The sequence below is a fragment of the Lithobates pipiens genome, unplaced genomic scaffold, assembly GCF_037356315.1.
Source record: "Lithobates pipiens isolate NorthernLeopardFrog02 unplaced genomic scaffold, aLitPip1_a1.2 Scaffold_1, whole genome shotgun sequence".
Taxonomy (NCBI): domain Eukaryota; kingdom Metazoa; phylum Chordata; class Amphibia; order Anura; family Ranidae; genus Lithobates; species Lithobates pipiens.
In genome coordinates, this window is record NW_027507685.1 from 64,951,806 (window position 1) to 65,074,370 (window position 122,565).

At 43.2% G+C, this 122,565-nt stretch overlaps 3 protein-coding genes across 4 annotated transcripts; 1 reads left to right on the plus strand and 2 right to left on the minus strand.

Moving 5' to 3' along the window:
* Positions 1-5,203: 5,203 nt before the first annotated feature.
* Positions 5,204-9,300, minus strand: LOC143925943 (olfactory receptor 6B1-like). Its single transcript, XM_077450219.1, has 2 exons — positions 8,374-9,300; positions 5,204-6,994 (listed from the first exon to the last, which is right to left on the minus strand). Exon 2 carries the CDS (start codon positions 6,734-6,736, stop codon positions 5,810-5,812), a length of 927 nt encoding a protein of 308 aa, XP_077306345.1. The 5' UTR covers positions 6,737-6,994; positions 8,374-9,300; the 3' UTR covers positions 5,204-5,809.
* A 13,948-nt stretch (positions 9,301-23,248) lies between these two features.
* On the minus strand, positions 23,249-79,892 carry CETN2 (centrin 2). Its single transcript, XM_077450225.1, has 5 exons — positions 79,825-79,892; positions 75,266-75,424; positions 64,725-64,853; positions 32,060-32,197; positions 23,249-26,753 (listed from the first exon to the last, which is right to left on the minus strand). The coding sequence occupies exons 1-5, from the start codon at positions 79,825-79,827 to the stop codon at positions 26,664-26,666; spliced, it is 519 nt and encodes a 172-aa protein (XP_077306351.1). The 5' UTR covers positions 79,828-79,892; the 3' UTR covers positions 23,249-26,663.
* A 179-nt stretch (positions 79,893-80,071) lies between these two features.
* On the plus strand, positions 80,072-121,645 carry NSDHL (NAD(P) dependent 3-beta-hydroxysteroid dehydrogenase NSDHL). 2 transcript variants are annotated; one of them, XM_077450234.1, is made up of 8 exons: positions 80,072-80,231; positions 84,795-84,842; positions 87,176-87,337; positions 96,768-96,914; positions 101,283-101,411; positions 106,127-106,269; positions 113,679-113,781; positions 116,005-121,645. In XM_077450234.1, the coding sequence occupies exons 2-8, from the start codon at positions 84,822-84,824 to the stop codon at positions 116,335-116,337; spliced, it is 1,038 nt and encodes a 345-aa protein (XP_077306360.1). In that variant the 5' UTR covers positions 80,072-80,231; positions 84,795-84,821; the 3' UTR covers positions 116,338-121,645. The 2 variants fall into 2 exon arrangements, with proteins under 2 accessions (XP_077306360.1, XP_077306365.1); XM_077450239.1 differs by lacking the exon at positions 80,072-80,231 and adding an exon at positions 80,277-80,341.
* Positions 121,646-122,565: the final 920 nt, after the last annotated feature.

The following is a 122,565-nucleotide window of genomic DNA, read 5'->3' on the forward strand; positions in this document are numbered from 1 at the left end:
TAAATTGATAAATATGTGATATTAGCTAAAAAAGACAAAGTCCCATAAGTGATAAATTCCTGTGAAGAGTGATACAGTCCAATCCTTTTAAATCACTCCAAAAAATGTGAAAGATTCAATATTCAACATATATCACATGCACATCTTGATAGTGAGAATCATGAAGAAAGGTAAGTCACCCAGGTGCACCTCCCCATATAATGAGAGATGGCTGCTTACCAGAAGGAGTGGACTCTAGGTTACAAGAGTCATAAATTCAATATGGTAGAATCTCATTTAAGGCAGAAGACAGCAACCCTTTCTTGTTTATAGTATAGCAGGAGACCTTCACATCCTTGTTTAAGTGTCAAATGGGAACAATCACATGGGAATAGTGGATGGTTCACCGGCAGATCATACATGAAGGATGAATTAGAGAAACTCCCATAGTGTAAAACTGTATAAAATGTATTACAAATAAAAAATACCAACTACCACTAAAAAGCAGTTCAAAGCGAGCATATATGCAGTAAAAGTCGGTCCCGGGAATAAAGTACATAACTATTCACCCCCCTAAAGTCAATACTTTGTAGAGCCAATTTTTGCGGCTATCACAAGCTGCTTTGGATAAGTCTCTATGAGCTTGCCACATCTTACCACTGGGATTTTTGCCTATTCCTCCTTGCAAAACTGCTCCAGCTCCTTCAAGTTGGATGGTTTGCGCTTGTGAACAGCAATCTTTAAGTCTGACTACAGATTTTCTATTAGATTGAGGTCTGGGCTTTGACTATTCCATTCCAACACGTTCACATGTTTACCCTTAAACCACTCAAGTCTTGCTTTAGCAGTGTGTTTGGGGTCATTGTCCTACTGGAAGGTGAACCTCCATCCTACCATCCATCTTTCCCTAAACTCTCACCAGTTTCCCAGCCCCAACTGCTGAAAAACATCCCCACAGCATGATGTTGCCACCAGGCCGTGTGCCCTCAACATGGGGGGGGTGCTTTGGGGAAGGGGGGGCCCTGTGGCCCCCCCACCCCAAAGCACCTTGTCCCCATGTTGATGAGGACAAGGGCCTCTTCCTGACAACCCTGGCCATTGGTTGTCGGGGTCTGCAGGCGGGGGGTTTATCGGAATCCGGGAGCCCCCTTTAATAAGAAGGCCCCCAGATACCGGCCCCCCACCCTATATGAATGAGTAAGGGGTACAATGTACCCCTACCCATTCACCTGGTAAAAAATGTAAAAAAAAAACACCACACAAGGGTTTAAAATAATTTATTGCACAGCTCTAGTCCCGGCCACCTGGAGCCGCGTTCAAAATGAACGGACTTTCCTCCATGTGCGGGAAAGTCCGTTCATTTCAAAAGTCTGGCGGACTAGCACACACACGGCCGGATTGTCTGCCGGACTCACAGTCCGGCGAACAATTCTTGAGTCAAAACTACTTTCTAAGTCCGCCGGACTTTTGGGGAAAGAAAGTCCGCCGGAGCCCACACGCGGGCGGATTGTCCAGAGGAATCTGGTCCGCCGGATCAAGTCCGCCGGACAGTGTGATCGTGTATACACGGAATTACTTGTTTGGAGAGTTCCTTGGTCTTCATGGCAGTGTTTGGTTAGTGGTGCCTCTTGCTTAGGTGTTGCAGCCTCTGGGGCCTTTCAAAAAGGTGTGCAGATGTAATCACAGATCATGTGACACTTAGATTGCACAGAGGTGGACATCATTTCACTAATTATGTGACTTCTTAAGGTAATTGGTTGCACCAGAGCTTTTTATACATACGCACATACCAATTGGCAGTTTTTTTTTTCTGAAAAATATTTTTATGTATATATTTTTCTAATTTTACTTCACCATCTTGTGTTCTGATCCATCACATATAATGCAGATTAAAAACAAACAAAAACATTAAACTAAAGGCTGTAATGTAACAAAATAGGTAAAAAGCCAAGGGGGTGAATACTTTTGCAAGGCACTGTATAGTGCATTCAATAAACGATATTATAAATGATATAATGAAAGTCGTAAAGCGCTAATGAAAATTGACAGTGAAAAAGAGACTTTGAAATAAACCCAATGAAGAGCTCAAATCAACTGCCCATACATGGAAAAATAAAGATCAATATCTGTGCTCTCTGTGGATGAAAGAAGCTGTAAGTGAGAAAAAGATAATAGTCCTTCACACTAGATAGAATCCTGTTGCACACCCAGTGAGAGTAAGTAAATCCTGCTTACCAGCTGACAGTGACCAATAAACCAATGATCTCACTAAGAACAGGGAATCAGGTCTTCCCAGGAATCTTAATGCATGCTGGAACCACTGTTAGTTGCATGAACTCGGAAATGAAACAAAAGCTCCCATAGTGCAGTACTTAAAAAATCCAAATTTAATGTTGATAAAGATTGCACTTACAAGACAAAGGCATCAAAACGGCATTTAATGGGATGGAATTGCGTCGTCCCTACGGGCTTCACTTCACTTCCTGATTTGCTCATGTGTCAACCTCTTGGGAGGTAAAGCGTGATCACAGTCGTAGGCCTCACCCTACGCGTTTCCTCACAAAAGAACATTGTCTGGGGATTTTTCCATACATGGACTGTTAATTTGGGACTTTTCATTGGTTTTATTTCTAAGTCTCTTTTTCACTTGTGTCAATTTTCATTAGCGCTACACCTCTTGCATTATATTATCTGCTGAGTCTGTATTTGGCTTTAGGGTGCTGGCAGCTATTATTCCATCTGTTTTTTCCAGCGCGTCGTTAGCCTTTGGCTTGGTTTTTTTGCAGATATTATGAATGTAATACAATATGCAATTTTCACACATATCCCAGAGGAAGTCACAAGGATTGAAAAAACTAGTAGGAGGGACCTGAGAAGCTGACAAACATGGAACCAGGAAGCACCATTCTAACTGTAAAAGACGGAAGGAGCACTGACGGCCAGGGCTGCAGAGCCGGTTGAGAGGTGACATTTGTCTTAGCACTGGTGATACAAGTATAATACACACAGGCTTGTTTTTAAGTTTCAAAATGTGAGTGCACAGTTGTTATGACCTTTTTGAATTACATTTTTAAAAATGATAAAGCGCTATTGCCAAATCTGATTGCTTTGCATGTGGTCAATCTGATAAGCAGCAGTAAGGAGTTTTATCCCTTTGATTGATCGATGTGACTGGAGTTTACAGGCAGCTTATAAGGAGAAGAAATACCATGAGTAGCATTTCAAAGGATTAATCATTTCTACAGGCACATTTAATAAGCCTATAAGGTGAGGGCACAACCAGTGGCGGTTGGACTAGGAGTTTGAGAAGCACATATAAAGGTGGATAATTGTGGAGAGATTGTTTATTCACTATGCATATAATGAATTGCCATTATTTTTTCACCATCAATTGATTTTAATAAGGACAATATATGGACAATATCTGCACACTGCACTTTAATATTTATTATATTGTTTGATTTATATAAGAACACATTGTGAAAATATGCATATTGTATTTCATTTATAATTTAGTTTATTGAACTCTGATTGTTTTTAGCTAACTTGTGTATTTGTAATTTGACTTTATTTTATAAATACATTTGATAAAAGTACCCAGTCATGCAAGGAAAACTTGAAAAAATAACAAAACAAACATAACAAGAGGTTTTACTTCAAACTTACCAGCTAGCCTGTCAAATTTACACTGTTTACCAATTGTCAATTAAAACAGATTTTAATTGCACATAATAAAAAAATAAAAACAGTACTTTGGCACGAGTGGATGATGAAGATCTGCAGAACTTCATTATCCAGAACTTCAGGAGAACTTCATTACACTACAACTACATTCACTAAGCTGAAGGGAAATTCACTTGCAAATCAATTAGCCTACTTTCCATTAGTAAATCAACCTCCTGGACTCACATGACTTATTGAACACAGTGACACTTGTATGCATCAAAAGAATTGTTTTTGGTGGCTGACAAATGACACTAGTTGTGGGGCATAACAGACAGTAGCTGAACAAGGACGTTCATGGCAGTATCACCACACATTTGTTTAATGCAAGCTGTAGATTTCAAAATCCTAAAAAAAAAGGCACATGTACTATACTATACTGTATTATACTTATACTATACTTATACTAGATTTTAGTAATTAGGCTCAGATCTCCTTTAATCACTTCAGCCCCGAAATAATTTACCCCTTTCCTGACCAGAGCACTTTTTGCAATTTGGCACTGCGTCGCTTTGACTGACAATTGTTCGGTTGTGCGACGCGGCTCCCAAACAAAATTGACATCCTTTTTTGTCACAAACAGAGCTTTCTTATGGTTTACCGTTTACAGTTTTTGCGCTATAAACAAAAAAAGAGCGACAATTTTGAAAAAAACTCATTATTTTTTACATTTTGCTCTAATAAATATCCCCCAAAAACATTTAAAAAAAACATTTTTTTTCCTCAGTTTAGGCCGATACGTATTCTTCTACATATTTTGGTTTTCGCAAAAGTTATAGCGTTTACAAAATAGGAGATAGTTTTATGGCATTTTTATTAAAAAATTTTTTTTTTTACTAGTAATGTTGGCGATCAGCAATTTTTATCGTGACTGCGACATTATGGCAGACACATCGGACATTTTTGGGACCATTCTCATTTATACAGCAATCAGTGGTAAACAAATGCATTGATTCCTGTGTAAATTACACTGGCAGTGAAGGGATTTACCACTAGGGGGCAGTGTAGGGGTTAGTATGTCCTGGGGAGTGATTCTAACTGTGAGGGGGCGTGGCTATGTGTGACACATCACTGATCTCTACTCCCAATCACAGGGAGCAGAAATCAGTGACACTGTCACTAGGCAGAATGGAGAGATGCATGTTTACATTAGCATCTCCCCATTCTTCCTCTCTGTGAGACGATCGCGGCTATTCCTGCAGCGATTGAATCTGTGGGACCTAAGACCCGACTCACAGAGCTTGCCGCCGGCAGTGAGCGTGCGCCCACTGGCCGCCTCTTGAAGGGCAACGTATAGGTATGTTAGTTTGCCTGTACGAGCCCTTCTGCCAACGTATATAGGTGTGAGGTGGTCAGCAAGCGGTTAATATAAAGTAGAAGAAAAGCCTAAAGCTGGATATATACTTATAGATTCAACCCCATGGGATGAACAAAAAAACATGACAGTTTGACGTACCAGCACGGCGATCTTCCCTGCTGTTCTGTTAAATTCTAACTACCATTTCCCCCTTCCCTCGCCAGAATTTGCAGATCAGTACTGATCAGATGCTGGTTAGACCGTCTTCTGTGGGATAGACAGCCATACGCACTGATCGACTTTCGGTCTGTATGTACCAAGCTCAACTTCTTAAAAATGCCCCCTGCTTCTGCCTATCTTGTATAATAAAAGTTCTGTGTACTAACCTATTTTTAATCTGGTCTATTCTGCTTACATGATCCCACAACTCTGTTTCCCCTGTGTCAGTGAGCAGCTGCTGCAGGGGAGAGGAGGAAGCACTGACATTGACTGGGAAACAGGAGCCTATGGGTGATGATATGGTACCCAAAATTCCCAGCTGTTCTCAAGCTGTCTCTTAGCTAGTGCTGCAGGATCACATGACCAGACCAGAGCAGATAAAAATACCTAAAAATAGGCAAGTATACAGAATTTATTTTATACAAGGTAGGTAGAATAGGTAGGGGGAGGAGGAAAAGAGGGAACATTTTTTTTTACTTTAAAAGTCCTGAGTCAGTTTATTTTGTTTTATGGAGTCATTAACTATCAATTCTACTGCTCCTGTTTAAGTTATTAGTCTTTACTTGATTTTATTGTATTTTCTTGCACCCTTTACATTTTTATTCTTTTCATTGCTTTTTTTATGGAATTTTTAACCTCTTGATTCCGTAAGGTGTAGATGAGAGGGTTTAGCAGAGGAGTTACAATTGATGGAAAGATTGAGAATATTTTATTTAAATGTATGAGATCGTCTGCATTAGGTCGGATAAACATGAAGATAGATGTACTGTAAAACAAAAGAACAACAACAAAATGAGAGGCACATGTAGAAAAAGCCTTGTGTCTACCCTCTGAGGATGGAACCCTCATTGTGGTTCTTATGATACAGATGTATGACATGATAATAACCAGAAAACAGCCCAAAATTACAAAGCAAGCAGTGGCAAAAAAAAGTTTTTCTACATTTGATGTCTCTGAACAGGACAGTTTGACCAAGGGTGCAAAGTCACAGTAATAGTGATCAATTTTGTTAGGGAAGCAAAATGGGAGATTGAAGATTTGCAGACTGAGCACAATGATTACAATGAAGCCAAAAACCCAGGAACCCCATAGAAGTTTAAAACAAACATTGGGACTCATGATTAACAGATATCTCAAAGGGATGCAGACAGCAACATAGCGATCGTAGGCCATGATAGCAAGGAGGAAATTTTCTATTGCACCAAAGGAAAAGTGGAAATAAAACTGGATCATGCAACCAACAAAAGATATAGAATCTTCTTTTGTCAGAAGAGCCCAGAAAAGCCTAGGAACAGTGACTGATGGATACCAGATCTCTAAAAATGATAGTCCACCAATGAAGAAGTACATGGGCTTATGGAGACGTATATCAATTTTAATAAGAATGATGATGAAGATGTTAGCTGAGATAGTAACTATGTATACAGTAAATATAAGAAGGAAAAGAAAAAATCTTGATTCATCTATGACAGAAAAACCCAGGAGAATAAATTCTGTAATATCGGTTTCGTTCTCCATTTAAGCCTGAACCTTCTGTATCTATGTGATACAAACCTCTTCATTACAATTTTAGGTGTTGGATGATGAATGTAATTTACAGAGGTGGCCAAACTGCATCCTTAATATACTCTTATTTATCTTTACCACTGAAGGAAGAATAATAACACAATATAGAAAACAAAGAATAGAATGGGATGGGTGTGATCAGTCATCATTACCAACAGGAAAGGTCTTTTGATGATCTACGTTTACTGGCAACTTCCATCTAGAATTCATCTACAAAAAAGTATAGCTTTAAGTTGCTCAGAGTATAAGTATGATCCTTATAGAAGAAAAGTGACAATTTGAAACATATGAAGCTATTAATGAATTTAGGTTGATACATATGTTTTTTAAGTACATTAGTAGTGACTGATATTTAACATATGGAGCACACTTAAAGTGTCACTAAACAACATTCTTATTTTTCCGAAATATTTCATTCACATCTATTACCTGTTTTTAACAAAAAGCACATCTACATAACATCCCATTGTACAAGCTGCCCACTGTTCCCATTTCTGTTACCGTCCCAAATAGATCCTACACAAAATCTGTCCTACCTTTAAAAACTGCTGGGCCCCCATGTAAGAAGGTTTGGGAGAGGTGAATGACCACTCAGAAGATAAACACCGCATTGTGGAAGGGAAGAGGAAAAATCACCTGTCAGACCTGAAAGTTCCTGAATGTTAAGCCCAGTGACAGTATAAAATGCCGCAACAGGCAACAGTGTTAGTTGTTTCAGTGGATGTATTTTCCTATTGTTTTAAAAACCTAATAAAGATTAGAAATTAAAAAAATAAATGTGAACGAAGACTGAAAAAAATATATACGTATTTATTTTTCCCAGCTGGTGGGCAGTGAACTTTGGTTTTCTTTTTTATCTCTGATCTGCTCTTTCCTCCTCACACACTATTTCCCTTTACACTCACTTGTTCACATGCACCCTGGCATTGGACTCTAGCAACTTCCCACACTATAGAGTATTTACAGCATACTCAATAAATATTTTTAGATATGAAGCCCACTCATACCACTATCTGGATCTTTGTCCTTCGTTTTCTTGGGGATCATATTTATGCACCCGGTCCCTCTTCTCCCAAAGCTTCCACAGCTCCCGGCAGCCTCTGACTCCTCGCCCCCCATTTTCCAGACTTATTACAATGTAAGTCCTCATAGGGATGAGTAACTCTCTCTCTTTCCTTTTGTACATATCCTCCCCAATGAGGGGTACAACATTGGATCATACTGGTCTACTCATGTTTTTTTTTTTATAGATTTGCGTGCACCTATCCCTGAAGAGTGTTATTATCCATGAAACGTGCCGGACTAATTTGGATGCGCTTTTTGTCATGCAGACACCCCTACTCAATACCTTATCTTGAGTTCTCTATCTACCATGAAATTATAAGTGTTTTTACTACATCCAGGATTCGTTCCATACCACACAGTGGTTGGCTGGTTGCTACTAATGTTTGCTTCTATATATGGTCTATTACATGTGATTGACAATTTTATTCATTGCTGCACGCATCATGTCATTTTGCCATGTTCCTTGTTTCACCAATAAAAACATGTTTTTGATATCTTCTCATCTTCTGGCCATGTGTACTCACCTCATTTAAAGTCCCAAATACCCCAGCTTTCTTTTTCATAGATTTAGGGATTGAGACATGTGACCCATATGTCTCATTTAAAGTCCCAAACTCCGCCTTTTTACATCATGGCAGTGAACTTTGATTGAATGGAAAATATTAGTATAAATGTTGCTTATTTGTTCAAATTAACCTTGTAGTAAAATGCATGACAAACATTTGCATGCATACCATTTAAAAACAACAACCAGTATACACAGCAACTGTGCTACAGTAAGAAAGTCAATTCACTTTTTTTTTGGTTTTGTGCAATTTCCAGCAGAATAAGTACCCAACTTTGTATATAGGATCAGTAAAAGTGTCCTTCCTGAAGCATGTGCTGTGTATTTTGCATTCTCTCTTCAACACCAATCACATTCAAGCTTCTAAGGTAGGTTACAATCTGGTTGGTAGCAGAGGGATTCATGTTAGTCTGGTGTTTTATACATCTTGCTTTCTGAAGGGAGTTCCAGCATCAACAGCAGGTGTGTTCCAGGATCACCAGCAGGTGTGTTCCAGCATCACAAGATTACAGACGAGTCAGGATGGGGTAGACTTGTGCAATGTAGCAATGTCTGGATAAAATGTTAAAACTCAGCAGGTAGGCTATACTTCCTGTATGCATTTCTAGGATTAATTTTAACTTATACTGTAACTGAAGTGTTTCTTTAAGGTCTCAGAAAACTTAGTGTTTTATATTTAATGATGTTTTTAAAACTGTAACTCAAGCTCTAAGGTTGTTTTTAGGCACTCTAATATGAATTCTGAAATCAGAGCACTTGTCAACCTAGGAAGGTGTGATAAAGGAGACCTGTCGAAAATGAAAAGAATTGGAACAATAAGGATAGGAGATTCTTGTTTCTGTTATGTCAGATAAACACAGCACATGTACCAGTTAGGGAGAGTTTAACAGGCAATGTGCATCATTTGTTGAAGTATAAATAGCTCTACTTTAGGGCAGTTGGGAATATATATTGTGTAAATTAACATCCTACAATTTCTGTACCTTTGGGAACAATACCCAGTAGACCTATTACACACATTGTTCTCAGACAATGAATAACAATTACCAAAAATGAAAAAACATGCAGCCCTACAGATAGAATATATCTGAGTGAATTAATAATACAATGCCTATATGATGTAAAGCTAAACTCCCAGTAAGCTTAAAATGTAAGTTCACCTTTTCAGAAAAAATGGTGAACACTGTACACCCTTCCCGGTCCCCACTGTACCTACCTTCATGGATGAGGAGCGGTCAGTGCCCACACAGCTGGTGCAGCGGACCAGGGATTCAAAATCCCCACTCCTCTCCCTCTTTTTTCTGCAGCATCCAGGACGGATCAGAGCAATTCTGATTAGTCAGTCTCAGCACAAAACATTGCTGTGATCCATCTTTGAAACACTGCAGAGAGAATAGGGAGAAGAGTGGTAGTTTCAAATCCCTTGACCATTGAATTGACTGTGCGGAAACTGACCAATAAGAATTGTTATGGTCCATCCGAGGTGCTGCAGAAAGGAGAAGGAGGAGGATTTCCAGGTTTTCAGGAGGGTAATGCAGGAGTTTCCGGTTTTATGAAATCTTGCTCATGATGATTCCATATGTTTTAATTTCCAGCCAGCAGTTAGAGTGCTAGGCTTCTTTAACATTTTCTAATGTTCACCAGGCTCATCTTAACTGTTTTGCTAAAAATAATCCTGTTCCTGTTATTTTCAGGGCTGAAAATCAAATTACACGTGGCTGAATGAGTTAGCAGAATCTGCAGATTTTTTGTCCAGTTATGCCACGTACACACGTAGCAGACTATCCTGCGGACTTAGTCTGGCGGACTTTCCGCCGGACTTTCCAATCGAGCTACTTGCCCACACACGGAACTTTTGCAGCGGACGAATCCTCTGGGACTGTGACATCATAATGGGCGGGGACATCATCCGGGATGTCCCTATATAAGTCGCTGCACTGTCATTGTGAGCGGAGACAGTGACGAGGCAACATCTCCAGAAGAGAAGAGAAGAACAGAAGGCCAGAAGACAGCAGCGACAAAAGACCGGGCCACCACTTGTAAAAGAGCTAGAAGAAGGCGCGGTGGCCCAGCAAGAAGAACCGAACAGGGGGACAAGACCCCCGAAGAGGGGGACAAGACCCCAGAAGTCGGAAGAAGAGGGCGGCGGTGGCGAAGAAGAAAGCCGGGCTCCTCCGCTAGTAAAAGAGCTAGCATAAGATAGCGGAGGAGTCCGGCGAGAAGACCCCCGTAGACGGAAGAAGACCCCCGGAGCTGTGCAATAAACTATTTTAACCCTTGTGTGTTGTGTTTTTTTAACTTTTTTTTTTACAGGTGAATGGGTAGGGGTACATTGTACCCCATACTCATTCACATAGGGTGGGGGGCCGGTATCCCGGGGCCCCCTTATTAAAGGGTGCTCACGGATTCCAAAAAGCCCCCTGCCCGCAGACCCCGACAACCAACGGCCAGGGTTGTCGGGAAGAGGCTCTTGTCCTCATCAACATGGGGACAAGGTGCTTTGGGATGGGGGGGCCCGCGCGGCCCCCCCTTTCCCAAGGCACCCCATGTTGAGGGCACGTGGCCTGGCATGGCTCAGGAGGGGGGCGCTCGCTCGTCCCCACCCCCTTTCCTGGCCAGCCGGGTAGCGTGCTCCGATAATGGTCTGATATGGACCTGGGGGGACCCCCACGCTGATTTTTTGGCGTAGGGGTTCCCCTTTAAGTCCATACCAGGTGACTGAACCAGCGACGCCTCCTTCGCTGCTCCCGGCTACCTGGAGACGCGCTCAAAATGAGCAGACTTTTCTCCGGGTGGGAAAAGTACGTTCATTTCAAAAGTACACCGGACTGGCACACACACGGCTGTATTGTCCGCCAAAATGTGAGTAAAGTGTTGGGTAAAAAAAGTCCGCCGGAGTCTACACACGGGGGGATTGTCCGGCGCACTTGAGTTTGCCGGACTTTTCCACCGGATTGTTTGATCGTGTGTATGAGGCATTATATATATATATTACCCCTTTTTAAAGTGGAGCCTCCCTTTGTTGTGTTTGTTGGGCTGCCCGGTTGCATGCCCTTTTGTGGAGATCCCCCTTGGTAAGTTGGGCGGGATCTGTGGTTTGGAACAGTCTATGAGCCATGACACTTTTGATATATACAATTTATTTGTATGTAATTTTCCTGGTATTACTGTACTTTGTGTTACATTAGTTCTATTTTTATAATAATGCATTCATTAATTCATGTGTTTATTATTATAAGAGACACTTTTGAACACTGATAATCATATAATCCTCTGAAGAAGCCATTGTTTGGCGAAACATGTAGGGACTTGACTTGCATCAGTGACCATTTCAAACATATGGATACTTGGGCCAGTATTACTATCTGTATATTTCACTGCTTATATTTTATGCACCTTGCTTGTTGTCTTTTGTACATCTTTATAATAAAAATTTAATTTTTTAAGTAAAATACGGCAAATTTCTATATATAAGGCACCGCTATAATCCCTATTTAATTCCCCTCCTTTGTACTTTATTAATATAAGGGATGAGGTGCCAGATCATATGAGGTCACTCAACCCACACTCCTCATAGAGTTATTAGAATGACTCCCATCTTTCCCTTTCTTCTTCTCCATGCCTGCTCTGTTGCTTTGTGTCCCTGGGGAGATTGACAAAGGTCAAATCTACTACTGCACGCTTTCTTTAGAAAAGCCAGACTTTTTCATTCAAACCTGTGTCATGGCTACACTCCCTTTAACAGAACAGAGAAATACACTATAAAGCTGGCGGCAAGACCTTTCAACCAAAACTGGTGTCTGCAGAGGCATAACATCTATCAGGCAGAACTTTGTAAATGGGTGAAGAGAAAACCAGGTAACAGCTTTACATATATGAACAAAGGAAGCTTGATGCTGAGTACCCCCGAAAACACTAACAGTCCTTGTGGAATTGGTCTTAACCAGGAAAGGAGGAACCTTGTCCTTGAGACCATAGACCTAGGAAATGAGCTAACAAATCCACTCTAAAATAGTGGATCGAAAGAAATTCTGACATATGCAAGGACACTAAAGCCGCGTACACACATAGCCGTCTGTCCGACGGACTTAGTCTGGTGGACTTCCCGCCAGACTGTCCGTCGGACTTTCCGAACGGGCTACTTGCCCACACACAGCACTTTTTCAGCGGACTAATACGGCGTACTAAGTCCGCCGTACTATCCGCCCTGCTTTTGAAATGAACGGACTCGCCCACACACGCGGAGGAAAGTATAAGTCGCCGCATGCCCGGTCAGAGCCATTGTGAGCGGAGGACTCGACGAGGCAACATCTGAAGAAGAAGAACAGAACAGAAGGCGGTGGCGACAGAAGAACCGAAGAGGGGGGACAAGACCCCCGAAGTCGGAAGAAGAGGGCGGCGGCGAGGAAGAAAGCCGGACTCCTCCGCTAGTAAAAGAGCTACAAGATAGCGGAGGAGTCTGGCGAGAAGACCCCCGAAGACGGAAGACCCCCGGAGCTGTGCAATAAACTATTTTATCTTGTGTGTTGTGTTTTTTTGTACTTTATTTTACAGGTGAATGGGTAGGGGTACATTGTACCCCATACTCATTCATATAGGGTGGGGGGCCGGTATCCGGGGGCCCCCTTATTAAAGGGGGCTCCCGGATTCCGATAAGCCCCTCGCCCGCAGACCCCGACAACTAACGGCCAGGGTTGTCGGGAAGAGGCCCTTGTCCTCATCAACATGGGGACAAGGTGCTTTGGGGTGGGGGGGCCACGCGGCCCCCCCTTCCCCAAGGCACCCCCCCATGTTGAGGGCACACGGCCTGGTACGGCTCAAGAGGAGGGGGCGCTCGCTCATCCCCCCCTTTCCTGGCCGGCCGGGTAGCATGCTCGGACAAGGGTCTGATGTGGACTTGGGGGGCCCCCCACGCCGATTTTTTTCGGCGTTGGGGTTCCCCTTTAAATCCATACCAGGTGGCGGGGCCAGCAACGTCTCCTTCGCTGGGCCCGCCTACCTGGAGACGTGCTCGAAATGAGCGGACTTTTCTCCGGGCGGGAAAAGTCCGCTCATTTCAAAAGTACAGCGGACTGGCACACACACTGCCGGATTGTCCGCCGAAATGCGAGTCCGGCGGGAAGATTGGAGTGCAAAACTACTTTCTAAGTCCGCCGTACTTTCGGGTCAAAAAAGTATGCCGGAGGCTACACACGGGGGGATTGTCCGGCGGACTTGAGTTTGCCGGACTTTTCCACCCGCTTGTTTGATCGCGTGTACGTGGCATTAGGCAGAACAAACAGGTAATAAGACTGTTGAAACAAAGCTGTAGACATTAAGATAAACTCAAACAGCATTCTAAAGCCAAATACACACTATCAGATTTTCTGCTAATTTTTTTCCTTCAGATTTACCAAAACCATATAATATGAGGTCAAACTTTAGGAGTTTCAATGTGTATGCAATCAGGCAGTCCCTTGCACTACATGGTTTTGGTAAATCTGAAGACAAAAATCTGCAGAATATCTGATAGTGTGTATGGGGCTTTAGAGTGCAGCACCTTCTCCACAGCAGCACAATCTCCTGATTCAGGTGGAATGAAGAAACCACCTTAGGTAGGAAAGAGTACAGTGGCCTCAACACCACCTTATCCCGCTGAAGAATCAGGAAGGATTCCTTGCAGGAATGCACAGCCAACTCAAACACACTGCAGGCTTGGGTAATGACCACCAAAAAGACAAACTTGTGCATAAGGATCGAGAAAGGAGTCCCTTGAAGAGTTTTAAAAGGAAAAGACTGCAAAACAGACAAACCCAAATTAGGTCCTACAGAGACAAAGGTAGCAGAACAATCTGTGCGACGTTCTGCACAAAAGTTTACCAAGAGATGGAGATGGGACATCTCTGAAAAAGTTTGGCCAGTCTGACCCTTGATGGTATTCAAACTAGGTTTTCCCTGTATCCAGCATCTGCGTAAATATCCACCACTCCAGAGTGACTTAGTCTTGGGAGTCAGATGCATTGGCAGATCCAAGGACTCCTGGCATTTGGCATATACCAACAGAATTTTCGGCTAGAAAGCTGCAGAGTGAAACTGGCCATAGGCAACTGCATCAAAGGCAGGCACCAGCATTTTCATGCATGGTGATGTTGAAGGACCTTCCATTAACCTCAGAGCCTACACCTGGCTTTAAGGAGGCAGTATTTCCTCTGCAAGAGCAGTACCTTTGCTTGAGCAGTATTGAGAACTAAGCCTAGGTACTCCAGAGGAGGCAGAACCAAGACCGACTTCTGAAGGTTCAGTACCCAGCTGAACCTCTCCAGTACTTGTACAGTCTGCTTGACAGTGGACTTCATTTTCTGAGCCGATTGCTCCATTATAAGCAGGCTGTCCAGGTACCCCACAGTGGGTATACTCTTGGTTCCCAACAGCCCCAGAACTGCGGACAACACATTGGTAAACACCTTAGGAATATGGCCTAAATGAAGGATAGCACCACAAACTAATAGTGGCAATCCTTCACGGTGAATAGCAGAAACTGTTGGCGAGGCAGGAAAATTGGAATGTGCATACTTGATATCCATTGATAGTGGGAAGTGCAGTTGATGAAGCAAAGGTGGACTCCACCCTGCAGTTTTCTATTTTTAGGAACTATGGACCCTTGAGGACCATAATGGGCCAGATGTTTCCATTTGCTGTTGAACCGTGAACAGGTTGGAATAGGAACCGTGAAATCTCCCCTTTGCTGGCACAGGTTTAATGGCCCCTGCTAGTGGCACTGTGGTTCCCTGGGTGGACAGTTGTATTTACAGTGTCCACCAGCGGGTGTCTTCTAGCAGCCAACAGACACCAGTAATCAGTTTCCACCTGATGCTGGCTGCTGAGAGGGCATTTGGGTCCTCCCCTACTAAGTGCCTCTTGCTCTATCGCTTTCCTTGCTGCCAGATACTGTTAGCTCTGATCCTGCTGATGTTCCTGCCCTGTCCTTTGTCCCCTGCTGCCTTGTACTTGCTCTCGCTTGTTCTTGATTCCAATTTCTTTCCTCCTTCACATCTGCTCCCTACTCCTTCAGTTTTCCCTGCTTTTCTTTGTTCCCCATTTTGTATACAGTATATAGTTATTTGTAGTTAGACTTCCTATTTGTTAGGTATTCTGTCACTGGGTTTTTTGGTTCACTTATATTTTTATGTTTGCTGTGTGCTGGTGTTTGGATGGATTTTGTTTCACTGTAAATAAATCTCACTTAAAGCATACACAGTCTGGTCCCAGTTTCCTGAGCATAGCTACGCAAATTTGGCCATCCCTGCTGCTAATTTCAGACAAAACACTGGAGCTACACTAAAGACCATATTTGCTGCACTTGGGAACTGGGAGATATTGCATTTAGTATTTACTGTCTATTATGTTAAGATGCATCCAGGGAAGGTTATTAGCCGTGTTAAATTGGTGTTAGAACATAAAGATCTTTGCCGCTTGATTGGGCAGGATTGCACTAGTGAAAGATTGCTGGAGTACATTAAGGTAGTACATATCTTGGTTGATTAGGGTACATTTTCATTTATTGAAATACAACTCTTGATTCAGGTTTGTTCTGAATTAGCTTTGCCTGCTACATCTTATGGCCATGATGTTTTAATTCCTCCCTTTAATATCCTTCAGGTTGAGTCTTTGGTATGCTGCTGGAAAATGTCACAGCTTACTCAGCTTGTTCACAAAGCCTCCTGTTGGATTGTGCTACAGACAGGGCCGGTGCTACCACTAAGCAAACTAGGCAGCCGCTTAGGGCGCACTGCTGCCTAGGGTGCCCTGCCACTGGTGTTCCTACTCTTTTCTCTCTGCAGCAAGCAACTAAGTCTCAGCATCAGCAGGCAGTCGCCGCTCCATTTGCACATAGTGCCAGAGACGCAGAGGACTGTGTCTGTGCCCCGACTCCCGAATGAATGAATGGAAGCAAGCAAACATTCATTGATGGGTGCAGGTAGGCTGCATTGATGGGCGCAGGTAGGCTTCATTGATGGGTGCTGGTGAGGCTGCATTTGATGGAGGCTTCATTAAAAAGTTGTGGTATATATGTGTGGGGCAAAGGAGGCGGAGTCAGGGGTGGAGCCAAGGGGGAGGCAAAATTAGGTTTCGTCTAGGGTGTTAAAAATCCTTGCGCACCAGCCCTGGCTACAGATGTGCTTTCCTTATCCCTAATAAGACAAGGGAACTGTAACTTTGTTCAGTCATTGTTCCAATCTGGTCAGAGATTCTATCCCCAGTTTCAGTTGATTCACACTAATTCAGATCTGCCTTTGAACATCAAGAATCTTTTTCTTTGTTACCCTTAGCAATTACAGCTGCTAAGTGTTCCTTACCTACTGTATACCAGTACTCTGCTTACATTAATCACACTTCCCCTGCATTTAACCTATTGAGGGCTCCCTTACAGTTTGGTCACCCATGGCAACCTCTCAGATACTTTTCTCTGCTTCTGCTAACTTTTCTATGCTCCCCAGTTTTATTATTACTTTCTCATCAGCAGCACAATCTGGTCAGCACCCTGCAGGACTCCAGCATTTAAACCAAAAAAGAAACACAAGTTATTTTCTACTCATACAACTTTGCCACTATCCACTGCTGCCTCAACCATTATTCAGCCAGTCCCTGAATCTATGCTGCCTGCCAGTGGGGATTAGTCTGCCTCCATGCTGCCTGCTGATGGGGTCCAGTACTTCTCCTTGCTGCCTGCCGATGGGTCCAGTCTGCCTCCATGCTGCCTGCCATTGGGGTCCAGTCCCCCTCCAAGATGCCTGCCAATGGGGTTCAGTTTGCCTCATTGCCTGCTGATGGGGTCAGTCTGTCTCAATGCTTGATGATGGGGTTCAATACCCACTGCCAAGTCTGCCTTTAGTGGTCCGCTGTCTGCTGACAAGCTTACCTCTGGTGGTCTGCTGCCAAGCCTGTCTCTGGTGGTCCGCTGTCTTTTACCAAGCTTGCCTCTGGTGTCTGCTGCCAAGCCTGCCACTGATAGTTCACTGTCTGCTGCCAAGTTGGCCTGTGAGGATCCACTTCCAGCTGTCAAGTCGGCCAGCGCTGATTTCCTGGTCCTTGCCCAGCCAGACTTTGCTAATTCCTGGGCTGCTGCCCAGATGGATTTTGCTGATTCCCAGCTGCTGCCCAGCTGGACTTTGCTGATAGGATACCCAGTCAGCTTCCAGATCCCAGTGGGGGGGGGGGGGGGGCACAGTGGAATGCCCAGGAGCCACTCCTTAAGGGGGGGGGAACTGTCAGTACCTGGATCACTGCAGGTGGCACTGTAGCTTACTGGGCAGAAGGCTGTAATTCCAGTGTCCACCAGCGGATGTCTCCCTGATGCTGGCTGCTGGCAAGGCATTTAGGTCCTTCCATACTAAGTGCCTTTTGCTCCAGTGTTTTGTTAGTGCCAGATACTGCTGTGATCCTGCTCTTACCCCTGCCCTTTACCCTGTTGCCTTGCTCTCACTTGTTCCTGATCCCAGTTTTTGTTTCCCCTTTCCTTCTGCTCCTTGCTCCTCCAGTTTTCACTGCTTTTCTGTGCTCCCCATTTTGTATATACTGTATATAATTGGTGGTTAGGCTTCTGTTTGTTAGTTATAAGTTTGGTATTCTGTCACGGTAGTTTTTGGTTCATTTATACTTTCATGTTTGCTGTGTGCTAGTGTTTGGAAGGATTTCATTTTAGTCCCAGTCCCGAGTGTAGCTATTCAGATTTGGCCATCCCTGACACTTGGATTCTGAAGGTACCTCTGGTTTCTGACTTGTAATCTTCTCCTTAAAGGGTAAAAGCATGCATTTCCCTATAGTCACCTTCTGGATGAGAGTTCTCTAACGGTAGTCGAAGCAAGCGTTCACATCAAAGGACAGTCGTTCGCATACTGCTTGCAGAGAAGTTCTGCCAAACAACACTTTATCACTTATCATGTGGACAGATATAGGGCCACTTCTGATAGTTGCCTTATGAAGCCTTCCAAGGCATCCACTGAGAAACTGTAAGCTCTCAGAAAGTCTTCCAGGAGTTGCCAAATGTCAGGATCCTCTGATTCTTATTCTCTGGAAAAGAGCACACACTTTAAGCCCTTGTATACACGGTCTGAAATTCCGACCACAAAATCCGTCTGATTTTTTCCGACGGATTTTGTCCGAAACTGGTGTTGCATACACAAGGTCGGACAAAGTTGTCGGAAAATCCGATCGTTCGAAACGTGATGACGTTCCTTTGTTCCGACGGGACCACCTTCAGCCTAGTAGCCAATAGCTTTGCTCTCGTACTTTAATCTGAGCATGGGTGGCACTTTGTCCGATCAGAATTCTCTACAAACGATCGGAAAAAGTCCGATCGGATCATGTTGTCGGAAAATTTTATATCCAGCTCTCAAACTTTGTTGGTCGGACATTCCGACGGAAAAAGTCAGATGGAGCCCACACATGGTCGGATTATCCGACAACACGGTCCGATCTGACATTTTCCATCGGAATGTCCGACCGTGTGTACAAAGGCTAAGGGCTTGACAAAATCCCACTACAGGCTGCAGAGCTGCTCCTACTAGAGTGAAGCTGTCCAACTGACATTACGGACTATGCCTGCACTTACATACGGGTTCCCAGTAGAGTCCTCCTTTGCTTGCTGGCCGTTGGGACTGATCTGGATAGAGCCCACCTCTGCTTCACCAGTGGTGTAAGGAACAGGCCCAAATATATGGAAACAAAGTCTAATACAGGGATCTTTATAGAGACACGGAGGAACATCCAACACCTAAGGATACTAGCACAAAACGGAGGGTTAGCTGAGCTGGGAAGGATTATGTCTCCATTCACCTAAAGGTGGCAATATAAGCCAAGGAGTCTTGATTTTGAACTGCTCTGTGTCCTGTGATGTACAAATAAGAATTGTACTTGTACACTAAAAATTTTATATAAACAAAAATATTACATAAAATATTATTTCACAAAAATTTAAATAAAATAAACCTAACTCAACACTATTATAATTTCCCTTTAAAAATGACAAAAATAATCTGAGGAATTGGATGCATCCATTCATCATCAGTACATATGATCATTAAATATTCTCTATTCCTTTAATGGTACAAATAAAACAAGACTTCATCTCAAAAGTTTTTTTCCATAAGTGCAGCTGGGATTTTTAGATCTGTACCAAATAGTTATTCACATGAGAAAAGAAAGACTCATTAATTTTATCTTTTTCTTCTTTCAGGCTAATGAGGGTTATTCCAGAAGATTAATTCCGTAGAGTCCCAAACAAACTGTAATTTGATAGAAAAACTGAGGAACCATTATAAAATTGAAACTGCATGTTCCCAGTGCACTTGCTGTGCTGATAAATATAAGCATCCTTAGAGTTTTCTAATGACAAATTGGCAGCATGTGTACTTGGGGGGGGGGGGGGGAAGAGAAGCAGACAACTAGCTAACTTATTAACTTGTTAGGTTTATGCAGTTTAACCACTTAAAGACCAGACCTATTTTTCAAACTTGTTGTTTACAAGTTAAAATCAAGTTTTTTTGCTAGAAAATTACTTAGAACCCCCCAAACTTTATATATATTTTTTTAAGACACCCTAGAGAATAAAATGTTGTTGCAATACTGTAACACCGTATTTGTGCAGCAGTCTTACAGAGGTCTTTTGCTAGAATTATTGCTCTCGCTCTAATGATCATGGCGATACCTCACATGTGTGGTTTGAACACTGTTTACATATACGGGCGCGACTTACCTATGCGTTTGCTTGGCAGGACAGGGTGCTTTAACATTTTTTTTCTTATTTTCCTACTTATTTTTTATTTTTACACTGTCCCTTTAAAAAAAAAAATTTTTTTTTGGATCATTTTTATTCCTAATACAAGGAATGTAAACATCGCTTGTAATAATAAAAAAAAAAAAAAAGCATTACAGGACCTATATAATGTGAGATCTGGGGTCAAAAAGACCTCAGATCTCACATTTACATTTAAATGCAATAAAAAAAAAAAAAGAAAGGATTGCAATAAATGGAATAATAAAAAAAAGTATTTTTTTTTCAATAAATATAAAAAATGTTCCTTTAAAGTGGTTGTAAACCCTTACAACCAACTTTGACCTACAGGTAAGCCTAGATTAAGGCTTACCTGTAGGTCCAAGAAAAATTTCCTAAACCTATACGGTTTAGGAGATATTTACCCGAAGACAGCCACAGCATGCACCATAGACAGTGGCGCACAGGCGCACTGGGGCAGGCCGCAGATCGCGGCGATATGCTGCGAGTGTCGGCTCCAGTGCGCATGCGTGGGAGTGACGTCATCGAATCACAGCGCCGGAGCACCGAGACCCGGAAGTCGCTCCGGGGTACATGGCAGCGGCAAAGAGGAAGACGGAGGACCGCTTCGGGGGCTTCGTTCTCAGGTAAGTTATTCATAATGAGCTAGTATGCTATGCATACTAGCTCATTATGCCTTTGCCTTACAGGGTGTGCTTTTAAAAAAAAGAAATAATAATTTGCCTTTACTTCCTTTAAGGCCGTTAGGTGGAAGCAACATTTGACGTTGCTTCCGTCATCCAACATCACTGAGTCGAGTGGGGGCCATCATTCCCTCACTCGACTTAGTGCCTCTGAGGGGAAAGGTTCGCATTGTCTCTGCTGCTACTAATGGCTCCGGTAAGTTGACCAGAATGGGGAATGGTCTCCCACCGCCAATAAAAGTGATCTTGCGTTGAATCCGCCGCAGAGACCACGTTTATCTTAACCACTTACCGACCAGTGCATGACGATGTACGTCCTATTTTTGAAGAGGGATATCTCGGTAACGGCAGCAGCTGCTGCCACAACTGACATATCCATCTCTTCAGGCGCCGGTCGGCTGTACGATAACGGTGGTCTCCGCAGCGGATTCGCAGCGAGATCACCGCTATTGGCGGCGGGAGAGGTGCTACCCCCCTCCTGCCGCCCTCCTGCACCTTCTGCCGCTTACCGGAGCCGTCGGTAGCGGCGGAGGCGATCGGGTCCTTTCGCTAGCTGGGTATGGAGACGAGTGAGGCTAAGATGGCCCCCACTCGTCTCTATACCATAGGAGGGCGGAAGCGACGTCAAAACATCACTTCCGCCCATACCTCTTAAAGGTATATTTTTTTTAAATGTCATTTTTTCTTTTTTTTTTGCATTTTAGTCCAAATATGAGATCTGAGGACTTTTTGACCCCAGATCTCATATTTAAGAGGACCTGTCATGCTTTTTTCTATTACAAGGGATGTTTACATTCCTTGTAATAGGAATAAAAGTGATCCATTTTTTTTTTAAACAGTGTAAAAATAAATAAACTCAATTAAAATAAATAAGAAAAAAAAAAGGGTTTTTAAAAACACCCCGTCACGACGAGCTTGCGCACAGAAGCGAGCGCGTGCATGAGTAGCGCCCGCATATGAAAACGGTGATCAAACCACACATGTGAGGTATCGCGGCGATCGGTAGAGCGAGAGCAATAATTCTAGCCCTAGACCTCCTCTGTAATGCAAAAAATGCAACCTGTAGAATTTTTTAAATGTCGTTTATGGAGATTTTTGAGGCTAAAAGTTAAAAGACACCATTCCATGAGCGGGCGCAATTTTGAAGCGTGACATGCTGGGTATCAATTTACTCGGTGTACCATTATCTTTCACAATATAAAACAAATTGGGCTAATTTTACTGTTGTCTTATTTTTTTATTCAAAAAAGTTATTTTTTTCCAAAAAAAGTGCGCTTGTAAGACCACTGCGCAAATACGGTGTGAAAAAAAGTATTTCAATGACCGCCATTTTATTCTCTAGGGTGTTAGAAAAAAACAATATAAAATGTTTGGGGGTTCTAAGCAATTTTCTAGCAAAAAAAAAAAACTGTTTTAAACATGTAAACACCAAATCTGAAAAAGAGGCCTGGTCCTTAAGTGGTTAAAGTGTTACCCCTATCAAACATAATGTTTGACAAAAGCTTACATAGTAGGTATAAAATATAAAAAAATTATATATATATATATATATATATAACATAAAAAGTATATTACAAGTCATCTAAATTTTTCATTGTCTTTACAAGCATGTGTCAGCGAAATTTGGCCGTACGCAGAGCACGCAGCCAAATCTCCTGTTTCTAATAATAATAACAATATTTCCGTCTTAATGATATAATACTTGTTACCTTTCAACCCACTCATCCAAATGAACAGACATGACCATCCTTCCTACGTTCTCAGTTCCATCAGCCTGACTTCCTCCGCAGGTACTCAGCCTGGTTCTTTTATTTACATATCAACAGGAAGCCACGCCCTGAAGGGTTTGCCTCCAACAGCTAAACGCCTCCTACAAAGCTTGTGACCTCACAGCAGCAACACAGGATGTGAATGACCATTTAAGGACATGTATACATTCAAATAGACTAGCAAACTGACTAAATGCTTTTAATGATGTGAACCATCATTTGGTGGGGGGAAGGTTTCAGAGGTTTACAACTCTTTAAAGTCCCACTATATGTAGATATACATTCCCCCTCTCTTTTTATTCAGGTTAAAAACAAGGGTTTTTGTTGCATACATTTGCTAATCCACATTAACGCCACACAGCCTCTGAAAACCGTAATCCAACTCTAAACTATCAGACTTTCCATATATAAAATTTTCCCCATTTTTTTTAAATATAAAAAATACACTTTACACACACTATATCAGGTATATATACACCTTAAAGTAATAACAATTTTATCAAATAATATACCCACAGCTGAAGCTGCTTATGATTACTGTATGTAAATATATGTAACAGATTATGTAATTTACTGTACACTAGAAAAACCACAAGATCTTTTCGGAAGTAAAAGAAAAATGTAACATTTATATAACACCAGATAAATATCTGTACAGGTATCTTCTGAATAACACACATATAAATATTTAAAAACACATTTGCAGCACAGTTTTCTGAAATTCTCCATAGACTCGACTACTTATGGCAGTGTCAAAAAAAAAAAAAAAAAAAAAAAGAGAATCACATTTTTGTACAAAAATAATACAGTTAAAAAGGTACCACACACATCCAGACATTTTTGGTCAATGCAAACGTCCAACGTTTTTAAAATGCATCTGAAATAACATCACCACTTAAAACAAATACATTACACATATACTGTAAAAGTAGAAGTGACCATTTTGAAACACAGCCAATGGCAGTTAAGGATAGTTGTCTGGTTTAAGAAATTAAGATAAATGGTTCTTCACACTCTGAGCAGTTCACCCGTCAGGATTCTCTCCAGTCACAGGTTCATCATAAGGGGCGGCAAGAAATGGTCAGATAAAACAGGACCGTTCAGAAACAATAGATTTCATTTAAGATCATCAAACGCAAGTGCCCATTCACACCGGAATCGCACAAAAAAAGCGCTCTGCATTTCTGTGGAATTACATTTTCAGAAATTGCACCAAAAGTAGTGCATGTGCTACTTTTAAAAAACGCACTGCAACAAAATTACCTGGTACTGTGTTACTATGCGATCTGGTGCAGGCAAACGCACTGAATTTGTGATCTGCGTCTGGAGTGTCGTTAGGAATCTACTGACACATGCAGCAGATTGCACATCCAGAGCATTCAGATTCAGTGCAGAAAATGTGCACGGAAAATGGGTTTCCTGCACCGCGTCCTGGTGTGAATGAGCCCTATGTTTTTCAGTTGTGTAGTTTTTCAGGTGTACCCAATCAGACCATCCATAGCTCTCTATGGAGTGGAGGATGTCAGCTGATACCCGCCGACATTCCGTTCCGCTAACAGAGGGATGGGAATCCAGTCCCCATCCGTCTGGCAGATCAGATCTGATGACAGTCGAAAGGAAATGGACAGGCAGTCCGTTACCGTCCGACCATCCCATAGAGAACAGCAGTCTGTGCCCACTCTACAAGGTGGAACGGACACGGACCTGTCATCCGCCTACTCAGCAGAAAGATCCCCTGTTTAGCAGCCGTATACACTTGATGGCATCCACCTGTCTGAAAGGGGCCCTAATGAACAAAAAAAATGGAAAACCACTTCACCTGCATGTTAGGCTTTTTGGAAGCAGCCAGGGAGCTGAGGATACTGCCATATGCAGAGAGAGGTGAGAAGCCAACTTGGAACAACTAAAAGTGGAAGAGCTCTTTTAAAATTCTGTTTGAGGGGAACCTATACTTTTCAATTCAAGGCAAAGTAACTGGCTTGTACGATAGCCGTGCCCATCCATCGATAAAATGATAGCTCACCCACAAAGCCCTGTGAAAAATCCATATAAGCCTGCTCGGAGTTTATACGGATCTAAGGAAACGCCCTTATCCGACAACAATCAAGCTTGGTAATTGGCCGCTCAGGTACTTAGCACTGCATTGTAGAAGGAAAGGAAGAGGCTCTCAATTCTGCCATACCTGGAAGTACCAAAATCTTGAGGGAGTGCAGGGACTAGAAGAATCAGAAACAGATAAGGGCTATTAAATGAACCTGCTACTTCCCCTTACATAGCCTAATCTACACCTACTTGTGGAGCCATTCTGAGTCAGTAAAGCTCTGGGCTTTATTACATCTTTCCATTGGCCAGAGAGGCAGCCCATCTTAGTGATGGGCCAATAAAAATGTGTGGGGCCTGCAGGGAGCAAGAAAGCTCTGACATTACCAGGGAGTGTCAGAGCTTTGTCTATTCAGATAAGACATTTGGGTGTAGAGCAGGCAATGAAAAGCTGCTGCAGGCACTTCAAATTTCTGCAACAAATATAGATATTTACGGATATACAGGATATCTATAAGAATTCAGTTTATAGCAGTGTGGGTTGACTAAACCTGGCCATACACTAGTAGATTTTCAAATGAACCTTCATACAAACGTTTGAACAAAAATTCTCTGTACATTTTGATGACTTGACGAATGTTGTTCGAAAGTTCTTCAATATTTTATTTGATTTTAAAAATCAAACATGCTCCTTCAAATTTTCTCGTCACTGTGGTTCGAAAATGAAAGTCAATTTGGCCCCACTAGCAATTAGAAAATGTAATACATTTTCTTAACACAAAAAAATTCAAATTAAATTCCCCTGTATGGCCAGCTTAAAGTGGTTCTAAAGGCAGAAAAAACCTGGGTGAGGCGCCCCCCCCCAAATCCCCCTTTACCTGAGCCCCATCTCGAGCCAGCAATGTGCATGAGAGCAGTACCTCTCCCGGGTCTCTCTCTCCTCATTGGCTCCTGCTGCTGTCAAAAAACAGCCAGTGAAACAATGAGAGAGCAGGGGACAGGGTCAAGCCACGCTCTGTGTGTGAATGGACAATGTCCATTCACAGGAGTGTGGCTCAGGAGCGAGTCTGCTCAAGTGCCCCCCATAGCAGGAGGCTTGCTTTAGGGTGTACTTTGTAGGGGGAAGGAGCCAGGGCCGCAGGCAGAAACCAAAAAAGAAGAGAAGAGGATTGTGGCTGCTCTGTGCAAAACCATTGCACAGAACAGGTAAAAATGTTTGTATATACAGGCATACCCCACTATTAAGTACACAATGGGATTTATTTACTAAAGCTGGAAAATGCAAAAGCAGGCTCACTTCTGCATAGAAACCAATGAGCTTCTAGGTTTTATTACCAAAGCTTAATTGAACAAGCTGGGGTTAGAAGCCCATTGGTTTCTATGCAGAAGTGAGCCTGATTTTGCACTTTCCAGCTTTAGTAAATAAACCCCATTGGGTACTTAATAGTGGGGTATGCCTGTGTGTGGTGTGTATGTATATATATATATATATATATATATATATATATATAAAAATATACAACCTTTAGAATCACTTTAATAAATGCTGCTCTATAATTGGCTGCCAGTGTTACTTCTACTCTCTGAACGCTGTGTTCCCTATTTGATTGAACAGTTCGGGGAAAGCACTTTTAGGCAAAGATGATTAAGCTTTAGTTAACTGGCCACAATCACCAATACCATGAATACATGCAATGTAATTTTCCTTTTTTTTTTTTTTTTTTTTAATTACAAACCCTGGTATACACTGGGACATAGCGCGGTGTTCACCTCTTTTTACATACACTGGGACATGGCAGACTGTTTTGATTGGCACCTTATGTGGTGCTAAGATGCCAGCTGTGCTATAAGACCGACTGTCAAAGTACGAGAGGTTGGTAGGACACAGTTGTGCTTCATATCTCAGTTCCTGTATATTGAAGACGTGCTCATCACTGAGGCAGAAGGGTGGTGGAATCATGGAATCATGTCTTGTAGGACAAGCTCAGTACAGACTGGTCTTCTTCATTATCCTCAGGAACTCCTGTTCATTCACTTCCCCATCTCCATCCCGGTCAGCTTCCTCAATCATCTCCTACAGACCAAAAAAAAAAAAAAGAAAAGGAGGACTAATTCAATTGATACAGCTGGCAATATAGTGCTGAGAATACTGTTGGACAGGTCATGCTGAAACAGTTCTAACAATCACAAAACAGTAAAAGGGGATGATTTCTATCACCTACATCACAGTTATCACTGGCTTTTACCCCTTTTTGAGAGAAAACAAGCTGAGCCAATGTAACTATACAATAAAATTCATACCTAAACTTCTGATTTAAACATCACCTTTTCAAAATGTGCAAAATCTATTAGTAAGGCACATTAGCTTTCAGTGGTGAGAACTTGTGATTTTCAGCACAGAGCGATGCCCTACCGGAAGGCCATCATCACATTAACCTGTAACCCCACCAAACCCTTAGTTTGCAAACGTTTCTTTAGCTGGGATTCTCTGTCCCAGTGAGAAACCCTTCCTGCACAGAACACCACATGTACCGGCATTTACGATTTCTCCACAGCATTAAGCAACAGGTATGCTTAAAAAGAGAAGTATTGAATTTATTTTATTTTTTTAGAGAATCATACTTACAATACCTAGGTGAATGTAGCATCAGTCTGATGCTGCATCTGTCCCCCGCCGGCTCAAAGGCTGAGAGCTGAGCGATCAAACACCGCTGATCACTCAGTTGTCAGTGTTCCCTGAGCAGAGAGCTGGTGATCGTCAGTCACCAGCTCTCTGTTCTGCCCCTCCTCACTCACTGGAGTGCTGGGCTGTGGAGGCGAGCAGTCAGCTCAGCCTCTCAGTGGCTTGCTGAGAGGCTGAGCTGGATGCTGGTCCAGGGATCTAGGCGGATCCCAACCATATTGTCACAATCCTTCCTGAGCCTGGAGAGCCTGGACCCACTCTGTGATGTCAGCTTCAGCCCGATTTCTGCTGAACGAACTGCACTCTTGTGATTCACAGCAGAAGTACAGCCAAATGAGCTTTGAAAAAAATGAAGTAAATGCCAATTAATGTATTGCTTAAATGTTTCTATAAATTCAAATAGCTTAAAGTGCACCTGTACCCAGACTATAAACATTAACATTTTTACATGTTCTGTATTCAATATAATATTCTTACCGTGCACTAAAAAGGCTTTAAAATAAGTAGGGCTGCAACTAACGATTATTTTCCTAATCGATTAGTTGGCCGATTATTGTTTCGATTAATCAATTAATCGGTTAATAACCTTAAAAAAAAAAAAAAGGGGTAATTTTGCTGCAATTTGTATTTTTACATTTTTTTTGGCCAATTTGTTGTTGGGCAGATTAAAAAACACAAATTGTCGCAAAAACGCATTATTACAAGCTTTTTTGCAGCTTCTGCATTGAAGTATATTGAACCAAAAAAACAAAAAATAGCACAGTTTTGTGTTTAAAAAAAAAGTACTTGTCTTTTCAAAATACGCAGCAGCTGAAAAAAAATCATGGATGTGAACGTGTCCCATAGGAAACCATGTAAATGAACTGTAGTGTGTTTCTGCAAAAATCACCAAAAAACACAGAGGTGAGACCCAGGCCTGAGATGTTTAGTAACATAATGGGGTTAAAAAAACTAAAATTAGTACAAAAAGAGCAAATAATCACTACTTTAAGGGGTTCATTTTTTAATATGGGACAGTGAAAGTAATATTTACAGTAGCGATTATTTGCTCTTTTTGTACTATAAAGGGCTAATTTTAGTTTTTTTGAACCCCATTATGTTAGTGGCCGATTAATCGATTAAGAAAATAATAATCGATTAATTTCATAATCGATTAGTTGTTTCAGCCCTAAAAATAAACAATCACTGACCCCTCTAGCTGCATGTACTGTGATGTCATTCATCCTCAAATATCACAACAGAGACTCTGAAGTTGGTTTTCAGACTTTTATTTTTTTTTTAACAGCTTGGCAGACGTTTTTCTTTTTTTTTTTTTTCACATCAGAGGGCTGACAGGCAGCAAAGGTTCTGTTGTAATAGAAAATAAGGGAAAGGAACTATGATTTCAGTGCCTCTGTTGTGGACTATGAAGGTGAAGTTCTCCACAATCCCTACAGCTAGAGATAAATGAGGGTTTGTTTCAAAGCGATGTTACGGTTTGTTCTGAATATCTGAATACTAACAGGCACAGTCTGGGCAGAGGTTCACTTAAAAGAACCTGAAACCGCTTTGAAATCAGCATTCTGTAAACTCCTTGCACAGCAAGACAAAGGCTGGGTAAGGGAGAGCCAGCAAAAGGAGACAATGACCCTTTGCTGCAAATACATGTGTAGTTAGAGGGAACATACAGAAAGGAGGAGACCAGAGTGAGCGGAGGGGTGACCCCATCACTTTGCTGTTAATCCTTCATTGTCCAATGAGCAGGCTAGATATGCAGGACTGATTGCATATATCTCCAATGTGTACAGGGCCTTGAAAGTTTCCACATTTTGTCATGTTACAACCAAAACCGTAAATGTATTTTATTGAAATTTTATGTAATAGACCAACACAAAGTGGCACATAATTGTGAAGTGGAAGGAAAAGGATTTATGGTTTCAAAAGTGTGGCGTGCATTTGTATTCAATCCCCCTGACTTTGTAGGACCACCTTTCGCTGCAATTACAGCTGCAAGTGTTTTTGGGGATGTCTCTACCAGCTTGGCACATCTAGAGAGTGAAATTTTTGCCCATTCTTCTTTGCAAGATAGCTCAAGCCGTGTCAGATTGGATGGAGAGCGTCTGTAAACAGCTATTTTCAAGTCTTGACACAGAATTTCAATTGGATTTAGGTCTGGACTTTGATTGGGCCATTCTAACACATGAATATGATTTGATCTAAACCATTCCATTGTAGTTCTGGCTGTATATATAGGGTCATTGTCCTGCTGGAAGTTGAACCTGTGCCGCAGTCTCAAGTCTTTTGCAAACTCTAAAGCCCCATACACACTATCACATTTTCTGCTGATTTTTGTCTTCAGATTTACCAAAACCATGTAGTGCAAGGGCCTGCCTTATTGCATACAAATTGAAACTCCTAAGGTTTGACCTCATATTATATGGTTTTGGTAAATCTGAAGGAAAACATCAGCAGAGAATTGGATAGTGTGTATGGGGCTTAACAGGTTTTTTTTTCTAAAATTGCCCTGTATTTGGCTCCATTAATCTTTCCATTAACTCTGACCAGCTTCCCTGTCCATGCTGAAGAAAAGCATTCCCACAGCATGCTGCCGCCACCACGTTTCACAGTGGGCATGGTGTGTTCAGGGTGATGTGCAGTGTTAGTTTTCCACCACCCATGGCGTTTTGCTTTTAGGCAAAAAAGTGAAATTTTGGTTTCATCTGACCATAGAACCTTCTTCCACATGTTTGCTGTGTCCCCCACATAGCTTCTCAAACTGCAAACGGGATTTCTTATGGCTTTCTTTCAACAAAGGCTTTCTTTTTGCCATTCTTCCATAAAGGCCAGATTTGTGAAATGCATGATTAATAGTTGTCCTGTGGACAGATTCTCCCACCTGAGCTGTGGATCTCTGCAGCTCCTCCAGAGTTACCATGGGCCAATTGGCTGCTTGTCTGATTAATGCTCTCCTTGTCCGGCCTGTCAGTTTAGGTGGACGGCCATGTCTTGATAGGTTTGCAGTTGTGCCATACTCTTTCCATTTTCAGATGATGGATTGAACAGTGCTCTGTGAGATGTTCAAAGCATGGGATTTTCTTTTTATAGCCTAATCCTGCTTTAAACTTCTCCACAACTTTATCCCTGACCTGCTTGGTGTGTTCCTTGGCCTTCATGATTCTATTTGTTCATTAAGGTCCTCTAACAAACCTCTGGAGGGCTTCAAAGAACAGCTGTATTTATACTGATATTAAATTACACAAAGGTGGACTATTTACAAATTAGGTGACCTCTGAAGGCAATTGGTTCCACTAGATTTTAGTGAGGGGTATCAGAGTAAAGGGGGCTGAATACAAATGCACGCCACACTTTTCAGATATTTCTTTGTAAAAGATGTTGAAAACCATTTATAATATTCCCTCCACTTCACAATTATGTGCCACTTTGTGTTGGTCTATCACATAAAATCCCAATAAAATACATTTACGTTTTTGGTTATAACATGACAAAACTTTGAAGGCACACGAATACTTTTTCAAGGCACTGTATTTAGCTGTTTGGATTTCAGCTTTAAAACCAGAATGTAATCCGTACTTCATTGTTACAAATATATATTATATATATATATATATATATATATTTAATAGAATTATATCAGAAGATGACAGGTATAAGAATAAATCTTGATATAAAGACAGTATTATTCTCCCATGCATCTGAAAAATTAAAACAAAAAGAGATGGAATTTTTGTACCAAATGACTACAGTAGTTAAAACCGTAATCGCACGGAAATGGAAAAAAGAAGAAGCTCCAACAATAATAGAGTGGAATTATGAGATGAGCGAAATGTGCTTCATGGAGAAACAAATTAGACAAGAGGGATATGTAGAGAAACAGATTTCAAAATATTGGAAAAAAATGGGAGGAATTGAGTACCTCGGGAAAAATGTGGGAATTCATGTAAGAGAGGGGTAGGGGGATTAAATGGGGTAGTATTGAGAAGATGTTTTTTTTTTTTATTATTTTTTTTTTTTCTTCTTCTTCTTCTTCTGTAGTGTATGGGAAATGTTTTATAATGAGGTGAAATTTGAATGGAAAACGTTGAATGTATGTTTTATAATATAAAATAAAGAGAAATTTGAAACATTGTTACAAATATAATGCATTACATGCTATCTTTATTCTACTAACTTGGCTAATGACTTCTTAATACAGAAAAATAATAAGATGTTAGACTTCAGTGTTCCTGCAGCCACCAATCTTCAAATTCTGAAAACTGCTGCCCTCTGCTGTGTGAACTCAGTTACTACCATCCTTACCAAAATGTTCACTAAGGCTGCTTGAACACTGAAAGCGCTGGCCGTTAGCTCTAAAGATTTAGCGCTGATTAAGTGGGTAAAAATTCCAGTTTTGCTTCACTTTCAATGCGCTTTTCAGGAGCTTTGAAAGCACTGCCCATTCATTCCAATTGGCAGGGTATTTTGGCAGCGCTTCCAAACCTGCTGCTTGCAGGGATTTTCAAGAACGTCCTGCAAGTGCACCACCGAGTGTGAATAGACACACTGGAATGGATGGGAGGCGGTTTTTAGGCGCTTAGCAGAGGCTATTTCCAGTGTGAAGCTAGTCTTAAATCAAAAGCAAAAAAAAAAAAAAAAAAGAGAGATGGAATCAGGCTATTAAAAGAAAAAATATAGTTCCGAATAATTAATCAATAACAAACCTGCAGCTCTTCGTCGGTCAGATTTTCCCCAAGCTCCTTTGCAACTCTTTTAAGATTTTTAAAAGAGATCTTTCCAGTTTCATCGTCATCAAACAACCGAAAAGCTTTCATGATCTCTTCTTTTGAATCTTTTTCAGCCTGGAAAAAAAAAAAAGAGGATTTTTAAATTGATGGCAATTAATTATTCATATGTGTACTGGCACACTGCTATGTGTGCCCTATTTTAAAATTATATATATATATATATATATAAAAATTATATAAATGAACAGCTGCAACCACTAATAGCGCACTCATAAATCACTAGTAAACAAAAGATTAAAAACAAGAAAATGGTGCGCTTATTCTGTGAATACATAAATAAATCCCAAGTGAAGTGATGAATAACAAAGGAAGTGGGAAAAAATATAAAATATACAAAAAATATAAATACACAATATAAAGATAAAAAAGTCAAAAAAGTCCAAAAAAAAAGAAGAAAACACAAAATCAATAAAACAAAAACAAACAAAGATGGGGAAAAAAAAAAAGAGGGGGGGGGGTTGCCGCCCCGGGTGCCACACATTAGGGGTGTCAGTCCAGGGGGTGTGCAGTGTGAGAGGAGATCGCAGCAGGGCCATCATAATGAGGGGCACCCTTGCACTTTCCCAGCTTTTTAACCACTTTCAGACCGGACCATTTTGCTGGTAAATGACCAGAGGTCTTTTTACAATTTGGCACTGCGCTGCTTTAACTGGTAATTGCGCGGTCATGCAATGTTGTACCCAAACAAAATTTGCGTCCTTTTCTTCCCACAAATAGAGCTTTCTTTTGATGGTATTTGATTGCCTCTGCGATTTTTATTTTTTGCGATATAAACGTAAAAAGACCGAAAATTTGGAAAAAAAATGATATTTTCTACTTTTTGTTATTAGAAAAATCCAATAAACTCAATTTTAGTCATACATTTAGGCCAAAATGTATTCAGCCACATGTCTTTGGTAAAAAAATGTCAATAATTGTATATTTATTGGTTTGCGCAAAAAATGGAATTACGTACCGGTAATGTCCTTTTCCAGGAGTCTTTCAGGACAGCCACCTTAGAGAGACACCGGCTCCTCCCCTCTGAGGAAACACCGCCTTCAATTTCATAATTTAAGCCTCCTCCTCCCTTCGTTCCTCAGTTCTTCCAGAGTACCTCCGGCCAAACTGGGGAGACACAAGAACACGTCAAACAAATAAACTTTTTAAGTCTTACCTGACGATCTCATGCAATGAGTTCCCGATGATCTGCAACAATTTGGGTGGGAACCGGTGCTGTCCTGAAAGACTCCTGGAAAAGGACATTACCGGTACGTAATTCCATTTTTCCCCAATCGTCTTTCAGGACAGCCACCTTAGAGAGGATAAGCGAGTATATTACCTTAGGGTGGGACTACTGCCTGTAGCACCTTTCGACCAAAGGCTTGGTCTTTGGCTGACAGAAGATCCAGTCTATAGTGTCTCACAAACGTAGCAAAACTGGACCACGTTGCAGCTCTACAGATCTGTTCCGGAGACGCACCAGCCCACTCTGCCTGAGAAGTTGCCACGGCCCTGGTTGAGTGTGCTCTAATGCCCGCTGGAGGATCTAATCCCCCTGCCACGTATGCCTGCCCAATGGCTAACCTTAACCATCTAGCTATGGTACGTCTAGAGGCTTTGGAACCCTTCCTGGCCCCTGAAAATAAAACAAAAAGTGAATCTGTCTTTCTGAACTGACTTGTGCAGTCTAAATAATAAAGAACACATCTTCTAACATCTAGTCTGTGAAACATGTGTTCCTGTTCTCTAACTGGATTTGAACAAAATGTAGGTAGCACGATCTCCTGCATCCTGTGGAAACTAGAAGCTACCTTCGGCAAAAAGGCCGGATCTATCTTCAAAACCAGACGATCCGGAAAAGCCTGAAAAAAGGGAGCCCTGACAGAAAGGGCTTCGAGTTCACTTACTCTTCTTGCTGTAGTGATCGCTACCAAAAACACCGTTTTGAGAGTGATCAGCTTTAATGAGCAAGATTCTAACGGCTCAAAAGGTTCCCCTGTGAGAACCTGTAAAACTAAAGAAAGATCCCAAACCGGGAAGGGGGAGCTTGAAGCTGGTCTTTGCCTACCTAGGGCCCTGAAGAACCTTACGACCCAAGGATCTGACGCTAGATGTTTCTCTAAAAACACGCTCAAAGCGGAAACCTGAGCTTTTAGTGTTCCAAGCGCTAACCCCTTATCCGCCCCTGCCTGTAGGAACTCTAGAACGGCTATAGGGCTATGCACGTTGAAGGAACCCTCTGAACACCAGCTGTTAAACCGTTTCCATACCTTTAAGTAAATGGACTGGGTTTCCTTTTTCCTACAGTTTAGAAGAGTGGCTACCAACCGGTCTGAGAAGCCCTTGGCTTTTAGCAATTCTTCCTCAGAAGCCACGCTGCCAGGTTCCATCGTCCTACCTGAGGGCAGAACACCGGACCTTGAGACAGGAGATCCTCCTGCACTGGGAGAATCCAGGGGGGTTCTACAGACAGGCCCTTCAAGATCGAGAACCACGGCCTCCTGGGCCAGTGAGGTGCAATTAGAATGAGGGTAGTGTTCTCCACTTGAAATTTCCTTAATACTGCTGGAATGAGCACTGGAGGGGGGAAAGCATAGCACCTGGAGAAACCCCAACTCTGTGCTAGTGCGTCCACCGCCAATGCCCCGTCCCCCCTGTTTATGGAGAAGAACGTTGCTACCTTCGCATTTTCCCTTGCGGCAAAGAGATCTATTGCAGGAATCCCCCATCTCCGGGTGATCATTTCGAATATTTCCTGCTTGAGAACCCAATTGCCTTCTCTCAGAGTTCTCCTGCTGAGAAAATCTGCCACCTGATTTTGTTCTCCCTTCAAGTGGACTGCTGAAAGGGACAGGATATTTGCTTCGGCCCATCTGAGGATGGCTTCCGCTAGGGCCCATAAGGACTTGCTCCTGGTGCCCCCCTGTCTGTTGATGTAAGCTACCACCGAGGAGTTGTCCGACCTTACCCTTACGTGATTCCCCCGAAGCTCCTTCTGAAAGGTTCTGAGAGCTAGATCTACTGCCCTCAGCTCCCTCCAATTCGAGGATCTCCTCGAGTCCCTCTTTTCCCAAATACCCTGTATTAATTGGGAGTCTAGGTGTGCCCCCCAACCTGAGCTGCTTGCATCGGTCGTGACCACCCTGGAGGTTGGCATGACCCACTCTAGACCTTGGGACAAATTTGCTCCCTTCCTCCACCACCAGAGGGACCTCTTTACCTGATCTGGAATCGAAACCAGAGAATCCAAAGATTCCTGGCTGTGATCCCAAACCTTCAGCACAAATAATTGTAGAGGGCGGTAATGTAACCCTGCCCACTGAACCGCTGGAAGAGCGGATGTCAGCAACCCTAGCGCTGACATGATCTTCCTTATGGAGATCTGGTGGTTGCCCTGAAGACACAACAGAGCCCTGTCTATCTTTTGAATTTTTTCCAAAGGAAGAAAGACCCTTTGTACTGTTGAGTCCAACTCGTACCCTAGGAAAGTGACCCTCTGGGAAGGGATTAAGTTGGATTTCTCCAGGTTCAGGAGCCAACCCAGGCTTACTAACAGGTTTCTTGTGACCTGTAAATCCTGAATTAATTGTGCTGGGGAAGGGGCAAACAGAAGGAGATCGTCGAGATATGCGATCACCGAGATTCCCCTGAGACGCAGAAATGCCAGAACTTCTGCCATCACTTTGGTGAAGATTCGGGGGGAAGAGGATAGTCCGAAAGGAAGCGCTCTGAACTGAAGGTGTAGTACTTCCATTGGAGTTCTCACTGCCAGTCTGAGAAAACGCTGGTGGGACTCTGCGATTGGAATATGCAGGTATGCATCTTTCAGATCTATTGATGCCATGAAGCAGTTCGGAGGTAGGAGTGCTTTTACTGAGTAAACCGAATCCATCCGAAACCTTCTGTAGGTAACTGAGACATTCAGGGGCTTCAGGTTCAGGATGAGCCTGAACTTTCCCGAAGGCTTGCGAATCACGAAGACGTGAGAGTAGAAGCCTCTGCTTGTCTCTCCTTCTGGAACCCGTACTACCACCTCCTGTTCTTCCAACTCCTGAAGAGAGGAAAGAAGGGCAGATGATTTTTCTGCGCATTTTGGCAGCTCGGTGACAAGGAACCTCAGAGGAGGGAGTTCCGAAAACTCCAAATGGTAACCTCCTCTGACGATCCCCAAGACAAACTGATTGGAGGAAATCATTTCCCACTGTGGGAGGAAGGCCCCCAATCTTCCTCCCACCGTGACCCTGTCACTGAGATTTTTTGGGCTGTTCAGGAGGGCGAAAAATTGCTCCCCCGGGTCCCTTGCTTTTGAGTCCCCAACTTTTCTTCTGCTGAACCGTACGGGGTGGTACAACCCTTTTCTGGGGACGAGTCTTTCTTTTGGCTTGTTCCCCAATTTTCCTTTTAACAGGAAAGGCCTTTCTTTTGTCTGCTGTGCGATCTAGCACCGCTTCAAGGCCTGGTCCAAACAGTAGATCTCCTGTAAAGGGGATTCCACAAAGTTTAAGTTTGGATGCATTGTCTCCAGGCCAGGTCTTCAACCATAAGGCTCTCCTGGCAGAGTTGGTCAGGGCCAAGGACCTTGCCGACATCCTCACGGATTCCGCCGAAGCGTCCGCTATGTAGGCTATCCCTTTAAGAAGCATGGGAAAGGAGGATAGAATAGTCTCCTTTGCTGTCCCTGCTTCAATGTGTGCGCTAATCTGGGTGAGCCAATACTCCATGTTACGGGCCACCACCGTGGATGCCATGGCTGGCTTAAGATTTCCCTGTGACGAATCCCAGGCCTTCTTAAGAAGGTAATCCATCCTTCGATCCATAGGGTTAGACAGTACCCCCATATCCTCAAAAGATAGATCAGTGTGTCTGGACACCTGGGAAAAAGCAGCGTCTAGTCTGGGAGATTTATTCCAGACGAGAGTCTCTTCCTCCGAAAAAGGAAACCTACGTCTTAATGCCCCAGAAAAGAAAGGTTTCCTTTCGGGATCCCGCCATTCCTTCTTGATGGTATCGATCAAGACGTCATGCACTGGGAACACCCGCTTCTTTTGTTCCCCCATGCCCTTGTACATCCGATCATGGAGTGACAATGTCTTAGTTTCTTCTTGAATACCTAAAGTGGTATGAATCGCTCCCAAGAGCTCATCCACATCCTCCAGGGAAAGCTTATACCGCGAGATTCTGCTGGATTCCCCATCCAGCATCTCTGCGTCAGACTCCCCCTGGGAGTCTGAAACGACACTGTCAATTTCCTCCTCAGCTTCCTCCCTGGGACCCTCTGAATTCTCTCCCCTTGCAGGAGGAACATCCACAGGGCTGGATGGTACACTCTGCTGCGCTGGTGTAGGAGTGCTCGGAGGCTGGGGCCACTGAAAACTGGAAAAAAAAGTTTTGGAAGGACTGAAAGGTACCAGAGAGTTCCTTCATAGAAGCTACCAGATCTGCACCCTGCTCTACTGCCTGTTCCTTAAGTAAATCCTCAATACATTGTTTGCAAATAGCTTTAGACCAAGAGTCTCCCATAGACGTTCTACACGAAGGGCACTTCTTCTTAGAACCATGGGGGGACTTGCTCGTGGCTTTCTGAAAGACACAAAATACAGGAAGGGGCAGCATGAGCCTAAAAAACAGCAACACCAGCGCTACATAGAGGACCACCGGGAGTGCCCCCCCTAGGATCAACCATCACCAGGATCCCAGACACACTACCCTTCCCCCCGACCACCAAGGAGGAACACCAGTGGAGCTACTGGATACAAGTAAGGGAACACCTCCCCAGGTTTCCTCTTACCTTCGAGTGGCTGGTGCTATTATCTCCAGGAGTTTTTGAAGCCTCTGCCTCGGACATTCTCCCGTTGAGGAAGCGTGGTACGAATGCGCCTCTAACAGCTACCTGTGCAACTGTGAAAAGAGAGGCCGCACCAGCCGAACGCTAGGTTCCCTTTCACGTGCCGCGTCCGGAACCGGAAGACGCGGATCGAACGAAGGGGTCCGCCCCCACCGGAACTGACGTCGCCCGCCTACCGGTCCGGCTTCCAGCTCCCAGCCGGCTGCGTACACAGGGGGGCCTTGGACGCCTTCGTTCAGCACCCCACTGGGCGAAACGCAAGGATGAACCTCTCCAAAGACTTCCTGCTTTCCCCAAGCGAAGATTGGAGTGCGTGTAAAGGTCAGTCGAGTATTCAGCTTCCCCAGCCGACTGGACTGTTTGTTCCGTTGAAACCCCCGCGGGTGAACGAACGGACGACCCCATAAACTTCCCGCTTTCCCCAAGCGGAGTTTAGGGTATATGGACAGTACGAACACTTCAGCTCCCCGCTGATAGGACTGTCCTGGACCGACCGATGAACGGTCGGATAGCCGAACGGGGCCAGGGCTCCGCTCGGGTGGCTTCAGTTTCACCAACCGAATTTAGCCTAAGGTTCCTTGGCGATGTCTCCCCGCCGGAGGAAACACCATAACTGAGGAACGAAGGGAGGAGGAGGCTTAAATTATGAAATTGAAGGCGGTGTTTCCTCAGAGGGGAGGAGCCGGTGTCTCTCTAAGGTGGCTGTCCTGAAAGACGATTGGGGAAAGTTGTCACATCTACAAACTAAGGTACGTTTTCTGGAATTTACGCAGCTTTTAGTTTACGACTGCCTATCTCATTTCTTGAGGTGCTAAAATGGCAGGGCAGTACAAAACCCCCCCAAATGACCCCATTTTGGAAAGTAGACACCCTAAGGAAATTGATGAGTGGCATGTTGAGCCCATTGAATATTTTATTTTTTTGCCTCAAGCGATTGAATAATGACAAAAAAAAATTTTTTTTTTTTTATTTTTTACACAAAGTTGTCACTAAATGATATATTGCTCACACATGCTATGGGCATATGTGAAATGACACCCCAAAATAAATTCTGCTGCTTCTCCTGAGTACGGGGATACCACATATGTGGGACTTTTTGGGAGCCTAGCCGCGTACGGGGCCCCGAAAACCAAGAACCGCCTTCAGGTTTTCTAAGGGACGTAAATATTTGACTTCACTCCTCACTACCTATTACAGTTTTGAAGGCCATAAAATGCCAAGATGGCACAAAACCCCCACAAATGACCCCATTTTAGAAAGTAGACACCCCAAGCTATTTGCTGAGAGGCATGTTGAGTCCATGGAATATTTTATATTTTGCCACAAGTTGCGGGAAAATTACAAACTTTTTTTTTTTTTTTTTTTTTTTTCACAAAGTTGTCACTAAATGATATATTGCTCACGCATGCCATGGGCATATGTGAAATGACACCCCAAAATTAATTCTGCTGCTTCTCCTGAGTACGGGGATAGCACATATGTGGGACTTTTTGGGGGCCTAGCCGCGTACGGGGCCCCGAAAACCAAGCACCGCCTTCAGGCTTTCTAAGGGCGTTACAGTTTTGAAGGCCATAAAATGCCAAGATGGCACAAACCCCCCCCCCAAATGACCCCATTTTGGAAAGTAGACACCCCTAAATTTAGGGGTACACTAGTGAGACTAAGTAATAAATGGCGGGTGCCCTGAAACTATAAAAAAATAACTAACCAACCAGCGTCACCTGTAACAGTTATATGGTGATCACTGGTGAAAGGGTTAACTAGGGGGCAATCAGGGGGCTTTATGCGGTAGTATATGGGGGTCCCTGGCGCTATAAAAAGCTGCGGCGAACCTAAATAACTACCTGCCCAACTAGCGTCACCTGTGACACTAATACAGCGATCAGAAAAACGATCGCTTATTAGGCTGGGTTCACACTGGAGCGATGCGGGAACGCCACGAATCCGCGGCGGGTTCCCGCATCGCATGCCTCCCGGCGGCAGTTCACACTGCCCTATGCGAACTGCTGGGAGTGTCAGTGAAATGTTAATGACACCCCCAGATCAGTTCGCATATCGCAGTGCGATCTGCAAACTCGGATCGCATGGTGTGAACACCCATGCGATCCGATTCTGCTGCGGGCCAAAAAAAGGGTCCCGTGCGAATTTGCGGCGGGTGCGATGCGAATTCAGCCATACTATCTGTATGGCTGAACTCGAATCACACAGAGATCGGATGTGATTTGCACTGCAGTGCGGTGCGAATCACATTCGTTCTCATAAACCGCTGCAATGTGAACCCAGCCTTAGTGACACTGGTGACGGGGGGTGATCACGGGGTTAAACCTTTATTGGGGGGTTAGGGGGGTACATTAGAACTAAAGGGGGCTAACCCTAACTGCCCTAACAGTTATTACAGTCACAAATGACACCAATGCAAAAAAAAAAAAAAAAATTACATTGGTGTCACTGTGACTGGGGGGCAGGGGTAATTGGGGGGGTGATCGGGGGGGTGATCGTGTGCCTGGCATGTTCTACTGTGTAGTGTCGCGTTGGTGCAACTCACCGATCCTCTCTCCTCGGTGTCGGAACGAAAAATACCGACACGGAGGAGAGATTACATCACTTCCTCTCCTGTGTTTACATTACAGGAGAGGAAGTGATGTCACGGAGCATTTTCATTCGTCGGGAGCGATCGCGAGGGGGTGGCCATGAATGAATGGCCGTCCCCTCGTCCGGGATCGCTCCCGAACGAATACCGACCGCCGCAGGCACCGGGCGGGGGCCCGATCGGGCCCCCGACCCGCGGGCAGGCAAGGACGTACATGTAAGCCCTTATGCCTGCCCGTGCCATTCTGTCGACGTACATCGTCGTGCGGCGGTCGGCAAGTGGTTAAGCATCAGAAGTGCATCGGGTCAGCAGGGAGCCCCAGTGGCACGGGGAGGGGGGCTGCCTGTCTCTCCAGTCATCCAATCAGACAGGCTGTCCCTCGGCGATCTTCAATGTCTCCTGAGTCCCGAGGTAGCTGGTGGTGGGCAGAACCAGGGGTCTGGCTGCCTCCTCCACTCCTCCCAAAGACTCGTTCACTGGCTGATCCTGGATGAGAAAGAGAAGAGCACAAAGGAGCTACAACTGTCGGCATCTGCAGCTATGCTGTAAGTTAGCACACTGCCCCTATAATAACCTATACAGCCCTAACCTGCCACTATAGTACCCTCTACAGCCCTAACCTGCCCCTATAATACCCTATACAGCCCTATTCTGCCCCTATAATACCCTATAATGCCCTAACCTGCTCTGACACCATAATACCTTATACAGCCCTAGCCTGCCACCATAATACCCTATACTGGCCTAACATGCCACTATAATACTCAAACCTTCTTAAATTGAGCTGTAGTCTCGGTAAATCACAATGTCACTTGAAAGAAGCTCCTGCTCCTTTTTAAGCGACACACTTCGTGCGCTGCGATTTTGTTGGGGGGTGGCAATAATAGGATCCACCCTAGGTGCCAAATTCCCTAGGTACACCCCTGGGTATGACCCAAGGGTCACACAATGCTTAAATGAATGACTGGTACATCTCCAAGACCACGGTTCCCAACGTGACTCCAACAATGTTTGCAGGGTCAAAGGTATGCCACATTAACACTGTAGATTCCAAACAAATAATCTGCACAGACCCACTCCAGAGAGAGTGTAATTCTTGCCCAGCAGTGGATATACCAGTCACATTGAGAACCATGGTCTTGGAGATATATCAGTCATTCATTTGAGCGTTATTTGACCCTTGGGTTATACCTAGATTTGAGCGGCCATTTTAAACATTGACCATCTCTGTTTGATCCCTTTATCATTGGAGAGTATTATCCTAAACAGATATATTATTTTTTCTATCAAGATCTGGATGCATTTTGTGTTTATCTCCTTTTTTTTTATTGATTTTGTGTTTGGACTTTTTTATCTTTATATTGTGTGTTTATATTTTTGGGATATTTTATATTTTTTTCCACTTCCTTTGTTATCCATCACTTCACTTGGGATTTATTTATGTATTCACAGAATAAGCGCATCATTTTCTTGTTTTTTATCTTTAATTAATGATTCAGACACAAAGTTATCTCAACATGTAATAGCTCAGCTAGTAAACTTTCTGAATGTTACAATATGTTGATGGTAGCCATTGTAATTGATTAATGAAAAAAAAAAAAAAAAAGAAGACAGGCAAACGAAATTCAAAAATTGATTTCTTATCAATCATTGTTTACTAGCTGAACTAATTAATACTTGTTGAGATAACTTAGTTTAACCACTTGACGTCTGCACTATAGCCGAATGACGGCCACAGCGCGGACCTGAATTTCCGTCATATGATGGCCTCCCCTGTGCATGTGCTGTCATCACCGAGTCACTGAGACTCGGATGATCACCGATCCGAGTAAGGGGCTGGTCCCGGCCCCTTACCATGTGATCAGCTGTCAGCCAATAACAGCTGATCACATGATGTAAACAAAAGCTTGGTAACTTTTTTTTTCTTCTCAAGCTGACAGCGTGAGGATAAAAAAAAAAGCTGATCACCGGCTCATCTGCAAGGGACATAGGTCCCGAAGAGGAAGAGGCAATTATGCCTCATATGTGCACCCTAGTACCCATTGCCAGTGCCCACATGTGCCACCTATTAATGCCCACAAGAGCTACCTATTAATGCCCACCAGTGGTGCCAATCAGTGCCACCTAGCAGTGCTGCCTATCAGTGTAACTGATCAGTGCCCATTATTGACACCCATCAGTGCCCATCACTGCCGCCTCATCAGCGTATATCAATGAAGGAGAAAAATTACCCGTTTTAAAATTTTATAATAAAATATAAAAAATAAAAAAAAATGTGGTCTTTTTACATTTTTTAAACAAAAAATTAAAAACGCAGAGGTGCTCAAATACCAACAAAAGAAAGCTCTACTTGTGGGAAAAAAAATTATAGAAATGCCATTTGGGTACAGTGTTGTATGGCCACGCAATTTTCATTCAAAGTGTGACAGCGCAGAAAGCTGAAAATTAGTCTGAACAGGAGGGGTATTATATTGGCTAAGTGATAAAGTAATAATAACTATAATCATTTCATAATATGCATCACTGTATCCAAATACTGACATGTTAAAATGGTGATAAACCCAGTTATCTGAAAACATGATTAACCTGATAGTAAAGAGCCATGGTACTGTATAATTGATTCATGATTCTCGAGGGTAAAAATCACAGTGGCGCATAATTGCTGTGACATAACATCGATAAAAAGCTTGGCGCGTTTCGTGGATATCTTACGCTCATCAGCAGCAGATATAGCCTGGGTATATCTGTAATCATAGATATAGTAATTAATATAATGGAAAGAGGGAGACCAGGGAGTAGGGTCCCAACCCTCTTAACTATGGGTAGATTTGCTGTACACAAGCGTGGATGGTACTAACAATATGGTACTTAATTGATTCATTATAATCCAGTGGTGTGTTTCATACAAAGTCCCAAATCCCCCCCTCATTTTCCCTACTTCCTTCTTTTGATACAAGTAATAGGGATGGAGACAATGATATTTCAATAGCCAGTGCCTCATTTAAAGTCCCAATTTATCTTTTTTTCATTCAAATTCCATGTCTTCATTGCAGGGGGAAGCATATACAGGCGGTCCCCTAGTTACAAACATCCGACACTTGTTACAAACGACTCCTACTTACAAATGGAGGGAGACAGCAGGAAGTGGGAGGAAATCTACCCCTAGGAAGGGAAATTTACTCCTACAATTATGGGGAAAAGGTACCTCTACTGAAACTTTATCACCAAGGCTTGTTTCCACAACAAACCAAAATTTTCAAAATCCAATTGCCATACGGACAGAATGCGAGATGAAATCTTCTATACAGGGGCACAGACAGCAAAACAAACGTTACAGGGGTGTTAACCCTTCCCTATACTATCCAAAAAGCTTAAAAATACCTTTTTGGCTGGAGCTACACTTAAAAAAATGTACCTGTTCCAACTTACAAACTCCTGTTTGTAACCGGGGACCGCTTGTATTATTTTTTTTTTAACAACAGTGTCGCTTATGACTAAAAATAATTTTTTTTATTGTTGTCTGTGTCCCCATAAGGCCCCTTACACACGATTGGGTCCGTTTTTCTTTTCAGGTGGACCCGATTGGGCCACTTATTGTCCTCTTTGGGGAGGCGGATGTCAGCGCATATGTGTCCGCTAGCATCTGATCTGACAAAATCCGCTGAAAACAGACGTTTGGTGATACATTTGCCATCTGTCCAGTGGGTCGGATCGGATGAAAAAGGACATGCTGTTCGTTTTCATCCAATCTCCCCATAGAGGAGAGCGGGTCTCTGACAGGTCTGTCTATGCACAGTGAGTGGAAAAGAACCTGTCTTCCGCCAGCTCAGCGGGGATCAATGGAAAGAGCTCTGCTGAGCGAGTGGAGTCTGCCAAAACAGATCCGCCCCGTGTGAAAGGGGCCTAAGGTAGATTCGACCCTCTCTATTTCTTATGTCCACTATTATCACCTAAAGGTAAAGCGAAAGAAAGTCCAAATTTTAGGGTGGTCCTGAGAATAGTAATATAAAGAGAAATCTTCAAACTGGGACACTCATACTAGGGATTATCTCTCACTTCCCATTTTGTCTAGAAGACAGAAAGTGAAAAGGAAATCTTCCCAGTGAGGCACATAAAGCAAAAAATAAAAATAAAATGGCAGGTACATCTTATGTAGGGAGATTTGTTTAATCTCTGTGTATTACCTGAGGATAGTCACGTCACTGGGTATATGTAAGGGTTTACAACCACTTTAAGCATAGCCTGTTATGAGAGAAATATGGAAGCTGCTGTGCTGAGCTTCTGAAAATGATAGTTCCCTGGATGCTATGCTGACCCTCTGACCCATGGAAGAAATATTGATTGGGAAAATTAGAAGTCCTTATTTGAATATCTTTTTTTTAATCAGTAACTCAAAGTACAGTAGCCAGAGATTTAGAATCACAGTACAAACAAATATCCACTGTCCTCACCTATAACTGACCTTCGTAGCAAGGAGCACATGAAAGGCGATGCATGTCAAACAAAACCAAAGAAAAATAGGAATTTTAAAACAGCTTACCTGTAAAATCCTTTTCTTTGAAATACACCATGGGACACAGAGATAGTAGTTACTATGTGGGTTATAGGCCACCTTCATGTGATGGACACTGGCACACCCTAAGACAAGAAGTCCACTCCCTATATAACCCCTCCCACTACTGGGAGTACCTCAGTTTTTGTAGCAAAGCAATACACATGTATACCAGAAAGAAGGGAGGGACCTCTGTGTCCCGTGATGTACTTCAAAGAAAAGGATTTTACAGTTGTTTTAAAATTCCTATTTTCTTATCGTACATCACGGGACACAGAGCCATAGTAGTTACTATGTGAGATGTCAATGCCAACTGAAGGGAGGGAGGCACAACAAAAGTAGGGCACCAATAGACTAGAGGACCTATACTGCTGCCTGTAGTACCCTGCGCCCAAAGGCAATATTCTCATGACCTTTTACATCTACTTGATAGAATCTGGTAACAGTATGGACTGAAGACCAATTTGCGGCCTTGCAGATTTGAGCTATGGAGGCTTGGTGATGCACTGCCCAGAGTGCGCTTTAATATGAAAAGGTGGAATTTTCCTCTTTAAACCGTAAGCTAGAACAATCACTTGACAAATCCATTTAGAAATAATAGATTTCAATGCTGCCTGTTCTCTCTTAGGATCTTCCAGCAACACAAACAAAACATCTGTTTTACGAATCTGAGCAGTCGTCTTCAAGTAGACCTTGACCGCTCTCACCACATCAAGAGAATGTAGTGACCTTTCTTCCGCAGAACGAGGTTCTGGAAAAAATGAAGGCAGAACAATCTCCTGGTTTAAAAGAAAACCTGACACTACCTTCGGTAGGAAATTAGGATGAGGATGTAATACAACCTTATCCTTGTGAATAATCAAATATGACTCTTTACAAGGAAGAGCGCCCAAATCTGATAACCTTCTTGCAAAAGATATGACAACCAGAAAAATAAATTGCCTTGTCAAAAGAGAAATATGTCGTATTAGCTTAAAAGGCTGTTTCTGTAATGCCAACAGGACTAAATTCAAGTACCAAGGGTTCAGGGGTGACCTAAACGGAGGATTAATCCACGTTACCCCCTGAATAAAGTTACGAACCAGGCAGAGCTACAAACTGAAAATGAAGATTTTCTATCTCAAAGCATAGATATTTCTGGTGAGCGGGAAAAAGAGGTACATGGGAGGTAAGCATCCTTGATGTTGATTGACGCTAGCAGTTCTCCACCTTGTAGAATGGAGACCACTGATCGGATTGACTCCATGCGAAAATAGCGGATATTTAAAAACTGGTTTAGATCTTTGAGATATAAAATGGGTCTAACATCCCCACTTGGTTTTGGTACCGTGAAAAGGTTTGAATAAAACCCTAACCCTCGCTCTTCTATGCTTTTGAGACAAGAGATGGTCCAAAGCAAGAAAGAGAGACTTTTTCTAGATCTCTGGGAACGTTTGATCTGAGAAAACGTGGAGACAGGAACTCTTGGAACTCTAGTTTGTATCCAAGAGATATTGAGGGAGCCATCCATTTGTCTCGACACGGTTCCTGCCAGACCCTTGAGAACTGCAGAAGTCTTCCCTCCACTCGAGCGAGTGGAGGCACCCCTTCATTAGGAGGTTTTAATAACTTTTTTTGTGGGTTTCCTTCCCCAGGTCCTCTTTTGTCCCTGGGGTTGACCCTGAGGTTTACCTCTTGAACTTGACAGTGGAGGCCGTCATGACTGCCTGGAGGCTGATGCTCCTGGCACCGGAGAAAAAGCTTGTTTAAAAGAAAAAAACGCTTAAACCTCTTCTAAACTGGTTAAAGGGAACTTTTGCCATTAGAAATTCTTTGGCTGTATTATCCAGATCGTCCCCAAACAACCGTTCACTGTGAAATGGAAAACTAGCCAAGAGCTTTTTGCATGGCGCTTCGGCTGACCAATTTTTCAACCATAGAACTCTACACACATGCACCAGCCTGAGCATAAGTTGTGAGGCCTGGAGAATAGAATCTCTCATAGCGTCTATTATTAAACATAACACCCCTGGTATACCGGCCAAATCTTAGGCCTGCTGATCAGGAATAATCTTGAGCACCTGTTTAAACTGGTCTCTTAAGGACTGACATACACCGGTCGCTGCCAGCGCAGGCTGAACCTGCCAGAGAAATATTGTTTTTAAAGCATTTGAGCATTGTCTACCTGACAAGTAAAATTTTTATTCACAGAGCATATAGCAGCCTCAATTGCTGGAATCCCCCATTTCTTATTAAACTCTTCCTCCATAGGATAAAGTGTTAAACCGTTTTTTCCTCCAAAAAAGTTTTCATCTGGGTGCTCACACTCAGAATAAATTTTTTAGCAATGAATGGATAGGAAAAGCATGAATAGCCTGGGGAGGCTTTAGCCAACCCAAACAAGAAGTGGGCTCATCGACTGACTCGGCTAATAGCAGCATGAATGAGCGGACCAATTCAATAAGAGATTGTACCATCAATCTTTCTGATTGTGAACCTGATCCTTCCGTATTTGACTCTTCAGAGGAGGAGTCATCAGCTTCTTCCTGGTCCCCTGAGAGAAATTCATCATCTCTTGCCCCCTGTTCCTCAGTTTGAGGGTCCTGGGTAATGGAAGGGGACCTGTCACGCTTAGTCCCACTCTGGGATGCGATTAAAGCATCAATCTTTTGAGGAAAAAAAATCTCTTCTGTAATACAGGGGCTGAAGTGTTAAGAGCAGCTGAAACACCTGACAGCCCTGATGGCTCTTTCTGACCAGCCACTTCAGAACTCTCAGGGGAGGATGCCATCTTTTCGAGATGGTTCTAGGCTTTTTTGTGGCTGCAGAAGTCTTTCTATTGCACTTTTTTGAGCTGTGTGTCTCCCCCCCCCCCCCCCTCCTTCCGACCACAGCCCAAAGCACAAAGCAGAGGTACTACCAGAAGGAACGCATCCACTGCTTGAGCAATAGTCCAGCCCTGCCGCTGCTATTAATGCTCAGCCCGATGCAATAGTAAATGTGTCAAAAAGGAATGCCTGTGTTACCAAACCTCTTTCATGCCCCTCTTGCTCGTGTCCCTCCATCAGCTTGCAACAGCAAAAATGGAGCTTTAAAAGCACATTCCCGCGCTGGACGATGCCAACGCTGTGCTAAGCCCCGCCCCCCTCTGTCGCTTTCACCCCCCCTCCTCTTTCTTTTAAAAAAATAGTTTTCCCGCGTGGACCTGATCCTACGGTATCGTTCTGTGAGGGATGAATGGCGAGGAGGAGACCTGGAAGCCGCCGCCGTGTAGGGGCGGCGAAAGAAAAAAACAGCATTGCTGATCGTTTTTTCTTTTCAGTTCTCTCCTAACGCTCAGCCATGTGAGGAGGGGGAGAGTACAGCTCAGGTGGGGGGTGTCCGGTAAGCCTGGGGAGGTTTTTTCTTCACCAGAGGTTTGTCTACTAGCTGTAAAAAAGAAGCCTGCTGCTCCTGACACAGTGTGATTTCTTGAGGAAGCATGAAAAGGGATGTGCTCCATACACTTAGACATGACAACATTTACTTCTTAAAGGAGACATTTCATAAGAAAATTCCAAAATTTCTTAGAAAACTCCACTTACCTTTCCCGCTGCGGGGTTTTCTGTGGTAAACCCAACAGACCTAATCTTCACCCTTCACAGTGGGTTCCGTTAACAAACCTTCAGGAACCAGGGACCCTCGGGAAACCCACAATCCTGGACCTGTAATAGCACCCCGCCAGTAAAACTTTATGGCCTTAAATACCAAAAGTACTGGATCCCGGGGGTCCAGCTCTCTAAAAAGAGAAGCATTTACAAGAAAAACGTTGTTTCTTCGGATACGAGGCCCGGGCACCATTCAATTTGCCTAAAAGACACCTTTAATGGATCCGGCTGCATAGCTAGTAACAGCAAGGATTGCTCCAGTGGAGCTCAGCACAGCACATCTTCACTCGTGACCAACAACTTACACACTGGCAAAAAAACTGAGGTATGCCCAGTAGTGGTAGAGGTTATATAGGGAGTGGACTTCTTGTCTTAGGGTGTGCCAGTATCCATCACCTGAAGGTGGCCTATAACCCACATAGTCAGGGCCGTCTTTAATTTTGATTGGGCCCTGGGCAAACATTTTTTTGGGCCCCCCCCCCTCCATTCTGAGACAAACAAAAAATAGCAGGTAGACTCAAAATCAGTTTACTGCAGCAGATCACGCAGTGATTGCAATTGTTTGCCAGAGGTTACAGCCTTTCCTTACTGTTCGCTGGCTGGTTGCTAGAGGTTACAACACATAATTTCTGCTTGCCGATTGGTTGCTAAAGGTTAATGCACATCATTACCACTTACTGATTGGCTGCTAGAGATTAAAGCAGATCACTACTGTTCGCTGATTTAAAGGATTAAATAGTGGGCTATGGCGCTAAAACCCAATATATATTTAACCTATGATGGTCTATTTATAAAGATATATACAAAATTAATAATTAGTTTATAAGTGTTACAGTGCAAATCTATATTTCAGTGCTGAAATTTTCTTATGTTGCAAAATTAAAATGAGAAAAATGCAATAATCAGTGTGTGCAAATACGTGCTGACACTACTGTGACCCATAAATATAATTTGCTTATAATAATAATATCAAAATTCATAAGAAAAAATCATTCAAAAGGTTGTGCAAAATAATTAATCCCAAAAACGTCCTTGTGCATAGAAAAAACTTTCAAAATCGCATTCTGGGATCGCTGGAAAGTCCCATACAGTAATGTCCCAGGTAGTGGTAACACAAGGTAAAGTGACTAGTGCGAAAGTGCCAATCCTCAATGCAGAGAAAACGCTCGTCCCCGGTGCGCCACTCAGTGTTGTGGTAATGTGAATGCTCTCACCAGATCATGTACCCCTATGGGGTTGGATGGGCTTTCACAGTATTAGCCACTGTGCTGCTATCTGGATACTGCTGCTGGTGAGCTGGGGGAATGTTCACTCTTCACTTTATGTGCACTCCGTTGTTATATACATTGAGGGAAGAAAAACATATCCATGGTATAGTAAGTTTGAACAGCTTTTTATTTAATTCCATAAAAGAAAATTACTCACATTTGCTAGTAAAAACAGTTCGCGTTTGTAAACAGGTAAAACAAACTCCGCCGGCCGCTTCTGGCTATAGGAAGGGTGCACGTACGTAGCCACGCCCTACGCGTTTCGTCAGAGTGACTTCTTCTGGAGCGGCCATATTGGTGCACCTTCCTGTTTAAGTAGGGTGCAGTGCTCCACTACGCTTGCGCGGATCGAACTGCGCCATTTTGGATGTGGGAATCCCCTATGTTGCGATCCAATTACTCCTCCTCTGATGTGTGCGTCACACATTCTTCCTATTGGAGGTGTATCGCTGCAATTTTTTATATATATGATGACGTATCCCCTACTTCTGATGGTTATATGTATAAACGTGGAGCACTGTGACCCGCTTTTTATGCCTAAGGGTCCTTTCACACGGGGCGGATCAGTTCTGATCCGCCCCGTGGATATCCGTTTGCTCAGCGGGGATCACTCCGCCGATCCCCGCTGAGCAGGGAGATGACAGGTCTGTCTCTGCACACTGCGCAGGGACAGACCTGTCACAGCGCCGCTCTCCCCTATGGGAGATCGGATGACGACGGACCGCAGTGCCCGTCGTCACCCGATCCGATCCGCAGACGGATGGAAAAATAGCTTTTTCCTCCGTCACAGTTTTTCGGATCGGAGCGGGTCGGATGTCAGCGGACATGTCACCGCTGACACCCGACGCTCCATAGAGCTCTATGGAGCACCCGTTCAGGTCCGCCTGAAAAACTGACAGGCGGGCCTGAACGGGACGTCAGTGTGAAAGGGGCCTAAATGAGCCTGCTACTGACCCCACTCCAGACATCTACTATTCATGTAATATCCCTGTCATGATAAAACCCCGGTGGGGGTTATTATGTAAATATACACAAAATAGAAAAATAGAAAGTAGGAATGTTAAAATACAAATGTTTGCTTTTATCATGTATAGCTGTTATTATTGCTTTAATAAAGGAACATAGATTACGTTTATATTAAAGTGGTTGTATACCCACATTTTTTACTTTTACCTACAGGAAAGCCTATAATAAGGCTTACCTGTAGGTAAAAAAAATATCTCCTAAACCTGTACGGTTTAGGAGATATTCCCCTCGGTATGCGCCGCTGACTGCAGCGGCGCATGCGCACAAGGGGTTTCTCGCCGTCAAAATCCGGCAGCGGCCGGACTGAAATCTCCCGCGCGCATGCGCGGGAGTGACGATATCGCGGCTCCGGCCACTCACAGCGCCGGAGCCGCGATACCCGGAAGAAACGCAGAGGGAGCATGTCAGCTCCCTCGGCGTGGATCGGGCCAGATGTCGGGGCCTCGTTCTAAGGTAAGTATTTCATAATGAGCTAGTATGCGGTGCATACTAGCTCATTATGCCTTTTGCTTTGCAGGTTTAAAAAAAAAAAAAAATGTGCGGGTTTACTACCGCTTTAAGTCCAAAAGGAGAGACTGGAGGTCCTAATTTTTAGTGTAAAATTAAAATTAAAAGATGTGAAAAAGGGGGGTTTTCTTTATCGGAATAGGAAGGTTATATCCCATGGAGAATTATTGCTCAATCTTGTGAAAGAAAGGGGGTGAAAACATAAGGATTCTAACCATTACTAATTAATTAGACATTTGGCCTGCACTTTTTATATAACCGTTTTTAGTTTGGTTGCATAACCTCCGCCATCAATTTCATGATTTTCATTCATCAGAGGCCTAGCCTCTTATGATAGATTATTAATTTTTATTATTGTTTAAATGGAGGCTAAAGAGGGCCAGAGAATTTTGTCTAACCTGAGTAAATTACCTTGGTTACAGTTACTCAACTGGGTGTAAGTGTATAGTTTCTACCATCATATTAGTATGTCTGTATTAATATGTAATCCTTATAAGAACTGAAAAAATGTTTTACCTGGGTATGTATTCCATCTTGCATACTAATGTTGTTGAATGCATAACCTCCGACCCTAGATACTATACAACCTAGACTATTCCGGGGCCCAAGGTGGAAAAATTATTTAGAATGGTAGACCACCTGTTAATTAACAATTGGTCTGAAAAAACAGTTGGGGCATATATCTACTCGTGGAGAATTAAGGGAATATAGTGGGTATTTATTCTGTCCTACATACTAGTGTTATTGAATGCACAACATCCAATCCGACCACTATAGTACATAAACTGAGGTCAGGGTTGGGAGAAAGCTCTTCTATTAAAAATTTGTCATAAAACAATTGAGGCCCAAATCCACATTCATTCCCCCTGGTTGGAGGGTGTCTAGGTTAAAAATCCAATTGGTCTCGTTCCTAGATACTTTAATTGTTTTATCCTCTCCTCTCCAATGGCCTCTTATTTTGTCTATTCCATAGAACACCATCTGCCCTGGGTCACGGTTGTGGAAGTCCCTGAAATGTTTGGAGACACTATGTTTATGAAACCCCTTCTTGATGTTTGTAATGTGTTCCCTTATTCTGACTCGAAGCTCCCTCATAGTTCTCCCTACGTATTGTTTGAGGCAGGGGCACTCAATGACATAGGTGACATGAGAGCTGCTGCAAGTAATCCGCTCATTTGTTTTATATTCTTTTCCGTTAGAGGTTGACTTGAAGGTGGTTTTCTTTTTATTGGTCTTCTTGCTAACTATACAAGGAAGGCACTTTCCACATTTGTAGAATCCTTTCAAAGTCCCCGCGATTCTTATTTGCTTAGGTGGGTCCACTATATTTTTTACCAGTTTGTTCCGGAGCGTTGGTGCCCTTCTATAGATGAACCGGGGTTTTTTTGGTAATATAGTACAGAGTGAACTATCCGCCTGCAAGATGGGCCAATGCTTCTTAATGATGTTTTCTACATCTTTATACTGTCTGTTGTACCCAGTAAGGAAGGCAACTTGCAGATTGTTTTGCTTCTCCTTTTTTGTCTTCTAGTAATTTATTTATTTCCATACATTTTACTTCGTTCTTCAATTTCTGGAGATCCTTCTCCTCATACCCTTTCTTCCTGAATCTTTCAATGATGGTTTCTGCTAGTTGGTCGAAATCTGCACTATTGCTGCAATTCCTATATAATCGCATAAACTGACCCTTGGGTATATTCCCTAACCACCTAGGATGGTGGCAGCTGTTTGTGGGGATATAGCCATTATGGTCAGTGGCCTTAAAATAGGTACGTGTGCCCAGACTCTTTTCTTGTTTGTAAATCTGTAGGTCCAGATAGACCACGTTCTGATCATTGTAATTCCCTGTGAATTTAATACTGTATATATTATTTTTGATTTCGTCAAAAAAATCTTGCAGTTGTTCCGGTGTGCCCCCCCATACAATTATGATGTCATCTATATACCGATGGTACAATTTGAGATTTTTTCTATGTACCCCATATATTTGTTCTTCTTCCCACCTGTTCAGGAACAGGTTCGCTATGCTCGGGGCATACTTAGCCCCCATTGCTACACCTTTTGTTTGTGTGTAAAAAGTTCCTTTATACCAAAAGTAGTTGTGGTTCATTGCCATCCTTAAACCTTTCATTAAATATTTTTTTATGACGAAATCAAAAATATATACAGTATGAAATTCACAGGGAATTACAATGATCAGAACGTGGACTATCTGGACCTACAGATTTACAAACAAGAAAAGAGTCTGGGCACACGTACCTATTTTAAGGCCACTGACCATAATGGCTATATCCCCACAAACAGCTGCCACCATCCTAGGTGGTTAGGGAATATACCCAAGGGTCAGTTTATGCGATTATATAGAAATTGCAGCAATAGTGCAGATTTCGACCAACTAGCAGAAACCATCATTGAAAGATTCAGGAAGAAAGGGTATGAGGAAAAGGATCTCCGGAAATTGAAGAACGAAGTAAAATGTATGGAAAGAAATTAATTACTAGAAGACAAAAAAGGAGAAGCAAAACAAAACAATCTGCAAGTTGCCTTCCTTACTGGGTACAACAGACAGTATAAAGATGTAGAAAACATCATTAAGAAGCATTGGCCCATCTTGCAGGCGGATAGTTCACTCTGTACTATATTACCAAAAAAACCCGGTTCATCTATAGAAGGGCACCAACGCTCCGGAACAAACTGGTAAAAAATATAGTGGACCCACCTAAGCAAATAAGAATCGCGGGGACTTTGAAAGGATTCTACAAATGTGGAAAGTGCCTTCCTTGTATAGTTAGCAAGAAGACCAATAAAAAGAAAACCACCTTCAAGTCAACCTCTAACGGAAAAGAATATAAAATAAATGAGCGGATTACTTGCAGCAGCTCTCATGTCACCTATGTCATTGAGTGCCCCTGCCTCAAACAATACGTAGGGAGAACTACGAGGGAGCTTCGAGTCAGAATAAGGGAACACATTACAAACATCAAGAAGGGGTTTCATAAACATAGTGTCTCCAAACATTTCAGGTACTTCCACAACCGTGACCCAGGGCAGATGGTGTTCTATGGAATAGCCAAAATAAGAGGCCATTGGAGAGGAGAGGATAAAACAATTAAAGTATCTAGGAACGAGACCAAATGGATTTTTAACCTAGACACCCTCCAACCAGGGGGAATGAATGTGGATTTGGACCTCAATTGTTTTTTGACTAATTTTTAATAGAAGAGCTTTCTCCCAACCCTGACCTGAGATCAGTTTATGCACTATAGTGGTCGGATTGGATGTTGTGCATTCAATAACACTAGTATGTAGGACAGAATAAATACCCACTATATTCCCTTAATTCTCCACGAGTAGATATATGCCCCAACTGTTTTTCCAGACCAATTGTTAATTAACAGGAGGTCTACCATTCTAAATAATTTTTCCACCTTGGGCCCCGGAATAGTCTAGGTTGTATAGTATCTAAGGTCGGAGGTTATGCATTCAACAACATTAGTATGCAAGATGGAATACATACCCAGGTAAAACATTTTTTCAGTTCTTATAAGGATTACATATTAATACAGACATACTAATATGATAGTAGAAACTATACACCAACACCCAGTTGAGTAACTGTAACCAAGGTAATTTACTCAGGTTAGACAAAATTCTCTGGCCCTCTTTAGCCTCCATTTAAACAATAATAAAGATTAATAATCTATCATAAGAGGCTAGGCCTCTGATGAATGAAAATCATGAAATTGATGGCGGAGGTTATGCAACCAAGCTAAAAACCGTTATATAAAAAGTGCAGGCCAAATGTCTAATTAACCACTACAGCCCCGGACCAATAAACACCTTAAGGACCAGAGGTCTTTTTCCAATTTCGCACTGCGCTGCTTTAACTGGTAATTGCGCGGTCATGCAATATTGCACCCAAACGAAATTTGCGTCCTTTTCTTCCCACAAATAGAGCTTTCTTTTGATGGTATTTGATTGCCTCTGCGATTTTTATTTTTTGCGATGTAAATGGAAAAAGAGCGAAAATTTTGAAAAAAAAAGATATTTTCTTCTTTTTGTTATAAGAAAAATCGAATAAACGAAATTTTAGTCATACATTGAGTGCAAAATTTATTCAGCCACATGTCTTTAGTAAAAAAAATGTCAATAAGCGTATATTTTTTGGTTTGCGCAAAAGTTATAGCGTCTACAAACTAGAGTACATTTTCTGGAATTTACACAGCTTTTAATTTATGACTGCCTATCTCATTTCTTGAGGTGTTAAAATGGCAGGGCAGTACAAACCCCCCCCAAATGACCCCATTTTGGAAAGTAGACACCCCAAGGAAATTGCTGATGGGTATGTTGAGCCCATTGAATATTTATTTTTTTTGTCCTAAGGGATTGAATAATGACAAAAAAAAAAATAAAAAAAAAAAAATTTACAAAAAGTTGTCACTAAATGATATATTGCTCACACATGCCATGGTTATATGTGGAATTGCACCCCAAAATATATTCCGCTACTTCTCCTGAGTATGGGGATACCACATGTGTGGGACTTTTTGGGAGTCTATTCGCGCACGGCACCCCGAAAACCAATCACCACCTTCAGGATTTCTAAGGGTGCAAATTTTTGAATTTACTCCTCACTACCTATCACAGTTTCGAAGGCTATAAAATGCCAAAATAGCACAAAACCCCCCAAAATGACCCCATTTTGGAAAGTAGACAACCCAAGCTATTTACTGAAAGGCATGTTGAGTCCATGGAATATTTTATATTTTGCCACAAGTTGCGGGAATATTACAAACTTTTTTTTTTTTGCACAAAGTTGTCACTAAATGATATATTGCTCACACATGCTATGGGCATATGTGAAATGACACCTCAAAATACATTCTGCTGCTTCTCCTGAGTACAGGGATACCACATGTGTGGGACTTTGTGGGAGCTTAGCCGCGTACGGGACCCCGAAATCCAAGCACCACCTTCAGGATTTCTAAGGGCATACATTTTTTATTTTACTCCTCACTACCTATCACTACCTATCACAGTTTTGAAGGCCATAAAATGCCAAGATGGCACAAAACCCCCCCCAAATGACCCCATTTTGGAAAGTAGACACCCCAAGCTATTTGCTGAGGGCCATGTTGAGACCATTGAATATTTTTTTTTTTGTCCCAAGGGATTGAATAATGACAAAAAAAAAAATTTTTTTTACAAAAAGTTGTCACTAAATGATATATTGCTCACACATGCCATGGTTATATGTGGAATTGCACCCCAAAATATATTCCGCTACTTCTCCTGAGTATGGGGATACCACATGTGTGGGACTTTTTGGGAGTTTAGTCGCGCACGGCACCCCGAAAACCAATCACCACCTTCAGGATTTCTAAGGGTGCAAATGTTTGATTTCACTCCTCACTACCTATCACAGTTTCGAAGGCCATAAAATGCCAAAATAGCACAAAACCCCCCAAAATGACCCCATTTTGGAAAGTAGACACCCCAAGCTATTTACTGAGAGGCATGTTGAGTCCATGGAATATTTTATATTTTGCCACAAGTTGCGGGAATATTACAAACTTTTTTTTTTTTGCACAAAGTTGTCACTAAATGATATATTGCTCACACATGCTATGGGCAGAAGTCAAATTACACCCCAAAATAAATTCTGCTGCTTCTCCCGAGTACGGGGATACCACATGTGGGGGACTTTTTGGGAGCCTAGCCACGTACGGGACCCCGAAAACCAAGCACTGCCTTCCGGATTTAAATATAAAATGCTACCAAAAAAACTGTTAGCGATCGCAGGGATCAGGCCTGACTCTGCGATCGCTGCAGTTATGTGTTTAGTGTTTTGTAAGTGACAGTGATCGATCGATACTGCACTTGGGTGGGCTGGGCAGAGGGGCAAAACGCAGGTGCCAGCAGGTATCTGGGCTGATCCCGCTAACAATGCGTTTTTTTGGAACCCTGAACTGCTGGGGACGCTAGTATAGATCTGATCAGATCAGATATTGATCTGTTCAGATTCTATACCACTACGGGAGGTTTATGCTTTGCGTGTGGGTGTTAGCGGTACTGGCACTAACCTAGCGCTGCCTGGGGCGACGCAGACCCTGACCCTAAAACCTAATTGATATCACCCGCCGGGTGATCAGGGGGTTAAACCTTTATTGGGTAATAAATGGTGGGTGCCCTGATGCTATAAAAAGCAAACTAACCAAAGTCACCCGTAACACTTATACGGTGATCAGTGGTGAAAGGGTTAACTAGGGGCAATCAGGGGGTTCAAATTTTTATTAGGTAGTATATGGGGGTCCCTGGCGCTATATAAAAACCTGATGGGGAACCTAAATAACTAACTGGCTAACCAGCGTCACCAGTGACACTAATACTGTGATCGCTGGTGAAAGGGTTAACTAGGGGCAATCAGGTGGTTAAAACCATTATTGGGTAGTATATGGGGGTACCTAATGCTATAAAAACCTGGCGGTGAACCTAAAAAAATAACTAGCTACCTAACGACACTAGTGACACTAATGCAGCGATCAGAAAAACGATTGCTTAGTGACACTGGCAAAAGGGGGTGAAAGGGTTAACTAGGGGCAATCAGGGGGTTAAAACCATTATTGGGTAGTATATCGGGGTACCTAGCGCTATAAAAACCTGGCGGTGAACCTAAAAAAATAACTAGCTACCTAGCGACACTAGCGACACCAATGCAGCGATCAGAAAAATGATCGCTTAGTGACAGTGGCGAAAGGGGGTGAAAGGGTTAACTAGGGGCAATCAGGGGGTTAAAACCATTATTGGGTAGTATATCGGGGTACCTAGCGATATAAAAACCTGGCGGTGAACCTAAAAAAATAACTAGCTACCTAGCGACAGTAGCGACACTGATGCAGCGATCAGAAAAATGATCGCTTAGTGACACTGGCAAAAGGGGGTGAAAGGGTTAACTAGGGGCAATCAGGGGGTTAAAACCATTATTGGGTAGTATATCGGGGTACCTAGCGATATAAAAACCTGGCGGTGAACTTAAAAAAATAACTAGCTACCTAGCGACAGTAGCGACACTGATGCAGCGATCAGAAAAATGATCGCTTAGTGACACTGGCAAAAGGGGGTGAAAGGGTTAACTCTAGGGGCAATCAGGGGGTTAAATCTTTATTGGGGGGTGATAGGGGGCTACCCTGGACCTAACACTAACTGCCCTGACAGTTTTAACTGTTACAACTGACACTGAATGCATTGATCAGTAAAGAAATGATCAATGCAATCAGTGACACTGTGACTGGGGGGGGAGGGGGGAGGGGGGGGTTTGTGTGCCTGTGTGTACCTACATGTCAGTGTAGTGTTGGTGCACACTTACTTTTAGTCTTCTCCTCATAGTCCGGTCAAAAAGACCGCCCCGAGGAGAATGACATCACTTCCTCCTTCCTGTGTAAACAATACACAGTGGGAGGAAGTTCGTCATTGGCCAGGAGCGATCCAGAGGGGGTGGCCAGAAACCAACGGCCATCCCCTCATCACGGATCGCTTCTGCAGCGAACCGGACCGCCGTATCCAGCGGGAGGGGGTCCGATCGGACCCCCCACCCGCTGGAAGGCAGGCACGTACATCTACGTGCTTGTGCCTGCCTGTGCCATTGTGATGACGTACAATAGCAATACGGCGGTCCTTAAGTGGTTAATTAGTAATGGTTAGAATCCTTATGTTTTCACCCCCTTTCTTTCACAAGATTGAGCAATAATTCTCCATGGGATATAACCTTCCTATTCCGATAAAGAAAACCCCCCTTTTTCACATCTTTTAATTTTAATTTTACACTAAAAATTAGGACCTCCAGTCTCTCCTCTTGGACTTAATATAAACGTAATCTATGTTCCTTTATTAAAGCAATAATAACAGCTATACATGATAAAAGCAAACATTTGTATTTTAACATTCCCCAATTTTATATTTATATTCATCCCATTTATTTCAATTTTTATTTTTATTTTATTCTTATTTTTATTTATTTTTTATTTTTATTTCTATTGGTAATTTTCATTTCATTAGTCTGATATTTTATAAGAACCATATGTGGATTTCTACTTTCTATTTTGTGTATATTTACATAATAACCCCCACCGGGGTTTTATCATGACAGGGATATTACATGAATAGTAGATGTCTGGAGTGGGGTCAGTAGCAGGCTCATTTAGGCATAAAAAGCGGGTCACAGTGCTCCACGTTTATACATATAACCATCAGAAGTAGGGGATACGTCATCATATATATAAAAAATTGCAGCGATACACCTGCAATAGGAAGAATGTGTGACGCACACATCAGAGGAGGAGTAATTTGATCACAACATAGGGGATTCTCCCATCCAAAATGGCGCCGTTCGATCCGCGCAAGCGTAGTGGAGCACTGCACCCTACTTAAACAGGAAGGTGCACCAATATGGCCACTCCAGAAGACGTCACTCTGACGAAATGCGTAGGGCGTGGCTACGTACGTGCACCCTTCCTATAGCCAGAAGCGGCCGGCGGAGTTTGTTTTACCTGTTTACAAACACGAACTGTTTTTACTAGCGAATGTGAGTAATTTTCTTTTATGTAATTAAATAAAAAGCTGTTCAAACGTACTACACCATGGATATGTTTTTCTTCCCTCAATGTATATAACAACGGAGTGCACATAAAGTGAAGAGTGAACATTCCCCCAGCGCACCAGCAGCAGTATCCAGATAGCAGCACAGTGGCTCATACTGTGAAAGCCCATCCAACCCCATAGGGGTACATGATCTGGTGAGAGCATTCACATTACCACAACACTGAGTGGCGCACCGGGGACGAGCGTTTTCTCTGCATTGAGGATTGGCACTTTTGCACTAGTCACTTTACCTTGTGTTACCACTACCTGGGACATTACTGTATGGGACTTTCCAGCGATCCCAGAATGCGATTTTGAAAGTTTTTTCTATGCACAAGGACGTTTTTGGGATTAATTATTTTGCACAACCTTTTGAATGATTTTTTCTTATGAATTTTGATATTATTATTATAAGCAAATTATATTTATGGGTCACAGTAGTGTCAGCACGTATTTGCACACACTGATTATTGCATTTTTCTCATTTTAATTTTGCAACGTAAGAAAATTTCAGCACTGAAATATAGATTTGCACTGTAACACTTATAAACTAATTATTAATTTTGTATATATCTTTATAAATAGACCATCATAGGTTAAATATATATTGGGTTTTAGCGCCATAGCCCACTATTTAATCCTTTACATCTAGAGGTCGACCGATATATCGGCCGATATTTGCCGTTTTTTAAATAATCGGCATCGGCCGATTGTGCTGATAAAAAGCCGATTTAGAACTACAGCGGGACTTTGAAATGACTTCTGTAATAGAAGTCAGTGTAAGTTGTCTGAGTCGTCATAGAAACCCTTTCCTCCTCTCTGGGCAGGCTGCCAAGAAAAGAACAAAATGATACAATGTTTACACTTGAATGAATGAAGTCATCTCAGTGTGTAGAGTTCTCAGTTTAACCATTTAAAGACAATCTTTTCTGACACTTGTTGCTTACAAGTAAAAATCCTGTATTTTCTGCCAGAAAATCACTTAGACCCCCCAAAAATGATATATATTTTTTTAGCAGAGATCCTAGGGAATAAAATAGCGGTTGTTGCAATATTTTATGTCACAAGGCATTTGCACAGAGGTCTTTCAAATGCATTTTTTTGGGAAAAAAATACACCATTTAAAAAATAAAAATAAAATAAAAAAACAGTAAAGTTAGCCCATTTTTTTTTTTGTCCAAAAGTTTTGACTACCTGTTTTTATTTAATATATAGTTTTTTTTTTTTTTTATCTAAATCATACATACAAGTAAACTGATTGGAGGTTTGTTTTGTTTAATAAATGTTTAAGTGTAAGAAATTTTCTGTATCACTTATGAAGACTGCTTTCACACTGGAGCGGGCAGGCGTTGATGGTAAAACGCAAGTTTTAGCGGCTCTTTACAATCATTTTAGCGGTGCTATTTGGCTGCTAGTGGGGCACATATAACCCAGCTAGCGGCCAAGGAAGAGGTTAAATGCGCCCATGAAGCACCGCTGCCAAATCGCATTGCATGCGCTTCGGCAGTGGTGCCCATTCATATCAATGGGCAGGAGTGGTGGAGGAGCGGTATACACCACTCCAAACGTGCTGCTTGCAGGACTTTTTTTTTTTTAAGATCCTGCCAGCGCATCGCCTCTGTGTGAAAGCACTCTGTCTTTCACGCAGACTGCAGGGGAGCCATTTTGCAGGCGCTATTTTTAGCCCAAAAGCGCCTTAAAAAACGCCCCAGTGGGAAAGGTGTGTTAGATCAAGGGGGATTAAAAATAAATAAATAAAATAAAATCGGCCTAACATATCGGCCCAAAAAAATCGGCATCATATATCGGCTATCGGCCGCCATGATCTCTAAATATCGGCATCGGCATTGGCCAGAGAAAAACCCATATCGGTCGACCTCTATTTACATCTAAACCTCCCCCCCCCCCACCTTTAGGGGGTGGAGGATCTAGGCAAAGGCAGCTCTAACCCTTGTAAATCTTACGTCTAATAATTCACAGTAGTTTTTGTAATTTCAATTTTTTATTTTAATTTTCATTTATTTTAGTCACACACAGGGTGGGAAGTCCGTAGCATGACTTTATTTATTTATTTACTGTTCGCTGATTGGTTGCTACAGGTTAATGCACATCATTACCTCTCACTCAGCAGTGGAGCAATCCTAAATAATTGAGCAAGTAAAGGGGCACATTAATACACATACTACAGGAGAGTGTCAGAGAGTGCAGACATACTGCAGGAGACAATCAGAGACTGCAGACATACTGCAGGAGACAATGAGAGACTGCGGACATACTGCAGGAGACAATGAGAGACTGCGGACATACTGCAGGAGACAATGAGAGACTGCGGACATACGGCAGGAGACAATCAGAGACTGCGGACATACGGCAGGAGACAATCAGAGACTGCGGACATCCGGCAGGAGACAATCAGAGACTGCGGACATACGGCAGGAGACAATCAGAGACTGCGGACATCCGGCAGGAGACAATCAGAGACTGCGGACATACGGCAGGAGACAATCAGAGACTGCGGACATACGGCAGGAGACAATCAGAGACTGCCGACATACTGCAGGAGACAATCAGAGACTGCCGACATACTGCAGGAGACAATCAAAGACTGCCGACATACTGCAGGAGACAATCAGAGACTGCCGACATACTGCAGGAGACAATGAGAGACTGCCGACATACTGCAGGAGACAATGAGAGACTGCCGACATACTGCAGGAGACAATGAGAGACTGCAGACATACTGCAGGAGACAATCAGAGACTGCGGACATACGGCAGGAGACAATCAGAGACTGCGGACATACGGCAGGAGACAATCAGAGACTGCGGACATACGGCAGGAGACAATCAGAGACTGCGGACATACGGCAGGAGACAATCAGAGACTGGCGACATACGGCAGGAGACAATCAGAGACTGGCGACATACGGCAGGAGACAGAGACTGGCGACATACTGCAGGAGACAATCAGAGACTGGCGACATACTGCAGGAGACAATCAAAGACTGCGGACATACTGCAGGAGACAATCAGAGACTGCGGACATACTGCAGGATACAATCAAAGACTGCGGACATACTGCAGGAGACAATAAGAGACTGGGGACATACTGCAGGATACAATCAAAGACTGCGGACATACTGCAGGAGACAATAAGAGACTGCGGACATACTGCAGGAGACAATCAAAGACTGCGGACATACTGCAGGAGACAATCAAAGACTGCGGACATACTGCAGGAGACAATCAAAGACTGCGGATATACTGCAGGAGACAATCAGAGACTGCGGACATGCTACAGGTGATGGTCAGAGAACTTTCAGCAACGCACAGCTTGACAGTTGAATAACACAGCTCAGGGTTTAAGCAGTCAGGCATTTTATGGGTGTAAGGACATACCTGGGCAGCCAAACTCACTACATACATTTAGAGGTATGTGGGCGGGGCTTCCATTCTCTGATCTCACTACAACAGCCGGGAGCTCCACTCATGCTTTGTAGGGGGGCCCTGTTACCCGTGAATTGGGGCCCCAATTAAGGTTTTGCAGAGTGCACAGAGGACACGGGAGGCTGAATTCCCGCGCTAACCAGCTGAGAGGGGGTGGGGCCGGGAGCTCCACTGATGCTCTGACCCCGCCCCCGTGCATCCTATATGCTCGGAACAGAGCGGCTGTAGTGAGAGCCAGTGATCAGAGTGGGAGCGTCAGTGGAGCTCCCGGCCCCGCCCCCTCTATACTGGCTGGGGAAGATTTGGGGGGAGATTAAAGTGTTCACTACCCCCAACATTTCATATTCATAATATGTGGCTGCTGTACCAGGAAAAAAGTATTCTGTTCTCTTTGTATTGCTTCCCGCCAGCGGAACCCCAGAAAAAGGCAGATCGGGCCACTCTGTGCAAAACCCTTGCAAGTATAGACATGCTTGTTATAAAAAAAAAAAAAATCTTTACAACACTTTAATGCAGCTGAGGGAATGAGATCACTTATAAAAATGGGAAAAAAAGGTATCATTTTTATTTTATTTTTTAAATCTATACCAAAATGTTTTGCCTTTCATTTCTATTTTAAACTGAATGGATTGTTTTACAATGTGATTGTTTACAATCACTTTAGAGCCGGGTTTAGACATGTGTGGCCGCGGTTTCAGTGTGGCAGCCCAGTACGTTTCTGTTCACCAAAAATTTTCACCTGAAATTGCACCTGAACAAGATTCAAAAACCTTTTTGAAACCGCACTGCGGCTGTGTGAACTGGCTGCATTGAAAGCCGTTCACATTTAAAGGTTATACAAATCGGATGCTTTTAAAAATGCATCCAATTCGTATATATTGCAACCCCATCTTACTAACGCTGATGCACTCAATCTGGTGTCGCTGTGCATAGTATCCAATCAGCTTCTAACTTTACCTAATTAGGTTTTGGCAATAAACCTAGAAGCTGATTGGTTACTATGCACAGCTGCACCAGATTCTGCATGCACCAGCTGCATTAAATCTCCCCCTTTGTGTTCTGGAAATGTTTTCTCTCTCCCTTGAAGTCAGTATGTAGAACTCACCATCTTCTGGGTCATTGAAGACAGGAAATCACTGAAACTGATTTTGCCGGTCCCCTCCTTATCAATATCTGAAATCATCTTCTTTATTTCCTCCTTCTTTGGCTCAAATCCAAGGGCTCGCATGGCAACCTGCAATGGTTCCAAAATGTTAGCATTCAAAGGAAAAACTGATCTTTGCTTACAACCAACCATGCAAATGCTAACATTTTAAAGCCTCAATTACAACAGTGAAATGCATTCACAGCTTCAATACAGTGCAGGCAAACTACTGTATAATAATTTATCACAAATAATGCCCCACTATGATGTATTGTTCTTCTGTTTTTGCCTGTTCACAACTTACAGTTGTGCAATGGAGCTTAGTGCCTCTTAAAGGCATGCTGATAGTCAGGGCTGTATGTACAGCATCATTGAGGCATTCATGGACCAGTGCCTGAGACAGCAGGGTAAAGAAGGAGCACCAAAATGTACAAAATAGGATACTTTTTTCTGTTACACTGATACCTCTGGGTATTTATAGATGAATGCAGCAATAGAACTTAGGTGCAGGAGGTGTGGAGAAGAGTCAGAATCTTCATGGTTCAGAAAACATAAACCATCTTTCCCTTCCTCTTGTTAGTTCAGACAAGAGGCAGACCAATATTTAAGGAAACCATCATCATGTGATGTGCATTCAGAAAGTATTCACACCACTTCATGTTTTCCACAATTTGTTATGTTACCTCCTTATTCCAAAATGGATTAAAGAGGAAGTAAACCCCTTCAAACCACTTTGACCTACAGGTAAGCCTAGATTAAGGCTTACCTGTAGGTCCAAGCAATATCTCCTAAACCTATATGGTTTAGGAGATATTTTCCCGAAAATGGGCACCGCTGTCTACGGCGCATGCGCCGTAGACAGCGGCGCGCAGGCGCACTAAATGCGGCAAATCCAAGAATGGATTTGCCTAATTTGTCGACTCCCGTGCGCATGCGCGGGAGTGACGTCATCGCGGTTTCGCCGAATGGCAGCGTCGGAGCTGCGAGACGCGACTCCCGTGCGCATGCGCGGGAGTGACGTCATCGCGGCTTCGCCGCTGTCATTGGTCGGAGCTGCGAGACGCCACCAGCAAGATGGATGCGGCGGACTACAGGGATCAGCGGCGACTTCGCTGACTCCTGTGTCAGGTAAGTGACACATAATGAGCTACTATGCGATGCATAGTAGTCCATTATGCTTTACCTTTGCAGGGAAAAAAAGAGGAAGTAAACCCATCAGGGTTTACTTCCTCTTTAAATTCATTATTATTATCCTCAAAATCCTACAAATAATACCCCATAATGACAACGTGAAAGAAGTTTGTTTGAAATCTTTGCAAATTTATTAAAAATAAAAATGATCACATGTAAATAAGTATTCCCAGCGTTTGCTGTGAACTCAGGTGTATCCTGTTTCCACTGATCATCCTTGAGATGTTTCTTCAACTTGATTGGAGTCCACCTGTGGTAAATTCAGTTGACTGGACATGATTTGGAAAGGCACACGCACCCGCCTATATAAGGTCCCACAGTTAACAGTGCATGTCAGAGCATAAACCAAGCCATGAACTCCAAGGAATTGTCTGTAGACCTTTGACACAGGATCTGGGGAAGGGTACAGAAAAATGTCTGCAGCATTGAAGGTCCCAATGAGCAGAGTGGCCTCCATCATCCATAAATGGAAGAAGTTTGGAACCACCAGGACTCTTCCTAGAGTAGGCCGCCCAGCACAAACAGAGCGATCAGGGGAGAAGGGCCTTAGTCAGGGAGGTGAACAAGAACCTGATGGTCACTCTGAGAGAGCTCCAGCATTTCCCTGTGAAGAGAGAAGAACCTTCCAGAAGAACAACTATTTATGCAGCACTCCACCAATCGGGCCTGTAGGGTAGAGTGGCCAGACCTGAAGTCACTCCTCAGTAAAAAGCACATGACAATCCACCTGGAGTTTGCAAAAAAGCACTTGAAAGACTCTCAGACCATAAGAAACAAAATCCTCTGGTCTGATGAAACAAAGATTGAACTCTTTTGCCTGAAAGTCAAGCGTCATGTCTGGAGGAAACCAGGCATGTCTCATTACCTGGCCAATACATCGCTACAGTTACCATCCCTACAGTGATGCATGGTGGTGGCAGCATCATGCTGTGGAGATGTTTTTCCGCGGCGGGAACTGGGAAACTAGTCAGGATTGATTGAAAGATGAATGCAGCAATGTACAGGGGGATATCCCTGATGAAAACCTGCTCTAGACCTCAGACCGGGGGGGGGGGGGGGATACTCATCTTCCAACAGGACAACGACCCCAAACACACAGCCAAGATAACAAAGGAGTGGCTATGGGACAACTCTGTGAATGTCCTTGAGTGGCCCAGCCACAGCCCAGACTTGAACCCGATTGAACATCTCTGGAGAGATCTGAATATGGCTGTGCACTGATGCTCCCCATTCAACCTGATGGAGCTTGAGAGGTCCTGCAAAGAAGAATGGGAGAAACTGCCCAAAAATAGGTGTGCCAAGCTTGTAGCATCATACTCCAAAAAAGACTTGAGGCTGTAATTGGTGTCAAAGGGGCTTCAACAAAGAAATCAGCAAAGGCCATGAATACTTATGTACATGTGATTTTTTTTTTTTTTTTTTTGTTTTTTCAAATAAACGTCTTTCACGTTGTCATTATGGGGTATTGTCTGTAGAATTTTGAGGAAAATTATGAATTTAATCCATTTTGGAATAATGCTGTAACATAACAAAATGTGAAAAAGTGAAGGGCTGTAAATACTTTCTGAATGCACTGTATTCCATGAGGCACCAGGATCACTCCATTTGCTAATGGAGGTCCAGCACTGTGCACGTCCACAGATCGTTTCACCCCTACCCTTTCGGGTCTAGCTGGGTTTGCTGGGGCACAGGGAGCCATTGGCTCCCAGTGCTGTCAATCAAAAGAAGTGATGAGGGAGCAAGGCCGAGCCCCACTGCCTGTGTCAATAGACACTGGACAGAGGGAGGTTCCAGGAGTGCTGGCGGGGGAACAAGAAAAGAGGAGGTTCCTGCCCGCTCTGTGCGATTCCATTGCACAGAGTAGGTAAGTATAGACATGTTAGTTATTTTATTTTTATTTTTTTAATGTAGCTTTACAAGCTTATGATCTACTAAAACCCCCAGATCCGTCTCCACTACGGATCCCCCAGTTGTACTCCCTCTAGTACAGTGCCTTGAAAAAGTTTTGTCATGTTACAACCAAAAAGTAAATGTATTTTATTTGGATTTTGTGTGATAGACCAACACAAAGTGGCACATAATTGTGAAGTGGAAATAAAATGATAAATTGTTTTCAAAATTTTCTACAAACAAATATGTGAAAAGTGTGACGTGCATTTGTATTCAGCCCTCTTGAGTCAATACTTTGTAGAACCCCCCCTTCTCTGCAATTACAGCTACAAGTCTTTTTGGGTATGCCTCTACCAGTTTTGCACATCTAGAGAGTGACATTTTTGCCCATTCTTCTTTGCAAAATAGCTCAAGCTGTGTCAGATTGGAAGGAGAGTGTCTGTAAAAAGCAATTTTCAAGTCTTGCCACAAATTTTCAATTGGATTTAGGTCTGGACTTTGACTGGGTCACCCTAACACATGAATATGCTTGATCTAAACCATTCCATTGTAGCTCTTGCTGTATGTTTAGGGCAGGGGTGTCGGCAGGGGGTGGCTAGAGCCCCAAATGGGTCTCCGAAAAGCTCACAGTCTCAGGAAGGCTCCATCCAATTATTAGCCCCGAGCACCACCGGCCGCCGCCGAGTGGGGACCGATCTGATCCGCCAAGTGACCTAGCAGGTCCCGCCTTCTGGAGCTATGATGGATGTCCCACTGGTCCAATGGCGGGACGCAGGACATCCATCATAGGTGCTGCAGGCTCCAGAAGGCGGGAATTACAATGGCGCCGCTGCACCGCACCACATCACTGAGATCCCCGCTCGGCAAGATCATCATGGCAGCGGAGGAGCGATCGGGCGAGATCTGTCAGTGACTGCACCGATGTATTGTTGATGACCAGGTGTGCTGGAGTGGGGGCAGATGGCAGAGTGAAGAAGATCTCGGTGGCAAGGTATGTTAAGTAGGTGTATGTATGTTAGGTCAGTGTATGTAGGTGAGGACAGTCTATGTATGTTAGGTAGGTGTATGCATGTCAGGTAGGTCAATGTATGTTAGGTAGGTAGGTGTATGCATGTCAGGTAGGTCAGTGTATGTAGGTCATGTAGGTAAGGTAAGTGTAATGGTCAGTGTATCAGGTAGCCGAGTGGTCAAAATTGATGGGCACTGGTAAGCCCCAGGCAACAACCAGCAAGTGAGCTTGCCCAGCTAAAAAAAAAAACGTGCCACGACCACCCTGGTAATTGTCCTGTAGACAGATTCTCCCACCTGAGCTGTGGATGTCTACAGCTCCTCCAGTGTTATCATGGGCCTCTTGGCTGCTGCTCTGATTAATTCTCCTTGTCCGGCCTGTCAGTTTAGGTGGACAGCCATGTCTTGGTAGGTTTGCAGTTGTGCCATACTCTTACTACTTCCAGATTATGGATTGAACAGAGCTCCATGAGATGTTCAAAGCTTGGGATATATTTTTTTTTAGAACCTAACCCTGCTTTAAACTTCTCCACAACTTTATCCCTGACCTGTCTGGTGTATTCCTTGGCCTTCATGACGCGATTTGTTCACTAATGTTCTCTAACAAACCTGAGGACTTCACAGCTGTATTTATAGTGAGATTAAATGACACACAGGTGGACTCCATTTACTAAATTAGGTGTCTTCTGAAGGCAATTGGTTCCATTAGATTTTAGTTAGGCTGCTTTCACACTGGGGCGGTATTCAGGCGTTACAGCGCTAAAAATAGCGCCTGTGTAACGCCTGAAAAAAAACGGCCCCTTTAACTCCAGTGTGAAAGCCGGAGGGCTTTCACACTGGAGCGATGCGCTGGCAGGACAGTGAAAAAAGTCCTGCTAGCTGCATCTTTGCAGCGGTGAAGGAGCGGTGTATTCACCGCTCCTAAACCGCTCCTACCCATTGAAATCAATGGGACACCGCGGCAATACCGCCGGCAAAGCGCCGCTACAGCGGCGCTTTGCGGGCGGGTTTAACCCCTTTTCGGCCGCTAGCGGGGGTTAAAACCACCCCGCTAGCGCCCGCACACCGCCGCTAAAACGACGGTAAAGCGCCGCTAAAAATAGCGGCACTTTACCGCCGACGCCGCTCCCGCTGCAGTGTGAAAGCAGCCTTAGGGGTATCAGAAGAAAGGGGCCTGAAGAAAAATGTATGCAACACCTTTCAGATATTTGTAAAAAAAAAAAAAAAAATTGAAAACCATGTATCATTTTCCTTCCACTTCACATTTATGTTTTTGGTTGTAACATGACAAAAATGGGGAAAATTTCAAGGTGTATGAATATTTTTTCAAGGCACTGTATGTATGATGCACGCATATTCTTAGCCCCCAAGTGCATACCTACATTTATCAACATTAAACCTCATTTGCCACATAGTTGCCCAATTAAAACTCCATTGAGGTTGGCTTGTAAATTGGAGACATCCTGTAAGGACGTTATTCCAATGCACAGCTTGGTGTCATCTGCAAATATTGCAATGGTAATTTTAATCCCAGACCCAATATCATTTATAACCACTTCAATACTGGGCACTTAAACACCTTCCTGCCCAGACCAATTTTGAGCTTTCAGCGCTGTCGCACTTTGAATGACAATTGCGCGGTCATGGTACACTGTACCCAAATGAAATTTTTATCATTTTTTTTCCCACAAATAGAGCTTTCTTTTGGTGGTATTTGATCACCTCTACGGTTTTTATTTTTTGCGCTACAAATAAAAAAATACCGAAAATTTTGAAAAAAAAAATATGTTTTTTTTTGTTTCAGTTTCAAGACTTTGTAAATAAGTACGTTTTCTCCTTCACTGATGGGCACTGATGGGGCTAAACTGATGGGCACTGATAAGGCGGCACTGATGGGCACCAATGATGTGGCACTGATGGAGACTGATATGTGGCACTGATAGGTGGCACTGATGGGTGGCACTGATGGGCGACACGGATGGGCACTGATAGGTGGCACAAATTGGCACGGATTAGCATGGATGGGCGGCACAGATGGGCATGGATAGGCGGCACAGATGGGCATGGGTGGGCACTGATAGGCGGCACAGGTGGGCACTGATAGGCGGCACAGGTGGGCACTGATAGGCGGCATTGTATTATGTTATACTGTACTAATGGATGCCAATCAGTGCCAAACAATAATGCATGCCAATCAGTGATGCCCATTGTGGGCAATGATTGGCATCCATTATGGGCACTGATTGGCATCCATTGTGGCACTGACTGGCATCCCTGGTGGTCTAGGGAGGATTACCTTTTGCTGGGCATCCCTGGTGGTCCAGTGTGGGCATCCTCGGGGGGCTGTGCTGATAATCGATCAGCACAGACCCCCCCTGTCAGAGGAGCAGCTGATCGGCTCTCCTCCACTCGCGTCTGACAGACGCGAGTGAGGAAAAGCCGATCACCGGCTCTTCCTATTTACACTGTGATCAGCCGTGATTGGACACGGCTGATCACGTGGTAAAGAGTCTCAGTCGGAGACTCTTTACCGAGATCGTAGTTGCCGGGTGTCAGACTGACACCCCGCAACAACGATCGCCGCGATGCGCGCCCCCGGGGGGACGCATCGGCTCATAATCCTGATCACGTCATATGACGTCCGATCAGGATTATGCAACCACTTTGCCACCGTCAATTGCCTATAGGGCGGGCGGCAAGTGGATAAAGTTATTAAAAAGTAAGGGTCCCAAAACTGAACCTTGGGGTACACCACTGATAACCTTAGACCATTCACCACTTCTCTCTGAATTCGGTCTTTTAGCCAGTTTTCTATCCATTTACAAACTGATATTTCCAAGCCTGTAGACTTTACCTTACACATGAGCCGTGTGTGGGGAACTGTGCTAAACACGTTTGCAAAAATCCAAGTATACCACGTCCACCACCACCAAGGTTTTACTTACTTCTTCATAAAAAGAAATCAGGTTTGTTTGACAACTTCTGTCTTTCATGAATCCATGCTGTCTGTTGCTTAAAATATTTCTTCCTAACATACCCTATCATTAAACTCTCCAGTATCTTCCCTACTATAGAAGCCAAACCAACAGGTCTATAGTTACTTGGTGAAGACTTTGATCCCTTCTTGAATATGGGCACCACATTGGCCTTACGCCAATCCAGTGGTACAATTCCAGTTTTTAACGAGTCCCTAAAAATGAGAAAAAATGGCTTTGAAATGACAGCGCTCAATTCTTTTAGGATCCGTGGGTGTATACTATCTGGTCCAGGTACTTTATCCACCTTTATCCTTTCTAAATATTTCTGGACCATATCACTTTGAGTCATTGTGGATCATTTGGGGGTGTGTGAATACCATTCCCTTTATGGACTTGAGCTCCCCTATGCTCTTTTATATACACAGAGCTGAAGAAAGTATGTAACAAATGTGCCTTTTCTTTGTCTCCAGTCACCCACTTCAGATTATTTTGTAAAGAGCCTACATGCTCAGACCTGACCTTTTTACTATTAATATATTTGAAGAATTTTTGGGGGTTTGTCCTACTATCTTTTATAATCTGTCATTCGTTTTGAATTTTTGTGTCCTCGATTTCCTTTTTACATATTCTGTTATATTTAAATGATAGTGTTACTCCATTATTATATTTTTTTAAAAGCTCCTTTCTTAATATTTATAGCTTTTTTTTTTTTTTATTTGGGTGTGAGCCACATAGGTTTTATTTTTAGTCTTTTAAACTTACTGCCCATGGACATATATATTTTGCAGTGAGTTCGCATACAGTCTTTTTGAAAAATTTCCATTTCTGTTCTGTGTTCACCAATGCCAATATTCCCGTCCACTCTATATCTTGGAGAGTAGCCCTCATCCTTGAAAAATTTGCTCTCTTAAAGTTAAGCGTTTCTATATTTCTATAGGATTTTAGATATTGTTTTAAATCCCACGCTTCTCTTTTAACTACTTGCTAACCACCTGCCGCAGTTATACTGCGGCAAGGTGGCTCGGCTGCGCAAATCGCCGTAGCTGTACGCCGTCTCATGAACTCGCTTTTGTGGGCGTGCGTGCATGTGCTCCCATTGGCCAGCAGGAGGAGACAATCATCAGGTCTGGTAGACTCGATGTCCGCCGGCCACCCGAGATCGTTCCCCGCAGTGACAGAACGGGGACCTGTGTAAACAAGACAGATCTCTGTTCTGACAGGGAAGATCACACAGACCCTGTCTTTCTGCTATGCAGGAAGACGGATCTGTGTGTTGTCTCAGTGAGCCCTTCCCTCCTACAGTTAGAACAACAGTGAGGGAACACAGTTAAAGGGATTGTAAAGTCAAATTTTTTATTTTTTTAAAATAACAAACATGTTATACTTACCTCCACTGTGCCACTCATTTTGCACAGAGTGGCCCCGAACCTGCTCTTCTGGGGTCCCTCGGCGGCTGTCTCTGCTTCTTCCCACAGGTGCTTCTCACGTTCATGCGAGCTCCCTCGCATAGGTGAGAAGCACCTGCGGGCGCGCTCCCGTGATACAGCCGGTGGCTATAGCTGCTCGCTGTATCACAAGGCCCCGCCCCCGGCGCGCTGCGTCATTGGATGTGATTGACAGCAGCGCGAGCCAATGGCTGCGCTGCTTTCAATCCATCCACTCCAGCCAATCAGCGGCCAGGCTGAGCGGCGAAGAGGACGGAGGGGGCGAGCGCGGGATTTTCGAGGGGTCAGGTAAGTAAAACGGGGGGACTGGGAGCGCCGGCAGTGTCAGATGTTTTTTCACCTTAATGCATAGAATGCATTAAGGTGAAAAAACATTTACCTTTACAACCCCTTTAAGCCCTTAGCCACCCCCCCCCCCCCATTAACCCCTTCCCTGCCAGTGTCATTAGTATAACAGTGCATATTTTTAACACTGAATACTGTAGTAATGTCACTGGTTCCCAAATAAAATGTCAAAAATGTCCATTAGGTGACCGATCTGTCCGCCACAATGTCTAAATAAATAATAAAAATGTCATAAATCTATCCCCTATATTGTAGACGCTATAACTTTTGTGCAAACCAAACAATATACGCTTATTGGGGTTTTTTTTTTACCAAAAATATGTAGCAAAATACATAATAGCTTAAACTATTAAGTAAATGTGTTTTTTTTTTACATTTTATTTTTTTGGAAGTGTTTTATAGCAGAAAATAAAACATTTTGTTGTTTTTTTTTTCAAAATTGTCGTTTTTTGTTTATAGCGCAAAAAGAGGGGTGATCAAATACCTCCAAAAGAAAGCTTTATTTGTGGGGAAAAAAAAAAGGACATCAATTTTGTTTGGGTACAACATCGCACGACCACGCAGTGGTCAGTTAAAGCAATGCAGTACTGCATTACAAAAAATGGCCTGGTCATTAAAGAGGAAGTAAACCCTGATGAGTTTACTTCTTCTTTTATTCCCTGCAAAGGCAAAGCATAATGGACTACTATGCATCGCATAGTAGCCCATTATGTGTCACTTACCTGACACAGGAGCCAGCGAAGTCACTGCTGTCCCCTGTAGTCCGGCGCATCCATCTCCTCGGTGGGTCTCGCAGCTCCCCCGCTGTCATTCGGTGAAGCCGCGATGACGTCACTCCCGCGCATGCGCACGGGAGCCGAGACGTGCGGCATCTTCGTTATCGAGAATGCCATGCTCAGTGCGCCTGCGCACCGCTGTCTACGGCGTGCCCATCTTCGGGCAAATATCTCCTAAACCGTTTAGATTTGGGAGATATTTCTTGGACCTACAGGTAAGCCTTAATCTAGGCTTACATGTAGGTCAAAGTGGTTTGTAAGGGTTTACAACCACTTTAAGGGAGTAAATCCTGCTGGGGCTGAAGTGGTTAACTTGCTGTACTCCAGTGTTTGCATACATTGTAAGCTCTAACGAGCAGGGCCCTCTGATTCTTCCTGTATTGAAATGTGTTGCAATTGTACTGTCTGGCCTACTGTTGTAAAGCGCTGCGCAAACTGTCGGCGCTATATAAATCCTGTATTATAAAAATAATAATAATAATAATAATGCATGATCTGCAACAGAAAGTTAGTATCCTGGTGACTAAACCTCGTTCGATCTTGGAATATCATGTACACTGAAAGCTAGGTAAGGATCTCACTACCACCAAAACTCATTTTTGTAATTGATGTTTTGCTATGCTTCTTGACATACTTGTCACTCAAATGTTTCTCTATATATATCCTTGTTTATAATGTGGACTTTGTACAGCATGGACAATTCTGTTACAGAAATTAATAATAAATAAAATAAATAAAAGGTGATGAAAAAATGTGAGAAACAAAAACGGCTAAGCAACCCAACTAAGAGAGAGTTCCTACTGACAATTCATTAGATATTTGCATTGAACATGTATATTTGTGTAACTGATTTGTATATGAACCTTCACCTTTAGTTCCTTAACATCGATCGTTCCTGTGCCGTCAGTATCGAACAAATCAAAAGCCTCTCGAATCTCCTGCTTCTGCTCCTCAGTCAGTTCCGGCTTTGGTACAGTCTTTTTCCTCTGAGTTGCCACTCCCAGCGTTGGTTTCATGTAATTGGATGCCTGCATGTCAGTAAAATAAGTACACATAAAACAAAGTTTTTACACTTTTATGTTATTATTGCTTATTTACAGTATATTAAATATAAACACATGTTCTGTTCCTACTTGTATTGTAGTTTATGTTCTAATGAGCTTGCTACTCATTTCAAAAGTCGATTTACAGAAACAAGCAAGCAGCTTGTTTCATAGATAGCCAGCGGGAATGTGACATGGCAGCGTGATGAAGGGCTGCTTAACACCAAAGAGATTCTGCTAACTCCAGCACGTGGTACAAGGCTTGTAATTATTACCACCCAACAATCACTTCTTAACCGCTTTCTGCCCAAGTAACATATATGTGTAGTGGCAAAGGCTTTATAGCACACACACCACACATATGTGTCCGCGGGCAGCAGAGCTTTCAGTGCTAAGAGCGCACACACAGCACCGGAACGGAGCTCTCAGGAGACGGTGGGACGCCTCGTGATCATGTGACTACTGTGACAGCCACGGTAGTCGTATGAAAAGAATACAAGATGTTTTTTGAATGGACAAGGTGGAGAGCGAGTGGCCCGCAGTCATCACTGAACAATAGCTGCAACTGTAAGTTTCAATGCTGGATATTTGGCACTTAGAGTACTGTACAGGCCGAATTAAAGGGGTTGTAAAGGTTCATTTTTTATTTTCTAAATAGGTTCCTTTAAGCTAGTGCATTGTTGGTTCACTTACCTTTTACTTTGATTTCCCTTCTAAATGTTTTTCTTCTTTGTCTGAATTTCTCACTTCCTGTAAGCTTGCCCCCATCATCCGAGCCATTCTGGCTGGGGGGTTAGTCAGCGTGCTCGCCCCCCTCCCTTGGGACTACATCCCCAGCCAGAACGGCTCAGATGATGGGGGCAAGCTTACAGGAGTGAGAAATTCAGACAAAGAAAAAAAACATTTAAAAGGGAAATCGAAGGAAAAGGTAAGTGAACTAACAATACACTAGCTTAAAGGAACCTATTTAGAAAATAAAAAAAATGCACCGCATACTAGCTCATTTTGAAATACTTACCTTAGAACGAAGCATCGGTATCTCACCCAATGTCAGCTCCCTCGGCATGGACCGGGTATGTTGTCACTCCCGTGCGTGCTCACGGGAGACTTCTTTCTGGCAAGGTCCGTTATCTCCATAGGCAACGGTTTACATTTTTTTTTACATGTTACCTGTTTAGCGTTACAGAGGCTGTCTTGGGTTATAATTATTGCTCGCGCTCTAACGTTTATGGAGATACCTCACACGTGTGGTTTGAACATCGTTTACATATGCGGACATGACCTACGAATGCGTTTGCTTCAGGAAGTGAAGGGAAATCTCCCCATTGGAACACAGCTGGCAAAAAAAAAAAATAATAATAATAATCTGACAAGGGTTATAACCCTCCCTTACTCTATACAAAATGAAAAAAAAATGCCTATAGTTATTTTTCTCCAGAGTTTAGCTTAAAGAGGAACTGCAGTCTGCTCACATAATTTGTAATAAAAACGTCTTTGCTATTCTGAAGCTTCCCTCCAACCACTTTACATATTATTTTCTATATACTGTGATTCTGTACTTGCCAAATATGCTGCAGAAACCTCCCTCCACTGAGTCTGGCTGCATCCATTTTAACAGTGGGCAACTTTTGAAGTTGCTGCCTGTTCACTTCCTGGATTTACAGAGACACACAGAGGCACACCTCCAGCTCTGCAGCTCTCATTGGCCCTCTTATGACTCATGGCAAACTAACGAGAGTGAGAGAGAAACCTGTGCATGATGTCATAAGCCTAGGCTAATGACCAGACAAGAAAACAGGAAGTGGGCTGTATAAGGTATTTACAGACAGGAAAAAAATGTTTTACTATCCAAAGTTAAAACAACAAGATTTAATAGATGGAAAGTTAAAAATAAAAAAAAATTGTTGAAGGTCCGCGTTAACCATACTATAAAATGTTACTCATTCCGACACCAAAAATTGCGATATACTGGTGTGACCGACTTCACGTTAGAACAGAAAAAAAGGACTGACGCTGCTCAGGCTCTCTCTACCACCTACCCCATGGGACGAGAAGGTGATGAGAAGGTGATGAGGGCCAGGATCTCCTAAACCAGTGATGGTGAACCTTGGCACCCCAGATGTTTTGGAACTACATTTCCCATGATGCTCAACTACACTGCAGAATGCATAAGCATCATGGGAAATGTAGTTCCAAAACATCTGGAGTGACAAGTTCGCCATCACTGTCCAAACCTGTCCACTTCATATTTCAGTAGGTAAGCAGGCCTTATACACCTATCTTGGAGGACTAAAATTCAAATACAGGACAGGACTATTGGGAACTCCCTTTGTCCTCTTATACATAACAGACTGGTGTGGTCTGGTAGTCCTCAGAACAATATAACAATGCAGCACAAACAGAGAGCACAGCAAGTTATCAGCATTTGCATCCAAACAGAAGTCCATGTTAGGGTTTACATACACTTTAAAATCCCCCCCTGGAAAGGTCCCCTAACCCCACAAATCATCCCCCCTTCTCTTCTGGCTAATCACTGGAGCAAAGCTCCCCCCTCCCCCCCCCCCCCCCCCGTCCCAAAGACTTGCCTAAATCCATGGTCATATGACATGCCAGGTCTCAAATCTTCTATCTTCCAGAGCATGAAGGTCTTTCTTCAGGTGACCATGGCAATGCTTGGGTTATGTGGACACTCCCTATTGGCTGCCCAACTGCAAGGTCCTATTAGGCCCCACAATTACAGTGATGACACCCCAGGAGAACAGTCTATACAGGCACATTGCAGCTCTGAATGCATGGTCCCAGAAGAGGTACCAGTGAGGGACTTGGGATGGGGGACTCAGGTAAAGCTACAAAGGGTTTTGAGGAGGTATTAGAAAAATAACTGAATAGGAGGAAGGGGGTGAGAGGCCAGATTTGCCTCCTCCTGGAATCGTCAGAAACACAGAGCATACCTTTCAGATGTGTTTTAGAAGGTCTCATGGCTGACTGCAAGCATTTCTAAACAAGTTTACTGTGACCTGTCCCAATAGAAACTTTGTGGACGGTCTGATTCCAGTTCTCATTAACATGCAAAGGAGAAAACCAAGCTTATACTTTATCAAAGTGGTTGTAAAGGCACAAGTTTTTTTATCTTCATGCATTCTATGCCCCCCCCCCCATACTTAACTGAGCCCTCTATCGATCCAGCGATGTCCACAGAGCCTTGCCTCTCGTTCTCCTGTTGTCTTTTGGCAGCAGTGGGAGCCATTGAACATGTACCATTGGCACCGAGTTTGGAGAGGCCAATCAACTGACAGCATTAAAGCAGAATTCAACCCTCCTATCCTTAACAGCCAAGGAAGCTGCTTCTGTTGGATCTACAACTGCCATGGTGCTGCACATGTGATCAGTTATGACACCAGCCATTTGATGGTTCGACAGTTTGGTTGAGGACGCAAGCAAATGTGACAGTTAGCAATCCCGGCATTCCAAGAATGTAACTGTTTTTTTTAAACCGTTAAATTGATGGGTTTAGTTCTACTTTATGATTTACTGCTGCTCAGGGGCTCTGGTCTTCAGCAAAATGGCAGCCTTCAGCAAGAAGGTCCAAGGAGCAATGCTGGAGGCAATTTACAGCACACACATTTTGGTAGCATCATTATTAATGTGGAATGAATGTTCCTTGCTAAAGAACATCATTTTTATCAAGCTGTTATGGGTAAAGTTCTGCTTTAACTCTATATAACAGATACATTTGGCGGTAGTTGATGTCAAGGACGCACAGGGATAGGGATAAGCTCAGGCGTGTTCGCCTACGCCACGTGCTGAGCCCGCCAGGAAGTCGGCGCAGCGCTGCGCTAATCATTGGCAGTGAGACATTGTCCGATATCTACAGGCACACATCTGGAAATGTCTCACTGCCTGTGATTAGCGCAGTGCTGCACCGGCGTCCTGGCGGGCTCTGCACATGGAGCATGCGAACGTGCCAGAGCTCATCCTTACACAGGAATCGCATGCCAAATCTTCCATGTACACTGTGCAGCCCCTCTCATTCTTTTCACCAGTGACACCGATCCCCCTACGATCAATGTGGAATATCCAGTAATGTGTGATCACAGTGATTTATGTAAATATATCTCGCTGCACCTGGATCTTGAAACTGGTGCTTTGGCTTGCCAACCAATCAGAATCCTTATTTCATTTTCTATCTACAGTTTGGGTGAATTAGGGAAAGTCATAATTGGTCTACATAGGAAAAGCCCAATTTTCTTCCTCCAGTCTAAGTAAACAGACATTACTGGTTGAACCATCCCTGATCTGTCCATCGCTGTACCATACCATGCCATGCAGCACAAACCTCTATACAGGTACAAGCTGCACACACATCCCCATTACACATCACTCACCATATTGCACAGGCCTGATATTACTCTCCTGCGACCCACCCACCTCGTCCCGCACGCTGACCAAGCCGTCCATAAACAACCAATCACCGTTCAGGAAATTCATGATACCATTTGCCATTGGTGTGGTTGTCAGATTCCCAGCCAATAAGCACACAACTATTATCATATGTCTGAACGAGGCTTGAAACTCACGTGCGCTTCCTGTATACAGCGGGCGCACAAAATTACGTTTTAGGTGGGTTACCAAGGACACAGCCGTCGTGTTTGGCTATTGGTTGGGGATGTGAAAGCTCCACCAATAGGGAGTGAGCACCTGCTGTCTGCCGATTCTCAGCCCATGGTTGGGGATGTTATCAAAGGGAATGTGAGTTATTGTTCGCTGTGTGCCGGGCTACAGTGCGGGACAGGTAAGGTGCTGCTACATCTACACATGGCTCATCGGGACAGTCTCATTATACCAGGGCTCACCTAAAAGCCAATCAGAATGAAGCTCCCATTTTTCAGCTGTCATTTTCAGGTGGATGGTTGTATCTGATTGGTTGCTAGGGGCAATACAGGCAGTTTTTATTTATATTTCACTTAGTTCTGTAGGGCTGGCATTTTTTATGCGTTGTTTTAATAAGAACACATTGGTGTTCACGGCTGAGGGTTTTATTGTCTCGCCTTGCCAACTTTTCATTCAAATTATTATACAGGATTTATATGGTTCCAACTGTTTGCATAGCACAGGGCAGTCATGTGCATGTCATGATGTGTTATCAGGGGCCGGCTGCAAGAACCTGAAAATAACAGCCGCCTCCTGATGACATAGCAGAGGAACATGGCGGGGTGGGAACTGGTGTACAATGGTGGATTATAACAGGACATGGCTGGATGTGCTGGGCAAGGGGGGATATTTATTCAAGTTGACCTTTGCTTAACCACTTAACTAATGGGCACTTAAACCCCCCCCCCCCCCCCCCCCCCCCTCCTGCCCAGACAAATTTTCAGCTTTCAGCGCTTATGCACTTTGAATGACAATTACGTGGTCATAAAACGCTGTACCCAAATTAAATTTTTAGCATTTTGTTTTCACACAAAGAGCTTTCTTTTGGTGGTATTTAATCACAGTGGGGGTTGGCTGCACTGGTGGGGGGCAGATGAGGCGGCACTGGTGAGGGGCAGATGAGGCGGCTCTGGTGGGGGGCAGATGAGGCGGCTCTGGTGGGGGGCAGATGAGGCGGCACTGGTGGGGGGCAGATGAGGCGGCACTGGTGGGGGCAGATGAGGCGGCACTGGTGGGGGGCAGATGAGGCGGCACTGGTGGGGGGCAGATGAGGCGGCTCTGGTTGGGGGGCAGATGAGGCGGCTCTGGTGGGGGGCAGGTGAGGCGGCTCTGGTGGGGGGCAGGTGAGGCGGCTCTGGTGGGGGGCAGGTGAGGCGGGCTCTGGTGGGGGGCAGGTGAGGCGGCTCTGGTGGGGGCAGGTGAGGCGGCTCTGGTGGGGGGCAGGTGAGGCGGCTCTGGTGGGGGGCAGGTGAGGCGGCTCTGGTGGGGGGCAGGTGAGGCGGCTCTGGTGGGGGGCAGGTGAGGCGGCTCTGGTGGGGGGCAGGTGAGGCGGCTCTGGTGGGGGGCAGGTGAGGCGGCTCTGGTGGGGGGCAGGTGAGGCGGCTCTGGTGGGGGGCAGGTGAGGCGGCTCTGGTGGGGGGCAGGTGAGGCGGCTCTGGTGGGGGGCAGGTGAGGCGGCTCTGGTGGGGGGCAGGTGAGGCGGCTCTGGTGGGGGCAGATGAGGCGGCTCTGGTGGGGGCAGATGAGGCGGAAATTGTACACTGATGGGTGTTACTGATGGGCACTGGTAGGTGACACTGATGGGCAGTACTGTTGATAAGGCACTGTGGGCACTGGTGGGTGGCACTGTTGTATACTGCTAGGTGGCACTGACAGGTGGCACAGGTGGGCACAAATGAGCTGGCGGCAGCTCTCCTTGATCAGGACCGATGTCCCTGTCACAGCCGCTGGTGATCAGCTTTTTTTTTTTCTCCTCACACTGTCAGTGCGAGGACAAAAAATAGCCGAAATAACGGCTCTGTTTACATCACATGATCAGCTGTCATTGGCTGACAACTGATCACATGGTAAGGGGTCGGGATCGAAATTGCACCTGAAGCGGTGAACGGGGATGCATCGGACTCCTGCTGTAAGCCACACGCGAAGATAATGTGAACCGAGCCTTAACGTTTTATTTGATTCTATAGGAAGCGGTTCCCTTTTTGACAGGTACTCACTTCCACGTAACAAATTTACACCTAGGTGAGAATAACGTCACTTCACCCGCAGCCTCCTGGGACACAAGGCTGCAGGACCAGTCTCGATGCACCACATGATTTTGGGCATGCGCGTGCAGAGGAGAAGCAGCTGTGATTCCTCAAGAAGCTACAGCCGCCTTCCAAATCAAGATGGTGGCGTGGTGGAGCCGCTGCAGGGAGACGGCGCTGCACTCCATGGACTGGTTGCACCTGATTATTAACCACTTCCCTGCCGCGCCATAGCCAAAAGACGGCTACAGCACAGCTGTCCAGTTCTGGGAGGGTGACCGTGGGCATCCTCCCAGAACCGTGAGACCCCTCGGGCGTGCATCAGGTGTGCTACTTTGGACACAGTTGATAACGGTAAAGGGCCAATCACAAAGGCCCATTATTATGTGATCAGCTGTGTCCAATTCCAGCTGGTCACATGTAAGCAGACTTGCTGGGTATCGGCATTCCTTTCCTCACATGCTGTCTCTGTGTGAGGAAGGGAGAGTCCATAACCGACGAGGCTGACAGGGCACAGTGAGTACATTGTTTATACTGATAATCAGGGCGCTGATTATTAATGCAGGTTATCTGTGCCCATCAGTACAGCCAATCGGTGCCACCTCATCAGCGCACATCAGTGAAGAAGAAAAATTACTTGTTTGCTAAATTTTATAACAGAAACTAAGAATTTTACTTATTTGTTTCAAAATTTTCAGTCTGTTTTTTGCTCAACAAATAAAAAAAAAATTGGTGATTAAATATCACCAAAAGAAAGCTCCATCTGTCACAAAAAATTTAAAAAAATGCAAACATCATTTAAAGTGGTTACAAGTCAACATCTACAGTATTTTTTGAGCTGCTGACTTTAATTTTTACAAACAATGGCTGAAGTTGCTCATAAGGAGAACCCAGTGAAAAAGGTAAGTTGGGATTAAAAAAAAAAGAAAAGTGAAGATTGTATAAGGACGTGTCCATTTTAAAGACAATCTGCTTTACTTGTAGTAGTCAGGCAGGTCCTTTCTCTATCTAGTTTTTGGTTAATCTGAAGAAGATTGTACAATCAGATTATAATGTCTATGGACAGCTTAAAGCTGAACTCCAGAAAGCTTGAAGATTATCCCTTGCAATAGGACTGCCCCTGTCTGCAAGGGTTAATTGCTTGTTTAGGTCTAAAGGGACATAGAAAAGAAGATTTACTTACCTGGTCCTCCATGATCTTAGACTGGTCCCCACAGCTTCTTTTCCAGCAGTCTAAGGACCTGATGTCACCAAGACTGGTGCAGGGCCCATAGCCCTAGGCCAGGGTTAGGCAACCTCGGCCCTCCAGCTGTGTTGAAACTACAAATCCCATCATGCCTCTGCCTCTAGGAGACATGCCTGTGATTGTCAGGATCTTGCAATGTCTCATGGGATGTATAGTTTCAAAACTGCTGGAGGTGCAGAGGTTGCCTACTCCTGCCCTAAGTGATGACCCAGAGCAGGGATCTTCAAACTACGGCCCTCCAGCTGTTGCGGAACTGCACGTCCCATGAGGCAATGTAAAACTCTAACATTCACATACACGACTAGGCATGATGGGAATTGTAGTTCCTGAACAATCTGAGAGCCGTAGTTTGGAAACCCCTGACCCAGAGGAACAGTCTACCTCCAGAGCATCAAAAAAGTGCTTCTCCTCTTCCATAGACAAAACAAGCAGTTAACCCCTTGCAGTGCAGGCACAGTCCCACCGCAAAGGCGAGATTTCACATTTCCTGGAGTTAGGCTTTAAAGTGGATCACCAGGCAAAACTTTCATTTTTTTAAATTTTGGGTAGAGTGGTGACAGGTTAGATCCTCTGACAGGTTTTTTTTGTTGCCCTCTGTGTCCCCATTGGGAAATGTTTTCCTGTTTTGTACTCAGAACAGGATGTAAAGGGAAATCTTCCAATGGGGACACTAGTTCTGGGTACAAATCTCTAAGATGGGAATTATTTTGATTTTGAGGAGATTTCTTCCAACTTCCTGCTAGGGAAGTGAACGAAAATTTTCCCAATGGGAAAAAAGTTCCAAGGCCACACAAGCTCATGTCTCTTTGTTATCCTTATGAACATGAATGTTTCAGAACTTCAGTTATTGTGTACTTCTCTCTGGTGTATGGCGTGTCTATGTTGTATTTACGTAACATTGAGATTTGTCATATAATCCATGAGAGATCCCGGCCATTCTATTATTGAATGATGTTAGGGATCAAATAAACAGGGGAAATTGATGTAAAAAAAATTAACTCGCGCTCATGTTTCCGCAATTCTTTACAAAGTTGAATGGAGCCACAGCCAGTACTGCACAGAACCCTATTCATTGCTCATACAGCCTGCATTGTGTTTTGCCTGAATGCAAGGAGATGTCATTGACTTCTGTGGCAGAGCTGAAAGTAGGTCATGTGACATTCTCCATAGATTGCAATGGTACCAGTATAACTAGTGTGGTCAAAGGTGATACCGTGTCAGATTACAGGCTCTGTGATTTCAAATGGATTATCTTCTACACATAATTACTATATATATATATATATATATATATATATATATATATATATATATATATATATATATATATATATATATATATATATATATATATATATTATAATTTTTATTTATTTTTTTGCACAATTAAACTGTTTTCAATAATTCTTATCGTTTCCTTTTTTTTTCCTAGGTTGCAGTTGTATAAATTGTTTCAGAAATGGCAACGCGTTTACGGCCTGTAAGTATTTTCAAGTATTGCTGGCTTTTCACATGCAAAATCAGCATTTTTTTTCTTTTTGATAGAAAATTGCTTAGAACCCCCAAACCTTATATATTTTTTTTATGAAAGCAGAGGCCCTGGAGAATCAAATTATGGTTGTTGCATTTTTTTTGTCACATTTTTACACAGATGTGTAGCAAATGTTAAGGGAAAAAAATACACTAAAAGTCCATTTATGCTTGTGCCTGCAGCTTGATGTGACTTTGATGTGACTTTGATGTGACTTTGATGTGACTTTGGATGAGTGTGGCTTTGTTACGACTTTTGCTTGGACCAATGTGATTATTTTGTTTGTGCTCCACAAAGCCGCTAGACATGTGCACAACTGAAAAATTAGTTTAGTTTTGTTTGTCCATCTTTGGGGTGGGTTGGGAGCGCTGTATTTAGAGCTCCCAAAACGCTTTGCTCATTGGAATGTATAAGCAGCATTTTCAAAGCGCCTGAAAAATGTTTTGAAAGCGTTGCAAAAAGGAGTTTTTTTTATCTTGTATTTGGGCTTAAAAGTGCTCCGCAAGCAGGGCAAAAGCGCCACTAAAACTAGCGGCGCTAACGCCCAGCGCATTCAGTGTGAAAGCAGTCTACGTGCCTGGCCAAGTGCAATGACCACTTTTCACTCCTTCTTCTTCTTTTTTTTTTTTTTTTTTTTTTTTATTTATTTATTTATTTATTTTTTCTTTTAGTTTCTTACTTTTCTCTTCCCTCTCCCTTGGCTGGTACTGGCCAGGTAAAGAAAGATCTGAAAACAGAAGTGACAAAATCCTTGTCACTTCCCCCTCCAGTCCTCAGAGGAGAGGGAGAAACAGATGTTTCTCTTTTCTCTGTGCTCAGCTGACCCGACAACTTACAACGGTCCTGGGTTCTCTCAGTGGAACTGGAGAGCCTGGGAACGGTAGGGGGGGGGGGATGGGGGGCATGTAAAAGTGATCAGGCAGCTGTATAGCCACTTGGATCACTTTTATACGAAAGCCAATTGCCGGCTGAAGATTTTTATACCGGGATCATGGCTACAGCTGCAGCCATGATCCGGGTATAACCCCTTCTTGTCCAGGAGGATGTGTGTATATCTGTACAATGGACAGGAAGTGGTTATAGAGCCACTTTGTCCAAACTAAAAGATGTTCACATCCTATGTATCAAGTGAAATATCTGATGTTGTTATTCACAATGTGAGGAGGTAAATGAAGCAATATACTGACTGAATCTGACACGTGTCTAGTAGAAGCTACCATTCACTTTTTTAAAAAGATTTGGGGTAGGATTTGTATTTGTGAGCCCTTGACCACAGCCCTGGACACCAGGCACATCGTTGTTGGAAACCTTGTCTGAGCAGAAGAAAGGTGAATTAAAATATGTGTGCATTTTTTTTTTTTTTTCTCAATCGTACTTGCCTAGGTGGATACAGCATTGGTCTGATGCTTAATCTGTCCCCCACCGGCTCCAACACTGAGAACCGAGCAATCCAAGGCTGCTGATTGCTCAGTGCTCCGTGAGCAAAGAGCTGGTAGCTGTCGGTCATTTTTATTTTTTTTATTTGCAGATTTACTTTCACTTAGGTCTTCCTCAATATACCGCCAATGTTCACCAGTTCATTTCCATAATGTGCTTTTAATTTGTCCCACATATAATCACTTAAATGGGCATAAAAGTCCATACACCACTTTCTGTTCTGAGAAGCCTAACCTGAGCCATTGAGCTCTTGAAATATTTTTGCCCTCCCACTACTTTTTATGAACTCGCATTAAAATCCCAGCGCCTCTTGGATGCTTTTTTTTTTTTTCTGTATCTGTCTGATACGTGCAGTAAAAGTAAAACAAAAAAAAAGGTATATACCCCTAGCCTCCTATAGAAATGTGTGGCTGTGATGCTGTGCAGTGATATTTTAAAAATCACTAGCCAGGAGAAGGGATATCTTTGCATCTTGTATATTACATTTGATTAATGAATAACGATAATGGCACTAAATTGCCAACAACAGAGGCACAGTTGATGTCTCTTGATGCCCAGAATTTCCAATTGACATTTTGATGAACAGTGACACTGGAAGTGACAAATCTCCACCATTTGGGATTTTTTTTGGCAGGAGACTACACAGACATTGCAGTCCCCAAAAAATTAAATAAAAAATATGCACACATTTTTCTAAAACATCTCTATATTATTATCTATTCTTCCTCCTTTTTTTTTTTTTTTTTTTTTTTTTATGTGATAAGTTTCCAGAAGACCTCCTCAATTGATATCACAGATCTGTCAATTTTATATATATATTTTGTTCTCTTTTTGTCCTTTTCCAGGCCAGCAAAAAATGCGCAGTCATCGGGGGCTCAGGGTTTCTTGGGCAACACATGGTGGAGCGCTTGCTAGAGAGAGGATACTCTGTTAATGTGTTTGATATGCGACAGGGCTTTGAGAATGATCGTGTCCAGTTTTTTATCGGTGATCTCTGCAACAAACAGGTAAAAAAATTCATCCCTCCCAAACCCCCCTCAGTTTTTGTCTTTATAATCTGTCAGTGTTTTCCATGTAGACCAGGGATATGCAATTAGCGGACCTCCAGTTGTTGCAGAACTACAAGTCCCATGAGGCATAGAAAGACTGACAGCCACAAGCATGACACCCAGAGGCATGATGGGACTTGTATAGATACTAGGGTGGTAGTTACGGCGCTCACCTGTTGTTAATTGAATTTGCGGGCAAACCCGCCTGCTAATGCTTGTGCCTAATTATTTGCAGGAGTAAGTGTAAAAATAGAAATAAATTGAAATAAAAGTGAAAAAATATAATGCAAATGCAATTCTTTTGTGCATTAAGTGCTTTTGTGCAAATACAATTACAAATACAAATGCAAAAATATAATATGAAATAAAAGTGAAAAAAAATAAGTGTAAAAATGATGGGACTTGTAGTTTTGCAACAGCTGGAGGTCCGCTAATTGGATATCTCTCATGTAGACCATGGGCAGACAAATTTTAGTTTAAAAGTTCTAAAAACATTTAGCCTCAGCTATCCTTTTTTGGGCACAGTGACTATGAGAACATGCTCTTGGCTAAGAACTGTATTGACTTGTAAGCTTAGTTCAGCCAAGTTGTTGCTGGCTCTGTATTAACAGAGGGTACAATGGTAATTGGGACTGTTTTTCTAACCTGTAATACATCAAATCACACAGCACTGAGCCCATGTAAACCTTCTTGAGGCTGGGTTCACATGTATGCCAATTGAATGCGGGTTTCCCCACATGACAGGAGACTGTGATTAGCTCTCAATGGAGCCCGTTCACACACCTATGGGGCAGCCGCGGTCCACACTAGAAAAGGGTCCCACCCTCCAACAATGCAAAAAAAAAAAAGTTTTGAGAGGGTATGCAGACTTTCTCAAGGTGTCTGCATACTCTGTCTATCACCTTGAGAAAGAGGGTCTGCATCATCTCAAAACCACTGAGACTTTAGTAAATGGCCATTCTGGAACATTGTTGGAGTGCTGGCTTTTCTCTGGTTTTCTAACTTGTTTGGCTAGTTGTTTCAACAGTGGGGAATGGCCAAAAAGCCCTAGGTCTATTGGTACACATACATGTTCAGATTATCTACAGTAGCATAATAATGTACAGGGACATAATTTGGGCAGAATAAAGTAGGCCATACATAATATAATTTTTCATTCAACCAGTCCACACATTAGATGTGGTCCAGGGAATTGCTCCGGCTGAGCAATTTATTCCGCTGGCGGGGGCCTTCCCAGCCAGAAGAAAACAATCACTGGTGCCAGCTGTAGCTGGCGGCACTGACCATTCAGGAAAAATCCAATAGGCTGGTTGTATGCAAGTCGATCAAGAGATCAACTTGTGTACAACTAGTTAGCCCATACATGATTTGAAATTTGGGCGGTCCCTGCTGAACAGGACAAATTTCAATCATGTATGGACAGCTTACAAGACTACCACTCAAGGGTTTTATTGGAGTTTTGTTGTCAACTTTCAAACAATTGCTACTATTGTTCCCTGAACAGTATAGATGGTCATCACCTGCCTGGAATACCCACAGTATATCTGGCTGCATGTGTCTTCTACATATATTTAAGATAAATTCTCTCTTGAATTCAAACAATGCAAGAGTGCCATATCTCTAAAATTGTAATTAAACGAGTTTACCAAGATCTTAGATGAAATAAACACCAAAATTCAGTTTGTTTTTCCTCCTTGAAATGACAAACTGGACTTGCCTTAAAGTTGTTGTTACTCACTTATATAATTTTATATAAGCCCCTCTGTGTTCTAATAACGAGTGCTCCTGTCTATGTGTTTTACTAACAAAAAAAAAAAAAAAAGCCTACTTTACCAGATTTTACAGCGGTTCCTTGCAATCAAGTCACTGGCCTGGCTTTCTTCTCTGCCCGGGTGACAGATGCAGTGGGTGGGGCCAAGATTCCCCCACTGACATCAGCCAGGACGTGAGGAAGAGAGAACTGGCTGGTCACGTGATCGTGGGGAACCGTTGTGAAATACGGTAAAGGAGGCATTTTTTTTTTATTTTTATTGAAAGTTTCAAAAATAAAACAAAGATCAACCTTTTGATATAAGTCTGGTTAGACAGAATCAACATATGCAGACCACAAAAGTGGACTGCCAAGCATATATAGAAGTGGGAGCAACTCGCATAACTCAACTCACATAAAATAAAATAAAGGTATAATAGAGGTCATACATAAAATAACAATAAATTAATAACTTAAATCAGTTTAAGGTAAGTACTGGAGAGGTTGTGTGAAATTAAGAGGTATTAAGTAGTGGACATTTGAGGAATAAAGGTACACAGAGGCAATTTGTCGGGCAGAAAAGGATAGAGATTTTGACCATTCATGGCCTAGTGGCCAACAGGAAGGTCCCAAATTCTGACAGGCCCCATAGATCCCAAATTTTATTAAATTGGGGGATGCTGTCATGGATAGAGGCTGTCAAGTATTCCATCCTGCGGATATCAGCTATAAGTTGAAGCAATCTGGACTTTGGGGGGGGGGGGTAGAGTTGGATAGCCAACATAAGGGGATCAGCCTAAAGCTAAAAGAATGTACGCAATCAATCGGTTACCATGTTTTTTAATACCTGAGAAGGGAAGGCCTAACAGGTAGTGAATAGGGTTGAGTGGAAGGGACACATCTGGGAAAATACGCCCCATGGATAGGCTATCTGGAATGGATGGATTAAATAAAACGTTCAAGGGGGGGGGGGGGGGGGGGCGGGGGGGGGGGGCAAGTTGATGAAGGGGAATAAATTTGTTGGCATTTGTACCATATAGACAGGGAAAAGTTCATAGGGGCAGTGCATTGACATTTAAAGATGGGGTCTACATGTGGCAGGTGTGACCAAATTAGGGAGCATGGGTGCACCAGATACAACACTCCTTTCTCAATATCGGTCCAGTGGCTAGGAGCCTGTAGACTGGACCATGAAGTGACTCACTGAGGTGAGTTGCGTAATAATATTTTATGATATCCGGAGCACCCAGTTGTCATCCCCCCACCTGGATCTAGGGGCAAAAACTACAGAGCTCACAATACAATGGGCCTTATTGATCCAAATAAATTTTAAAAAACTCCTATGGATGGCTTTAAGTTGAGGAAGAGGGATTGCCAATGTTTCAAAATAATACAATAGTCTGGGTAGAATGGACATCTTCAGTACATTTATTCTGCCTAAAAGGGAGAGAGAGTACTTAGTCTAGCTTTGTAATGATTTATTGATATCTATAATTGGGGGGGGGGGGGGGGGATTTACAGAGTAGAGTGAAGAATAGGTAGGAGTGAGATGGATCCCTAAGTATTTGAGGGAAGCGGAGCACCATTTATAAGGGTAAGATTGTGTGAGTTGAGCTAGAAGGGTAGGAGGAATATGTAAAGGTAGGGCTTCAGTTTTAGTAGTATTAACTTTGTAACCAGATATGGCACCAAACGAGGAGAGGAGACTATGTAGTGAGGGAAGGGACAGTAAGGGTTGGGTAATAGTTAGTAGAATATCATCTGGAAACAGTGATAATTTGTATTCCCTCTGTCGCATCACCACCCCCCTGATATCTGGATGTAGACAAATGGACTCAGCTAGGGGCTCAAGTCATAAAATGAAAAGTAATGGGGATAAAGGGCATTCCTGCCGAGTACCATTATTCATAGGGAAGCAAGGCGACAGAAAGGAGGACATCTGAACTGGAGCTGTGACTTGGGAGTACAAGGCCTGGGATGCATTAACAAAGGGACCCTTAAAACCAAACCTCAGTAGAGTAGAGAACATGTATGGCCAGCTCAGCCTATCGAAGGCCTTTTGTGCATCTAGGCTTAACACAAGGGCTGGGTGTGAGGCTCTATTCAAGAGGTCAATCAGGTCTCTTGTGCGGCGGGTATTATCTCCCGCGTGCCTAGTTGGGACAAATCCCACCTGATCCCTATTGATCAATTTTGGAATGTATTTGGACAGTCTGTAGGCTAGGATTTTTGTGAAGATATTTTATAATCTGAGTTTAATAAAGCTATAGGCCTATAATTATCAGGGACAGAAGGGTCTTTCCCAGGCTTGGGAATAACAGAAATATAAGAGTGAGAAAACCTGAGAGTGTGGAGGTTGCCCCTTGAGGAGAGTGCTATAGAGTGTTAATATGGGGGGGGGGGGGGGGGGGAATAGAATGTCTAGGAAAGTTTTGTAATAAAGGTAGGGGTGACCACCTGGGCCAGGTGATTTATGAAGTGGGAGATCCTTGATTGTGTTGTAAAGTTCCTCTGTAGTTATAGGAGCGTTCAGATCAATAAGGTCCGAGGAGGATAATGTCAGGAGTCTAAGGCCAGTAAAGAATGAGTAAAATTTTTCTTGGGTAAAGTTAAACTGATTTTCGGGTGTCAGGCAATTATATAGTTTACGGTAGAAGCTCCCAAAGATCTTGGACATTTCAAGAGGGCAGTGAGTTTGAGTTCCATCAGCCTTTAAAAGGAAATCGGGGAAGGAGTTAAAAGGGCGTGGGCATAGTTTATTTACTAGCATCCTGTGAGGTTTATTCGAGAATTCATACAATTTTTGTTTGGTCCAAAGCAAAGACTTGGCAGCCTTGCTAAAATTTAGGGATTTAATCTGTTCTTTAAGGGATGTAACCTTTTACGAAGCCTCGACCCTGTGGGTTTGCACAATAACTGATGCTCCGCTATCACTAGATCAGATGTCAGTGATTGTAGGAGCTGATTTCTGTCTTTTTTTCAGGCAGGTGCCCTCCGCTATACACACTCCACGGAAGACCGCCTTGTGTGCCTCCCACAGTGTGGAGAAATCGGGTACAGAGCCCTTGTTAAGCAAGAAGAATTCCTTAAGGCTCGCAGCTAGTTTATGGCGGGAAGGCTCCGAGTGTAGAAGTTGATCGTTTAGGCGCCAATGACACGTCCTAGAGTGGGATTGAGACAATATAACCTCTAAAGTGATATGGGCATGGTCAGACCATGTAATGGGAGATATATCAGAGTTAATATGAGGGATAAGTGGAGCTGAAATAAGAAAGTGGTGTAAGCTGGAGTACATTTTATGGGCCATGAAATAGAAAGTGAATTGCTTAGCAGTGGGATGCTTGATCCTCCAGGAGTCAAACAATTGGTAGGATCTGATACATTTACGAAAAGCATTGGCCTGGGAAGCAGATTTCCGCATAGAGATATTGTTGGAAACAGTTTGGGTGCGTATATGTTGACTAAAGTGAAAGAGGAGGACATATACCGTATATACTCGAGTATAGGCCGACCCGAATATAAGCCGAGGCCCCCAATTTACCCCCAAAAAAACTGGCAAACTTATTGACTCGTGTATAAGCCGAGGGTGAGACATGCCTGTCCATCCCTGTGTGTGTGTCCGTCCATCCCTGTGTGTCCGTCCATCCCTGTGTGTCCGTCCATCCCTGTGTGTCCGTCCATCCATCCCTGTGTGTGTGTGTGTCCATCCATCCATCCATCCATCCCTGTGTGTGTGTGTGTCTCCATCCATCCATCCATCCATCCCTGTGTGTGTGTGTCTCCATCCATCCATCCCTGTGTGTGTGTGTCTCCATCCATCCATCCATCCCTGTGTGTGTGTGTCTCCATCCATCCATCCATCCCTGTGTGTGTGTGTGTGTGTGTGTGTGTGTGTCCAGCCTACCTGTGTCCCGAGCCTTTGTCCCGAGCCTCCGTCCCGTGCCTTGCCTCCTTGCCTCCGTCCCGTGCCGTGCCTTGCCTCCGTCCCGTGTCGTGCCTTGCCTTGCCTCCGTCCCGTCCCGTCCCGTGCCTTGCCTTGCCTCCGTCCCGTGCCCTCTTCGTCGGCGCCTCGGCGGCCATTGTAAAATTCAAAAGCCGCGCCTCCGCCTTCGCTTGTGATAGGCGGAACACTGAATTTCCCAGCAGCCTGTGTTCCGCCTATCACGGACATCGTATCATCCTCGTCCGTAGTACGAGGATGATACGATGTCCGTGATAGGCGGAACACAGGCTGCTGGGAAATTCAGTGTTCCGCCTATCACAGGCGAAGGCGGAGCCGGAGGCGCGGCTTTTGAATTATAGAATGGCCGCTGTCTGTCTGCTCGACACGCTGATCGAGCGGGCAGACAGCGATGACTCGAGTATAAGCCGAGGGGGGCACTTTCAGCCTCAAAAAAGAGGCTGAAAATCTCGGCTTATACTCGAGTATATACGGTAGTAACACTCCAGGATAATAAACCAACAAATTAACTTTTGACCCTAATGGGGCAGGATTTTTTGATTAGAATAGCTATGCCAGCCTTGCCAGTGGAATCAGAGGCAAGGTAGGAGGAAGGGAAGAATTTTTAAGCAAATTTCAGTGAGCCCCCAGCTCGGAAATGTCTCCTGGAGCATGACTACATCCGTACATAAGGATCTGAACTCCTTAAGGGTGATCCAGCGCTTCCGAATGGAGTTCAGGCCCTTAACATTGTATGATAAAAGTTTTAAAGCCATAGGGTCTTTTTCTGAAAAGAGTAATGGTAGAATGTTAAACCTATCTTCACATTTAACATGGCATACATATAAGCTGAATTGCAATGATTTCAGAAAAATATAACTGAGGGAATAAGTCCAGTATACCTCATGTGAGGCTTAAAACGTAAAAAGAAGGGAGAGGGAAGGGAAGGAGGACCTCAACAAACAAAACTGACATAAGTTTGCACTTAGAAAAACCCAACCATATAATTGTGGTTTTAAAAAAAAAAAAAAAACAACAGATGAAAACCTAAGACACAACTATGTCTCAGGAGGCCCTGAACGGTGTCCCGGGCCAATAAGGGATACATGCCGTCCTCTAGCAGGGAACTCTGGAGTGGGAGGAGAACCGCCCGCTCTCCTTTAAGAAAAGGAAAATATAAACTTAACGTTAGTTGGAAAAGAGGAAATAAGAATAGTTAGCAAGTAATATAAAATAAAAAATTGTACCATATGGGGATGTGAAAAAATTCAGGGTAACACTTAAAAACTCAATGTTCAGCACACAGCACCGTGCTTAACATGGACAAAAGGTAGAGAGGAACTAATGAGGATCAAGGAGTCTCAATCAAGGGCATCATGGAGGTTGTTTGGAGAATCGCGAACGTTGAGGAGTGGAAAGATGTTTCTTTGGCTGGCCCCTCACAGGGGTCCAGAGGCGACTTGGCATTGGAGGGAAAAGGCGTGCTTGAGGAGGTACAGGTTGTAGATCCTCGTCAGGTAATGGTGGCACGGCAAGGCTTTTCATGAAAGCGTCTCCTTCTTGAAGATGCTATGTTGAACGCCATCTTTGGAGACAATAAGATGAAATGGAAACCCCCCAATAGTATGGGACCTGGTGTTGCTGCAGGTGGGCTGTTATGGGGCGTAGGTTCCTCCGTTTAGCCAGAGTGATGGGGAAAGATCACTGAAAATTTGTAGTTTGGCCCCCTTATAGGAGATTTGGGACTTGTTGCCTGCGGCCAGGCTCAGGGCTTCTTTGCTATCGTAATAATGAAATCGCATAATAACATCTCTGGGCCTAGCTCCAGCCAGAGGGTTAAGGCCCAGGGAGCGATGGGCTCTATCCAGGTGCCAGTCCGCATCCACTATTGTCAGTGCAAGAGTATTAAAGAGCCCCAGGAGATAAGGGCATAAAGAGGAGTCGCCCACTGTTTCGGGGATGCCACGAAACCTGAGATTTGATGTCTCTCTCTGTTTTCCAAGTCCTCTTGTTGCAATTGTAACTGGGTGAAAGAGCGTTTGAGGTTACAGTTTTCCTCCTCTATGGCTTGCACATAATTGACCATTTCATCAAATTTATGCTCCAGGGCATCAGTACGTTCCCCAATTTGATTAATTTCCCCCCGAAGTTCTGTAGAAATTTTGCTCACCTCTGCTACGATGCTCTGGGTAATTTGCTGGAGAAGGAGCTGTAACTTGGTGTCCAATTTTGCATCCAGAATGTCGGGTTAAAACCCCCTGAGAAGAGGGAGAAACGGGATCCAGAGCGGGATCTGTGGAGTTGCACGGGGGGGGGTTGCACGGATCACCCATCCCCAGCAATGGATCCATAGCGGCAAAGGGGTCCGCGGGAGAACTCGAGGCAGTGGATTGCGACCTAGTAAATTAGCGGTCCATGCCCGATCCCGCTCGCGGCCCAAACAGCAGGTTGTAGTTGTGCGGCTACTGGCCAGTCTTTCCCATGTGGTGCCCGCGGGATAGAGTGCTTGATCGGGCTTACCCCTAGAGCAAATATCACCTGTTGTTGCAGAGCTGAGGTCTCGGAGAGCGGACGGAGTCCGGAGCTCACTCAGAGCACGTCCGCCATCCCAGGAAGCCACGCATGCGCCAAGGAGGCATTTTTTAAAATAAAGCACACAGACGGGAGCACTTGTTATTAGGACACAGAGGGGCTTATATAAAGTTTTAACAGTTATGAGAGCAGCAGGAGTGGAGGGGTCTGACACTGACACAGGGGCAGACAGGCAGGGAGGAGAGGGGGGGGGGATGAGGGCACAGGAGCACAGAGGAGGACAGGAGAGCTGTGGATGATGGAGGCACGTAAACTGACCATGGTGTCAGGGTTCAGCAGCCATGATGAACCAAGGTCAGTTTACATAGGGAAGGGCAGAAACTGTCAGGATCAGCCAGGTATTACAGGGGGGCAAATGACACGGAACAAGCACTGTGCTGTATATAATGTTTTAAAGGGACAGGATCAAATTTTTTTTTTTTTTTTGGGTTAACTAACTCTTTAACTAGATCTGGTCAGCTTTTATCCAGGATACCACCAGTTTGACAGCAAGAAGTGTATACAGTTTCTCTACTTACAATAAACCTCTCACAAGCCTGGCTAGTGGAATCTGAACAAGCAGTGAAAAAAGTTCATAGACAGAAGTTGGCAAAAGTGACAACCAATATAAATTTAGCTGCCTATATGTTTGGACATTTTTTATTTTTTTTTAGGAAATGCCTATGCTTCATTTTATTATATGCTCATGTTTGGTACATGTCTGCATTAATGGATCTCCAAGCTGTCAGGACAGGTCTTAGAATATCCATGACCTATGATTCATCCTGCTCATGCTATTGGCCCAATGCTATCATTACATGTTTTAAGCTGGCAGCGGGTTACTTATTTAGAGTAATCGTCTTCATGGTACTGCATGCCATGTCCTTAAGTAAATAATAAATCTTATTTTCCATGTCTTGGACATCACAGTGCTCATATATATATATATATATATATATATATATATATATATATATATATATATATATATATATATATATATATATATATATATATATATATATATATATATATATATATATATATATATATAACAACCCCATCTATCTAATTTGTTTAATTTTGCCTTGTGTTTTATAATCCTGTTTTTTCCTCAATAACACTAGGATTTACTGCCAGCACTTCAGGGTGTGAATACTGTCTTTCACTGTGCATCCCCGGCCCCCTCCAGCGATAACAAAGAACTATTCTACAGAGTTAACTACACTGGAACAAGGACAGTCATTGAGGCCTGCAAGGATGCTGGTGTCCAAGTGAGTAGACTAATAAAGCTTTTAGTTGCTATACCCACATAGTCTAATATTTGAGTCTATGGGGCTTGGCAGAACAATAATTTGTTCTTAGTTTACGTTGCAATCTCTCAGAGGTTATTATAAAGGCATCAAATATTGCTCACGTACTCTTGCTTTATTATCTGCTGGTGAACCCAGTAGGGTCTGTATCTCTTCTGGAGTCTAGCAGGGATTAGAGTTGTCAGGAGCGTTAACGATGAGTTAAGGCATTAATGGTGCCTAACATTTACTGGGGGTAAGGGTTGAATATCTTTCCCATTAATAGATTTGCTTTAAAACCCATTTCAACTTTCTGATTCATTCAGTTAAATACATTCCAGTTGCATCAAAGCAAAAGGTGTTTGAAGACTTGCACTTCATTTTCTTTAGAAAACAGGCGCAACCTGAGCAGAAAGCTTGTCCCCTGTCTGCATGCTGCAGATTTTGATCCTTGCTGTTTGTATGGAATCGGTGGTCTATCTGCTGAAGTCTGACACCCGCCCCCTCACCCCCTGCTAAGTCAAGGTTGGAGCTCTCCAATCAGTGGTGAAGCGTGAGTTTTGCTGATTGCGTAGCTATAGGTCTGACTCCGCAGGGGTGTGTCAGACCTGTTCAGAGAGAACGAGGACAGGTTTTTTTTACTCAGGTTGTGGCGGCTTTCTAAAGAAAATTAACTCTAATGCCGTGTACACACGATCGGAATTCTCGTCGGGAAAAAGCTCTGATGGATTTCCCGACGGAATTCAGCTCAAGCTGTCTTTACACACGGTCACATCAAATTCCGATCGTTTATAACGCGGTGACGTACAACACGTACGACGGGACTAGAAAAAGGAAGTTCAATAGCCAGTAGCTAATAGCTTCTGTCTCGTAGTTGAATCTGAGCATACCTGATTTTTGGCGTGTCGGAATTGCATACACACGATCACAATTACTAATAGAAAGTTTTTCCTTCAGGAAAATTGAGAACATGCTATCAATTTTTGGCTGGCGGAAATTCGGACAGCTAAATTCCAATGGAGCATACACACGGTCGCATTTTCCGGTGAAAAGCTCTCATCGGTCTTTTTCTGGACGGAATTCCGATCGTGTGTACGCGGCATAAGACTTGGAACACAGTTTGTTCTGAAACCTCCTAAGTGTATTCAATTGTAAACTGAAAGTTCAGTTGACCTTAAAACGACCATATATGGTGTTAGTTTAAATGCAAATTAAACTGTAAAACAAGAAGTGATTTTACCTTACAGCCTCCACGCTACTCTGCAAAAACCTGTACATACAATTGTTATCATTTTAAATGATGGCTATTTTCTGAATGCTGGAAGATTACCTTGACCGTCACCACAGGATCAAACTGGAGTATAAATGAACAGACCATGCTTGGGGTACAGTCATGTTACACCAGACTTTGGTTGTTTTAAAGAGCTTCAGATATTGACCAAATGGGATAGTGGTGTTCTTGTAGATTAGCTTGGGAGGGTGTGTTCTAGGACTTTAAGTTAAATGTACACTTGTCATTTTCAGTATATAGTATTTGGTTAAATTAATACATGATGTTTATATCTTGAACCTAGTAATATGAAATAACTATGTAGATGAGTAAACCTAGATTTGCATTTCTGAATTGGAGCTTGGGGTCTCGGGGACAAAACTTGAAAGCTCAGCAGGCTTACCTTATATATATATATATATATATATATATATATATATATATATATATATATATATATATATATATATATATATATATATATATATATATATATATATATATATATATATATATAATAAGAAAATGTATTTTTATTTTATTTTTAATATTCGAGTACCGTATATACTCGAGTATAGGCCGACCCGAATATAAGCCGAGGCCCCCAATTTACCCCCAAAAAAACTGGCAAACTTATTGACTCGTGTATAAGCCGAGGGTGAGACATGCCTGTCCATCCCTGTGTGTGTGTCCGTCCATCCCTGTGTGTGTGTCCGTCCATCCCTGTGTGTCCGTCCATCCCTGTGTGTCCGTCCATCCCTGTGTGTCCGTCCATCCCTGTGTGTCCGTCCATCCATCCCTGTGTGTGTGTGTGTGTGTCCATCCATCCATCCATCCCTGTGTGTGTGTGTCTCCATCCATCCATCCATCCCTGTGTGTGTGTGTCTCCATCCATCCATCCATCCATCCCTGTGTGTGTGTGTCTCCATCCATCCATCCATCCATCCCTGTGTGTGTGTGTGTCTCCATCCATCCATCCATCCCTGTGTGTGTCTCCGTGTGTGTGTGTGTGTGTGTGTGTGTGTGTGTCCAGCCTACCTTTGTCCCGAGCCTCCGTCCCGTGCCTTGCCTCCTTGCCTCCGTCCCGTGCCGTGACTTGCCTCCTTGCATCCGTCCCGTGTCATGCCGTGCCTTGCCGCCGCCGTCCCGTCCCGTCCCGTGCCGTGCCTTCCCTTGCCTCCGTCCCGTGCCCTCTTCGTCGGCGGCCATTGTAAAGTTCAAAAGCTGCGCCGCCGCCTTCGCCTGTGATAGGCGGAACACTGAATTTCCCAGCAGCCTGTGTTCCGCCTATCACAGACGTCGTATCATCCTCGTCCGTAGTACGAGGATGATACGATGTCCGTGATAGGCGGAACACAGGCTGCTGGGAAATTCAGTGTTCCGCCTATCACAGGCGAAGGCGGAGCCGGAGGCGCGGCTTTTGAATAGAATGGCCGCTGTCTGTCTGCTCGACACGCTGATCGAGCGGACAGACAGCGATGACTCGAGTATAAGCCGAGGGGGGCACTTTCAGCCTCAAAAAAGAGGCTGAAAATCTCGGCTTATACTCGAGTATATACGGTAAATGTGAAATATTCCATAAGAATATATTTACATTTACTGTTCCGGCCAACAGATGGCGCTCTAGGCTTCTACTCACATCTTGGCACGTTAGCCAGAACTGCAGTGTGCGTGTAAGTAAAAGTTTTAGGCAGCTGTGAAAAATGCTATAAATTAAGAGTCCTTTCCGAAATAGAAGTGTTAATAGTCTATTTTTATCAATTAACAAAATGCAAATTAAGTTAGATTTGGTCAGGATCAGTGGTGTCCTCAATGCTGAGAAATACAGGCAGATACTTCTCCATCATGCCATATCATCAGGGAGGCATGTGATTGGCCCCAAATTTATTCTGCAGCAGAACAACGACCCCAAACATACAGCCAGCGTCATTAGGAACTATCTTCAGTGTAAAGGACAAGGAGTCCTGGAAGTGATGGTTTGGCCCCCTAGAGAGCCCCGATCTTAACATCATCATGCCTGTCTGGGATTACATGAAAAGACAGAAGGATTTGAGGCAGCCTACATCCACAGAAGATCTCTGGTTAGTTCTCCAAGATGTTTGGAACAACCTACCTGCCAAGTTAGTTCAAAAACTGTGTGCAAGTGTACCTAGAAGAATTAATGCTGGTTTGAAGGCAAACGATAGTTACATCAAATTATTGATTTGATCTGGATTTCTCTTCTGTTCTCTTTATTTTGATCAATTTGTTAATTGATAGAAATTAAACTATTCTATTTCTGAAAGCTTTCTTAATTTACAGCATTTCTTCACACCTGCCTAAACATTTTGCAGAGAACTGTATAGGATGATTTGGGGTAATTTCTAGGAACTGTTACTTTTCTGCCTCAACATAAAAGGTTATTTAAAACCTACCTTTGGTGATGCATACAAACTACATATATTGATTGTTGCATTTTATATGCTTTGAACATTTAAAAGAAAAAAATAGTAATAGTTGAATATTGTATTGCTTTTTATTTACTTCATGTATAGTTGTTGTTTTAATATTGTATATATTATTCACCACAATATTGGTTTGCCGACTGTTTCAATGAACTTATAAATAAAGCAAGTACTTTCTGATCAGTGATTTGTTAAGAGTTTCAGTCTATCCTTGGGGTGTCCCTGCCACCCCAGGGTGGAGGACACTGGGAGTTGTCACTGAACTGACATGTAGAGGTGTGGGAAATGAGTAAGAGTGGAAGGCAGGGCGCAGTGTCGCAAGTCACTACTGAATACTGATTACCTGCCTAATGACATTGTGACATTGGAAATCTCTTACTGGGGAAGGGGGGAGCACAATTGTACTAAAAAAATGAATGTGTAATATTTATACTGGCTTGGCGTAAGATTCATTAGCAATACTGGTTGGCTCTGTACATGACTCATCTCCATTGTGCAGTAAAGTGTCACACCTCACTCTCACATCTAAACACTTTTTACACGTGACAAGTTATATAGGCAATTTAGAGTAATCACTTTATATCTTTAGCTCTTAAGTGTGTGTTTTTTTTTTTTTTTGTGTGTGTGTATTTCCAGAAGCTAGTGCTGACCAGCAGTGCCAGTGTTGTCTTTGAAGGTACGGACATAAAAAATGGGACAGAGGATCTGCCGTATGCCAAGAAACCCATTGACTATTACACGGAGACCAAGATCCTTCAAGAGAAGGTGAGGGTTCATGCAAATGCATGGTTACTGCATGGTAATTTTCTGCCTAAAATGAACCGTAACCAAGGTTATGTCTCATGCCGTTTATTGTGTAATATTGGGGTAGATTTACTAAACGTTAAAGTAGAAGTCCACCCTAACACTAAAATCCCTGCATCTGCAGACACCCACGATCTAACACTAACCTATCTAACCCTGTAAAGAAAAAATCACTATACATACCTTTTCTGAAGCTGATCTGACCTGATCCCACGCTGAGCTGTCATCTGCGGCTTTGCTATGGAGGCAGGTGTAGAGGACACAGTTGACAATGGAAGCTCCATAGTAAGTCTATGGGTGATGTCACACCCCATTCATTTCGCAGCCGTTGTCAGCTGTGTCCTCTGCAGAGCTTCTGCCGCTGGTGACCGGACCGGATCGGTTTCAAAAAAGGTTAGTGTTAGATCGTGGATGTCTGTAGATGCAGGGATTTTAGTGTTAGGCTAGACTTTAAACTTTAAAGTGTTTGTTAACCCAAAATTTTAAATCACTGCCAGCCCCTCTCTTATAGCCAGGCATAGCGCACTGTATATGTGTTATATTAAAACAAGGCATGCAAATACCTTTTTCTCTTATATTCACCGTCCGACACAGCTCCTCTCTTAGCCACTGGGTTGTTATGCCCACCACTAGGAGAATACTAGGCATTAGTTGTAATACAACACTCAGAACTCTTTAGTTCCACCCAGGGGGCGGTGCCTTGGGCAACAACCCTCCAGCCTGCCATGCAGTCATCCGTTTTATTTTGCCTAGTGAAGGAGAAGAACCTAGGAACCCTGTAGGCCCATCGGTCCATGGTGTGTGTTTTTTTTTTTTTTTTTTTTTTTTTTTTTTTTCTGTAGAAGCGTGACTTTTTCCGCAAGATGATTGATCCTGTGATCTACTATCAACAGCCGGCTGGGTGATGGGCTGGATACTCTTATCCTTGTAGTCTCCCCAGTCCGGCCATCGAGCGTGTACAGGCGGCAGCTACGCGCTAGGCATGCCACGTTGAAACCTCGGCTCCAGAGGTGGTCGGTGAGCTTTTATGCTCCGGGGCATACATATGACCGGGCTACTGATGTCTGCGTCACAGTATGCCGGGCCAGCAGCCACCCTGTACTGATCAGGGAGTGGATCTGTGATGGAATGTCTACTAGTTCTTCAGGACTGGTAAGTACAGCTCTCCCTGTCTCGGCAGGGCTGAGCAGCTGGGCATTCCCTGGGAGGTCGATTCGGGGGTCCCTCACCTCCCTCTCTTCTCTCCCTGTCCCTATTTCCCCCCCCCCCCATGGGGGATGCTGCTGAGTGGTGTATGTGTGTCTATGCAGGGGCTTTCCGGGGGGGCTCTCACCTGGGGGCGGGGGGGGGTGCGCTGGCTAGCTGTGTCCTGGGTCCTGTTCTTCACTCCCCTGGAAGGTGTCTGTGAGGCCATGCTGGTATTCTGCGCAGCGCTGTTCTCACCGCCATTGCTTTCTCCCTGTACCTCATGGGGCTGTTTTCGGAGGCCATTTTAGGTGTGGGCAAGGGCAGCATGCTCTCCTGGGCTTCAGCAACCATTTTCTTGGTGATTTCCTATACAGGACCATTTTCTTGAAGCCTGAACACGTTTTTTAGTGTTCTCTAGCGGCAACATGTGCTCCTGTGCTTTCACAGCCATTTTCCCTGTGTTTTATGTCCTTGTGCTGGACGCTGGGCGGCCATTCTCTTGAAGCCTGAGCACACTTCAGAGCGGTTTTAGCGCCATTTGCAGCTGCTTCCACCGACACAGCACTGTTTCCTCTGCACCTGGGAGCCAACAGGGACTACAGGCACTACCTGCTTAATAGCGCAGAACTCCTCAGGGTGGTGAGTCTGGCAGGAAAGTGCCCCTCAGCCAGCAGTAAGGAGGGTGGCAGACAGGGTAGGGTCAGCATGGCTTCAGAAACTGGCTTTTCTTCCCCCGAAATCCAGGCAATTGCAAGCGGGTCCCCTGCGGTCTGCGCAGTGCCCATGGACACCCTGACGGCGGTCCTCAAGTCATTCATTGTCAAGATGGAGGCGGCACGTGGGAAAAAGGGTGCAAAAAAGCCCGTCCTCTGGGGAGAGCTCTCACGCAGACTCTGGTCCTGCTGAGGCTGGTGACCCCTGCTCTGTCTTGTCAGATGACGCTGACCAGGACCGTTCGGACAGTGAGGATGAGTCCCCGTCCGGGGCCGTGCGTGACAAAGCACTTGTTAGAGCACTTGTTAGAGCACTTATCACAGCTGTGCGTGATACCCTGAAGATTCAGGAGGCAGCAGATCCCTCTGCTGATGGGTCCTGCAAGCCAGCACGTTCACCTAAGGTGTTCCCGTATCTGACTTATTTTGACAAGTTCATTTACAAGGAATGGGGTCGTCCGCACCGGACCTTTTCGTTACCAAAATCCATGGCGGTGCATTACCCTTTTAAGGAAAGCCTTCTCATGAAATGGTCGGCTCCTCCGGTCGTGGACCCCCCAGTATACAGGTTAAATAAAGTAACCACGATCCCGGTAGAGGGGACTCCTGCATTTAAGGATACCACGGACAGGAAGGCCGAGGCAGTGGCTCGTTCCTTGTTTACGGTTGTGGGATCAGCCGTGCAACCAGTACTGGCGTCTGCACTTGTGTTGCAGACACTGACTGAGTGAGCAAAACTGTTGCACCGCGAACTGGGAGAGCAACAGGCTTCTCCTGTCTGTGTGGAACTAGCAAACCAACTAGTGCAAGGCCTTAAGTACGTTTGTGACGCGACCCTGGATACTCTTCCTCTGTTATCCAGAGCTTCAGTGTCAGCAGGGGTGCTGAGGCGCCTGATTTGGTTAAAATGCTGGTCTGCTGACCAGGCATCCCAAAAAGCTCTGACGAATCTTCCCTTTCTTGGCGACTGGCTCTTTGGAGCCTTTTTGGATGACATTATTAAAAATGCCACTGGTGGTAAGAGTACCCTACTCCCACAGGCCAGGAAGGCTAAGAAGCCACGCCATAGGCAAGGGCCCTCTTTTTCCACTCACAAACAGCTTTTTTGTCCACCCGGAGCTTCGGCTAAACGTCTCCAGCCCGACAGAACGACCTCGGAAGGACAAAAAAGTCCCTGGAACCGCAAGCCTGCGAACAAAAGTGCTACCGCATGAAGGTTTTCCCCCACCCATGTCTCGGGTGGGAGGTCGCCTTCGGGAGTTTGCAGCACGGTAGTCCGCTCGGCTATCCGACCAATGGGTCTGCAATCTGATTTCCTCCGGCTACAAGATAGTTTCTCTCTTGGCCGCCAAACAGATTCTTCCCCTTCAGCATACCTGTGTCCCCGGCTCACCAAGAGGCCCTCTTGGGGGCAGTAAGGGACCTGCTGAGTCGCGGGGTGGTTGTACCGGTTCTGGAATTGGAACGTTTCCAGGGATTCTACTTAAATCTGTTTTGTAGTTCCCAAGAAGGAAAGGGTACGTCCAATCTTGGACCTAAAAGCCCTCAATTACTTTGTAAAAGTACAGAGGTTCAGAATGGAATCAGTTCGCTCAGTAGTCGCTGCACTCCATCAAGGGGATTACCTGGCATCCTTAGACATCCAGGATGCGTACCTACATATACCCATATGCCTTCGGCATCAAAAATTCCCATATATATCTCCCCCACAGCGGACATGGGGGATTGGCCCAGCGCCCCTAGTGGAGAGGAAAATATACTTTTTTTTTTTTTTAAAGAAGTCTATTTTCCTCTCCTGTCCGCCGTGGGGGAGATATATATGGGAATCCCGCTGTGTGTAGTCCATTCTCCTGAAGTCAGGTGTTAGCTGATTCTTTTGTTCCCTTTCTATGGAATGATTATTATTGATTACTATGTTTATTTACATTTTGCTGTTGCTTGTTCAATTGTTTTATATTAATCATTATATTTTGTATAGATATCCTCCTGAGGAAGCGGCCTTTATACCGCGAAACTAGTAGAGGAGACCCCCATGCGCTTTTAAATTTCCCATTTTTCGGAGAAGTTATTAAAGATGCTATTACTGTGATATGCATAATCTGTATTTTAATATAGGTGTTGTTTGTCTTTTGTACTCTTTATATGTTTATTAAACAAGATGATATTTTAAAAGTTATTTGTTCCTTTTCTGATAGTACCGGTATAGTCCAATTTTCAAAAAAAATTCTTTTTGGGGGTGAGTTACCTTCAAGATTAGCACAAGCAGCTATCCCTGGTACCCTTACCCCAAAGGGACTTTTTCTTTTTTTGCTGGATATAACAGTTTAGAGAGTGGCAGGTTACACAGGACAAGCAATGTGCTCACTCAGAGTCGGTCTGAGTGGCACTCAGCCATTCATAGACGGCTTTGTATTCTGTGAATGAATTCAAAGCTTCCTCTGATTGACTGAGGGGGGAGATCATGATGTTATCAGCCTGCTTCTCATGAGGTTTCTTTAGGTAGCAATTCTTCCTGTTACAACCAGTAGCTATGTTGGAACCTACCATATACCATGGACAAGCAGGTTGTACCTACCTCTGTAGCTTTAGCTGGACTATATATCCCAAAAAAGTCTTGCAAGATGTGCCGGCATTTAGCATATCTGTCACGCTGTGTATTTTAGTACATACCGTATACAAAAAAGCAGTCTTGCGAGGAAGAATTGTATTATTTTTGCAATGAACACAAATTAATAATTGCTTGATTAACATAACTAACTAACTTGCTTTTTTCAGGAAGTTCTGTCCGCAAATGACCCATCAAAAAACTTCTTGACTGTGGCTATTCGACCTCATGGTATATTTGGCCCAAGAGACCCCCAGCTGGTTCCAATAATGGTGGAAACTGCCAAAAGTGGCAAAATGAAAATTATGATTGGGTAAGTCGGGATATGGGTTTGACCCTGGCTTCATATTAAGTATGAGCTCTGCACTATTTACATCTATACTGCTCACCAAACTCTAATATAGTTTTAAAAAAACATCATCCCTTTTCATGAAGGGCAAACATTTACTAATCTGGAAGAGTTAATAAAAAACATAGGAGCAGTGTTGACTCCTCTTCTATGCCATTGCTGCAGTGGTGAAATTTGAGTAGAATAGAGGAAGGCTAGAACCCCGTTTAGCTTTTTTTTTTTTTTTTTTTTCCAATTAACATCTTTATTAGCAATTTCAATGAGGTTGACAGTACATAGGGGTAGAAAAGTCAGTGAACTAAAGTGCAAGAGCTAAACAACATGCTGTCCATACGTTATAGAGTCAAGGCGTTCACATTAGCGGTTCGTAGATTACGTTGTTTTCCTCCAACCTGTCCCGGATTCTAGCCATCATCTTTTCCATGAGTTCTACGTCTTTAATCCTGGAGTATAGGGCCTCTTGGGATGGGGGTGACTTGCTCTTCCAATTGAGAGGTATTAGACACTGGGCTGCTGTAAGGATATGTCTAAGCAGTGTCTTATATGGTTTAACTATTTTTGGTTGAAAGAGGCCGGGCAGGAAAAATGTAGGTGTCATCGGTATTGGTAACTCAAAGAGGCGGGTTAGTAGCTGTCGGGTCAGACTCCAGAACGGGGCTATGAGAGGACATGTCCAGTATATATTGAAGAGAGAGCCTCTGTCTTGCTGGCAGCGCCAGCATCGATTGGAGGTGGAGGGATATATTTTATGGAGCACAGCTGGGGTCTGGTACCAAAAAAAAGAGGATTTTATACAAGTTTTCTTTGTAGAGAGTACATAGGGAAGTTTTGACCACTTGTCTCCAGACCGCCTGCCATGCTTCCAATGTAACCTCTGCTCCCAGCTCTCTCTCCCATAGTACCATATATCCATGTTTACCCCATGTTGGGATTGGGTACACATTTAGGATCCGGTATATGTCTGAGATCAGTCCTCTACGGTGTCGCCCCTCTAGTATGATCTGTTCGAATGGGGAGAGTGGAGAAATTGTAGGTGCGGGGCTATAGTTTGGGCGAAATGTCTGAACTGTAGGTAACTATAGAACATCTGTCATGGCAGTTCATGGCAAAGCTCGGAGAATGTCAGCAGCCTACGAGTTCTAGGGTCCACTATATGGCCGAGGTGGAATAAGTTCCGTGAGGAATTCATCAGGGAGCATTCAGATTTAAGCTCACATTCGTGGGAGAGTTTGCTCCACAGCTGACGGAGCTGGGACATCAATTCCAACAGTCGGCTGGGATCCACCGCCACATTCGTGTTCCATAGGAGGCTGTTTGGGTGTGCTGGGGCTAACCAGATTTTTTCTATCTCTGACCATTTACTGTAAGATCTCTGGGGGAACCATGAGACTATTGCACGTAGCTGGGCTGCTTGATAGTACTTAACGAAGTAAAGGAATGCCAGTGCTGTCTGTACGTGATGCTGTCATGACAGAGCAGGGTATCCTATGTTTTTTTTTTAAAGTTCCAGACATATCTCAGAGTGTCCCTCTAAAGTTTATGTAAATGAGCATACGGGATTGGGATGGGCAATGAATGGGACAGGTAAAGGAGCTTCGGAAGAATAACCACTTTAATGGATGTAATCCGCCCTAAAAGGGAGATGTGATGGGTTTTCCGTTTTTGGATAAGTTCCCTAATCGTCCGATATAGAGGGGGGAAATTGTCTTGGTATAGGGTATTGAAGGACGGGGTGATAGAGACCCCCAGGTATTTGAGGAAAGTACTCTCCTACTTATAGGGGAATGTTGACTGTAGGTGATTAACCTCGTCTTTTATAACGTGAATTGGGAGGGCCGCTGATTTGGAAGTGTTTGTTTTATAGCCCGAGAGCACCCCATAGATGTCTAATTCGGCGTGGAGGTTGGGTAGGGAGATCCTAGGCTGGGTCAGAGTGAGGATGATGTCATCTGCAAATAGAGATATTTTAAATACCCTGCCTCTGACTGAGATCCCCTGAATGTCTGGGTTACCCCTAATGGCCGCCGCCAGGGGTTCTACGCATAGTGCAAATAGCAGGGGGGAAAGCGGACACCCCTGGCGGGTGCCATTAGCAATTGGGACGGTTGATGATATGGTGAAGGGGGTTTTAACTTGTGAGGAGGGGCTGGTGAAGAGGTTCTGTACTGCCTGCAAGAAGGGTCCCTTAAAGCCCATGTGGCGTAACGTGGCTATCGTGAAGGGCCAGCTTAGGCAATCAAACGCCTTTACCACGTCTAAACTCAGGATCAGAGATTCTGAGTTATCTCTGTTGGCTACATCAGTGGGGTCTATGACTTTTCTGGTGTTGTCTCCTGCTTGTCGCAGGGGGACAAAGTCCACCTGGTCCTTGTGTATCAGGGTAGGGAGGATTGTGTTCAGTCGGCTTGAGAGGATTTTCGTGAATATTTTTAAATCTGAGTTAAGTAGGGCTATGGGCCTATAACCCGTCAACTTTGTATTCCTGTCTGTGTCCCTGTTGTAGATTTTCCTTTACTTTCTCTCTGTTGGAACCTTTGCAACTGTGACAATAAATGATATGATATTTCTCTAACAGTGCCCCAGATAGCAGTAAAAACCCCACAAGGGTTCTTAACCTTCCTTACTATTATCCACCGAAAAAATGTCTGTACATACACTTTATATTTATAGTACTCTCTGCTCATTAAAGATTTTCAGTGTTTATAGCTACTAGATTATGCTACATATGTAGTGACATGTTATACTGGGCACAACTATTTAAAGTGTAACTCCAGGTTTTAGTAAACATATGGAGAACCTGTCCATGCTGTATGAACTGTATGTAGCCTCTGCTTCATACAGATTTACAGCGCTGTGTTCTGGCAGCAGGATGGGAACTTTCCGTCATGCTCCTGGAAGAAGATCAAGCCGGGTTGAGCACTGGTCAGCCATTCGCAAGAAACTTTATATTTTCTAAATGAATACAAGGCTTCCTTTGTTTTACTGATGCGAATGATGTCACCATCTGTGTCTCAGTGAATCCGAGGAAGCCTTGTATTTACAAAGCTTCCTTCTAAATGGCTGAGCAGTGTTCAGCCCATCTCAATTTTAATCCAGGAGAGGGACGTGTCCTGCTGCCAGAACTCAGCACTGTATACTATACTATACTGTAGGTAGCGGGGGCCACATAGAGTTCATACAGCTCTGATAGCTGCTGCATGTGTTAGTAAAGGAAATAGTTTATTTAAAGCATAAGTTTACCTTTTGGTATTATGTTACCCCCGTATTTAGAGTGCAACATGTTACCTAAGAGCTCCTGCCTGCACTCCTCCGATCACCTGCTGTCATAGTTTAAAAAAGCTATTTGTGAATGAATGAACACTGCCACTGCGATATATATATATATATATATATATATATATATATATATATATATATATATATATATATATATATATATATATATATTATAAATTTTATTAAATGCAGGCAAAAAAATTATATAGATCATTATTAGGGTTGTCTCGATACCACTTTTTTTAAGACCGATTTACAAGTAGGGATACTTTTTTTTTTTTTCAAGTACTCGCCAATACCGATCACTGATACTTTTTTATTTTTTATTTTTTTTTATGTCATGTGACAGTCTGATGGGGACTGATAGGTGGCACTGACAGGTGACTGGCACTGAAATTCAGCAATAAATGACAGGAGGAAAGGATTTATTTTGAAATGCTATGCTACGCCACCCATCTTGGTACACCCAGCACTCTGCCGCAGTAAGTAGCAGCAGACAGCTTGTTACATCCAGCCCGAACTATATGGGCTGGGTGTAACAAAATGTCCACTGCTGGCTTACTAGAGCTGAGTGCAGGGTGTAACAAGGTGGGCGTTGGGATGTTACGCCTCTGACGGTGACCGAATGTGATGGCTCCGGTCACTGATCCTGATGCGGCTGCGCCCTGCAACACTGCCAGCTTACCTAGCTAGTTCCACTGCAGGTGAGGACTCTCTCTCTCTCCACCCACCGACCAGGTATCAGATAAGGCATCTGGAGCATTTGTGCGAGTACAAGTACTCACACAAATGCTTGGTACCGATGCTAATATCCATATCGGGACAACCCTAAAATATATTATAAATAAAATGATACACAGTTGTGCTCATAAGTTTACATACCCTGGCAAAATTTATGATTTATTGCCTGTTTTTCAGAGAATATGAATAACACAAGAGGATGGACTTTATAGGCACAACACTAAATACATAGTTTTGTAAAAATAAATAAATAAGTATATACATTTATTTATTTACAGAAACATATGAAACTATTTTAAAAACATTGACTATCCACAATTGTGCCTTGAAGCATACAACACATCCCAGCCAACCCTAACCACTCTTTGTGGCGGTTACACAGCAGAGCCCTGCAAGAGATGTTCATCACTGATGATTCCATATGAAAACAATAACAGATGAATATTGGAGATGTGTGAATAGTGTGGGATCCCCTACATTTCCAGAGATATCATGAAAGTTTTCTAAAATATCCTGAACGGTTTCTTTTCTTTTCCCTGCTGGCTATGCAATTAACCCTCAATCACCATAAGTTTCCTGTGTATTCGTTATTTCACAGACTTGCTAGGAATTCATCTGATGAGAGATCCCCGCACCTCTGACTGCGCTGCGGACTTTGGTCCTTTCTCTACTTTTTTGACTACAATAATATGTCCTAAGCTCCCGAAGAAGCGTTTTTGAGTACGCTGAGCCGAACCATGACATACCTCCTCTCCTAAATTACGTTACTACATCAAATTCTTGGAGAGTGACCTTTGGTTTTCTCACTACTAAGTATTCTAGTTTTCTATGATACATAGGTGGTGTGTTGTATGCTTCAAGGCACATTTGTGGATAGTTATATCATTTAAAATTGTTTTTCATATGTTTTTGTAAATAAATACATTTATATATTTTTTTACAAAACTATGTATTTAGCGTTGCGCCTGTAAAGTCCATCATCCAAAAACCTCTTTTCCAAATATAATATATCGGGATGTGGCATATGTTTACTCATTTCTCGTATCCACAGTACCACTCTGTGATGATACGATTTAAATTTATCCACAAATAACACAAAAACTTTTCTTTCACTCATGGTTAGTGTTTGGCCAAAGCCATTTATTATCAATCAACTGTGCTTACTCTTTTTAAATCATCACAACAGAAACTACCCAAATGACCCTGATCAAAAGTTTACATACCCCAGTTCGTAATACCGTGTAATACCCTGCCCCCTTTAACATCAATGACATCTTGAAGTCTTTTGTGGTAATTGTGGATGAGGCTCTTTATCTTCTCATATAGAAAAGCTGCCCATTCCTCTTGGCAAAAAAGCCTCCAGTTCCTGTAAATTCTTGGGCTATCTTGCATGAACTGCACATTTGAGATCTCCCCAGAGTGGTAAATGGTTATTCCTGTGCTGCTCACTAGTTAGAACTATTTAATTGAATAGCTGCATACACCGATATGGACCAAACCGTGTCCAATAGGAAGAATTTTTGAGGGAAGTTGGTGTGAATAGCGCGACACCAACCTCCCCAGAGTGGTTCAATGATATTAAGGTCCGGAGACTGAGATGGCCACTCCAGAACCTTCACTTTATTCTGCTGTAGCCAATGACAAGTTGGCTTGGCCTTGACATTCATGTTGGAATGTCCAAGTACATCCCATGCGTAGCTTCCTGGCTGATGAATGCAAATGTTCCTCCAGTATTTTTTGATAACATACTGCATTCATCTTGCCATCAATTTTGACCAAATTTCCTGTGCCTTTGTAGCTCATATATCCCCAAAACATTAGGAATCCAACTCACAGTAGGAATGGTGTACCTTTTCATCATAGGCCTTGTTAACTCCTCTGCAAACGAAGTGTTTATGGTTGTGGCCAAAAAGCTCAATTTTGGTCTCATAACTCCAAATGACTTTGTGCCAGAAGGTTTGAGGCTTGTCTCTGCGCTGTTTGGTGTATTGTAAGTGGGATACTTTGTGACATTTGCGTAGTAATGGCTTTCTTCTGGCGACTCTACCATGCAGCCCATCTTTCTTCAAATGCCTCCTTATTGTACATCTTGAAACACCCACACCACATGTTTTAAGAGAGTCCTGTCATTCACCTGAAGTTATTTGTGGGTTTTTCTTTGCATCCCGAACAATTTTTTTCCTGGCAGTGGCTGAAATTTTAGTTGGTCTACCTGACCATGATTTGGTTTCAACAGAAACCCTAATTTTCCACTTCTTAAATAGAGTTTGAATACTGCTGATTGGCATTCTCAATTCTTCGGATATCTTTTTATATTCCTTTTCCTGTTTTATACAGTTCGACTAGCTTTTTCCCACAGATCCTTTGCCAATTCTTTTGCTTTCCCCATGACTCAGAATCCATAAACGTCAGTGCAGCACTGGATGAAAGATGGAAGGGTCTGTCAGGAGTCCAGGAACTCATTGACCTTTTATACACACACACTAATTACAAGCAAACAGATCGCAGGTGAGGATGGTTACCTTTTAATAGCCATTCAACCCCCTTTGTGTCAACTTGTGTGCATGTTATCAGGCCAAAATCACCAGGGTATGTAAACTTTTGATCAGGGTCATTTGGGTAGTTTCTCTTGTCCTTATGATTTAAAAAGAGTAAACACAGTTGATTGATAATAAATGGTTTCAGCCAAATATTAACCATGAGTGTAAGATGGTTTTTGTGTTATCATTCATATTCTCTGAAAAATGGCCAAGAAATCATAAATTCTGCCAGGGTATGTAAACTTATGAGCACAACTGTATATATTATATTTTTTTTTTTTGTAAATTTTTAGCTTTTAAATTTCAGCAAAACAATTAGTTATGCTTTAATACTAACCATCATTTTGTATGGAAACTAGCTATTTGCCTATATTCACGCTGTAAGGTCACATTCACACAATATTATTAAAATGCAGAGAAGTTGCATTTACAAACGTTATACTTCTCAGGACACGTCCTTGTATTTACATTTATCTGTGTTTACATGTGTTCAGAGTATCTAATCTGCCCCTGGGAGCACAGATTTCTGTAGTAACCTGAACGCATTTAAACGCGCAGCGTACAGTGGGAATTATATAATTTAAAATCTTTACATGTGTTTAGAAAAATCCAATAAATTGCAAGTATGTCACTGCCTGTGTGGATAAGGGCTAAACCAGTGGTTCTGGATGTTCAGTTTGACCCATAAGCATGAGGAATTTTATTTTTATGTCCCCATTTCTTAATTCTTTTAGCTTTTAGTAAATTTGAGAGTTGGGCATATCCTCTCATGTATCCACAAAGAAAACCTTGCTTATTGCCATAAATTTTTTCCAGGAATGGGCAGAATTTGGTGGATTTTACATACGTGGAGAATGTAGTACATGGTCACATTTTGGCAGCAGAATATCTACAAAAAGACTCTCCTTTATGTGGAAAGGTAAGTATTGCAGGATTTGCCTATTGTATTTAACTTTTGTATGTTTTACTTTTCAATGTAATATTAATATAGCTCCAGTCAAAAAGTCTGTAAAGCCAGACATCGATGGTTCGAATCTCGTTCGGTTCAGCAGGGGCCAAGATTCGACCCATCTATTGGCAGGTTGGTTGTACCCAAGTCGACAGCCAGCCTGTCAGATATTTTACATGCGATTACTGCTGGCGGCTAATGGTTGCTAGCAGTAATATTGTGCTCTGCAGGCCAGGAAGACTTCCTGCCGACACAACACATTAACGCTGCAGGAGCAATTTTTTCTTTTCTTTCCTCAACCCCCCCCCCCCCATATCAACACCAACTGTGTTGATGGCAAATCAAGCAATTTTCTTCCGTGGTGGAAGGAAAAAAAAATCACATAGTCTATGGGTTGCTTAAGGTCTTTATTGTTCAAGTCCCCAGGGAGGAAATTTTTCATTCAATTCCTGTAGTGTTAGCCCTTGTACACACAGTCGGAGATTCCGTCGGAATGTGTCCGACTGTGTGTGGTATGCATCGGACTGTTTCCGTCAGAATATCCGTCGGACCAAATTTTCCAACTTGCCGGAAATATTTTCCGACAAAATGCTCCGATCGGACATACTCCGATCACGTCTAGAGAATTCCGATCGGAGAAAGTGCCAAGCATGCTCAGATCAAATTCCTACATCAAAGCTATTGGCTACTAGCGTGAACGTAGTCCCATCGTAACGAAATAACGTCATCACGTTCTGAACGATCGGATTTTCCGACAACTTCATCCGGCCGTGTGTATACAACAGTTTCGGATAAAATCCGACGGCTTTGGTTGTCGGAATCTCCGATCGTGTGTACAAGGGCTTAGTGGGACAGGAAGTTAAACAGTGGAAAGAAAAGCACTCCAATTAGTAGAGTAGGTAAGGGTTATAACCTCTTGTCCCAGTGCCCAGACTATGGGCATTAAAGTACAGGCATACCCCACTTTTAAGTACACAATGGGGTTTATTTACTAAAGCTGGAAAGTGCAAAATCAGGCTCACTTCTGCATAGAAACCAATGAGCTTCTAACCCCAGCTTGTTCAATTAAGCTTTGGTAATAAAACCTGGAAGCTCATTGATTTCTATGCAGAAGTGAGCCTGATTTTGCACTTTCTTTAGTAAATAAACCCCATTGTTTACTTAAAAGTGGGGTATGCCTGTATTACTTTTTTACTATTACTTTATCACCCTGATATCTGCTTGTACGGTCAAGAAATTCATCCTCAAATTTCACAATGGAAAGCTAAACTTTTAGTCCATTTCTAACAGTTTACAAATACCAGGTATTTGTTACATTATATGGCTGACAGGCTGCTAAGATTCTGCTTTGCATAGAAAATAAAGTTGTGATTTCCGTCCCTCTATTTTGAAGATTAATTTCTCGACAGTGCCTATAGCTAAAAAGGTGGATGAGGGCTTGTTTAAAGTTTAAAAGCCTTTACATCTTTTTTGGATATATAATAGGTGTAATTTTAGTGTTCATTGTCTGGGCACAGGCTCACTTTAACCTAAAAAAAAAAAAAGAGACTCATATTCTGATGTTAATCTTATAGTTTTTTCCCCACTCTTCATGTAGTAGGAGGTTAGACTAGAAGATAGAAAGGCATGACAGCGGTTTCCCAGGATACAAATGCAGCTGTAAAAAGGAAATTAAAATCCACAGTATGATAATGTAATGCAGATACTTACATTTCAGATATGCTTAGGAAAACAGAAATTGCATTCCCCAGCAGATATAATACTATTTAATGTAAACAATGTGAGGGGAATTTATTAAGGCTGGAACAGCTGTGCGTCTCAACCAAAGAGCTTCTAGCTTTTATTTTGAAAGCTTAAAGTGGAAGTAAACTCATCGATTTAAACAGTTAAAAAAAAAAGGCATGCTGGGAATGCTAACTGCACATTGGCTGTGCTCTCAGCCAAACTATCAAACCATCCAATGGCTGGTGTCATAACGAATCACATGTGCAGCACCATAGCAGTTGAAGATTAAACAGAGGCAAAGATGACAGCTTCCTTGGCTGAAAACGATAGGGGAGTTTACTTCCACTTTAACTGAACAAGCTGAAGCTAGAAGCTAATTGGTTAATATGCAGGGTTACTGTGTGTGTGTGTGTGTGTGTGTGTGTGTGTTTTTTGTTTGTTTTTTTAATTTTCTTCTTCTTTTATTAGGCCTACCATATCACGAACGATGAACCCCTCCCATTTTGGACATTTATTTCCCGCGTACTGACTGGCCTGAATTACGATGCCCCCAAGTACAAGATTCCTTATTGGCTAGCTTACTACCTTGCTTTGTTTTTGTCCTTTTTGGTGTTCATTCTTAGTCCAGTTATCAAAATCAAGCCAACATTTACACCAATGAGAGTGGCACTGGCTGGAACCTACCACTATTACAGCTGTGAGCGGGCCAAGAAAGACATGGCATACAAACCAGTGGTCAGCCTAGACCAGGCCATTGAGAGAACTGTTCAGAGTTATCCACATTTGAGAAGAGTAAGCTAGGTTTCAGTTACCTGCTGCCTTTGAGATTTTCTAATTTAATTCATCATATGCAGCATTTAGTTCTGTTTATCATTTTTTAACAAGTGTCTCAATACACTTGGTCACACACTGGCTGAATATTTGATGCAAAAAAAGGATTTCATGTGCCGCTCACAGTCACCAAAATGAGGCTCTATCAATGAACAAAGTGCTAGATAAGCATAATCTGCACAATTTAGTGTAGGGTGGGTTGCCCTAATGGGTTGCTTTGGGGAACATTAGGTATCACAGAAACCAGGGCATTTGGCATATCACAGATATTGGAGCTTAAAGAGACACTGGGGGTTATTTACCAAATGCAAATTCACTTTGCACTACAAGTGCACTGGAAGTGCAGTTTCTGTAAATCTGAGGGGTAGATCTGAAATGAGGGAAAGCTCTGCTGATTTAATCATCAAATCATGTGCAAACTAAAATGCTGTGTGTGTTTTTTTTTTTTTTTTTTTTTTTTTTTATTCATTACATGTCCCCCTCGCATCTACAACAACTGCACTTCCAAGTGCACTTGCAATGCAAAATGGATTTTCCGTTCGTAAATAACCACCACTGTCGCCTTGCCCCGACATGAAAAAAAACTCGCCTTTCTAGTGATCTACCACCACTTCTTCCTATTTTGGAGTCGCAACCAAAATACCCAAAGTTTTCTGGTGTTGGAGCTCAGATGCATTGTTGATGTTGCCCCCTCGTCCTTGTGACGGTATGTGGGTCTAGTAATTGGCCTCTTGGCCCAGGGACTGCATCATGGAAGGAGGTCACATGATCCCTCCATAACCAGAAGCACCAGGTATTTTGCAGTGCCAACCACAGAAGAAGGAGCACTGAAGAGGAGTATTAAATGGTACAGGGGGATAAGGGGGTTTACACAGACCCTTACTTTGCTCCGTATTGCAAGGTGACAGTGAGGGTTATTTTACTAAAAGCAAATCCACTTTGCACTACAAGTGCACTTGGAAGTGCAGTCATTGTAGATCTGAGGGGGACATGCACGAAAAAAAAAATGCACTTTAGCTTGCACATGATTGGATAATAAAATCAGAAGAGCTTCCCTTCATTTCAGATCTACCCCTTAGATTTATAGCGACTGCACTTCCAAGTGCAATTTTAAGTGCACTTGCTTGCACTTGTAGTGCAAAGTGGATTTGTCTTTTGTAAATAACCCCCAATATCTCTTTAAAGGATACCTGTGTCAAAATATGGAGGCCAGCTGCTTACCTCCCATCCAAAAAGGCTAGCTGCCTGGCTGTTATACTGATCTATCTGCTTCAGTACTTCCTGATTTACTAACCTTAAACAAGTGTGGCGGAGCTCGGACTTTGATGGCTGCATTTATGTTCCGGATCAGGGACTCGGCAAGTACTGAAGTCAGAGAAACAGTATTGATTCCAGACACGTAGCAATTTCAGACAGGGGTCAACAAGGACAGCTCGCATGTATCCCTCACTGTAAGTGAGCCTGACCCTGAAAGTTCCCTCAGTTTCAATATACATAAACAGTGTAGCGCTGCCTGTCATATGATACAAAACCAAAAAGCATTGTTCAGTATAGTTGATAAATCAGAAATAAAAATAAATCATTTTACGCCATGTAGCCCAAATTTCACTCTGCTCTAAAACATTCAGGTACATTTTATTCTAGCCTCGCAACATCTTTGTGACTTAAGGCTGGCTTTACATTATAAAATGTTGTACAATTTTAATTTAGATTTACCAAAACCATATAATGCGGGGTCAAACCTAAACACTTTCCATTTGTATGCCACCAGGTAGGCCCTTGCACTACATCATTGAAGGTAAATCTAAAGGAAATTGAATAATAAAATAGTATAATGCATGACCAGTTTATGTCAAATAGAGCACTACCTACAAGATTGCACTTCATCCCCAGCACTATGGTGGACATAAAGATCTATGGTCACAATATTAAAGCGGAACTAAAATCAGGAATCTATTCGCCTCCACCTTCCAATGATGCAGTGGTTTAATCCCTTGCCATCCGCTGTGATTTTCTCCCTGGTGCCGGGTTTACAGACGCTTGATTGGCTGACAGGACTAATGTCATCCCACGCATGCCCATATGGAAGTCGGTCATTCCGGCACAGCTGAAAAGTTCCAGAAATGCATGCGCAGTTCAGTGTACATTCAATAGAAAACTGTGAGCAGGTTGGTAGGTATGTATTATTGCAGAATAAAGCATGGCATGTCTCTTCTGCAATAAGGAGCTGTCTGCTGCCAGTTTTCTAAAGCCCCATACACACTATCAGATTTTCTTCTGATTTTTTTCCTTTGGATTTACCAAAACCATATAATATGAGGTCAAACCTTGGGAGTTTCAATTTGTATGCAATCAGGCAGGCCCTTGCACTACATGTTTTTTTGTACATCTGAAGACAAAAATCAGCAGAAAATCTGATAGTGTGTATCGGGCTTAAGAGTTAGGTTTAGTTTTGCTTTATTTGGGTCCTATTTAAAAAAATAAAAAAAAATAAATTAGAACCACATATGCTTGCTGTGACAAAGCAATGACAGGCTATTTAATCCTCAGATGTCCACTATCTGTATATTAACATTATCAGACACAATTCCACAAGCCATGAGAACCGGAATTACCTTCCTTTTGAAAACCAGGAATGCACCTCTGTTCCAGAACTTCAACTAGCAATGATGACCCGATCCTCATGCTTCATTATCACATAATCATCATGACAAACAACCATGGTGATCACAGTGGTTTGTTTATAAACAAACTTCCATCTAGAGCTGTCAGTGACTGTAGTCACAATACTATCGCTGAAAATGGCAGATCTCCGGAAAGGCCTGGTTCACACCTTTTTGCATTTTTTTAGTGCATTTTCAGTTTTACAGTCCATTTAACATGGTCTCCTATGGGTCACGTTCACATCTGTGCATTTTAGCAAAAGGGCCGGGAACTTGTTTTTGGTTCTTTAGACTTCAATGGATCAAAAAAGCATATTAAAAAATGCACCTGGAATATGCAAACTGCAACCTGCATAGGTGTGACCTAGGCCCTAGAGTTAACCAATGCATACTGACACTGCTACATTTGGCCTGGGGCATTTAAGCTTTAGGCCTCTTTCACACTGGGGTGGGAGAGGCATCGGCGGTAAAACTGCGCTATTTTTAGTGCCATTTTACCATCGTTTTAGCGGTGGTATTCGGCTGCTAGCGAGGTGGTTTTAATCCCTGCTAGCGGCCGAAAAAGGGTTAAAACCGCCCGCACTTTCACACTGGAGACACAGCAGCGGCTGTTTCAGGGCGCTTAGCAGGCGCTATTTTTAGCACTGTAACGCCTGAAAAGCGCTCCAGTGTCAAAGGGGCCTTGGTGAGCTCTGATTATGAAGGGCCTAAAAGCCACTGCAGCTTTATCAGACAGAAAATGAACTCCTTGATAAATTACGGTGAACAAACAATGAAAAGCAAAGTTCTAGAAGTAATAAAATAGATGGCACCCCTTGCAGAAATTTCCTAGCGATTTGGCATAGATCGGTCCTTTAATAAAAAAAACAGAGGTTTGAACAGTGGGGTTAAACATTCCTTTCACCACATGAGCATTCCACAGTACGTACATAGACTTGCCTAATACAGTTTACCTGTCAAGAAAGCCATTTGAGGGTGTCATTCTGTTAGAACGTTCAATTACTTTTATCAATTTTGATATGAGGTTTCAAAAGGGAGAGATGATCCTTCTTTACTGGGCAAAGCGCCAGGTTTGCTTAAAGGAAACCCGTGCCAAGAGAAGAGATCATGAAGGTTGCTATTGCTGAGTTATGAAAATTCCAGTTGCCTGGCTGTCATTCTGGTCTAATGTCTTCAAAATGTTCTCAGTTGTTGTTAAACGATGCAAATAAGATCCGTCTTCACTGGCTGCATGCTTGTACAAGGTAATTTACTCAGAAAGCACTTAATGTCCATCTATAGGTTCCTGTTTGTTTGTCAAATGTGTAATAAAAGGGCATTGCCAAGACAAAACCAGGCAGGCTGAACCATACGAAATCAAACCGTTCCTCCATCCATGCCAAACAACGTGGATGGTGGAAATTCAACTCTGAGCTGTAATATACAAACAGCCACAGCACCCACAACTGTCTGACTACCCTTATGCCCTGTACACCCAGTCAGAAATTCCAACTGAAAACGTCTGATCGGATTATGTTGTCGGAAAATCCGATTGTGTGTAGGCTCTATCGGACTTTTTCCGTTGGAAAGTCAGATGGAAAAAGTTTGAGAGCTGGATCTAAAATTTTCCGACAACAAAATCCAATCGGACTTTTTCAGATCGTTTGTAGAGAATTACGACGGACAAAGTGCCACGCATACTCAGAATAAATTACCAGACAAAAGCTATTGGCTACTAGCCTCTACGTAGTCCCCTCCTTCAGAACGATCGGATTTTCCAACAACTTTGTCCACCCGTGTGTATGCAACACAAGTTTCGGCAAAAATCCGTCGGAAAAAAAATCAGATTTTGTGGTCAGAATGTCCGACCGTGCGTACAAGGCATAACACTGATTGCATCTGATAGAATGCAGTCTCTTGGGGTGATTTACTAAAACTGGTGCACACAGAATCTGTTCATAGTAACCAATCGGCTTCTAGCTTCAGCTTGTTCAGTTAAGCTTTGGCAATTAGGCCTGGTTCACACCTATGCATTTTTTTTAATGCATTTTCAGTTTTGCAGAAACACTCTACGGTCCATTTCATATGGTTTCCTATGGGTCACGTTCACATCTGTGAATCTTATGGAAAGGGCCAGGGACCAGCAGGTTGTGTTTTTGGTTCCATAGACTTCAATGGATCGAAAATGTGTAATGAAAAATTCAAAAGGCACCTGGAACTGGAATATGCATCAGCTGCAACCTGCATAGGTGTGAACCAGGCCTAACAGAAGCTGATTGGTTACTATGTTCAACACCAGATTCGGTGTGCGCCAGTTTTAGTAAATCACCTCCACTGTTCAGACTATAATTTTCCAAGTGGCACCTTCAATTTATCCTTGGAGCTTTGTATGGCCAACATAAACCTGTTACTTTGCCTAGTAAGGAAAAAGTTCACTTTGAGTGTAAATAATTGTTCATATCAATGTTGCTGCATCATCCATTGGCTGTTCACATTGAGTATTAGATTTCCTATTATACAGAAAGTGACTTCTGCTGTGTTACTTCATCATTCCTCAGCTGTATATGTTCATACTAATTAATGTTCTTAATTATTGTAAAGAAAACAATTGTTATTAAACAGTTTCTTGAAATGTTTTTTTTCCATTTGAAGTATTATTTATCTTCGCTCCGCCAGCATATTGTATATCTGGGGCAGCAGGGTGGGTGGGCCATAGGCCGCGTACACACGGGCGGACTGTATGGCGTACTTAGTCCGTCGAAACACATTTCAGCGGACAGTCCGCTCGTGTGTGGGCTTCAGCTGACTTTTTCAGCGTGCAGTCTGGCGTACTAAGTATTTCGGATTTTTCGAAATTCTGTCCGTCGTACTTTGGTTTCAGCGGACAATCCGCTCGTCAGTATGCTAGTTCGACGGACTGAGAATGGCGCATGCCCAGAAAGGATTTACACGGCGGAAGGGTGCTTTGCTGTCCGTTCAGTCGAAAGTATGACGGACTGTCCGTCGGATTGTATGATGGACTAAGTACGCCATACAGTCCGCCCGTGTGTACGCGGCCTTAATGACCAGTTGTCACACAAATGGATCCACTAGAGCTACACGGTTCTGGATAAAATGAGAATCACAATTTCTTTGCTTAGAATAAAGATCACAATTCTGAAGAACTTATTTATTTTAGAGATTTACAACCCCTGAACATTAGGTTACCAGACAAGATGGCAATAAAATGAGACATAATTTTGCTTCAATCAAATATAAAGAAATGTAATGAAAAATAGTGTAATGTGTAAAGAAATAAAATAATTAGCGTATTTATCGGCCTATAACACGCACCCCAAGTTTAGGAGGGAATTTTAAGGAAAAAAACTTTTGGGAGGGAAGTTTAACCACCTCAATACAGTGCACTTACTTCCTGACCAGACCAATTTTCAGCTTTCAGCACTCTCACAGTTTGACAATTACACAGTCATGAAACACTGTACCCATATGAAACTTGCGTCCCTTTTTCCACACAAATAGAGCTTTCTTTTAGTGGTATTTAATCACTAGTGGATTT

Excerpts from the sequence above, each read along its gene's own strand:
- NSDHL (XM_077450234.1), top strand. The coding sequence starts at position 84,822 with ATGGCAACGCGTTTACGGCCT. Across the intron at positions 101,412-106,126 it reads CCAAGATCCTTCAAGAGAAG|GAAGTTCTGTCCGCAAATGA; the intron begins GTGAGGGTTCAT and ends TGCTTTTTTCAG. Across the intron at positions 106,270-113,678 it reads AAAATGAAAATTATGATTGG|GAATGGGCAGAATTTGGTGG; the intron begins GTAAGTCGGGAT and ends AATTTTTTCCAG.
- CETN2 (XM_077450225.1), bottom strand. Across the intron at positions 32,198-64,724 it reads CTTCAATGACCCAGAAGATG|GCTGAAAAAGATTCAAAAGA; the intron begins GTGAGTTCTACA and ends TTTTTTTTCCAG. Across the intron at positions 26,754-32,059 it reads TGACCGACGAAGAGCTGCAG|GAGATGATTGAGGAAGCTGA; the intron begins GTTTGTTATTGA and ends TTTGGTCTGTAG.
- LOC143925943 (XM_077450219.1), bottom strand. The coding sequence starts at position 6,736 with ATGGAGAACGAAACCGATATTACAGAATTTATTCTCCTGGGTTTTTCT.